Raw genomic sequence first — 124,695 nt, 5'->3', positions numbered from 1 at the left:
TTGTCTTTCATTAGTAAATCAAGAACTTTCACCTTTTCACGTACAGGAATTACTTCACAGCTTCTCTTTAGTATATTCGATTGCCAGTATCACTAGTCTCATGCTTTAGTACCATTATTCAGGAAAATAAAGGAGACTTGAACAAAAGCACTAATATCCTGCGACAGTTGGTCTGATAACCAAGAGCAACTTGGGACTAACAATGAGGGAAGGGGAGCATATACAGCAAGATACGCAGGACAAAGACATGCTTTATATCCTGGTCAGAAGGGAGTGGGACAGGAGGAGTTTCATCATGATACTTAGAACTACACACAACTTCACCTTGAATTTTTAAATTTTGGGGTTTTCCTTTTAATACTTTTGGATACGGGTTGGCTGTGGGTATCTGAAAGAGCAGGTAATGGAAACCACAGATAAGGGGGCACTACTGTATGTAAATCACAGTCTGCACAGTCCACAGCAGTTTGAGTAACATGGAGAAAACTTATCTCCTTTTTGTTCTTTTACTGTGTCCATTTATAATTGTCTTAAATATTTTATCAATATACATATAAAATCACATGGCATGAATGTTATAATTTGCTTCAATTTATAATTTTTCCTCAACTATCAAACAATTTAGAAAACAAAAGAAATGAATAGTATGTATATCCTATAAGATTGTTATACTTTGTTATCTTTTGCTTCCTGATGATCCAAGAGTCCTTCTTTTATTCTTTAATTTCTGCTTAGATAATTCCCTTTAGCGATTCTATTAGAGTGGGCCCCATGGTGAAAAGTTTTCTTAGTTTTTCTTTATCTGAGAATGTCTTGATTTCCCCTTCATTCCTGAGTGGTATTTTCCCTGCAGTTCTCTGTGCTTTTTGGTTGGAATAAGGCAGTTAGCATCTAACGTTTTCTGTCTTTCTAGCCTTGGTCCTTTGACTGGAGAAAACAGCCTTTCATTGGGACTTTTGTCTGCCCTTGGGTGTTTGTGATTTGCTGGCCTCTGCAGCCTCCAGTCCAGGATAAATGAAGTAAAAAGTAATTCCAGGTTGCTTACTGCCATCTCTTTCCTCAGGTCTTGAGTTCCCAGCTCTGTCATCTTTCTCATTACAGTTTTCAATCTTTTAATCTTTTCTTTTTAATGTATAATGTCCATGGGTTTTAGCAATATTTAGTGGGAAAAATAAAGAATATGCACCTTCATCTTAACAGAATAAGAAGTCTGATCTGTAGCAGGTTTAATTTAATTTTCTTAAGACTAATGGTCTTGAGAATCTTTTCATGTATTTATTTGTCAGCCTTGTATCTTTTAAAACATTTTTATTAAATTTATTGGAGTGACATTGGAGCTATTTGTTTCCATTGGTATTTAATGAATTCCTTTTTCAAAATTAAAATTTATTGGGGTGACAATGGTTAGTAAAGTTACATAGGTTTCAGGTGTACAATTCTGTAAATGCATCATCTATATATCACATTGTGTGTTCACCACCCAGACCAGCTCTCCTTCCATCACCACATATTTGACCCCTTTTACCTCTTCTGCCATCCACACTCCCCTTTTACCCTCTGGTAACCACTGAGCTACTGTGTGCGTCTATGAGTTGTTGTTTTTTATTTTTCGTCTTGTTCTGTCGTTCCTTTCAGTTTGATATCCCATATATCAGTGAAGTCATATGGTTCTTGACTTTTTCTGTCCGACTTATTTCGCTCAGCATACTAATCTCAAGTTCCATCCATGTTTTTTGCAAATGGTACTATCTCATCTGTTCTTATGGTAGAATAGTATTCCATTGTGTATATATACAACAACTTCTTTATATAATCATCTATCGAAGGCCACCATAAATAAAGCTGCAATGAACTTCAGAGCACATATGGCTTTATGGATAAATGTTTTTAGGTGTTTTAGGTAGATACCCAGGAGAGGAATTGCTGGGTCATATGGTAATTCTATTCTTAATTTTTTGAGGAAGTTCCACACTATCTCCCATAGCGGCTACACCAATCTGCATTCCCTCCAACAGTATGTGAAGGTTCCTTTTTCTCCAAGCCTCTCCAATACTTGTTGTTGTTAGTCTTGTTGATGATAGCCATTCTAAGTGGTATAAAGTGGTATCTTATTGTGGTTGGAATGCATTGGAGCTTTTAAATGTCCAACTATAATAATTGAAGTGTTTGTATCTCCTTTTAATGTTGTCAGTTTCTACTCATGTGTTTGAGGGTTCTGTTGTTAGGTGGTCACATGTTTACAATTGTTTTATGTACTTCTTGGAATGACATCATTAATATTTTGAATAGTTTCTCTTTATTTCTAATAATATTTCTTGTTTTAACAGTTATTTTGTCTGATAGTAGAATGGACAGTTCAGGCCCCTCTGGTTACAGTTCATAGGGTATATCAGTTTTTCACCCTTTTACTTTGATTTTTGTACCTTCGAATATAAAGTGCATTTATGATAGAAAGCATATAGATGGATCTTACATTTTCCCTCAGTATGACAATTTCTATCTTTTGATTAAAAAATATATTTTATTCACATTTAATATAATTGTTGGTATAGTTGGATTTAGGTCTGCTGTTTTGCTCTTTCTTCTATGTCCATGTCTTTAGGTTTGTCTTCCATAATTCCTGAATCTTTTGTCTTCAACATGTATTGTTATAACGTTCCATTTTAATTTTCTGTTGATGGTTTGGATATATAAATTTTTTATTAGTTGTTGTAGATATGAGACATCCTTAGCTCCTCACTGTCTACCTAAAGTTAATTCTGACTAAATTCCAGTGAAACATAGAAACTTAGCCTCAATATAGCTCCACATCCTCTCTTGTCTGTTGGGGTCTCACTATTCCTTCTAACAATGTTGTACCCAGTCAGCCAGCACTGGTTTGTGAATAAACAGTAATGCACATCCTTTGTGACCTGGCATTCATGATTTACAAAAAGATGACTTGTAATTAATCATTCTAGGGATTTTTGCAAACCAAAAATAAACATATGCTAACCAATGAGGTTTTTTCTTTGATCCCAAACAAGGTTCCCATTTTCCAGCACAGAGTTGCAATCATAGAGACCCAACCATACAGTGTCAGAATTATTGCTTTAAATAATCTCATTTTTAAAAGTAATCACAAGGACAGAAACACAGATGCTTAAGTTTACCCACATATTTTTACCATTTCTACTGCTCTTCCTTCCTGTGGGTCTGAGTTACCGTCCAGTATCATTTACTTTTAGCTTGAAGAACAGTTTTGGAGGGCAGGTCTGCTAATAAGAAATTCTGTTTTGTTTTTGTGTATGTTGTAAGTTCCTTATTGCAACTTCTTTTTTGAAGGATTGTTTTGCTGAATTAAGAATTCTTGTTTGACAGCTTTTGTTGTTTCCCCCCCACCCCCCAGTACTTTCAGCTCTTTGAATATGTCACTCCTGCTTTCTGTTCTGTTTTCTTTCTGATATGAACTCATTATTAATCATGATGTTATTTCCTATATGTAATGGGTAATTTTTCTTTTGCTTATTTCAAGGCTACCTCTTTTTTTAAATTTTTTGTTTTCTATTTTACATTTAAATTGTGGCAAAAAACACTTAGATAAAGTTCATCATTACCAATTGAAAAAAAAAGACACTGACTTGATTTTCTTAGAGAAGTTTAGATTTACAGGAAAATTGAGACAAGACAGAGATTTTCTATAATCCCCTATTAAGTACTCATCTCCCTCATATGGCATAGTGTGCAGGACAAATGTGGATTCTGGCTGCGATAATGTGGTCCATGTGCTGCTGGAGTTGGGAAATATCTCACCCATTCCCTGATTTTCACACTGAGTCAAGGTACATCATGCTCCCAATTTTTCCTTATAATTATTTCTTTGTCTTCAATGTTTTTCAGTCATTTGACTATAATATTTTGAGAATTAGATTTCTTTGTGCTGTTTCTATGTAAAATTTGCTGAATCGGACATGCCTACAATATTATAAATTTAAATTGAAACAGTTGTTTATTCATTATGTCTCCAAGTTGTTTTTCCTTGTGTCTCTCTTCTTGTTCTCAGTGTATATTTACACCTATGTTAGTTTTCTTGATACTGCTTCAAAAGTCTCTGAGTGTGTACTTATTTTTCTCTCTAATTTTTGGGATAAACAAAGTTTTAAACACCATCTTCAATTTTATTAATTCTCTCTCTGTGTCTCAAGTTTTATATAGATTTAGTAAATTTGCATTTCAGGTAATGTTTTTCAATTCTCAATTTCTATTTGATTCACTTATGTAGTTTTTTTCCTCTGTTTGGCACAATTTTATCACTGCCATCATATTCAAATATAAGTATTTGAACATAAATATAAAGTAATTACTTTAAAATATTTTTAATAATAAATCTAACATCTTTTCTCAATAAAACATTATTTTGACTGTATTCTTTGTGTATAGAAATTGTGTTTTGTATGTTTTCTAATAATTTACGCTTATATGTTTTTGATAATATCGTGTAGGAAACTGTAATTCTGTTTCATTTTTCTTGGATTCATTATTTTTTGTGATGTGCAAAACTTTTACTGCAGATCTTCTCTTTAGACAGTGCTTGCTTATATCTCTTCTCAGTTTTTAAAATTCTAACTATTTATTTTTGTTTTTAGTCTGGCTTCCTAGGGATTCCCCTTGCATATTCATAGTTCGGTTGACAACCAATGATTGCACATTTTTAAAGAATCCAAATACCTCCGGTCAATAGGGTTTACACACTCTGTTATTTGTACTTGTGTGTGTATGCGTGTAAGGGGGAGTCCTCACAACTTTACAATTAGTTTTCAAGTCCACTTTGCCTTTTATTTTTACTGGGATCATCTTTATCTCTTCTGCACAAGTGCACCTTTGTTTCATCAGTCATGAACCTGTAGAGAGCTAATGTCTTCTCTTCTTGTGAATTCTCCCTTTTATTTCCTCTCCATTATTATTGTGGCTGGCACTGCTCTGGACACAAAGGAGACCACAAGCTCAGACTAGAAAAAGGGTGGGTTTTGCTCTTTTTAACCTTGTAAATTCAGCACTTTGAATGAAAAAATAGCGGGCAATTTATCACCCCTCCACCACTGCTAATCAAGTGTGCCCCTGTGGCAACAACATCATTGATTTTAGCACCCTTCTCCAAATTGTAAAAACTACAATTCTTCTTACTCACTGAGCTGAGGTGGGGATGGGGGACAATATGGGAACAATTCTAGTCAAGAAGACCACAAATTTGCTCTATTCTTTCTTGAATTTCTAGGATCTTTTCCAATAAGTCACAAGTTATTATTAGTCTTTGGTAAATTGTTGCATCCTTGAAATTATTTGTCAACTGCCCTCTTCACTAATAACACGTTTTCCTAATGTGTTCAAAGTGTAAGTATATAAAGTAAAATGAAAATTAAATTGAATAAAACAGAAAGAATGACGTTTGTGTTCCATTAGAAATCATATTAGTATAAAGAATTTTTTTGTGCTTTCTCATAAAATTTGTTTCTCATAGAATTTTTTGAACACCTTCTGTCCTCATTCATGGATTGACCTCTCCTTAAAAACTAATACAAGTTTGTTGGTGTTGCCAAATGCCTCAGAGCTCTCTTCCAAACTGTAAGTTTCATGAGAACTCTTATATTTTATGCCTTGAGGTAATTAATTATAGAAAGAAGAATAAATATTTGAACAATTATATGAAGACAATTATTTAAGTATTTCCATGCAAAATTATACAAGGACAATTCAGATATAGGTATATAAGTATTAGCCTAAGTAAATTATTTATTCATCATAGTATTAGATCATGTATTACCAGATTAATGATATATCATTCTCTGCATTTCAGGTTCTCAATATCTTCAGAGATTAGTAAGGATTATGCATTTGTGTCGTTTCACTCTCACCAGGTTTTTTATGTACTCTGTTTAGAAAAAAAACTATACGTTTGTAAGCACCAGACACTTCGCCGTATCTGAAGTTGGTATAATGGTAATCTGTAAAGGACATATTTTTGATTTATTTAAACTCATACAATAAATTTTCTTATAATTATTTTTTATAATACAATTTTGAGGACAGTTTTACATTCACAACAAAATTATGATAGTTACTTAGATTTCCCATGTTTCCCCCTTCCCTACACATGCAGAGCTTCCTCCGTGATCAACATCACTCACCAAAATGGTCATTTGCTACTGAAAATGAATCTACATTGATGCATCATATTCACTTAAAATCCATAGTTTATGTGAGGCTTAACCCTTGGTGTAGAATTATTTTTAAACCTATATTTCTAAATTATTTTTTAAAATATATACCCAAGTACATGTTATATGTTTCGTAAGATTTTGTTGTTTGTTAAAATAGATAATGTATTTTAATATCAAGAGGTGTTATTTCTAAGTCCTCAATATGGTGAATAATACCACTTATATATTCAAACTACTTAATTTGTCATAGCGTTCGAACGTTGAAAATGATTATTCAACTGCAAAGGCTGGCATACTGTGTAAGTCATAGTGGAGTCAAAAGGGAGAGGAAATTTGATTTAAAAATTATTAAATTTTGTAGGGGTGATCGCCTACAAACAGGACATGAAAGAAAATCATAAAGTATACCCTAGGGTTAAGGAAGAGTACCCAAAGGTGGAATGAGTTGGAAGCCAGGTCTACTTCCTTAGGATGGGTTTCGGACTTCACTGAACACAGTGTGGCTGCAGACATTCTGACAGTTGACATATTCACTGGGTTGCCCTGGATAGAGCAGTTCCAGAGTCTGCTGGCTGTTATTGGTGAGGACGGATTTCAGGCTGTGATTGGCAAGCAGGAAGACCTCCCTATCATGGTGTCCTCAGGCAGAGGTTGGAAAAGAGGGAACTGTCATTGGGACTGGCCACAAAAACTGCTGGAGAGTGAACACCACAGGACTTCCTGCATGCACGCAACTGGCAACCCCACCATAGAGCCAACGGGGAGAAAGCACCTTGAAACCAGAAACAACTGTCCTTTCTCTGGCAGTGTCTCTCCAGTGCCTTTATCTGGCAAAACAACATCACGTGAGATCACAAGGGAGAAAAAGTTATAGAATCTATCTCCATTATTTCAAAAGGGCCATGAAGGGCAGATTTGGAGTTGAGATTAATAAATTGTTGATCCACCCTTGAGATTACTGTGCAAGAACTTCAAAGTTGGTACATGACATAATTCTTTGTGTAGAAAAGTCTAAAGACGCCACCAAAAACTATTAGAAACAGTAAACAAATACAGTAAAGTTGCAGTATACAAAATCAATGTACAAAAATCCCTGCATTTCTACATACTAACAATGCAATTTCAGAAAAAGAAGTGGAAAAAAATAACATTTCTTTTGCAATTGCAGTAAAGAAGAATGAAATACTTAGGACTAAATTTAACAAAGTATGTGAAGGATCTATACATTGAAAACTATAAGACATTATTAAAAAAATTGAAGACGACACAAAGAAATGGAAAGGTATTTTGAGTTCATGCCTTGGAAGAAACAACAAAGTTGAAATTGCCATATTACCCAAAGCGCTATATAGATTTAATGCAATTCATATCAAAATCTTAACGAAAATTTTTGTTTTTATTATTTTTCTTTTGGATCTTCATTTGTTTTTAAAAAAAATAAATTTATTGAGGTGATAACTGTTAGTAAAATATCATAGTTTTCAACTGTACAACTCTTTTTTTTAACATTTTCTATTATTTTTTCTTTTAGTTTACTGGAGTGACAATGGTTATTAAAGTTACATAGATTTCAAGTGTACAAGTCTGTAATACATCATTTATATATCACATTGTGTGTTCACCGCCCACACTCAGTTGTCCTTCCATCACCACATATTTGATCTCTTTTACCCTCATCTACCACCTCTCTCCCCAGTTACCCTGTGGTAACCACTAAACTATTATCTGTGTCTATGAGTTTTTGTTTCTTCAGTTGTTTGTCTTGTTCCTTTGTTGTCAGTTTTATATACAACATATCAGTGAAATCATTTGGTTCTCGACTTATTCTGTCTGACTTATTTCACTTAGCATAATAATTTCAAGATTCATCTATGTTGTCACAAATGGCAGAATATTGTATTTTCTTATGGCAGAGTAGTAGTATTCCATTGTGTAGATATACCACATCTTCTTTATCCAATCATCTATAGAAGGACACTTTGGTTGTTTCCATGTCTTGGCCACTGTAAATAGAGCTGCAATGGAAATCGGAGTACATGTATCTTTATGGATAAATGTTATCAGATTTTTGTGTATATACACAAGAGAGGGATAATCATCAGATTTGTAGAAATTACAAAAGAGCCTTGTAATGATGAGCAGGGAAAAGACGGAGGAGGGCCACATGCTAGAGTGGGGCTAATGAATTTATTTGTCAATATCTAATCAATTTACTTAGCAGTATGCAATAGTAATAGACAAAGGCAATTAACAGAATGTGCTAATGACAGAAAGTGAAGGTGGTTAAGACTAAACTATATACATTGATACCAATGTCAAGTCAAAGGAGTATACATACATATAAGTTTAAGAGACCCCAACATATGTTTACTATTGATCAAAAATCACTTGGCTTAATACACAAATAATAACATCAGTAAGGATTGTCCAAAAGCAGTAATAAGATCTATAGGATAGTAACTGCTACAGTAGATGTCCAAAGCTCACCAAATTGGGGGAGAACAGCACTGGAAAAGTCATAAATCAAAACTTTGTCTGGTCTGTAGACCTGTAGCTGAGAGAAACTCAGGCGTCTCCCACACTGCTGCTTGTTCGTTCCCAAGAATGGTGCTGCTGTTGTCTTTGTTGTTGTTAGAAGTCAAGGTGTCTTCTGATGTTATAAACTGCAAGCTGCATCTAAGTTTTTAAGGTGTTAACAATCTGAAGAATGTTGCTGTTGTTGTTGTTGTTATTGTTAGAAGTTAGGGAGTCTTCTGATGTTTAAGCTGCATACAAGTTTTCTAGATGCTGACAAGTTCTCAAGAAGGCTAACCATGGGGAACAACACTGGAGAGGCCGGGAACCAGCCAGACCTCACCAGGTTCACAGCTGAAAGTCAGGACATTCCCTGATGTTGTAAGCTGCACGTTGCTAGAAGTCTTCAAAATGTTAGAATGATGAAAAATCACCAATGACAAATGACCAAATGATGAAATAATAATTATTAATTAACACAGCCAACTGTGGTCTGTCTTATATATTTTTTTCAGCTGTAACTTAGAGCCAAGTTTCTTGTTCCTGCCTCCCCCTCCGAGAATGGCCAGTTCTGGGAGGGTCCGGCAGTTACTGATATGAATGTTGACCATCAGGCCAAAGGGCCAATTCATCCAGATAAGCAATATCTACTGTTCTTTCTTGGGACCGTCAGCCCAAGGTCTTCCAAAGCCTGGCAATGTGTCTGTCACATCGTCCTGATACAACTTAGCTACTTCTTCATCTGCTGATGTGGGTGAAACAGACAGAACAAAGAGGGAATTCTTTCAACCCCTGATCAAGAATTTTTTTAACCCTAAGCTAACCATCACCTCACAACACAGACAGAAAAACAAACATCATTTCATATCTTCCCTACTCGACAGAATGAGACTAAACAGAAAACTTCATCTCATGTCTCCCCTGCTCGGGAGATGAGACCAAAGGGGAAAGAAAAGCAGCCTCATCCCATATCTCTCTTGCTCAAGAGAATGAGACCCAGAAAACAACATCATCTCAAATCTCCCCCGCTCAGGAGATGAGACCATAGGAGGAATTTACTCAACTCCTGATCATAGTACAGAAATCACCTCACATACAGGAACAAATAAAAGCTAATGGACAAAAGCTCACATCAACCAATAAAGGCAAATTTTCTTCGTCATCTTCCTTACACGCCTGAGTAGCAGCAGCAATCCTAAAACATGAAGGAGAGTGGAGGTATCAACTCCTTAACTTTATACTAAAAGTGACAACAATCAAAACAGCATGGATTTGGCAGAAAAACAGACACACAGACCAATGCAATAGAATTGAGAACGTAGAAATAAACCCACATATATATGGGCAGTTAATTTTCAACAAAGGAGCCAAAAACATACAATGGAGAAAAAAAGTCTTTTTAATAAATGGAGCTGGGAATTTGGAAAGCCATGTGCAAAAGAAAGAAACTACACTCCACGTGTTACCATATCCCAAATTAACACAAACTGCATCAAAGTCTTAAACATAGGACCTGAAACAATATATTGCAATGAAGAAAGCATAGGTACTAACCTGGTGGACCTTGGGTTCTGAGAGGATTTTATGAATTTGACCTCAAAGTCAAGGAAAGTGAAAGCAAAAATAAGTGATGGTACTATACATCAAACTAAAAAGCTTCTGCACAGCAAAAGAAACCATCAACAAATCAAAGAGGCAATGAACAGAAAGGCATGAGATATTTGCAAACAGAAGCTGTGATTTTGGGCCGGTATCTGAATATGTAAAGAACTAACACAGCTCTTCATCTTTTTAAATCTAGGAGTGGCTCTCCGTGCTTTACAATGAAGCTGGAGCCTCACAAAGTCTGGATGATCTGAGCCCTGTTACCTCTTACATCTTGTTCTCTAATACAATGTTCCTTAACCTTTTTTTTTTTTTTTTCCATTTTCCCCCTCAACTTCAAGCCAGAGAGGAGAGATGTTGAGCTTTCAGAGAGATGTTTTCCCTGTCCATCTCCCTGAAAATTAAAAACCACCAATATATTGCATTTTTTCTTTATGTATTTTATGTATATCTGCACTTTATACATAAAGTGAGATTTTTTTCACTACCCTCAAAAATCCATTTTTGTCCACTTGTCAACACTATCGCCTCTGTTGAGAATGCATGAGCTAACACTGCTCCCTTCACTCACTCTGCTGCAGCTATGTCAGCCTCCTCGCTGATCCTCAAATATTCAGACATGTTTCTTCAATAGGGAATTTCATTAGTTGTTTGCTCAATTTCAAATGGCCTTCTCCATTTGTCTGCTATCCTAGTTTTCTCACCAAATTCATATCTTTCTCCAAATACTACACTTCTAATGAATTACAATGGTATTTCAATTTCCTCAACAATTGGCATTCTCAATTCCACTTACTCTCTTCAAAATGTTTTCATAAAACATTTCATTTTTTTATTATTTTTACCTTCTAACATACTATACATTTCAAACGTATTTTTTCTGGTTTAAACAACAAGTATTCTATCACAATTCTGGAGGCTGGAAGTCTGAAATGAAGGTGCCAACAGAGCTGTCCTCACTTTGAAGACTCTAGGGGAGACTATGTTCCATGCCTTTCTCTGAGCTTTTGGTGTAGTCCCCAGGCCTTGGCTTATAGACACATTACTCCAAGCTCTGACTCTGTCATTGCATTGCTCTCTGTGTGGGTCTGTCTCTACATCTAAATATCCCTCTTATATTATATCAGTTGTACTAATTAAGGGCCTACCCTACATCGGTATGACCACATATTAATTTGATTGCATTTGCAAAGACTCTATTCCCAAATAAGATCACATTCCTAGGCTTGGTTGAATATCTATTTGGGTGAGGACATGGAGTGTGACACTATTCAAGAAAATGGGAAATACAGAAAATGAACAAAAATGGCAGGTCAGTGTTCAACTTTTTATCTGGGTATAATTGTAACTGGAAATTACATTCGTTTTGGTGTTTGTGAAAACTCGATTCCTACCATGTATACATTAAAGGTTGGCAGAGTGATGTGAAGGATCTCAGAAGAGAGGAGAAGAAAATACCCTGGCAATAAATCAAAAGGAACAGTTCACGTAGTATTCATGTTGCCATGACATTTCATACCTTTAAACCAGGCTGGTCCAAACTGCGACCCGCAGGTCAACTGCGGCCCGCAATCCATTGTTAATTGGCCTGCAGCAAATTCCAAAAATGTATTTAGTTTACTTAAATAAACCAGGTGAGGCAATACGTACTTTACCTCGAGTGAGTTGCCCAGCTGTTTGTGTATTCTACCGCATCTAGCCCTTGGTGAAATACATTGAAAAAAGTTTGTACACCCCTGCTTTAAACACTCTTAACACTTTAAACTATCACAATCAAAAAAAAAAAAAAGAAAAAGAAAAGAAAAAAAGAAACCGACAAAAAAAGAAACAGAATAAACTAGTTTTAGTAGAAGTAATCATTATTATTTGGGAATAATTAGCTCATACTCAGGTATACACAGGTCACATTTTGAATGACACTTAAACTTCTTTAGGTTACCAGTGTTGTGTGCTTTCCCTTTCACAAATAAAACTGTTTTATTCTTTTTGGGGTCAATGAGACAGAGTACATAAAATTTAAATGACCGACAAATACAAAAGAGCATTGCAAAAGATGAATGGTAATAGAGCCCGGTTAACTACAATTTCTTCTATGAGAGGGTGGAAAAATCCACAAGATATGGGTTAGATTATGTAAAATCATAGGATCTCATCTGTATAGAGATTTCCAGTTGTTTAATGGTAAATACAAAAGAATGGAAAATGAATTGCCTTAACCAGACTGATTTCCTTAACTTGAATCTTCTCAGGTTAGAAATTGTCAAAATTGTAATTTAATTTAGACACTAATCTTATTTTTAAAATATCTCATTTTTAAAGATATAATCCCACAATTTATATAGTATATAATGTGTTTGTTTTATAACCTGCTTAAGATGTCCTACTAATCTTTTCCTAGTTTCTTCATAACATTCAGCACTTGTCAACCATAAAATCTGTTTAAAATTGGCTTTTGTACTAAGTCCATCAGAAGTGGAGAGACCAGACCAAATGGAAATGCCTATGTAAGTTTCAGAGATTAGAAGGCTGTATTTCCACTATCCAACAATATTTATTGATTCTGATATTTTAGGCCCAGAATGAAAAAGCACAGCAGAGAAAAAATAACTAGAAAAAGAATAGTGAAATAGGTGATCAGTAAACATATCTGACACTAGATAATTTTATTTTTTTAAAGATTTTATTGGGGAAGGGGAACAGGACTTTATTGGGGAACAGTGTGTATTTCCAGGACTTTTTTCCAAGTCAAATTGTTGTCCTTTCAATCTTAGTTGTGGAGGGCGCAGCTCAGCTCTTGGTCCAGTTGCCGTTGCTAGTTGCAGGGGGTGCAGGCAACCTTGTGGTTGAGAGGACCTGCTCCAACCAACTGAGCCATCCGGGAGCTCAGTGGAAGCTCAGCTAAAGGTTCCGTGTTCAATCTTTTAGTTGCAGGGAGCGCTGCTCACTATCCCTTGTGGGACTCAAGGAGTTGAACTGGCAACCTTGTGGTTGAGAGCCCACTGGCCCGTGTGGGAATCGAAGCGGCAGCCTTTGGAGTTAGGAGCATGGAGCTCCAACCGCTGAGCCACCGGGCTGGCCCAATAATTTTCGTTTTAATGAATACATCCCATATTACTCGTTTTAGACTAATTTTCACAGCTAAGCCAATTGGTTAAAGATTAAAACATCAGTCAGACTATTGTTTGTCTCTTCAGTGCTATAATGGAAGTAATCTCCTCCATGCCAAGACCATTTCTGCATTTAATTAGTTAAGAAAATTAAAAACTCATGACATGAAAATCAAGCTTATAACTTGAAGTAATTTAGCCCTTTCCTCTGAAAATAGGAAAACTTTTGCTAACCTTTCTTTCTGATGAACAAGCATAGCATTTTCTTAGGCAAAGTTTTTCTGATGGCTTTTCATTTCTTTGTGTTAATGAAGTTCATGTTTTAAGACCCCATACTTTCATCCCATAATTTTCTGACCGCAATTATACTTCTTAGGATATCAAAGGTACATATAAGTAATTATGCTGTTCACAGGGCTTCATAAAGTTACCCTTAAAGAATGGGATAAAAACATATTATATATTGTTTTGCTATAAATTCTTTTATTCAGGAGGGTGCATATCAATTGGGATATTTTAAATCTGTGTGATTTACTTTTTTTGTGTGTGAAAATATGTAAGTTTTACTCTTAGTAAATTTCAATTATGCAACACAGTGCAATTGACTACAGTCACCATGTAATACATTAGATCCTCAGAACTTACTCATCTTATAAATGAAAGTTCATACCATTTACCAACCTCTCCTTATTTTCCCCTCCCTCATCCCCAGGCGATCACTTTTCTACTCTCTGTTTCTATGAATTTGATTTATTTTTAGTTCCACACATAAATGATACCATGCGATACTATATTTATCTTTCTCTGTGTAGCTTATTTCACTTCGAATAATGCCTTGTGGGATCATTCTTGTGAAAATGGTAAATAATAATCCAAAGAGTGTAGTTTTTTGGTCAAGATGATGAAGTAGCTAAATACTGTGCTTGCATCCTTTCACGACCACATTAAAATTGCAGAACAAACACCATTGAGAATTGCTTGAAGTCCAGCTGAACAGAATTCCTGTAGCTAAAGATATACAGAAAAAGCCATGTAGAAACAATTAGGAGGGGCAGTGTCATGGAACGGTTTATCTCATACACACCTGTGGCAGTTAAAAATTGGGAGGGAAAACTCAACTATGGGTCCCTCCTGAGCAGTGAGGGGACCCAGCCACATCCCAGGCTCCCTAACCCAGGGTTCCAGTGCCAGGACAAAAAGTCCCCACAATGTCAAACCAGTGGAGATTGTGACTGAGAGAGATGTAGAAGTCCCAGACATTTCTCTTAAAAGCCCATGCAACAGACTTACTCACCGATGGACCCCCTCATTTTGAGATCTAGTGCTGGGGCAGCAGCTCAAAAGGCACCAGGGACATATGGCGAGGAACTGAATTGTCTGGCTTCAGGATGAGTATTGGAGGGGATCTTTCTTCCAGACAGAAGTGCTGGCAAGAGCCATTGTTCCTCAGTTTAGGCCTTTCTCCACTAGCGTACAGATGTAGGAAGCCTTCATATCTCACTCGTCATCAACCGGACTAACAAAATTGGCCTGCTCTAATGATTCGCTGAGACACTGCTCCACCGAACGCGTGAGTCCACCCAAGCTGCTTCCAGTGGTTTTTCCATACAATTGACATGTGTTGGCTCATACTTCAGATTTTCCAAAAGTCTCTCAAAGGTTCACAAATGACAAAAAATCAGGGTCTGGCCCTAATGTTCGCCATACCTTTTGCTAAGCATCCCCAAGCTTGGCAGTACTGGAAGCCCATCTTGCTTCACAGCTTAGCCTCTCCCAGGCACCTTCAAGCCCAGCATGGGTGGAAGAGATTGGCAGATTGCTTTGTGGCTCATGCCAGGTGGCTCCGGGAAGGGCACAGCTGGAGATTGAAGTTGGGCTGTGTTGGGGCCCTTCTCAGAAGGCCCAAAAGCTGGCATGACCTGTGGCTGGCTGTGGACAGCCCAAAGCACCACCTGGCCACCTCCACAGATAACACACCTGAAGAGAAGACTGTGCAGGTGCCAGAGCCCTGTTACAATAGCATGAAGAACAAAAACATATTGGAAATAAGTTTAACTAAGGAGTGAAAGGTCTCTACACTGAAAACTGCAAGATATTGATGAAAGAAATTGAAGACAAAAATAAATGGAAAGGTATCCCATGTTCACATACTGGAATAATTAATATTGCTAATTTGTCAACAGTACCAAAAGCCATCTATAGATTCAATGCAATCCTTATCAAGACTACAATGGCATATTTTATGGAAGTAGAAAAAAATGCTCCTAAACTTATATGAAACCACAAAAGACCTTGAATAGCCAAAAAAAAAAAAAAAAAAAAAAATCTGAGGAACAAAGAACAAAGCAGTTGGCATCACACTTTCTGATTTCAAGCTATGCTATAAAGCTATTGTCATCAAATACTGTACGATCTAATATGCAGAATCTAAAAACAACAACAACAAAGAAGAAACTCATAAAAGACTAATCAGACTTGTGGTTACCAAAGGTGGAGGATTGGTGGGAGGATTGGAAAAGGTCATCAAAAGGTACAAAGTCCAGCTACAAAATAAATGAATACTAGAATGTAGTGTACAACATAATGACTGTTGCTGACACTGATGCATTATATGCAGTAGCTCCCTCATTTATGCAGGGGATACTTTACAAGACCTGCAATGGACACCTGATAACATGAATGGTGCCGAACGCTATATATACTGTGTATTATTTTCCTATAATTGCATACCTACGATGAAGTTTAACTTATAAATTAACACAGTAGGAGATTAACAGCAACAACTAATAATAAAATAGATCAATTATAGCAATATAGTGTAATTAAAATTCTGTGAATATGGTCTCTCTCAAAATGTCTTATTGTACAGTACTCACCCTCCTGTTTCTTGTGATGAAGGGAAATAATAAAATGCCTACATGATATGAGGTGAACCATGTTGGTTTTGTGACATAGTAGCAGTAGGCTGCTATTGACCGTCTGTCAATACGTCAGAAAGAGGATCATGTGCTTATTATGATGCTGGATCATCAAGACAAGACAATGTCGCTGGTTGAATAGCAGGAGCAGACAATGGCAATGGTTAGGGATCCTCAATAGTTAAAAGATTTTTTGCCAAATGCTTTTGGAAGAGCATTGTAAGTGGAAGTTTCTTTGTCTTTTAAACTCATCAAAGTATTGTTGCAGTGGTTGTAAACTTTTGGTGTTACATACGTGACTTGAGTGCTGCATTCCGTCTGATGATCATAATTATAATTTTTATAAAATAAGCATTATTGGAACATAAGAACTGTGAACCACAGCAGTCTCTCATGACCAAAATGGCTACTATGTGACAAACACGGTGGGCAGCAGCACAGTGTGGATATTGCTGGAAAAAGGGATGATTGAGTCCTGGGCCCAACTAAGAAGGATGGTGTGAGATTTCATCTTGTAACAAGGAGCACACACAATTTAAAACTAATAAATTAATATGTCTAGCATTTTTCAGTTAATACTTTGGAACTGCGGTTGATCATTTATAACTGAAAGCAAAGCTGAGACAAGGGGAAACTATTGTATATTAAAGTTGTGAAGAGAGTAAATCTTCAGTTCTCATTGTGAGGATAATTTTTGTTTCCCTTTACTCTTTTCATCTGTATTTTCTTTTTAACTTACCTATATGAGAAGGTGGATGTTAACTGAACCTATTGTGGTAATCATTTCAGAATAAATGTGAACCAAACCAATATGCTGTAAAGTTTAGTTTCCTTTATTGCTCATGTGTCATTTAATTGTGTTCTGAAAGTCTACTATATTTTCAGGTAAGTCAGAGAAAGACAAATACCATATGATTTCACTTATATGTGGAATCTAAAAAACAAACAAACAAATGAACAGAAAAAAAAACAGAAAATCTCATTGATACAGGGAATGAACTGATGTTTGCCTGAAGGGAGGTGTTGTGGGTGGGGGTTGGGAAAAAAGATAAAGGGATTAAAAACTACAAATTGGCAGTTACAAACTAGTCACAGGGATGTAGAGTACAGCAAGCAGTACAGTCAATAATATTGTAATAACTATGTATGGTGTCAAGGGTGTACTATTATTGGGGGAGCACTTCATAAGTTACATAAATGTCTAACCACTAAGCTGTACACTTGTAACTAATATAATATTGAATGTCAACTGTAATGGAAAAATAAATAAATAAATATCGACTTTTCCTGCTCTTCCCATTTTTTGGTAAGGGAAAAAAAATTAGTTAATTTGTTTTTCTCCTACACAGCAAAACTTCGACTTTTGTCATTTACAACAAATATTTCTATTAAAAGAAAGACCGTTATGACTGGAAGATGAATCAACAAAAAATATAATTAGTGGTTATATAATACTTCAATATCTGCCATGGTGATGTAGTTCAATATTGTTTCCTGTTTTATCCTTCACAGAGGTATTATTTTTATCAGATGAAATATAAATAACTTATGTAAGAATAATAAAAGGAATGAAGGAATTTTAAGAACTAGGGAGGAGAAATTGTGAAGATAATTATGGGAACTGATGATCATTGTGACAGTCACCATAAGTTGAAAACAGTAATTCTTCAGAATATTAGTGACAAATATCATGAAGTACCTATTGTTGATGGGATTATGATTTCACATTTTTCCCATTATAATAGAAATGACATAATGAGAGTATAAGGAAAAGTATGTAATGCCAGAATTTAGCAACCCTGCCTAAGAGCAGAATTTAAACATCTAAGATACCCTAAATAAGGCCTAAGTTGTTAGTGTTTGTGATTAAGATGGAAGCAAGTTAACTGCACGGGTGGTCAAGACTTTTGTCCCCAGAAATCTTTTAAAATAAGAAAATAATTTCGCAGAGACACTTGTCAATGGGCAAACTAAGTGACACTCTACCAACCCAAAGTATCCTATATTCTGGAGGTGTGTGAAGAGATAACCTGTCTTCATAATACCCCAAGGGTAAGGATTTCACGTTCAAACTTTAAGTGTCACATTAATAAGAAATCTACTTTTTCCACCTTGCTTCACTCTGAGCTTTCCCTAGGCTGCCTGTGAAGACCACAGATATTGTTTGTTTACAAGAGTAACGTGGTCTCCCACGAAAGGATGCTCACCTTTCAGGCCTAAAGAAGGTATGTGTCTCTACTCTCCTGTCTCTCTACTGGCCCATCCTATGTAGTGGGAGATTACAGATTCTAGATGTGATGCAACTAAGGTATTATTAACAAGCTAATAAAAAAGAACATTGGTATCTTTATTTAAGTAATTCAGGGTAAAAATTTTCTTAAACTTCTTGCCTGTGGAAAATTACTCAAGTGTATATACATATGCATATTTGGGCTTGAAAATAAAAACATATAGGGTAAAATCCCAGAGGAATCATGACAAAGAACAGTTATTTTTGGATTTTTGTTAATTAATAAAGACATAATTCTATATTATATTTGATGTTTAAGCCAACCTTAGAATAGATTCTTAAAATGAATTCTTTGAATTGGGAAGGTTAAACATAATTCTTCGTACACTTACTTAGATTAAATAAAAACAGTTGGCTTTTAGTAAAAATTAAGAGGAGGTAGCTCCTGTAAAATGCTCATTTAAGGTTAATTATAAACAATGATACGCTTTTTTGAAAAATTTAACGAAACATTACAAGAAAAGACATCACACTGATAAAGAAATGCTTGTCGAAAGAATTATGTTAGAGTCTAACTGACATAAGTAAGAATTAATGACATGTTAAATATGTTAAAATCATAATTGACATAACTAAAATATTATTGAGAGTTTGTAAAAGCCAGATTGAGTATTAAGTGTTTCACATGCATTATATCTACCTGTTTTTATTCCCACTTTCATTAATAATCTAGGTTGCTAGACGCTAAGTAAGTATTTCAAAGTCAATATATTATAAATTTCAAATCAGCTTTAATTCTAGATCTCACGGATCACAGAGCCCATTGACTGAATTATTAAATTACATGGTTTAATTCATTACTTTGCTTACATAATTAATGCTACCCTCATTGACTTTGAAAGTTATAGGAACTTTTTGGGAGTTTAAAACAACATATAGTTCTTTTATAAATGATTTATGTATGTATTTATCATTATATACTATTATATCTTTACCATTAAATCACTACCTATGTATTCTATTACATAAGTACTTTAAAAATGTTGTTGTCAATAGTTTTTAGGTTTTCAATAAGTTTAGTGTGTCTGTAACATTTTACAACACGTGAAATATTTCTTTAAATTTGTAATAATTTCTCATAACTTCACAATCATTCAAAATAAAAGATCATTTGATAACTCATTCCCTTTACTAAATAAATGTAAGGCACTAAATGAAATTAATTTAGTGCAGGAAATTACTATATGTGTCAACACTAATAATTTGCCATCTTTGAGCACTCAGTCTTTAACCTTATTGAATTTCAAAACTATCATAAATAATTCTGTGAGTCATTTTTAACAGAATTTTAATTTTTATTACAGACCTTCTAATGATGTTAAAAACATTTCTCTGTAATCTGACTTAAATTGAGGCTATTCTTGGTTATGAACTTCTTTATTCCTCACTAACTTATCACTTTTCATTGCTCAGACCAAAAATATATTATCGAATTCAGAATATCTTAAAAATGTATTTAACCATGACACACTTATTTAAAGGTCTAGAACATTTAAAACAAGATCTTTAGATTCTTCTACTGCAAAATGAGCCCAGCTCACCCTCTACCCCACCCACTTTTACATCATTGCATATATAAATACCATTCATTGTTAAGTACCCTTATCTTAGAGCACAGTCTCTGAAACCACTCAGCTGCAGAGATGAATAACCAAAGAGTAACCTATGCAGAACTGAGTTTGACTAAGGACTCAAGGAGAAAGCAAGTAAAACCTAAGAGCACTAAGAGTTCCGTTTCAGTAACTGAGCAGGAAACAACCTATGCAGAATTAAATCTTCAAAATGCTTCTCACAATCTTCAAGAGAATGACAAGAACTACCACTGCAAAGGTAAAATATTTAATAGAATCACAGTATAACTGTTCTAGGATGTGCTGTTGGGGTGCAGAGATGTGTGGAACAGTAGGAAATATGTGGAGAAACACTTTTTATTTGTTGGGATCAGAGCTTGAATTTGGAATACAGCATTCTAATGTGAAATCTGAACTGATTTTACTCAGGCATCGTTGTAATGTGTAGTCTTTGATCAACAACTCATGGAGCATTGTATTTCCTGACAATGCAGTGATATATTCTGAGTGGAAGATTGCAATGGTAGACATGAGTCAGGGGTCCTAGTTTATGTATATGATTTTCTGTTCAGAAAGGTTCCCTTCGTGTAAATTGCCTAAGTGTTTATCTCCATCTCATTCCTCAGTGTTTCCCTTTCTCTCCCTGTAGATTTTTCATCATCTCCAGAGAAGCTCTTTGCAGGGATCCTGGGAGTCATCTGTGTTGTCTTGCTGTCCACTGTGGTAACGATAGCTGTTACTACTTGTAAGTCAAATTTTAAAGATTATAAGGGAACTTTTCAATTCAATGATTCTCAGTGCCTGTAAATATTTCTTAATATTAAGGACTAGGCCTCTAATTTTAACACATGCAGTTAGAGTAAATGTGAAAGGGTGACGAATTTGTCGAAGATAAAATATCAGAATGATTGCAGGCAGCATTTTACAAATATATGTACATATATACATATAAATTCTGATTTCATAACTCAAAGACATGCTTTGGAAGGCTAAAAGACCTTATTTAGAAATACAAACTAATTCTTGAGATTGGTTAAATCAAATACTGTAGTAGAATTTGATCATCTAGGCTTTTGAAATATATTTTCTTAACTGTTCATTAATTCATTAATTTTTCTTGTAAAATCAATTTTATTTCAGATTATTCTAATCCTAAATATTACACCAAATGTCAAAGTAAGAAACCAAAAGTATTATTATTTATGCAGATCAATATTAATTTTTTAATAAGAATTACTCCTTTTTGCTAGCTACTGAAAAACCAGAGCAGAATAATTCCCCCTTGACAACAGGGATCCAGAAAGGTACAGAAGAATTTTCAAATTTCTGATATTTGTACAGTTTGTAACTCAGGATAGGCAAAAATAATATTACGTTTTTTGAATATGTAAATTATGACATTGGGCAATAAATGTTCATAAATAATAATTTTACAAGAATGGTCCTTCGTATGGAACAATATAAAGAAGTATTCATTTTAAATCACCATACCCATTGTTACTGACTGGCTTACATTTTCCCTGCTATGCTCTGAGACAAATAATTTTGGTTTCGAAAAGTGGTTTTATTCATTGACTTTCATTAATGGGTTAGAATAGAAATTTATGTTTGTGTGTTTTCATTGTTTGGGCACCTGTATTAGGGGGAGAGAGGCTGACCCTTCTCAGTGAGTGTTATATTTTATTTACATGTATTAGCCAGTGAGCGTGCATAGAAATGTTATGCACATATATGTATGTAGTTATGCAAATATGTAAATTTGTTTTTATTTTTTTAATTCAAATTGATTTTTCACAATTTCTTCAGCATATCATTGTGGTCGTTGTCCAAAGGAGTGGTTTACATATTCCAACAACTGCTATTACATTACCACTGAAAAACACACATGGACTGAGAGTCAGATGGCCTGTGCTTCTAAGAACTCACACCTGCTTTATATAGATAATAAAGAAGAAGTGGTAAGATTTTAAATGTTTCCAACATTTTGTTAAAAGAGTATTTTGGACTACGGTATGATTGTAGTATTCATTCATATTTTTATATACATTTGTAGTTTGTTTTAAAGTCTATTAATAGTCTATTGTTTAACTCTTTAATCTTTTATTTATGTTTCATGTCATTAATGCACGTTTAATAATTTCCAGTTCTTACTTTCCATAGACAACCATGCTTGTATACATACCTTTTGTCTAAAATGTTTTGTGTTTAATTTTGCTATGAAATTTTAAATTATATCAAGGACACTAAACATCATGGTTGTGCAGATTGTTTACAAATTGGAAGGACCCGTGTAATTACAAATCGGATCATGAAAAGAAAGTTTCCAGTCCACAATAGCTCACTGCTGTGTATTCTCTCAACTTTCCCTCCCCCACTTAACCACTATTCTGATTTTTAATATTCCAAATGATCTTTGCTTAAATTTGAGCTTCATATAATAGGGATCATTCAGTACGCATTTTATGTCTCCTTTCATTCACATATGAGATTTTTGCAGTTCATTCACAGTGTTGCATTTATCTGTAGTTAATTTTTACTGTTGTATTACACGTACATGACATTTTTAATCTTCACCATTCAGAATACACTTGTTTTAATGTGGTTTTATACATAATATTTTATGAAAATCCCTGTGTACATCTTTTTCCCAAATTGTACAATACATTTACAATTAATATATTATGCATACATGTTATGTAGAATATATTGTTTTTATATAATATAGATACAATATAATAGTTTACAGATAAAGTTACATTATTATAGTTGTATATGAGTGTGATTATAATATAACTAGTCTTCTGTGTTTCAGAATAAAATTGCAAGGCCATAAATATATGTGTATGTCAAATTTATTAAACGATTCCATCATTTTTTTTGGTTTATTGAGTAAATACACATTTTTACCAATAGTCCTTTGATTTAAACGTAGTACTATCAGGAATTTAATGTTATAATTTTTTATCTTTATAGAAAAGTTTCATGATGAGACTAATAGGCATTTTCCTGATTACTATTTGGTTGAAAACACCCTTCTGGGCTACTCATCATGACATTCTCTTCGGTGAGAATGAAAAGTACCTGCCATGTGTCTTGCCCATTTCTCCTATATGTTGTCTGTCATTTTACTTCCTCTCAGTACTTGTTATATTTTGGATATAAGCTCATGTTTTAATATGGGAGATACAAGTAGTTTCTTTGACCTTGTGACTTACATTCTTATTCTCATATTGGAGTTTGTTAATGACCAGAATTTATTAATGTTAGCAGAGTCTACTATATCATTTTGGGTGTTACTGATCATTTTGGACCCACTTCTGAAATGTCAAGGTTCATGAAGATAATCCCCTACATTACTCTTTACACTTTATTGTTTTCCTTTATTATCATTATCTATTTGATAGATCGTAATTTATAGCAAAGATTATCTATTCATAAATAACTATATATGAACATATAATTCTATATATATACATATGAGCTAATCTGCTTTATATAGATAGTAGGTATTATATACATATTTATATAGATGATAATATATATAATATTACATGTATATACATAAGCACACACACAGTAGTTCTCCTCTTATCTGTGAGGAGTGTGTTTCAAGAACACAGTGGATGCCTGAAGTCACTGATAGTACTGAACCTTATATGTACAATGGTTTTTCTTGTACATAAGTACATATGATAAAGTTTAATTTATAAATTTTGCAGAGTGAGAGATTAAGAACATTAACCAATAATAAAATTGAACAATGATATAAATAGACTGTAGTAAAAGTTACATAAATGTGGGCTCTCTTATTTCTCTCTTAAAATATCTCATTTTCTTATACACACCCAGTTTGAGGTATGACAGCAAAAGTAGCACAGATTTGTTTTTTCCTCCAAGTTTCACAGATAGAGCATGATTTCTTACTGTAGATTTTAGTGATTTCTGCAGAAGAGTTTTTGTCTTGCTTTAGTAAATCAAGAACTTTCACCTTTTCACGTACAGGAATTACTTTACAGCCTCTCTTTAGTATATTAGATTGCCAGTATCACTAGTCTCATGCTTTAGTACCATTATTAAGGAAAATAAAGCAGACTTGAACACAAGCACTAAGATCCTGCGACAGTTGAACTGATAACCAAGAGCAACTTGTGACTAACAATCAGGGAAGGGGAGCATATACAGCATAGATACGCTGGACAAAGACATGCTTTATATCCTGGTCAGAAGAGAGTGGGGCAGGAGGAGTTTCATCACGATACTTAGACAACTCACAACTTAAACTTGAATTTTTAAATTTTTGAATTTTCCTTGTAATACTTTTGGACACTGGTTGGCGATGGGTATCTGAAACAGCAGGTAACTGAAACCACAGATAAGAGAGCATCTCTGTATATAAATCACAGTCTGCACAGTCTACAGCAGTTTGAGTAACATGGAGAAAACTTATCTCCTTTTTTGTTCTTTTACTGTGTCCATTTATAATATAATTGTCTTAAATATTTTATCAATATACATATAAAATCACATGGCACAATGTTACAATTTGCTTCAATTTATAATTTTTCCTCAACTATCAAACAATTTAAAAAACAAAAGAAATGACTAGTCTATCTATCCAATAAGATTTTTATACTTTATCTTTTCTTTCCTGATGATCCAAGAGTCCCTCTTTTATCATTTAATTTCTGCTTAGATAATTCCCTTTAGCGATTCTATTAGAGTGGACCCCATGGTGAAAAGTTTCCTTAGTTTTTCTTTATCTGAGAATGTCTTGATTTCCCCTTCATTCCTGAGTGGTATTTTCCCTGTAGTTCGCTGTGCTTTTTGGTTGGAATAAGGCAGTTAGTATCTAAAGTTTTCTGTCTTTCTAGCCTGCTGCTTTCCTGGTCCTTTGACTGGAGAAAAAAGCCTGTTCTTGGGACTTTTGTCAAGTCCACTTTGTCTTTTATTTTTATTGGGATCATTTTTATCTCCTCTACACAAGTGCAGCTTTGTTTCATCAGTCAAGAATGCGTAGAGAGCTAATGTCTTCTCTTCTTGTGAATTCTCCCTTTTATTTCCTCTCCATTATTTTTGTGTCTGGCACTGCGCTGGACACAAAACAGACTAAAAGCTCAGAGTAGAAAAAGGGTGAGTTTTGCTCTTTTTAACGTCGTAAATTCCGCACTTTGATCTGAAAAAATAGTGGGCAATTTAGCACCCCTCCCCCACTGCTAATCAAGTGTGCCCCTGTGGCAAGAACACCATTGATTTTTGCAGCCTTCTCCAAATTGTAAAAACTACACTTCTTCATACTCACTGAGCTGAGGTGGGGTGGGGGGGCGACATGGGAGTGGTCCTAGGCAGGAAGACTACAAATTTGCTCCATTCTTACTTGAATTTCTAGGAACTTTTCCAATAATAAGTCACAAGCTATTATTAGTCTTTAGTAAATTGTTGCAGCCTTGAAATTATTTGTGTGAACTGCCCTCTTCAGTAATAACACGTTTTCCAAATGAGTTCACAGTATAGGTATATAATGTAAAATGAAAATTAAATTGAATAAAATAGAAACAATGAACTTTATATTCCATTTGAAATTCATATTGATATAAAGTATTATTTTCTGTCTCATAAAATTTGTTTCTCCTAGAATTTTTTGAAAAGCTTCTGTTCTCATTCATGGATTGACATCTCCTTAAGAACCAATATAAGTTTGTTGGTGGGGCCAAAAGACTCATCTTTCTCTTCCAAACTGTAAGTTTCATGAGAACTCATATTTTATGCCTTGAAGTAATTAACCTTAGAAAGAAAAAACAATATTTGAACAATTATATGAAGACAATTATTTAAGTACTTCCATGCAAAATTATACAAGAACTATTCAGATATAGGTATATAAGTATTAGCCTATGTAAATTGTTTATTCATCAAATTATTAGATCATGTATTACCAGATTAATGATACATTACTCTCTGTATTTCAGGCTGTCAATATATTCAGAGATGAGCAAGATTTGTGCATTTGTGTCGTTTCAGTCACACCGGTTTTCTCAAGATTTCTGTTTAGATAGAAAACAATATGTTTGTAAGCATCAGACACTTTGCCATATCTGAAGTTGGTATAATGCTAATCTGTAAAGGACACATTTTTAATTTATTTAAAACTCATACAATACATTTTCTTATAATTATTTCTTATGATCCAATTTTGAGGACAGTTTAGATCACAACGAAATTATGATAGTTCTGAGATTTCCCATGTTTCTCCCTTCCCTACACATGCAGAGCTTCCTCCATGATCAACATCACTCACCAAAATGGTCATTTGCTACTGAGAATGAATCTACATTGATTCATCATATTCACTTAAAATCCACAGTTTATGTGAGGTTTAACCCTTGGTGTTGTAGAATTATTTTTAAATCTATATTTTTAATTATTTTTTAAAACATATACCCAAGTACATGTTATATGTTTCATAAGATTTTGCTGTTTATTAAAATAGATAATGTATTTTAATATCAAGAGCTGTTATTTCTAAGTCTTCGATATGGTGAATAATTCCATTTATATTTTCAAATTAGTTGATTTCTCCTTGCCTTCAAATGTTGAAAATGAGGATTGAACAACAAAGCCTGGCATAGTGTGTAAGTCATAGTGGAGTCAAAAGTCAACATGGAAAGGAAATTTGATTTAAAAAATTATTGAATTTTGTAGGGGTGATCACCTACAAACAGGAGATAAAAGAAAATTATAAAGTATACCCTAGGGTTAAAGAAGAGTACCCAAAGGTGAAATGACTTGGAAGCCAGGTTTACACACTGACGCTGGGTTGTAGACTTCACTGAATGCAGTGTGGCTGCAGACAAACCTGTCGCTGACACATTCACTGGTTTGCCCTGGATAGAGCAGTTCCACAGTCAGTTGGCTGTTATTGGTGAGGACGGATTTCTGGTTGTGATTGGCAAGAAGGAAGATCTCCCTAACACTGTCTACAGACAGAGGTTGGAAAAGAAGGAACTACAATTAGGATTGGCCACAAAAATTGCTGGAGGGTGAATACCACAGGATTTCCTGCTTGCATGCAATGGCAACCCTACCATAGAGGCCAAAGGAGAGAAAACACCATGAAACCAGGAACAAGAGTCATTTCTGTGGCATTCTCTCCATTGCCTTTTTCAGGCAAAACAAAATCACGGCAGCTGACAAGTTTGAAAAAGTTATAGGATCTAGCTCCATTATCTCAGAGAGGACTATGAATTATAGATTTGGAGCTGAGATTAATAAATTGTGGATCGGCCCCCAGATTACTATGCAAGAACTACAAAGTTAGTATATGACATAATTCTTTATATAGAAAACCCTAAAGACTCCACCAAAATCTATAGGAAACAATAAACAAATACAGTAAAGTTGCAGTATACAAAACCAATGTACAAAAACCCATGTATTCCTACATACTTACACTGAAATTTCAGAAGAAAAATGGAGGGAAAAAAAGCAACAAGAACATTTCTTTTACAATTGCAACAAAAAAAGAATAAAATACCTAGGAATAAGCTTAAGAAAGGATGGAAGAACCTATACACTGAAACAATAAGACATTATTAAAAGATTTGAAGAAGATACAAAGAAATGAAAAGGTATTCTGAGTTCATGGGTTGGAAGAATCAACATAGTTAAAATTGCCATATTACTCAAAGCACGATACTGATTTAATGTAATTCCCATCAAAATCCCAGTGAAAATTTTTATTGTAATTTTGTCTTGTCTTGAACCATCATTTATTTTTCTTTTAAATTACATTTATTGAGAGTGACAATGAATAGTAAAATTACATAGGTTTCACGTGTACATTTCTATAACAAATCATCTATATATCACACGGTGTGCTCACCACCGAGTCAGTTCTTCCATCACCATCTGTTTGACCACCTTTACCCTCTTCTACCATCATCCCCCTTGCCCTCTGGTAATCACTAAACTATTGTCTATGTCTATGAGTTTTTCTTTCTTTGTTTGTCTTGTTCCTTTGTTGCTTTCAGTTTTATATCCCACATATGAGTGAAGACATATGGTTTTCAACTTTCTCTGTTTGTGTTATTTTGTTTAGCTTAATAATCTCAAGATCTGTCCATGTTGTCGCAAATGACAGCATGTCATACTTCCTGATGGCAGAGTAGTAGTGTTCTATTGCATGTATGTACCAAAACATCTTTATCCAATCATCTATAGAAGGACACTTTGTTGTTTCCATGTCTTGGCCACGGTAAACAAAGCTGCAATGAACATGGGAGTACATATATATTTATGGATAAATGTTTTCAGAGTTTTGTGTTTATACCCAGGAGAGGGATAATCATCAGATTTGTGTGGAATTACAAAAGAGCCTGGAGAGCCTAGGCAATCCTGAAAAAGAACAAAGCTGGATGTACCACACTCCTTGACTTCAATTTATACTACAAAGTGGCAATAATCAAAACAGCATGGATTTGGAAGAAAAACAGACATGCACAGCAATGGATTAGAATTGAGAGTCCAAAAAGAAACCCACATACATATGGGCACATAATTTTCAACAAAGGAGCCAAAAACATACAATGGAGGCAAGAAAGCCTTTTCAATAAACGGTGCTGGGAAAATTGGAAAACCACGTGAAAAGAATAAACCTAGACTGCAATCGCTCTCTGTATACCAAAATAACACAGCATGGATCAAAGTCCTAAACATGAGACATAAAACAATAAATTGCAGAAGAAAGCATATGTACTAAACTTATGGACCTTAGGTTCAGAGAGGATTTAATGAATTGACATCAAAGTCAAGGGAAGTAAAATAAAAAATGAATGATGGTACTATATATCAAACGAAAAAGATTCTGCACAGCAAACGAATCCATCAACAAAACAAAGAGGGAACAAACAGAATGACAGGAGATATTTGCTAACAATACATGCCATTGTTTTGGGCCAATATCTAATTTATTAGGTTGGTGCAATAGTGATTGCATTTAAAAGGTTAAAAAAATTGCAAAAATTGCAATATATATATATATATATAAAGATCTCCTACAACTCCTCATCTTTTTAAATCTAGGAGCGTCTCTCCATGCTTCATGATGAAGAAGCTGGAGCCTTACAAAGCCAATTATCTGAGCCCTGTTATCTCTTGCATCTTATCCTGTAAGACAACGTTTCTCAACCTTTTTTTTTCTCCCTCAACCTCAAGCCACCAAGGAGCTTTCACAGAGATGTTTTCTTAGACCTACCCATGAAAATTCAAAACCACAAATGTATTACACTCTTCTTTATGTATTTATGTACTTTCTTGTGTACTTTATGTATATCTGTACTTTGTACATAAAGTGAGATTTTTTTTCACTACTGTCAAAAATCACTTTTTGTCCACTTGAGGATATCACCTCTCTTGAGAATGCATGAGCTAGCACTGTCTATTCACTCACTCTGCTGCAGCTATATCATCCTCCTTGCTAAACCTCAAATATTTAGAAATGCTTCTTCAATAGGAAATTTCATTAGATGTTTTCTCAATTTCAAATGGTCTTTTCCATTTATCTGCTACCCTACTTTTCTCACCAAATTCATACCTTTGTCCAAATACTACCTTCCCAAGGAATCCCAATGGAATTTCAGCTCCATCTCACAAATGGCACTCCCAATTCCGCCTACTCTATTCAAAATGCTTCATACAATATTTTTTTTTACCGTCTAACTTATTATATTATCTATTTCAACTTCTTTTTGGTTTAAACAACCAATTTTCTGGAGGCTAGCCTACGGAAATGAAGGCGTCAACAGGGGTGTCCTTACTTTGAACACTCTAGGGGAGACTATGTTCCATGCCTTTCTCTGAGCTTCTGGTGTAGCCCCCAGTCTTGACATTCCTTGGCTCACTGACATAATACTCCAAACTCTGCTTCTGTCATCTCATTGCTCTCCCTGTGTGTCTCTGTCTTTGTGTCCAAATCTCTCTTCTTTTAGAATATCCGTTGCATTAATTTAGGGCCCACTATGTATCATTATGACCACATATTAACTTGATTACATTTGCATGGACTCTATTCCCAATAAAGGTGACATTTATAGGCTCTGGGTGGATATCAATTTGGGGGAGGGCATGGGAGTGTGACACTATTCGTTAAATGTGAAATACAGAAAATGAGCAAAAATGGCAGGTCAATGTCCAAATTGTGTCATGGGTGTCATTGTAACTGGTTTCACGGTAACTGGGAAAACTATTTGGTTTGGTGTTTATGAAAACTGAATTCCCACCATGTGTCAATGAAAGGTTGGCAGGGTGATGTGAAGGCTCTCAGAAGAGAGGGGAGAAAATATCCTGGCATAAAATCAGAAGTCACAGTTCACTTGCTTTTTGGATCAATAAGAAAGAGCACATAAAATTTAAATGACAGATAAATATAACAGAGTATTGCAAAATATGAATGGTAATAAAGTCCAGTTAACTAGAATGTCTTCTATGAAAAGGTGGCAAATATCAAAAGATTGGGTCTGATGATATAAAATTACAGGATCTCATCCCCAGCCCCTGGCAACCACTTTTCTACTCTATTTCTATGAATTGTGTTTCTCTTTAATTCCACATATAAATGATACCATGCAGTATTTATCTTTCTCTTTCTAGCTTATTTACTTAGCATAATTCCTTCCAGGTTCATCCTTGTCACAAATGAGAGAAATTTATTTTTCTCATAGCTGAAAAATAATTCAATGAACAGTTTTTAGACAAGATGGTGGAGTAGGTACATGCTGTGCTTGCATCCTCTCATAACCACATCAAAATTACAATTAAATTACAGAACAACCATCATTGAGAATCGCCTGAAGTCTGGCTTAATAACAATTGTATAACTGAGAATATACAGGAAAAGCCATGTAGACACTGGTAGGAGGGGCAGTGACATAGAATGGGCTGTCCTATACTACGTGTGGCAGTTAAAAATAAGGAGGGATATCACAGCTATGAAAGTCCCTCCTAAACAGTGAGGGGTCCAAGGCCTACACCAGGCTTCCTAGTCCTAGGTTCCACATCCCAGAAGAGAAGTCCCGACAACTGGCTGTGAAACCTGTGAAGACTGTGGTTGAGTGACATGGAGAGTCCCAGTCATTTCTCTTAAAAGGCGCATGCAACAGAGTTACTCATTGATGGATTCATTCAGAGTTCCAGCACTGGGGCAGCAGCTCTAGGACACCAGGGACATAAGGGGAGGACTGAATTGTCTGACTTTAAGGCAAGTACTGGAGGGGCATATTTCTGCTAGACAGAAGTGCTGGTAGGAGCCATTGTTACTTTGTTGAGCATTCTCCCCATTAGCATGTAGATACACACAGCCTTCATATCTGAGTCTCCACCAACCTGGCTAACACCCTTAGCCTTGCCCTGGTGATTCCCTGAGACCCTGATTCACCCACGCCAGCTGCTTCCAGTGGCTTTTCCATACAATCAGACTGTCTTGGCTCATGCTTCCGATGTTCCTAAATGTCTTAAGGTTCACAAACAGCAAATTAGCAGTGTCTAGTCTCACTGTATCCCATACCTTTTGCTAAGCATCCCCAAGCCCAGCAGGAGTGGCAGCCAGCCTCGCTTCACAGCTTAGCCTCTCCCAGGCATTTTCAATTGCAATGTGGGTTGAAGCATCCACAGATCGCTTTCTGGCTCATACCAGGTGGCTCTGGGCAGAGCACAAGTGGAGGCTGAACTGGCGTACATTGGGGTCTTTCCCAGGAGGCCCCAAGGCGGCACAACCAGTGGCTGGCTTTGAATAGCACCAAAGCACCAACTGTCATCCACCATAGGTAACATATCCTAAGAGAAGACTGGGCAGGCACCAGAGACCCACTAAAATGAATCTTGCTCCACAGGATCACCCCTGCAGAATGCTCCTCCACTATAGTCACAGCCAGTCCACACAATATTGGAGCCTGTGAGTCAATCCCTCCCACTGACATGCAAACAGCATCCAAGGTTCAACTATAACAGGAGGCAAACACAACTCATACACCTGTGGCACCAGGCCCAGGTGACCAGGGAGAATACACCACTGGTCCCACAGGACACCTACAGCATAAGGCCAATCTACCAAGACCAGGAGGCACAGCATGTCTGTCTAATACATAAATACAAATGCAAGTGTGCAGTCAAAATAGGGAGAAAAAGAAACAGGTCCCAAATGAAAGAATAGAACAAACCTCCAAAAAAGAACTAAACAAACTTGAGACAAGCAATCTATCAGAAGGAGAAGATAAGGAGCAAGAAATTGAAAAACTATTTGAAGAAATAATGATGGAATAGTTCCCTAACCTGGTGAAGGAAATAGGCGACAAGGAAGTGCAGGAAGTCCCAAACAAGATGAACCCAAAGAGGCCCACTCCAAAATGCATAATAGTTAAAATACCAAAGATGAGAGACAGAGAGAACCTTAAAAACAAGAGGAGAGCTATCAGTTACCTACAAGGAACTCTCATAAAACTATCAGCTGATTTCTCAACACAAACTTTGCAGGCAAGAAGGGATTGGCACAAAACACTCAGAGTGAAGTAAAGCAATGATGTCCAACCAAGACTATTCAATCCCACAAAGCTATCATTTAGAGTCTAAGGACACCTAAAGACATCCTAGAAGTGAAAAAGCTAAAGGAATTCATCACCACCAAACCAGTATTAAAATAAATGTTAAAGTGACTCCTTCAAGAAGAATCAAAAAATATGAATAATAAAATGGCAATAATTACATCTCCAGCAACAAAACAATTAATTTCAATGTACATAGTTTACATGCTCCATCAGAAGATATAGGGTGGCTGAGTGGAAAAGGAAAACAAAAAAAAAAATCTTACGTATGTTGCCTACAAGAGACTCACACAGACTAAAGTAAAGAGATTGAGAAAGTTATTTTATGTAAATGGAAACAAACAATCAAAAGGCTGGGGTAGCAATACTTATACCAGACAAAATAAACTTTAAGACAAAGTCTATAACAAGAGACAAAAAAGGACTCTGTATCCCCACTTCTGAGTATTCATCCGAAGAAACCCAAACATTGCCTTGAAAAGACATACACATCCATATGTTCATTGCAGCATTATTCACAATAGCCATCATAGGGAGGCTAACTGGGTGTCCATCAATGGATGAGTGAATAAAAAATGAGTAGTACGTATATGGCTAATATCCTCTAATGGAATATTAGCCATAATATAGAATGAAATCTTGCCATCTGTAATAACATGGATGATCCTAGAAGGTACTGTGCTGATGTCATAGGTCAGGCAGAAAAAGACACGTGTCATAATATTTCACATGTGGAATCTAAAGAACAAACTGAATGAACAACCAAAACAAAAGAAAACTCATAGATACAGAGAACTTATTGATGGTTGACAAACGGGAGGGGTGTAGCGGGGATGGGTGAAAAAAGTGAAGGGATTAAGAAGTACAAATTGGTAGTTACAAAATAGTCATGGGGATGTAATTATAGCATAAAGAATATAGTCAATAATATTGTAATAACTATATATGGTGTCAGATGGGTACTAGATTTATTTGAATGATCACTTCATAAATTGTATAAATGTCTAATCACTATGTTTTACAAGTGAAACTAATATGACATTGTATGTCAACTGTAGTTGAATAATAAAAATTATTTTAAAAATAATTATTAAAATTATTATTATAATTATTTAAAATACATATATACAATTACATTTGCGAACTCATCCTAGAAAAAGTGCTATATATCTCATTGCTGAATATCACTATGGTGACCTTCGAAGTACTCCCCTTGGGAAGCTATGCACGTACGATGGTGCCTAGTCCACCCTTCAAAGCAATTTTGGAACTCTTTTTCTGGAATGGCCATCAGAGATGTCCTTGTATTACTCTTGATGTCCTGAATATCATCAAAATGTCTTCCTTTCAGTATTTCCTTTACGTTTGGTTAAAGAAAGAAGTCACTGGGGGCCAGATCGGGTGAGTAGGGGAGGGTGTCCCAACACAGTTATTTTGTTTATTGGCTAAGAACTTTCTCACAGACAGTGTCCTGTGAGCTGGTGCATTGTTGAGAGGCAAGAGCCATAAATTATTGGGAAAATCTCAGGTTGTCTAACTTTTTTCACGGAGTATTTTCAGCTCTTCCAAATAGTAACCTTGGTTAATGTTTGTCCAGTGTTACAAATTCATAATGGATAATATCTCTGATATCAAAAAAGGTTTGCAACATCATCGTGACAAATTTATGAACTTAATTGTCATAACTCCTACACTCATTGGATTTTTATATAAATATTCATTATTGTGTTTATATAATAATCTAATTAAAGTATATATAACGTTTTTATATATTACATCATATATATGCCACACACACACACACACATATATATATGTGAAACATTTTCTTTATTCAGTCATCCATTGGAGACATTAGCCATGGTAAATAATGCTGCAGTGAACATGGGAATGCAGATATTTATTCAAGACAATTCTGTCATTTTCTTTGTATGTATACCCAGAAGTGGGATTGCTGGATCACATGGTATTTCCAATTTTAATTTCCTTAGGAATGATGGATAAACATTGCCCGTTTTCTTGATGCAAGATGGGAAACATGAAAAGAACTCCATCTGATACATAGTAGATCATTTAGATTTAATGTTTTATTTCTTTTGATATTAATTCGTCATTTAATTGAAGTTTTCAAAGTCCACTTTTTCTGTCATCCCCATTTTTGATTAACTGAAATTTTAAAAAATTACCTTATTTCCCCTACATTGTTAGATTTGATTTTTTTTTCATTTACAACAAATATAGAAAACTAATTATAACTGGAGGGTGAATCAATGAGTAATATAATTAGTAGTAATTTAATGTTTCTATCTCTTACATTGTGATATAGATAAACATTCTTTATGTTTTGTCTTTCACAGAGAGAGTAATTTTTATCACGGGAAAACTAGATAACTTATATATAAATAACATAATTAAATGCAGCAATTTTAAGAAATAGGGCAGAGAAATTGAGAAGATAGATTTTGGAATTCATAATTTAACAGTTGAAAATGTAGTAATTCTTCAGAAACAAGAACAAATATTTAATACCTATTAATCAGATTATGATTTTGGTTTTTTTCATTATAATTGAAATGGCATAATAAACATAAAAAGTAGGTAATGCCAGTATTTAGCAACCATCTAAGAGTAGGAATTCAACATCTAAGATCCTCTTAATAAAGCCAAAATTTTCAGTGCTTGTGATTAAGATGGAATCAAGCATGAGTCATCACATCTTTTGTCCCCAGAAATCTTTTAGAATATGCAAACAACTTCTCAGAGGCACTTGCCAATGGACAAATGAAATGACAAACTACAAATTCAGAGTCTCCTATATTGTGAACGTGTGTGATAAGTTACTCTGTCATCAAAATAGCCAAAGTGTAAGAATTTCCTGTTCAAACTTCAAATGACATAGTGATGAAATATCTACTTTGTCCACTTTTGTTTCACTCTGAGTCTTCACATGCAGCCTGTGAAAACCACAGATATGGTTGTTTAAAGGAGCAACCTGTTGTTTCACTAAAGAATGTACGACTTTCTGGCCCAAACAAGGTATGTGTCTCTACTTTCTTGTCTATTAGCGCGTCTCATGTAGTGGAGACTACAAATGCTAGATGTGATGCAGCTTAGGTACAATTAATATGCAATCAAAGAAAGAAAACATTGGTATTCTGATTTGTACAATTTAGGGTAAAAACAAGAATAAAATATGAAATATGTTGGAGGACATCTTCAAATATTCAAGTGTTAGCCTGTGGAAAATGACTAACGAGCATAAACACATGTATAATTGGGTTTTATGAAATCCTTAGCATCTCGAACAGTTAGCATTGGATTTTGTAATGAATAGATATAGTTACGTCTGTATGTTATTTTATATTTACCCAGTCTTTAAAAATATATTCTTAAAATGAATTCATTATATCGAGAAGGTCAAACATAATTCTTCTTAGATATACTTTGATTAAATAAAATCAATTTGACTCATACTAAAAATCAGGATGAGGTATCATCCACAGAACCTTCTTTAAACTTAATTTTAAACAATCAAAAGACCTTTTACAAATTGAACAAAACATTGAAAAACAGATTTCGCAGTGGTAAGAGACTCCTGTCTAATGAATTATATTACAGTATCTAACTGATGTGAATCAGCAATAGTAACGTGGCAAATGTATTAAAGTAATAATTAAAATATGTAACGTGTTACTGAGAGTTTATAAATGGGATTGAGTATTGTGTTTTACATGCATTATATCTTACATACTTCTATTCCCATTTTAGCAGTAAATTAGGTTGCTAGATACTAGGTAACTTTATAAGGTCAGATATTGTAAGTTTCAAAGCCAGAATTTATTCTAGATCTCACTGACAGCAGAGCCCATTGACTGAATGATTATGTTATGCTATCTGCTTTTTTACATTTTCTTACACAGCTAAAGCTACCCTGACTGATTTTGACAGCCATAAGATCTTTTGGGAAGTTTGCACCCCAACTGCTCCTCCATAAATGATCTACACATTTATTTATCATTTTATGATTTTAAATATCATAAATTACAAATTACTTGTTTAAAATAACTATTTTAAAATAACTTTTTATGTTGTATTGTTTTTATTATTTATTTAATTTTGGATAACTTTAATGTCATGTAACATTTTTCAGCACATAAAATATTTCCAGCTCTACTATTTCCCCAACTTTAGAACACTCAATCTTTAACCATTAGTCAGTTTAAAAATTGTCATAAATATTGGTGCATCACTTGCTTTTCTATACAACAATTTAATTTGAACACAGTTCTTATTACGGTGTTAAAATGTTTCAGTGGAATCTGACTTTAGCTTAACAAAGATGTTAGTTTTTCATGAACCTCTTTATTCCTAATCTATTACTTTCCATTGCTTTAACCAATAATATTGTGCCAAACATAGAATATCATTTTATGAACTACTCTTCTGTTGTGAAAAACTTATTTAAAGCTCTAAGTAAATTAGGAAATGACCTCACATTGGTCAACTGTAGAATGAGCACTGTTACTTATCTCACACTCCACCCACTTTGACTATCCTGAGTCTTGTCATTATTCACCTCATTTGTTAACTACTTAAGTAAAGTTATCACAGGCACCATAACTGACATTACTCAGCAGCAGAGATGGATATCCAACTAGAAAAATACTCAGAACGGAATCTGGCTAAGGACTCAAGGAGACAGCAGCCAAAAGGTAAGGGCATGAAAAGCTCCATTTTACTAATTGAACAGCGAACATCCTATGAGGAATCAACCCTTCAAATTCTTGTCAGGATCATCAAGGGAATGACAAGAATGACAACTGCAAAGGTAAAGCATTAAATAGACCCAGAGTGTCACTGTTCTAGGATGTGCAGCTGGGTGTAGAGACGTGGGGAAACAGTAAGGAATAAGCTCACATGTTTTTAATTAGTGAGGATCAGAGGTTGAAATTGGAATACAATATTCTGATATGAAATCTGAGGACTAATGTATGCAGGCGTTGTGTTAGGGTTCAGTCTTTGACCAACAATTCATGGAGCATTATATTTCTTGAAAATGCAATGACATATTCTGAAAGGTTACAATGGTAGATATGGGTATGGAGTTCAATTTTATATAAATTTATATATCAACATATATATAAATATATGATTCCATGCATGTAAACTGTCTGAACAGTTGTCTCCATCTCTCCTTCTCAGTATTTTATTTCTTTCCTGCAGAATCAGAATCACCTCCAGAGAAGCTCATTGCTGGGATCCTGGGAGTCATTTGTCTCATCCTGATGTACACTGTAGTAAGAATGATGCATTTCATTCCCAGTAAGTACTTTTTTGAAAGACTATGAAGGAACTTTCCACTCTAATGATCATCAGTGCCTCTAAACATTTTATGTTTTGAAATAGAACTCTCATTTTAATGTATGCATTTAGAATAAATGTGGAGTGTTTTTGAATTTCAAAAGTATAAATAACAGAATGATTCTATAGAATATTATATGAATTTATTTTCAGATTTCATAATTCAAAGATTTGTATTTTTTATATTTAGTCATGGAACTTTTATTCTGATTTTTCTGAAAATATTGTATCATTTAAATCTCTTAGACCTTGTTGAGAAACACAAATTAATTCTTGAGATTGGTTAAACCAAATACTGTAGTGGAATTTGATATTTAGGCTTTTGAAATCTATTTTTTAAAATCTTCATTAATTAATTAATCTGTCTTGTAAAATCAATTTTATTTCAGATTATTTAATCCTAAACATTACACCAAATGTCAAAGTAAAAAACAAAAAGTATTATGATTTATGCAGATCAAGATTAATTTTTAAATAAGAATTACTCCTTTTTTCTAGCTACTGAAAAACCAGAGCAGAATAATTACCCCTTAACAACAGGGATCCAGAAAGGTACAAATAATTTTCCAAGTTCTGATATTAGTACAGCTTGCAGTTTGTCTGTAACTCAGGATACGCAAAAATAATATTACGGTTTTTTTTTTTAATATATAAATGATAACATTGGGCAATAAATGTCCATAAATACTAATTTTAGGAGAATACGTCTTCTTATGGAAGAATATGAAGTGTTCATTTTATTTTATTTTTTTAATTTATTTTATTTTTTTATTATTAGTTTCAGGTGCACAAGACAAAGCAAAACTTAGACGTTTATCATTTATATCCCTCACACTGTGTGAACCCCCCTCCCGCCATCCACTATCCCTCTGTACGTTCCCCAAATTAATTTTCAAAACCCCGTGGCCATCTTGTGCTTACCGATTATTTTCTAAACTTCTCACCTTCCCCTTATCCCCACCCCCCCGCCCCTCTAGCAACCCTCAGTTTTTCTTCATGTCTCCAAAACTGTCTCTGATTAGTTCATTCACTTATTCTTTTCTTTAGATTCCGCATATAAGTGAGATCATATGGTATTTGTCTTTCTCTGTCTGACTTATTTCACTTAACATAATGTTCTCTAGGTCCATCCATGTTGTTGCAAATGGTAAGATTTCTTTCTTCTTTATGGCTGCGTAATACTCCATTGTATAAATGTACCACAGTTTCTTAATCCAGTCATCTACCGATGGGCATTTCGGTTGTTTCCATGTCTTGGCTATTGTGTATAATCTTTAGAAGTGTTCATTTTAAATCACCATACCCACTGTTGCTGATTGTCCTATGTTTCCTCCGGCTATGCTATGAGAAAAATAATTTTGTTTTCTAAAAAAGTGGTTTTGTTCATTAATTTTCATGATGTGTTAGAATAGATATTTATGTTTGTGTGTTTTCATTGTTTGGGCACATAAATTAGGGGGTGAGAGGCTGACCATTCCCTACAAATGTGTGTGATTATATTTTATTTTACATGTACCAGCCAGTGAAGGTGCATAGAAATGTTATGCACATATATGTTTGTAGTTATGCAAATGTGTAAATTTGTTTTTATTTTTTAATTCAAATTGTTTTTTCATAATTTCTTCAGCATATCATTGTGGTCGTTGTCCAATGGAGTGGTTTACATATTCCAACAACTGCTATTACATCAGCACTGAAAGAAAAACATGGACTGGGAGTCAGAAGGCCTGTGCTTCTAAGAACTCACACCTGCTTTATATAGATAATAAAGAAGAAGTGGTAAGGTTTTAAAACTTTCCAACATTTTGCTAAACGTGTATTTTTGTCTACAGTATGATTGTTGCATTTATCTGTAGTTAATTTTTACCTTGAAATTATTTGTGTCAAATTCCCTCTTCAGTAATAACACGTTTTCCCAATGTGTTCAAAGTGTAAGTACATAAAGTAAAATGAAAATTAAATTGAATAAAACAGAAAGAATGACATTCGTGTTCCATTAGAAAACATATTAGTATAAATAATTTTTTTGTGCTTTCTCATAAAATTTGTTTCTCATAGAATTTTTTGATCACCTTCTGTCCTCATTCATGGATTGACCTCTCCTTAAAAACTAATACAAGTTTGTTGGTGTTGCCAAACGCCTCGGAGCTCTCTTCCAAACTGTAAGTTTCATGAGAACTCATATTTTATGCCTTGAGGTAATTAATTATAGAAAGAAGAATAAATATTTGAACAATTATATGAAGACAATTATTTAAGTATTTCCATGCAAAATTATACAAGGACAATTCAGATATAGGTATATAAGTATTAGCCTAAGTAAATTATTTATTCATCAAAGTATTAGGTCATGTATTACCAGAATAATGATATATCATTCTCTGCATTTCAGGTTCTCAATATCTTCAGAGATTAGCAAGGATTGTGCATTTGTGTCGTTTCACTCTCACCAGGTTTTTTATGTACTCTGTTTAGAAAAAAAACTATACGTTTGTAAGCACCAGACACTTCACCGTATCTGAAGTTGGTATAATGGTAATCTGTAAAGGACATATTTTTGATTTATTTAAACTCATACAATAAATTTTCTTATAATTAATTTTTTATGATACAATTATGAGGACAGTTTTACATTCACAACAAAATTATGATAGTTACTGAGATTTCCCATGTTTCTCCCTCCCCTACACATGCAGAGCTTCCTCCATGATCAACATCACTCACCAAAATGGTCATTTGCTACTGAGAATGAATCTACATTGACGCATCATATTCATTTAAAATCCATAGTTTTTGTGAAGCTTAACCCGTGGTGTAGAATTATTTTTAAACCTATATTTCTAAATTATTTTTTAAAATATATACCCAAGTACATGTTATATGTTTCGTAAGATTTTGCTATTTATTAAAATAGATAATGTATTTTAATATCAAGAGGTGTTATTTCTAAGTCCTCAATATGGTGAATAATTCCATTTATATATTCAAACTAGTTAATTTATCATAGCGTTCAAACGTTGAAAATGAGGATTCAACTGCAAAGGCTGGCATACTGTGTAAGTCATAGTGGAGTCAAAAGGGAGAGGAAATTTGATTAAAAAATATTAAATTTTGTAGGGGTGATCGCCTACAAGCAGGACATGAAAGAAAATGATAAAGTACACCCTAGGGTTAAAGAAGAGTACCCAAAGGTGGAATGACTTGGAAGCCAGGTCTACTTCCTTAGGACGGGTTTCAGACTTCACTGAACACAGTGTGGCTGCAGACATTGTGACAGTTGACATATTCACTGGGTTGCCCTGGATAGAGCAGTTCCAGAGTCTGCTGGCTGTTATTGGTGAGGACGGATATCAGGCTGTGATTGGCAAGCAGGAAGAACTCCCTATCATGTGATCCTCAGGCAGAGGTTGGAAAAGAGGGAACTGTCATTGGGACTGGCCACAAAAACTGCTGGAGGGTGACTACCACAGGACGTCCTGCATGCACGCAACTGGCAACCCCACCATAGAGCCAACGGGGAGAAAGCACCTTGAAACCAGAACAACTGTCCTTTCTCTGGCAGTGTCTCTCCAGTGCCTTTAACTGGCAAGACAACATCACGTGAGATCACAAGGGAGAAAAAGTTATAGAATCTATCTCCATTATTTCAAAAGGGCCATGAAGGGCAGATTTGGAGTTGAGATTAATAAATTGTTGATCCACCCTTGAGATTACTGTGCAAGAACTTCAAAGTTGGTACATGACATAATTCTTTGTGTAGAAAAGCCTAAAGACTCCACCAAAAAACTATTAGAAACAGTAAACAAATACAGTAAAGTTGCAGTATACAAAATCAATGTACAAAAATCCCTGCATTTCTACATACTAACAATGCAATTTCAGAAAAAGAAATGGAAAAACAATAACACTTCTTTGCAATTGCAGTAAAGAAGAATGAAATGCTTCGGACTAAATTTAACAAAGGATGTGAAGGACCTGTACAGTAAAAACTATAAGACATTATATAAAGAAATTGAAGATGACACAAAGAAATGGAAAGGTATTCTGAGTTCATGCCTTGGAAGAAACAACAAAGTTGAAACTGCCATATTACCCAAAGCACTATATATTTAATGCAACTCATATCAAAATCTTAATGAAAATTTTTGTTTTTATTATTTTTCATCTTGGATCTTCATTTTTTAAAAAAGAAATTAAATTTATTGAGGTGATAACTGTTAGTAAAATTTCATAGTTTTCAACTGTGCAACTCTTTTTTTAACATTTTCTATTATTTTTTCTTTTAGTTTATTGGAATGACAATGGTTAGTAAAGTTACATAGATTTCAAGTGTACAAGTCTGTAATACATCATTTATATATCACATTGTGTGTTCACCACCCATACTCAGTTGTCCTTCCATCACCATATATTTGATCATTTTCAGCCTCATCTACCACCTCTCTCCCCAGTTACCCTGTGGTAACCACTAAACTATTATCTGTGTCTATGAGTTTTTGTTTCTTCAGTTGTTTGTCTTGTTCCCCTGTTGTCAGTTTTATATACCACATATCAGTGAAATCATTTGGTTCTCGACTTATTCTGTCTGATTTATTTCACTTAGCACAATAATTTCAAGATCCATCTATGTTGTCACAAATGGCAGAATATTGTATTTTCTTATGGCAGAGTAGTAGTATTCCATTGTGTATATATACCACATCTTCTTTATCCAATCATCTATAGAAGGACACTTTGGTTGTTTCCATGTCTTGGCCACTGTAAATAGAGCTGCAATGGAAATCGGAGTACATATATCTTTATGGATAAATGTTATCAGATTTTTGTGTATATACCCAAGAGAGGGATAATCATCAGATTTGTATGAAATTACAAAAGAGCCTTGTAATGATGAGCAGGGAAAAGACGGAGGAGGGCCACATGCTAGAGTGGGGCTAATGAATTTATTTGTCAATATCTAATCAATTTACTTAGCAGTATGCAATAGTAATAGACAAAGGCAATTAACAGAATGTGCTAATGACAGAAAGTAAAGATGGTTAAGACTAAACTATATACATTGATACTAATGTTACGTCAAAGGAGTATACATACATATAAGTTTAAGAGACCCCGACATATGTTTACTATTGGTCAAAAATCACTTGGCGAAATACACGAACAACATCAGTAAGGAGTTTCCAAAAGCAGTAATAAGATCTATAGGATAGTAACTGCTACAGTAGATGTCCAAAGCTCACCAAATTGGGGGAGAACAGCACTGGAAAAGTCATAAATCAAAAGTTTGTCAGGTCTGCAGACCTGTAGCTGAGAGAAACTCAGGCGTCTCCCACACTGCTGCTTGTTCGTTCCCAAGAATGCTGCTGCTGTTGTCTTTGTCTTTGTTGTTATTAGAAGTCACGGTGTCTTCTGATGTTATAAACTGCAAGCTGCATTTAAGTTTTTAAGGTGTTAACAATCTGAAGAATGTTGCTGTTGTTGTCATTGTTGTTGTTAGAAGTTAGGGCGTCTTCTGATGTTTAAGCTGCATACAAGTTTTCTAGATGCTGACAAGTTCTCAAGAAGGCTAACCATGGGGAACAACACTGGAGATGCCAGGAACCAGGCAGACCTCACCAAGTTCACAGCTCAAAGTCAGGACATTCCGTTACGTTGTAAGCTGCATGTTGCTAGAAGTCTTCAAAATGTTTGAATGATGAAAAATCGCCAATGACAAATGACCAAATGATGAAATAATGATTAATAATTAACACAGCCAACTGAGGTCTGTCTTATATATTTTTTTCAGATGTAACGTAGAGGCAAGTTTCTTGTTCCTGCCTCCCCCTCCGGGAATGGCCAGTTCTGGGAGGGTCCGGCAGTTACTGATACGAATGTTGACCATCTGGCCAAAGGGCCAATTCATCCGCATAAGCAATATCTACTGTTCTTGCTTGGGACCATCAGCCCAATTTTTTCCCAAGCCTGGCAATGTGTCTGTCTGGTATGGTCCTGGTGGAATAGGTAAGGCAGAGAAGAACAAATGCCATATGATTTCACTTACACATGAAATCTAAAGAACAAAATGAATAAACAAACAAAACAGAAGCACACTCATAGATACAGAGAACATTTTGATGGTTGACAAACAGGACAGGTGTAGGAAGAAAGGTGAAAAAACTGAAGCAGTTAAAAAATACAAAGTGGTAGTTACAAAATAATCATGGGGATGTAAAGTGTAGCATAAAAAATATAGTCAATAATATTGTAATAACTATAAATGATGTCATATGTATACTAGATTTACCTGGGTGACAATTGATAAAATATGTAAATGTCTAATCACAATGTTGTTCACGTGAAACAAATATAATAGTGTATGTCAAGTGTAATTGAAAAATAAAAATTATTTTATAATAATTTTTAAAAGTTGGTATTAAAATATTTAAAATATATTCATATATACACTAATTGGATTATTATATGTACACTCATTGAAATATTATATATCTGTATATGTATATAAATGTATGTATAATATATTATATGTATATAGCATTTTTTTATCCAATTCTCCATTGAAGGCACTTAGGTTGCTTCCATACCTTAGTTATTGTAAATGATGCTGCAATAAACATGGGAATACAGATATTTCTTTGAGATATTTGTGTCATTTTCTTTATATATATATGTATATATATATCTCCACAAATTGGATTGCTGGATCACGTTTTACGTCCAGTTTTAATTTATTTAGGAATGATGTACAAACATTGTCCCATTTCTTGATACAAGATGGGAAGAATAAAAGAATTCCATCTGATACGCAGTAGATAATTTAGACTTAATGTTTTATTTCTTTTGATAATACTGCATCCTTTGACTTTAGTTTTCAAAGTCCACTTTTTCTGCCATACTCATTTTTGGTTAAGTGAATTTTTTAAAAATTACCTTTATTTTCCTTCTACATAGTTAGAGTTGAGTTTTTTTTTCATTTACAACAAACACATCTGTTAATATAGTGACAACTAATTATGATTGGAGGATGAGTCAATGAACAATATAATGATTAGTAATTCAGTGTTTCTATCTCTTGCATTGTGGTATAGCTAAATATTCTTTCATGTTTTGTTTTTCAAAGAGACTAATTTTTATCAGGGGGAATCTAAATAACTTACACATAAATAATATAATTAAATACAGCAATTTAAAAAACTATGGCAGAGAAATTGAGAAGACAAGTTTGGTAATTGATAATTGTGACAGTTAAAGTTGAAAATGCAGTAATTGTTCAGAACAACAGGGACAAATATTATTAAATACCTATTTAACGAGGTTATGATTTTAGATTTTTTCATTATAATAGAAATGACATAATAAATATAGATAAAAAAGTAGGTAATGCCAGTTATTTAGCAACCTTATCTAAGAGAACTTAAACATCTAAGATCCTCTCAATAAAGCCAAAGTTTTCAGTCCTTGTGATTAAGATGGAATCAACAGCATGAGTCGTCAATCTGTTGTCCCCAGAAATATTTTAGAATATGCAAATAACTTCTCAGAGGCACTTGTCAATGGACAAACTAAATGACATACAACAAGCACAAAGTCTCCTATATTGTGAAGGTGTGTGATAAGATCAACTGTCTTCAAAATAGCTATAGTTTAAGAATTTCCTGTTCAAACTTTAAGTGTCATAGTGGTAAAATATCTACTTTATCCACTTTTGCTTGACTCTCAGTCTTCACATGCAGCCTGTGAAGACCACAGATATTATTTGTGTACAGGAGTAACCTGTTCTTCCACTAAAGAATTCACAACTTTCTGACCAAACAAGGTATGTGTCTTTACTCTCCTCCCTCTTACCTCATGAAGTGGGAGATTACAAATGCTAGATGTGACGCAACTGAGGTATAATTAATAGGTAATCAAATCAAACATTGGTATCCTGATTTTACAATTCAGGCTAAAAACAAGAATAAAATATATAATATGTTGGGAGATATCTTCAAAAATTCAAGTGTAGGGTTGTACAAAATTACTAATGACCATACACACACATTTATACATCATTTTATGATTTCAAATCTTAGCCATTAAATAAATTACAAATTACTTGTGTAACATCAGTGTTTTTTAACTAATCTTTTTATGTTGCTTTGTTTTCATTATTTATTAAGTTTTAGATAACTTTAATGTCATGTAACATTTTCAACATATAAAATATTTCTTTAACATTTTTATGATGTCTCAGAATTCCAGTTATTCAAAATACAGTATCATTGATTATACCTCATCTGCCCTTTTAATACATAAATATGAGTGACTAAATAAAAGTAATTTAGTGCAGGAAATTACTATACATGCTAGACCTACTATTCCCATCTTGCCATTATTCACCTCATTTATTAACTAACGTAAAGTTATCACAGGCACCATATCTGACATTACTCAGCTGCAGAGATGGATATCCAACTAGAAAACTACTCAGAATGGAATCTGGCTAAGGACTCAAGGAGACAGCAACCAAAAGGTAAGGGCATGAAAAGCTCCATTTTACTAATTGAACAGCAAACATCCTATGAGGAATCGAACCTTCAAAATGCTTGTCAGGATCATCAAGGGGATGACAAGAATGACAACTGCAAAGGTAAAGCATTAAATCGACCCAGAGTGTAACTGTTCTACAGGACGTGCAGCTGGGTGTAGAGATGTGTGGAAACAGTAGGGAATAAGCTCACATATTTTTAATTACTGAGGATCAGAGGTTGAAGTTTGAATACAATATTCTAACACAAAACCTGAGGACTAAGTTATACAGTTATAGTGGGAAGGTGCAGTCTTTGACCAACAATTCCTGGAGCACTATATGTCTTGAAAATGCAATGGCTTACTCTGAAAGATTACAATGGTAAATATGGGTTTGAGGTTCAAGTTTATATATATAGTTTTAGTGATATATATATATATATATATATATATATATATATATATATATATATATATATATCACTAAGTTCTATGTATATAGCCAAAAAATATGTACTTTTTAAGAAAGGAAAAATCTGTATTAAAATTTTAATATTCAATATATACCAATAATAATAATTAACAACTTATGCTTGACTTCTGCAATTACAAGAGGTGCTCCAACTGGTTACCATCAATGTCATTTTAATACAGTTTTTTCCTTTCTTAACAGGTGTATACATTTTTGGGCATCCTCTGTGTATATAATCCATGTGTGTAAAATGTCTGAACTATTGACTCCATCTCTCTTTCTGTAGTTTTTGTTTTTCTTCCTGCAGAATCAAAATTACCTCCAGAGAAGCACATTGCTGGGATTCTGGGAGTCTTTTGTCTTGTCTTGTACAGTATAGTTAGAATGATACAATTGTTTCCTGTAAGTACTTTTTTGAAAGATTATAAGGGAACATTTCACTTTAATTATAATCAGTGCCTCTAAACATTTCATAATATTATGGAACAGAACACTTATTTTAAATTATGCATTTAGACTAAATGTGGAATGTTGTTCTGAATTTGTCAAAAGTATAAAGAACAAAATGATTCTAGAGATATATATTCAGATATCATAACTCAAAGACATTCTTTAAGAGACTAAAAGACCTTGTTGAGAAATACAAACTAATTCTTGAGATCAGTAAAATCAATACTGGAAGAAATGGTGACGTTTGATTCTATAAGCTTTTCAAACATTCTTCTCCCAAATGTTCATTATGTTATTTTCTTGGCAAAATCAGTTTTATTTCAGATTTTTCTAAACTTAAATAATACACTAAACTTCAAACTAACAACCTAAAATTATCATTTATTTAGATAAAATTATTTTTTGTAAGAATTACTTTTTTTTCTAGCTGCTGTCATACCAGAGCAGAGCAGTTCACTCCTAATAACAGGGATTGAGATAGGTTCACTATAATTTTCAAAGTTCTGATATAAGTACAGTTTATATTTTTCCCTATCTCAGAAAATGCAAAAATATAACAGATTTTTGGGGGCAGAACACAATTATAAAATGGGACAATATTTATAAAAAATGATTTTGAGTGTTCCTTCTTACGCAACAATATGAAAAAAATCTTTATTTAAAATCACCATACCTATTGTTGCAAATTAGCTTAAATTTCCTGCTGCTTTAATTAGATGAGACAAATGCCATTGCCATTCTAAAGAAGTGGATTCATTCATTGACTGTCAGGACATTAAAGATGGATGTATTTGCTTATGCGTTGTTCTATATGAGCATGTAAATGAGGGAAGGTGAAGTGACCCTTCTCTGTGAGTGTGTTAGTGTGTTTCGATTTATATGTGCCAGCCTTTGAGGGTGCATGGATACGATATGCAGATTTATATTTATAACTATGCGCATATGTAGATGAATGTTTGCTTTTTAATATTCATTTTCTTATTGGATAATAATTCATAATCTTTTTCAGCCCATCGTTGTGGTCGTTGTCCAAAGGAATGGTTTACATATTCCAACAATTGCTATTACATTAGTAATGAAAGTAAAACATGGACTGAGAGTGTGATCACCTGTGCTTCCAAGAACTCTAATCTGCGTCTTATAGATAATGAAGAAGAGGTAACATTTTAAATGTTTTAAAGAATTCATCAAAAGCTTATTTTAGTTTATATTTTAATAGCAGAGTTCATACATAGTTTTGTACATATTTTTAGTTTTTATTTTAAAGTCTGTTAATAGTTCATTGTTTGACTCTGTAATATTTTATTTATGTTTTATACCACTATGTACATTTGACAATTTCCTGTTCATGCTTATTATAGGAAACCAGGTTTCTATAAATACTTTTTTTCTAAAATAAACTTTGCTATTTAATTTTATCATACATCAAGAACACTAAGCATATCATAACTGTGCAGATTGATTGTCAAGTAAATAGAATCACATAAGTATTAATCGCATTACAGTATAGAAGTTTCCAGCCCTTAGCAGCCCTGCTCCTGTTTATTCTCTCATCACTTCTCTTTTCTTATTTCATCACTGTCCTGACTGTCGCCACGCAGCAGCTTAACCTCCCCACACAACAGCTGAACTGTTTTATTTCCTTCTACCTGCCCCCAAAGAAAGGAGAGTCTGTAAGATGGATCCTTTCAGGGACTTTGCTAAATCTTTGTGTTTGCACCTTATGCCTCCCTGTTTGGTCCCAGAAAGATGACTGGACAGTCAATGACGAGTAAGATTCCTCATGGAAGGAACAACTCAAGCCAGAGGCAGTCGTGTGGGGACCAACAGGAGAACCCACGGGGTTCACGGAGGTGGGCACAGCCCCCCACCTTCCTCAGGCTAAGGAAAGCTTCAGCTTCTGTGGCTACATTCCTTCCCAAAACTGCAAGGGAAGTGATTCAATGAGGTACTCTCCATCTATTCGTATGCATATAGGTTTTGTCCCTTGGAAAGTTGAAACCTAAGGTCCAACTGTCTGTAGGCAAGGGTGATGGACTTAAATCGGTTTCTTATTATAATGTATAAGATTCACAGATCTTGAGATTGACAAGCTTTATCTTCTTTACTTCCCTACAGAATTGATAAAAGCTGATGCTAGGCCCGATGTGGGGCTTCCAGTCTTTGAGACTGGGGTCCCTTGGCCTCCGCACTTAAACTGACTACTATCTTTTCTTAACCCTGTGCCACCCTCCTTGCTCCCCACAACTCTCCTCGTGCGGGACATGACATCTGACTTTTCATATGATGGGATGTCGGTTTGTTTTTGAACTTCATGTACATGGAATCATACACTATGTTCTTTTATCTTCCTGTCTTTTTCATTTCCATGTGATAATTTTGTAATTTATCAGTACTATTGTATTTATCAGCACTTTGTTCATATCTAATGCTGATTATGTAAATGCAACATTTTAAAATCCATTCTCTCTGATGTCTCTGGATGGGGATGTGAGTCTCATGCTCTCAAGGATAAACAGGCTTCCTGAGTCCAGTACTTTAGTCATAGGATCCCCTTTGCTGGTCCCACCTTCAAGCCACCTACCCTGGTGGGGGAAGGAGAAGCATTTCCTCTGGTTGCTTCTCTTAGCATGTGTCCTGATGGATCACCACACAGACCTGCCTGAGGAAGTTGCTGGGCAGGATTCTCTCTCCAAAGCAGAGGAGGAATGCCTTCCTTGAGCCTCCCCTATTGCTAGGTTGGGTGTTGGGCAGCAGCAGGTCTAGGGCACTTTCTTCTGTTGGGTGGGGATATAAGATACTCTGTCACTCTGTTGGTCCCAATCCAGAGGTACTTAAACATTTCCCCTCTCTTCTTCCACCTTTTAGAGTTCTTGCTTGTGTCTTTCATTAGTTCTAGAATTTATAGTAGTTATACTTAGCAGAGAGTGGCAGAGAAATGAGTCTCTGACACCTTGTATGGACCATTGGATTCCACCAACACAGAAATAGATTATAGTGCTTATCTGGTTAAAGAAAGGTGTGGGGCAAAGAAAACCAAACTTTTCCCTTCCATGTCATTTATTTCATTAATTTTAATCCCCTAATTTTTTTTTCTAAAACCTGAACTCTGAGAAACATAGAAAACTACATTGATTTTGTCACAGTATCAAATACATTCATTAAGTATTTGGAAACTTATTGAAAGCCTTGTTATGTTAGTTTTGTCAACGTGGGTAACTTCTAAATTACATAAATCAGAATTTTCCTTATTAACATAACTACTAAGCCTAAATGTTTAAGACTTAATTTTAAATCAATAGTATAAACATTGCTTAAAAGTTTGGCAATATAAAATGTGGTTTTTTTCTTCAACTCATATACTTAGTGTTAGAATAGGATTCAACACTCTTAATTTGTTCTGCAATTAAGGATCTTATGAAAGAATACACTATTTGCATTTTAAAAAATAATACAAACTTTCATAGTGATTATTTAAATAAAATGTCTTTATTTTATGGTAGCAATTTCTGAGTTCCATATCACCTGCATCATGGATTGGAGTCTTTCGTTTCAGCAGTGATCATCAATGGATGTTGATAAATGGTTCAAATGGATGTTGCTAAAGCAAGTTGTTTTTTAAATGCTATATAGAAGAAAAATGTAAAAAAAAAAAAAAAATTCAGAAGAGTAGTTCTAATGCATTTGTTTAAGTAGATTTATAACCTGAAGAATAATGGTCAAACATAATGAAATGTTGATGTACGTATTAAAAAATGACTATCCAGTTTTCCTAATTACCAACTCTTTTTAATATTATATGAAAAATGTCATTATCCATTTTGAAAATATTCTTCTATTACAATTACATGGAAAATGATATTGTTTCATGGATTGTGTCCATATGATAGAACAACATAATATTCATTTGCTCCATTACAGGGTAGCAGAATCACCATTGGCCAATGATGACTGTGCTGTGCTATCCTCATTCGGTTTCCAATCAAGTGTTTGTGGATCCCCAAAAATATATCTTTGCAAGCATAAGCTTTAGAGTTAAAATACTTCAGTTGGGATTCTGTTGGGTAACTTTATTTTTAATGAAATGGAAATAATATTATGATTGCATACACTTTCAATTATATTATTTGTTCTAATAATGAAAAAGGTTTTCATAATAATTGTTGGAAAATATTATATATATCCAAAAGTACAGATATGATTCGTTTTAGTGTACGGCTTTTATTGTTTAACGTTATATTTGTGGCATTCAATTTTTCTAAAAGATCATGTTGTACTAGTCAATTTATAGAAAATACCAAGAACAGGCAAACGCATAGAAGGAGAAAGTGGATTCGTGGTTGCCAAGGGCTGAAGACATTGGTCATGGGAAGTGACTGCTAATTGGTATACTGTTCCGTTTGGGGATGGAAACATTCTCTTTTTTTTAATCTTTAAATTAATTAATTTAAAAATATTTTATTAAATTTATTGGGATAACATTGGTTAGTAAGATTACATAGGTTTCAAGCTTACACTTCTATAATACATCATCTATATATTGCATTGTGTGTTCACCGCCCAGAGTCAGTTCTCCTTCCATCACCATATATTTGCCCTCCTTTACCCTCTTCTACTACCCCCTCACCCCTTACCCTTTGGAAATCTTTTAAATTTTGATAGGGGTGATGGTTGCAAACTCTGTGAGTATACTAAAAATTACTGATTTATACACCGTAAATGAATGTTCTTTTGTCCGTAAATTACACCCCATTAAAACTGTTAAAAAACACTTGGTTGTGTGTTTGTACTGCATTTAAATTTTAAGTTATTTACAAAAATTAATCATTTTACAGTATTAACTCTTTCAATCAATATCATGCTTTACCCTTCTATGTATTAGGTTTTCTTTAATTTCATTATTATGTGTCTTATTTTTGTATATTGAAGTCTTACACAAACATGGGTATTTCACAGTGTCGATTTGGTAAATAGCTTTCTTATTTGTGAATTTTCTTTAGCAACTTTTGCTGCTTTACACAATAATGCAATTGAGGTTTACATGGTGATCTTATGTCCAATGTCTTCGCTGATTATATGTATGAATTCTATCATTTGAAATATATATTCTTCTGAATTTTTAAACAGCTGTTTCATTTGTAAATAATCACACTTTTATTTATTTTTCCCTTGTGCAGTTACTTTTTTCCTTGACTTATTTTCACATGCTAGGGTTTTATTTTCAGTGGTAAATAGAAAGGGCAGTAAAGGTTCTATGTTATCCTTCCCTATTGCAGGAGAAAGTATTTAAATATTTCATCCATATGTATAAGGTTTGTTTTAAAGTTTTTTAATCATAACATTCTCACATAAATGCAATTTCATAATATTGCTATTTGTCTAACAGAGTTTATTATTAATCAGTGTTTCATTTTTATTATTTTTGCATCAATTGGAGTGATAAATGTTTTTGCTGTATAATGTTTATGAAGTAAACTACGTTTATTTCTTTCAAATATTAAACCAATCTTGCATTTCTAAAATAAAATTAAAATGATCCTTCTGTATTGTCCTTCTTTAAAAATCAGTGAATATATTACCCTTAGATTAAGTTGTTTTTCTTCAACTATATTCACAAAGAGATTATATTTCATTTTTCCATATGTTATGTGCTAGACAGGTTTTAATATCAAAGTTATATCGATGCATTCCTCTTTTTCTATTATCTTGAATCCTTTGTATAAGAGAACTGTCATATTTTGAATGTTGTTTTTTACTACTGATCCAATCTGAACTTGAGGAAATTTTGTAGGAAAGTTTATAAAATGAACTCAATTTTTTTGATACATGCAAATTTTACTGAGGTTTCTATTTGTTGTACTGCATTTTCATAATTTTCTATTTCTTACAGATATTAAAATGTATTCATAATGACTTTATTATCTCCACAATATTGTAAAAATGATAATGTTATTCCTGAGTTTATTCTAGGTATCAATAACCTGCATCTTCTCAATTTTTTTTCAACAGCCTTTTATCAATCTTATTCAGTATTTTCAATGAAAATAACTTTGGCCTTGTTGATCCTCTCTACTGGAATTTTTCTCTTTGTCCTAATTTTCTTTCTTTTCTGAATTATTTTCTTCTTCATTGAGATTTAATTTCACATAATTTCATCTTTTCTATTTTTAATTTTTTGAGGTGCATGCTTGTATTTATTTTATCCTTTATTTGTAAGATACAAATTTAAGGCATTTAGTATTTTACAAGACAGAGTTTTGCTGTTATAGTTTCCCTGTAATTCATATAAAAATTGTGATTCTTCATTGTGATCACTTAATTGGCAAACATGTTATTTAGAAATTTATTACTGAATTTAAAATTATATACAGAATTTTTTACTTGAACAACACCACAGTGATTTGTAAACATGTTATATGTGTCAATAATCAAATTGACCACACTTTATACATTTCAGTGTATAATATTAACAACATACCAGAAAATAATCCACTGTACTTAGTTACAGTTTTGGTATTTTAAAATCTTTAAATACAAACTGTATTTGAAACACTGAACATTAAAGAAAAAGAAGAATGGACTGAAAAACAAGATTTTTATATTTTTGATTATTGATTCATATTTTTTGTACAATCTAGTTAGAGAATTTACAGTGAAAAGAGAAATCTGTGGATCTAGTCAAATGTGGCCAGTGTGACTGAGAGACCATCTTAAAATTTTACCTATTTTTAATTAATTAAAATTTAAAATTTAATAATCACATTTCAAGTGTTCACTGGCCAGACTTGGCTAGGGGCTATTGCAGTGACACTGCAGAGCTTATATTTTATATTAGTATTTTTGGAAATATGAAAATACAGTGTATTTTTTAATACTTTCATGTGAACTTGTGTGTGTGTGTGTGTGTGTGTGTGTGTGTGTGTGTGTGTATGTGTGTGTGTGTGTGTACTGGTTAGCTGTCTGGTTTAACACTCTATAGTATTTTTGATATATCTGCTTCTCTGATAATCAGTGAGAGGGAATTGTTTAAAACTTCATTTATAATTATTTACTTCTTCACTTTTTTACATATTGTGAACTTCTATTATTAGGTACATATACATTTTATTAAAGACATTGCTAATTGTTTAGACCAGGGGTGTCCGAACTGTGGCCTGTGGGCCAACTGCGGCCCACGATTCATTGTTAATTGGCCCGCAGCAAATTCCAAAAATATATTTAGTTTACTTAAATAAACCAGGTGAGGCAATATGTACTTCACCCGAGTGAGTGGCCCGGCTATTTGTGTATTTTACCGCATATGGCCCTTGGTGAAAAACGTTGAATAAAGTTTGGACACCCCTGGTTAAGACAGTCTGTTCTTATGAAACATGCTTCCTCATTTCCAACAATGGTTCTTGTCGTATATTGTAACAGTACATTAACTATAAAGATTTTCTATAGTTTGGTGTTGTGTGGTTTATTTTTTCATTTTTTTACTTTCATCTGTCTTTTATGCTTATGTTAAAAAAGTGTCTCATTAAGACAACAAACAGTTATTTTAAATATAAACACACTTAGAACATAAATTGAAAATTATTCTATTTATATTTAATATAACAATTAAACAATTACATAAGTTTTATTTAAATATTCAATTGATATGTGTAAATGTATGATTATAATTAATATTAAGTGTAATAAGTTATCATTTAATTTTGATAAACACTACCATTATTGAACTCCACCTTTTCTTTGTTTTTTTCTTTCACAATATATATTTTTGCTTTCACTTTGCTCTGTAAAAACTTTTTAATTTAATATGCTTGAAATATTCTTTTGTCAGTGGCCTATATTTTGCAGCACACATTTTTTTACTCTTTAAAGTCTAACCAATTAGTACCTCTACAGTCTCATAGCCAGTGACAAAACTACCACCAACTTTTACTTACTGCTTATGCTCCCTTGAATTCTAATACAAATATGGATTTAAAAATCTGAAACTTTATCATGAATGTTTTATCCACTCAATATCCAGATAGATATATCAACATAATTTATTTTCTGCAACACTTTGTTTCTTTCTGTATATTGGAGTAATCATCTTGAATATTGTTTCATCTTTAGAAGACTCTTGCATATTTTCTTTAGTTAGAATCAGTTAAGAATTCTCTCCATTTAAAAAATTCCTTGAGAATGAATGCCTTTTGCCATCATATTAAAAGGACATTTTCACTTCTTATTGAATTCCAATTTTCCTATCTCTCTTAGGTTACTAAGTATTATCATTAATAGAAATAGTGATAATCAAATATATAGAAGGTGCCAAAAAATGTATACACATTTTAAGAAAGGAAAACTATATTAAAATTGTAATAATATATACTGATAAGAAAAGATGAATACAAGTCACGTTTGACTTCTGCAATTACAGAGGTGCTCAGAGTGGTTACGATCAGCGTCCACACACTTCTGATTACGGCGAGCTACTGCTTGAGCAATGCTGACCAAAGTGCCCATTTGTATACAATTTTTTGGCACCCCCAGTATATGTATGTGTCTAGGTGTCTGTGTGTGTGTGTGTGTGTGTATGTGGTGTGTGTGTGTGTGTCTAGAACGTGCATTTTTATGATATATATTTATATCATACACAGTAAATTCTAACAACTCATTATTTTGAGTAATTTTTATTATGATTTATACTGTCTTAGTCTAGATTTCCTTAAAGTTAAATTCCAGAAAAAAACCCACATTTTTACATGTAACTAAGGACATGATATATATATATATATATATATATATATATATATATATATATATATATAACATCATTTAATTGAGAACATAAGAGTTGATGACTATAAGGATGTGTGAGACAATTTTAAAGACAACATTTGGGAACTTTTCATTATTGGGCATCATTAGCAAATGATTTTTTATAATTCTATAATGTGATAATAGAGGAGATAGGATTATTAAATTAGTTTATGAAAATATAATAAGCTTCTTGAGATAAATGAAATTGGAAACACAACGTACCACAATATATGGGATGCAGCAAAATCAGTTCTAAGAGGGGAGTTTATAGCAATAATTACCTACATTAAGAAGAAAGAAAGATCCCAAATAAACAACCTAAGTCTACAGTTTAAGGAACTAGAAAAAGAAGAACAAACTGAGGTCAATCTTAGCAGAAGAAAGGACATAATAAAATGATTAGAGCAGAAATAAATGAAATAGAGTACTGAAAAACAATAGAAAATATTAACTAAAGTAAGAGTTGGTTCTTTGAAAAAACAAACAAAATTGACAAACTGCTAGCTAGACTAACCAAGGGAAAAAAGACATAGGACCCAAATCAACAGAATTATAAATGAAACAGATATATTACAACTGAAACCACAGAAATTTAAAGGATCATTAGAGACTACTATGAACAACTATATTCCAAACAACTTAAAAGAAATGGAAATATTGTAGAAAGAGACTACTTGCTAAGACTTAATCAAGAAGAAATAAAATATCTTAATAGAACAGTTGCTAGTAAGAAGATTGAACTAGAAATTAAAAACTCCCAATGAAGAAAAGCCCAGGACTATACGAACTTCACCTGAAAATTTTACAAAACACTTAAAGAAGAATTAACATCAATCATTCTCAAACTCTTCCAAAAACTTGAAGAGAAGTGAACACTTCCAAACTGATTTTATGTGGACAACATTATCCTGCCACCAAACCAGAAAAGGTCACTACTAGAAAAGAAAACTATAGGCCAACATCCCTGATAAATATAGATGCAAAAATGTCTCAATAAAATACTAGCAAACTCAATTCAGCAGCATATTAAAGGGATCATTTGCCATGATCAAATGGGATTTATCCTTGGGATGCAAGGATGGTTCAACATATGCAAATCAATCAATATGATACGTCACATTAATAAATGAAAGAAAAAATATATGATTACCTCAATGAATGCAAAAAAACATTTGACACAATTGAACATTTGCCATGGTAAAAAACTCAGCAAATTAGGCAGAGAGGATACTGATCTCAACATAATATAGGCAGTATATGACAAGTTCACAACTAACATCAGACTCAGTGGTAAAAGAATGAAAACGCTTTGTCTAAGATCAGGAGCACGACGAGGGTGCCCACTCTCATCATTTCTAATCACGATAGTATTGGATTCTTAGTTAGAACAATCAGGCAAGAAAAAAAAAAAAAGATATCAGAATTGGAAATGAAGAAGTAAAAATGTCTCTGTTTGCAGATAGCATAATTTTGCATGTAGAAAATCTTAAAGACTCCACCAAGAAATGTAGTACCTAATAAATTAATTCAGTATAGCTGCAGGATATAAAATTAACATACAAAAGCCAGCAGCACTTCTATATGCTAACAACAGAACTTCTGGAAAGGAAAAAAAGAAATTGATTCTGTTACAATAGCATGGAGAACAAAAACATATTGGAAATAAGTTTAACTAAGGAGTGAAAGGTCTCTACACTGAAAACTGCAAGACATTGATGAAAGAAATTGAAGACAAAAATAAATGGAAAGGTATCCCATGTTCACATATTGGAAGAATCAATATTGCTAATTTGTCAACACTACCAAAAGCCATCTATAGATTCAATGCAATCCTTATCAAGACTCCAATGGCATATTTTATGGAAGTAGAAAAAAATGCTCCGAAACTTATATAGAACCACAAAAGACCTTGAATAGCCAAAAAAAATCTGAGAAACAAAGAACAAAGCAGTTGGCATCACACTTTCTAATTTCAAGCTATCCTATAAAGCTATTGTCATCAAATACGGTATGATCTAATATGCAGAATCTAAAAACAACAACAACAAAGAAGAAACTCATAAAAGACTAATCAGACTTGTGGTTACCAGCGGTGGAGGATTGGTGGGATGATTGGAAAAGGTCATCAAAAGGTACAAAGTCCGGCTACAAGATAATTGAGTACTAGAATGTAGTGTACAACATAACGGCTATTGCTGACATTGATGCATTATATGCAGTAGCTCCCTCATTTATGCAGGGGATACTTTACAAGACCCGCAATGGACTTCTGATACCATGAATGGTGCCGAACCCTATATATACTGTGTATTATTTTCCTATAATTACATACCTAAGATGAAGTTTAACTTATAAATTAACACAGTAGGAGATTAACAGCAATAACTAATAATAAAATAGAACAATTATAACAATATAGTGTAATTAAAATTCTGAGAATATGGTCTCTCTCAAAATGTCTTATTGTATAGTCCTCACTCTCCTGTTTCTTGTGATGAAGGGAAATAATAAAATGCCTACATGATATGAGGTGAACCATGTTGGTTTTGTGACATAGTAGCAGTAGGCTGCTATTAACCGTCTGTCAATACGTCAGAAAGAGGATCATTTGCTTATTACGATGCTGGAATATCAAGACAAGACAATGTCGCTGGTTGAATAGCAGGAGCAGACAATGGCAATGGTTAGGGATCCTCAATAGTTAAAAGATTTTTTGCCAAATGCTTTTGGAAGAGCATTGTAAGTGGAAGTTTCTTTGTCTTTTAAACTCATCAAAGTATTGTTGCAGTGGTTGTAAACTTTTGGTGTTGCATACGTGACTTGAGTGCTGCATTCAGTCTGATGATCATAATTATAATTTTTATAAAATAAGGGTTATTGGAACATAAGAACTGTGAACCACAGCAGTCTCTCATGACCAAAATGGCTACTATGTGACAAACACGGTGGGCAGCAGCACAGTGTGGATATGCTGGAAAAAGGGATGATCGAGTCCTGGGCCCAACTAAGCAGGATGGTGTGAGATGTCATGTTGTAACAAGGAGCATACACAATTTAAAACTAATAAATTAATATGTCTAGCATTTTTCAGTTAATACTTTGGAACTGCGGTTGATCATTTATAACTGAAAGCAAAGCTGAGATAAGGGGAAACTATTGTATATTAAAGTTGTGAAGAGAGTAAATCTTCAGTTCTCATTGTGAGGATAATTTTTGTTTCCCTTTACTCTTTTCATCTGTATTTTCTTTTTAACTTACCTATATGAGAAGGTGGATGTTAACTGAACCTATTGTGGTAATCATTTCAGAATAAATGTGAACCAAACCAATATGCTGTAAAGTTTAGTTTCCTTTATTGCTCATGTGTCATTTAATTGTGTTCTGAAAGTCTACTATATTTTCAGGTAAGTCAGAGAAAGACAAATACCATATGATTTCACTTATATGTGGAATCTAAAAAACAAACAAACAAATAAACAGAAAAAAAACCCAGAAAATCTCATTGATACAGGGAATGAACTGATGTTTGCCTGAAGGGAAGTGTTGTGGGTGGGGGTTGGGAAAAAAGATAAAGGGATTAAGAACTACAAATTGGCAGTTACAAACTAGTCACAGGGATGCAGAGTACAGCAAGCAGTACAGTCAATAATATTGTAATAACTATGTATGGTGTCAAGGGTGTACTATTATTGGGGGAGCACTTCATAAGTTACATAAATGTCTAACCACTAAGCTGTACACTTGTAACTAATATAATATTGAATGTCAACTGTAATGGAAAAATAAATAAATAAATATCGACTTTTCCTGCTCTTCCCATTTTTTTGGTAAGGGAAAAAAAATTGGTTAATTTGTTTTTCTCCTACATAGCAAGACTTCGACTTTTGTCATTTACAACAAATATTTCTATTAAAAGAAAGACAATTATGACTGGAAGATGAATCAACAAAAAATATAATTAGTAGCTATATAATATTTCAATCTCTGCCATGGTGATGTAGTTCAATATTGTTTCATGTTTTATCCTTCACAGAGATATTATCTTTATCAGAAGAAATATAAATAACTTATATAAGAATAACAAAAGGAACTTGAAGAACTAGGGCAGAGAAATTGAGAAGATAATTTTGGGCACTGATGATCATTGTGACAATCACCATAGGTTGAAAACACAGTAATTCTTCAGAGTATTAGTGACAAATATCATTAAATACCTATTGTTGATGGGATTATGCTTTCACGTTTTTCCCATTATAATAGAAATGACATAATGAGAGTATAAGGAAAAGTATGTAATGCCAGAATTTAGCAACCCTGCGTAAGAGCAGAATTTAAACATCTAAGATACCCTTAATAAGGCCTAAGTTGTTAGTGTTTGTGATTAAAATGGAAGCAAGTTAACTGCATGGGTGGTCAAGACTTTTGTCCCCAGAAATCTTTTAAAATAAGAAAATAATTTTGCAGAGGCACTTGCCAATGGGCAAACTAAATGACACACTACCAACCCAAAGTATCCTATATTCTGGAGGTGTGTGAAGAGATAACCTGTCTTCATAATACCCCAAGGGTAAGGATTTCCTGTTCAAACTTAAAGTGACACATTAATGAGAAATCTGCTTTTTCCACTCTTGCTTCACTCTGAGCTTTCCCTGGGCTGCCTGTGAAGACCACAGATATTGTTTGTTTACAAGAGTAACGTGGTCTCCCACGAAAGGATGGTCACTTTTCAGGCCTAAAGAAGGTATGTGTCTCTACTCTCCTGTCTCTCTACTGGCTCATCCTATGTAATGGGAGATTGCAGATGCTAGATGTGATGCAACTGAGGTATTATTAATAAGCTAATAAAAAAGAACATTGGTATCTTTATGTAAGTAATTCAGGGTAAAAATTTTCTTAAATTTCTTTAGTCCTTGCCTGTGGAAAATTACTCAAGTGTATATTACATATGCATATTTGGGCTTGAAAATAAAAACATATAGGGTAAAATCCCAGAGGAATCATGACAAAGAACAGTTATTTTTGGATTTTTGTTAATTAATAAAGACATAATTCTATATTATATTTGATGTTTAAGCCAGCCTTTAAAAACAGATTCTTAAAATGAATTCTTTGAATTGGGAAGGTTAAACATAATTCTTCATACACTTACTTAGATTAAATAAAAGCAGTTGGCTTTTAGTAAAAATTAAGAGGAGGTAGCTCCTGTAAAATGCTCATTTAAGCTTAACTATAAACAACGGTAAGATTTTTTGAAAAATTTAACGAAATATTACAAGAAAAGACATCACACCGATAAAGAAATGCTTGTCTAATGAATTATGTTAGAGTCTAACTGACATAAGTAAGAAATAATGACATGTTAAATATGTTAAAATCATAGTTAACATAACTAAAATATTACTGAGAGTTTATAAAAGCCAGGTTGAGTATTAAGTGTTTCCCATGCATTATATCTACCTGTTTTTATTCCCACTTTCATTAGTAATCTAGGTTGCTAGATGCTAAGTATTTCAAAGTCATACTATACATTTCAAGTCAGCTTTAATTCTAGAACTCACTGACCACAGAGCCCATTGACTGAATTATTACATTACATGGTTTAATTCATTACTTTGCTTACATAACTAAAGCTACTCTCATTGACTTTGACAGTTATAGGAACTTTTTGGGAGTTTAAAACAACATATAGTTCTTTTTTAAATGATTTATGTATGTATTTATCATTATATACTATTATATCTTTACCATTAAATCAATACCTATGTATTCTATTACATAAGTACTTTAAAAATGTTGTTGTTAATATTTTTTTAGGTTTTCAATAAGTTTAGTGTGTGTGTAACATTTTACAACATGTGAAATATTTCTTTAAATTTGTAATAATTTCTCATAACTTCACAATCATTCAAAATAAAAGATCATTTGATAACACTCATTCCCTTTACTAAACAAATGTAAGGCACTAACTGAAATTAATTTAGTGCAGGGAATTACTATATATGCCAACACTACTAATTTGCCATCTTTGAGCACTCAGTCTTTAACCTTATTGTATTTCAAAATTATCACAAATAATTTTGTGAGTTTTTTAACAGAATTTTAATTTTTAATACAGACCTTCTAATGATGTTAAAAACATTTCTCTGTAATCTGACTTAAATTGAGGCTATTATTGTTTATGAACTTCTTTGTTCCTCACTAATTTATCACTTTTCATTGTTCAGACCAAAAATATATTATCGAATTCAGAATATCTTAAAAATGTATTTATCCATGACACACTTATTTAAAGATTTAGAACATTTCAAACAAGATCTTTAGATTCTTCTACTGCAAAATGAGCCCAGCTCACCCTCTACCCCACCCACTTTTACAGTAAGAGATCTCATCATTGCATATATAAATACCATTCATTGTTAAGTACCCTTACCTTAGAGCACAGTCTCTGACACCACTCAGCTGCAGAGATGAATAACCAAAGAGTAACCTATGCAGAACTGAGTTTGACTAAGGACTCAAGGAGACAGCAAGTAAAACCTAAGAGCACTAAGAGTTCCATTTCAGTAACTGAGCAGGAAACAACCTTTGCAGAATTAAATCTTCAAAATGCTTCTCACTATCTTCAAGAGAATGACAAGAACTACCACTGCAAAGGTAAAATATTTAATAGAATCACAGTATAACTGTTCTAGGATGTGCTGTTGGGGTGCAGAGATGTGGGGAACAGTAGGAAATATGTGGAGAAACACTTTTTATTTGTTGGGATCAGAGCTTGAAGTTGGAATACAGCATTCTAATGTGAAATCTGAGGACTTATTTTAGTCAGGCATCATTGTATTGTGTAGTCTTTGATCAACAACTTATGGAGCATTGTATTTCCTGACAATGCAGTGATATATTCTGAGCGGAAGATTGCAATGGTAGATATGGGTCAGGGGTCCTAATTTATGTATATGATTCCCTGTTCAGGAAGGTTCCCTGCGTGTAAATTGTCTAAGCGTTTATCTGCATCTCATTCCTCAGTGTTTCCCTTTCCCTGTAGATTTTTCATCATCTCCAGAGAAGCTCTTTGCAGGGATCCTGGGAGTCATCTGTGTTGTTTTGCTGTCCACTTTGGTAACGATAGCTGTTACTACTTGTAAGTCAAGTTTTAAAGATTATAAGGGAACTTTTCAGTTCAATGATTGCCAATGCCTGTAAATATTTCTTCATATTATGGACTAGGCCTCTAATTTTAACACATGCAGTTAGAGTAAATGTGAAAGGGTGACGAATTTGTCGAAGATAAAATATCAGAATGATTGCAGGCAGCATTTTACAAATATATGTACATATATACATATAAATTCTGATTTCATAACTCAAAGACATGCTTTGGAAGGCTAAAAGACCTTATTGAAAAATACAAACTAATTCTTGAGATTGGTTAAATCAAATACTGTAGTAGAATTTCATCCTTTAGGCTTTTGAAATATATTTTCTTAAATGTTCATTAATTCATTAATTTTTCTTGTAAAGTCAATTTTATTTCAGATTATTCTAATCCTAAACATTACACCAAATGTCAAAGTAAGAAACCAAAAGTATTATTATTTATGCAGATCAATATTAATTTTTTAATAAGAATTACTCCTTTTTCCTAGCTACTGAAAAACCAGAGAAGAATAATTCCTCCTTGACAACAGGGATCCAGAAAGGTACAGAAGAATTTTCAAATTTCTGATATTTGTATAGTTTATAGTTTGTAACTCAGGATAGGCAAAAATAATATTACAATTTTTTTTAATATGTAAATTATAACATGGGCAATAAATGTTCATAAATAACAATTTTACAACAATTGTCCTTCGTATGGAACAATATGAAGAAGTGTTCATTTTAAATCGCCATACCCATTGTTACTGACTGGCTTACATTTCCCCCTGCTATGCTCTGAGACAAATAATTTTATTTTCTAAAAAAGTGGTTTTATTCATTGACTTTCATTAATGGGTTAGAATAGAAATTTATGTTTGTGTTTTCATTGTTTGGGCACCTAAATTAGAGGGTGAGAAGCTGACCATTCTCAGTGAGTGTTGTAACTGTATTTTATTTTACATGTACCAGCCAGTGAGGGTACATAGAAATGTTATGCACATATATGTTTGTAGTTATGCGAATATGTAAATTTGTTTTTTATTTTTTAATTCAAATTGTTTTTCATAATTTTTTCAGCATATCATTCTGGTCGTTGTCCAAAGGAGTGGTTTACATATTCCAACAACTGCTATTACATTAGCACTGAAAAACACACATGGACTGAGAGTCAGACGGCCTGTGCTTCTAAGAACTCACACCTGCTTTATATAGATAATAAAGAAGAAGTGGTAAGATTTTACATGTTTCCAACGTTTTATTAAAAGAGTATTTTGGTCTACGGTATGATTGTAGTATTCATTCATATTTTTGTATACATTTGTAGTTAGTTTTAAAGTCTATTAATATTCTATTGTTTAACTCTTTAATCTTTTATTTATATTTCATGTCATTAATGTACGTTTAATAATATCCAGTTCTTGCTTTCCATACACAATCATGCTTGTATACATACCTTTTGTCTAAAATAAGTTTTGTGTTTAATTTTGCTATGAAATTTTAAATTATGTCAAGGACACTAAACATCATGGTTGTGCAGATTGTTTATAATTTGGAAGGATGCATGTAATTACAAATCAGATCACGAAAAGGAAGTTTCCAGTCCACAATTGCTCACTCCTGGGTAGTCTCTCAACTTTCCCTCCCCCACTTAACCACTATTCTGATTTTTAATATTCCAAATTATCATTGCTTAAATTTGAGCTTCATATAATAGGGATCATTCAGTACGCATTTTATGTCTCCTTTCACTCACATATGATAGTTTTGCAATTCATCCACACTGTTGCATTTATCTGTAGTTAATTTTTACTGTTGTATTACACGTACATAACATTTTTAACCTACACCATTCAGAATACAGTTGTTTTAATGTGGGTATTATACATAATATTTTATGAAAATCCTTGTGTACATCTTTTTCCCAAATTGTACAATATATTTACAATTAATATATTATGCATACATGTTATGTAGAATATATTGTTATTATATAATATAGATAAAATATTTATAATAGTTTACAGATAAAGTTACATTATTATAGTTGCATATGTGTGTAATTATAATATAACTAGTCTTCTATGTTTCAGAATAAAATTGCAAGGCCATAAATATATGTGTATATCAAATTTATTAAATGATTCCATTCTTTTTTTTGGTTTATTGAGTAAATACACATTTTACCAAAGGTCCTTTGATTTAAACGTAGTACTATCAGGAATTTAACGTTATGATTTTTTATCTTTATAGAAAAGTTTCATGATGAGACTAATAGGCATTTTCCTGATTACTATTTGGTTGAAAACACCCTTCTGGGCTACTAATCATGACATTCTCTTCTGTGAGAATGAAAAATACCTGCCATGTTTCTTGCCCATTTCTCGTATATGTTGCCTGTCATTTTCCTTCCTCTCAGTACTTGTTATATTTTGGATATAAGCTCATTTTTTAATTTGGGAGATACAAGTAGTTTCTTTGACCTTGTGACTTACATTCTTATTCTCATATTGGAGTCTTTTAATGACCAGAATTTATTAATGTTAGCAGAGTATACTATATCATTTTGGGTGTTACTAATGATTTAGGACATACTTGTGAAATCAGTTAAGGTTCATGAAGATAATCCCCTACATTACTCTCTAGGCTTTATTGTTTTCCTTTATTATCATTATCTAATTGATGGATCATAATTTATAGCAAAGATTATCTTTTCATAAATAACTATATATGAACATATAATTCTGTATATATACATATGAGCTAATCTGCTTGATATAGATAGTAGGTATTATATATATTTTTATATAGATGAAAATGTATATAATATTACATGTATATACATAAGCACACACACAGTAGTTCTCCTCTTATCTGTGAGGAGTGTGTTTCAAGAACACAGTGGATGCCTGAAGTCACTGATAGTACTGAACCTTATATATACAATGGTTTTTCTTGTACATAAGTACATATAATAAAGTTTAATTTATAAATTTTGCAGAGTGAGAGATTAAGAACATTAACCAATAATAAAATAGAACAATGATATAAATAGACTGTAGTAAAAGTTATGTAAATGTGGGCTCTCTCTTTTTTCTCTCTTAAAATATCTCATTTTCCTATACCCACCCAGTTTGAGGTATGACAGCAAAAGTAGCACAGATTTGTTTTTCCTCCATAGTTTCACAGATAGAGCATGATTTCTTACTGTAGATTTCAGTGATTTCTGCAGAAGAGTTTTTGTCTTGCTTTAGTAAATCAAGAACTTTCACCTTTTCACGTACAGGAATTACTTTACAGCCTCTCTTTAGTATATTCGATTGCCAGTATCACTAGTCTCATGCTATAGCTCCATTATTAAGGAAAATAAAGGAGACTTGAACACAAGCACTAAGATCCTGCGACAGTTGAACTGATAACCAAGAGCAACTTGTGACTAACAATCAGGGAAGGGGAGCATATGCAGCATAGATACGCTGGACAAAGACATGCTTTATATCCTGATCAGAACGGAGTGGGACAGGAGGAGTTTCATCATGAAACTTAGAAAAACACACAACTTAAACTTGAATTTTTAAATTTTTGAATTTTCCTTTTAATACTTTTGGACACTGCTTGGCCGTGGGTATCTGAAACAGCAGGTAACTGAAACCACAGATAAGAGAGCATCTCTGTATATAAATCACAGTGTGCACAGTCTACAGCAGTTTGAGTAGCATGGAGAAAACCTATCTCCCTTTTTGTTCTTTTACTGTGTCCATTTGTAATACAATTGTCTTAAATATTTTATCAATAGACATATAAAATCACATGGCAGAATGTTATAATTTGCTTCAATTTGTAATTTTGCCTCAACTATCAAATAATTTAGAAAGCAAAAGAAATGAATAGTCTACCTATCCAATAAGATTTTTATACTTTGTTATCTTTTCTTTCCTGATGATCCAAGAGTCCCTCTTTTATCATTTAATTTCTGTTACATAATTCCCTTTAGCGATTCTATTAGAGTGGGCCCCATTGTGAAAAGTTTTCTTAGTTTTTCTTTACCTGAGAATGTCTTGATTTTCCTCTTCATTCCTGAGTGGTATTTTCCCTGCAGTTCTCTGTGCTTTTCGGTTGGAATAAGGCAGTTAGCATCTAAAGTTTTCTGTCTTTCTAGCCTGCTGCTTTCCTGGTCTTTTGACTAGAGAAAAAGCCTCTCCTTGGGACTTTTGTCTGTCCTTGGGTGTTCGTGGTTTTGCTGGCCTCTGCAGCATCCAATCCGGGATAAATGAGGTAAAAAGTACTTGACCTCTTTTACCTCTTCTGCCATCCACACTCCCCTTTACCCTCTGGTAACCACTGAGCTATTGTGTGCGTCTATGAGTTTTTGTTTCTTTATTTGTCTTGTTCTATTGTTCCTTTCAGTTCAATATGCCACATATCTGTGAAGTCATGTGGTTCTCGACTTTTTCTGTCAACATCCATGTTGTTTCAAATGGCACTATTTCATCTTTTCTTATGGCAGAATAGTATTCAATTGTGTATATAAACCACAACTTCTTTGTATAATCGTCTATCGAAGGCCACCACAAATAAAGCTTCAAAGAACTTCAGAGCACATACAGCTTTATGGATAAATGTTTTTTAGCTTTTTTGGGTAGATACCCAGGAGAGGGATTGCTGGGTCATATGGTAATTCTATTATTAATGTTTTAAGGAACCTCCACATTGCCTCCCGTAATGGCTGCACCAATCTGCATTCCCTCCAACAGTATATGAAGGTTCCTTTTTCTTCACAGCCTCTCCAATACTGTTGTTGTTAGTCTTGTTGATGATAGCCATTCTAACTGGTGTAAAGTGGTATCTTATTGTGGTTGGAATGACATTGGAGCTTTTAAATGTCCAACTATAATAATTGAAGTGTTTGTATCTCCTTTTAATGTTGTCAGTTTCTACTCATGTGTTTGAGGGTTCTGTTGTTAACTGGTCACATGTTTACAATTATTTTATGTACTTCTTGGAATGACATCGTTAATATTTTGAATTGTTTCTCTTTATTTCTAATAATATTTCTTGTTTTAACAGTTATTTTGTCTGATAGTAGAATGCACAGTTCAGGCCCCTATGGTTACAGTTCATAGGGTATATCAGTTTTTCACCCTTTTGCTTTCATTTTCGTACCTTTGAATATAAAGTGCATTTATGGTAGACAGTATGTAGATGGATCTTACATTTTCCCTCAGTATGAAAATTTCTATCTTTTGATTAAAACATGTATTTTATTCACATTTAATATAATTATTGGTATAGTTGGATTTAGGTCTGCTGTTTTGCTCTTTCTTCTATGTCCATGTCTTTAGGTTTTTCAACCGATGATTATATATTTTTAAAGAATTCAAATACCTGCAGTCAAAAGGATTTCCATAGTCTGTTATTTGTTCTTGTGAATGTATGCGTGTACGGGGGAGGCCTCATAACTGCAATTCGTTCTCAAGTCCACTTTGCGTTTTATTTTTACTGGGATGATCTTTTTCTCCTCTACACAAGTGCACCTTGGTTTCATCACGCAAAAATGTGTAGATAGCTAATGTCTTCTCTTCTTGTGAATTCTCCCTTTTATTTCCTCTCCATTATTTTTGTGGCTGACACTGCACTGGACACAAAAGAGACTAAAAGCTCAGACTAGAAAAAGGGTGGTTTTTTCTCTTTTTAACCTTGTAAATTCCGCACTTTGAGCTGAAAAAATAGTGGGCAATTTAGCACCCCTTCCCCACTGCTTATCAAGTGTGCCCCTGTGGCAAGAACACCATTGATTTTTGCAGCCTTCTCCAAATTGTAAAAACTACACTTCTTCATACTCACTGAGCTGAGGTGGGGTGGGGGGCGACATGGGGGTGGTCCTAGGCAGGAAGGCTACAAATTTGCTCCATTCTTACTTGAATTTCTATGAACTTTTCCAATAATAAGTCACAGGTTATTATTAGTCTTTGGTAAATTGTTGCAGCCTTGAAATTATTTGTGTCAACTGCCCTCTTTAGTAATAACACGTTTTCCAAATGTGTTCACAGTATAGGTATATAATGTAAACTGAAAATTAAATTGAATAAAATAGAAACAGTGAACTTTATATTCCATTAGAAATTCATATTAGTATAAAGCATTTTTTTCTGTCTCATAAAATTTGTTTCTCCTAGAATTTTTTGAACACTTTGTGTTCTCATTCATGGATTGACATCTCCTTAAGAACCAATATAAGTTTGTTGGTGTGGCCAAAAGGCTCATCTTTCTCTTCCAAACTGTAAGTTTCATGAGAACTCTTATATTTTATGCCTTGAAGTAATCAACCTTAGAAAAAGAAACAATATTTAAACAATTATATGAAGACAATTATTTAAGTATTTCCATACAAATTACACAAGAGCTATTCAGATATATGTATATAAGTGTTAGCCTAAGTAAATTATTCATTGATCAAATTATTAGGTTATTTATTGCCAGATTAATGATATATTATTCTCTGTATTTCAGGTTCCCAATATCTTCAGAGATGAGCAAGAATTGTGCGTTTGTGTCGTTTCACTCACACCGGCTTTTTTATGATTCCTGTTTAGAAAGAAAACAATATGTTTGTAAGCACCAGACACTTTGCCTTACCTGAAGTTGGTATAATGCTAATCTGTAAAGGACACATTTTTAGTTTATTTAAAACTCACACAATAAAAGTTCTTATAATTATTTCTTATGATACAATTTGAGGACAGTTTTACATTCACAACAAAATTATGATAGGTACTGAGATTTCCCATGTTTCTCCCTTCCCTACACATGCAGAGCTTCCTCCATGATCAACATCACTCACCAAAATGGTCATTTGCTACTGAGAATGAATCTACATCGATGCATCATATTCACTTAAAATCCACAGTTTAAGTGAGGCTTAACCCTTGGTGTTGTAGAATTATTTTAAAATCTATATTTTTAATTATTTTTTAAAATATATACCCAAGTGCATGTTATATGTTTCATAAGATTTTGCTGTTTATGAAAATAGATAATGTATTTTAATGTCAAGAGCTGTTATTTCTAAGTCTTCAATATGGTGAATAATTCCATTTATATTTTCAAATTAGTTGATTTCTCCTAGCCTTCAAATGTTGAAAATGAGGATGGAACAACAAAGCCTGGCATAGTGTGTAAGTCATAGTGGATCAAAAGTCAAAATGGAAAGGAAATTTGATTTAAAAAATTATTGAATTTTGTAGGGGTGATCACCTACAAACAGGAGATAAAAGAAAATTATAAAGTAAAACCTAGGGTTAAAGAAGAGTACCCAAAGGTGAAATGAATTGGAAGCCAGGTTTACACCCTGACGCTGGGTGAACACAGTGTGCCTGCAGACAAACCTGTCACTGACACATTCACTGGGTTGCCCTGGATAGAGCAGTTCCACAGTCAACTGGCTAACATTGGTGAGGACTGATTTCTGTTTGTGATTGGCAAGCAGTAAGATCTCCCTAACACTGTCTGCAGACAGAGGTTGGAAAAGAAGGAACTACAATTAGGATTGACCACAAAAATTGCTGGAGGGTGAATACCACAGGATTTCCTGCTTGCATGCAATGGCAACCCCACCATAGAGGCCAAAGCAGAGAAAACACCATGAAGCAAAGAATAAGAGTCATTTCTGTGGCATTCTCTCCATTGCCTTTTTCAGGCAAAGCAAAATCACGCCAGCTGACAAGGTTGAAAAAGTTATAGGATCTAGCTCCATTATCTCAGTTCTTATTACGGTGCTAAAATGTTTCAGTGGAATCTGACTTTAGCTTAACAAAGATATTAGTTTTTCATGAACCTGTCTATTCCTAATCTATTACTTTCCATTGCTTTAACCAATAATATTGTGCCAAACATAGAATATCATTTTATGAACTACTCTTCTGTCGTGAAAAACTTATTTAAATCTCTTAGTAAATTAGAAAACGACCTCCCATTGGTCAACTGTAGAATGAGCACTGTTACTTATCTCACACTCCACCCACTTTGACTATCCTGAGTCTTGCCATTATTCACCCCATTTGTTAACTACTTAAGTAAAGTTATCACAGGCACCAAACCTGACATTACTCAGCTGCAGAGATGGATATCCAACTAGAAAACTACTCAGAACGGAATCTGGCTAAGGACTCAAAGAGACAGCAGCCAAAAGGTAAGGGCATGAAAAGCTCCATTTTACTAATTGAACAGCAAACATCCTATGAGGAATCAGCCCTTCAAATTCTTGTCAGGATGATCAAGGGAATGACAAGAATGACCACTGCAAAGGTAAAGCATTAAATAGACCCAGAGTATAAGTGTTCTAGGATGTGCAGCTCGGTGTTGAGATGTGGGGAAACAGTAGAGAATAAGCTCACACATATTTAATTAGTGAGGATCAGAGGTTGAAGTTGGAATACAATATTCTAATATGAAATCTGAGGACTAATTTATGCAGGCATCGTGGTAGAGTTCAGTCTTTTACCAACAATTCATGGAGCATTACATGTCTTGAAAATGCAAAGGCATTTTCTGAAAGGTTACAATGGTAGATATGGGTTTGGAGTTCAATTTTATATATATTTATATATCTACATATATATAAATTATGATTCCATGCATGTAAACTGTGTGATCAGTTGTCTCCATCTCTCCTTCTCAGTATTTTATTTCTTTCCTGCAGAATCAGAATCACCTCCAGAGAAGCTCATTGCTGGGATCCTGGGAGTCATTTGTCTCATCCTGATGTACACTGTAGTAAGAATGATGCATTTTATTCCCAGTGAGTACTTTTTTGAAAGACTATGAGGGAACTTTCCACTGTAATGTTCATCAGTGCCTCTAAACATTTTATAATATTTTGAAACAGAACACTCATTTTAATGTATGCATTTAGAATAAATGTGGAGTGTTTTTGAATTTCAAAAGTATAAATAACAGAATGATTCTATAGAATATTATATGAATTTATTTTTAGATTTCATAATTCAAAGATTTGTATATTTTATATTTAGTCATGGAACTTTTATTCTGATTTTTCTGCAAATATTGTCTCATTTAAATCTCTTAGACCTTATTGAGAAATACAAATTAATTCTTGAGATTGGTTAAACCAAATACTGTAGTGGAATTTGATCCTTTAGGCTTTTGAAATCTATTTTTAAAATCTTCATTAATTAATTAATCTGTCTTGTAAAATCAATTTTATTTCAGATTATTTAATCCTAAACATTACACCAAATGTCAAAGTAAAAAACAAAAAGTATTATGATTTATGCAGATCAACATTAATTTTTAAATAAGAATTACTCCTTTTTTCCAGCTACTGAAAAACCAGAGCAGAATAATTACCCCTTAACAACAGGGATCCAGAAAGGTACAAATAATTTTCCAAGTTCTGATATTAGTACAGCTTGCAGTTTGTCTGTAACTCAGGATACGCAAATATAATATTACGGGATTTTTTGAAATATATAAATGATAACATTGAGCAATAAAGGTCCATAAATGCTAATTTTAGGAGAATGCATCTTATGGAAGAATATGAAGAAGTGTTCATTTTAAATCACCATACCCGCTGTTGCTGATTGTCTTATGTTTCCTCCGGCTATGCTATGAGAAAAATAATTTTGTTTCTAAAAAAGTGGTTTTGTTCATTGATTTTCATGATGTGTTAGAATGGATATTTATTTTTGTGTGTTTGCATTGTTTGGGCACATAAATTAGGGGGTGAGAGGCTGACCATTCCCTACGAGTGTGTGTGATTATATTTTATTTTACATGTACCAGCCAGTGAGGGTGCATAGAAATGTTATGCACATATATGTTTGTAGTTATGCAAATGTGTAAATTTGTTTTTATTTTTTAATTCAAATTGTTTTTTCATGATTTCTTCAGCATATCATTATGGTTGTTGTCCAAAGGAGTGGTTTACATATTCCAACAACTGTTATTACATTAGCACTGAAAAACACACATGGACTGAGAGTCAGACGGCCTGTGCTTCTAAGAACTCACACCTGCTTTATATAGATAATAAAGAAGAAGTGGTAAGATTTTAAAAGTTTCCAAATTTTTGTTAAAAGTGTATTTTGGTCTACAGTATGATTGTAGTATTCATTCATACTTTTGTATACATTTGTAGTTAGTTATAAAGTCTATTAATATTCTATTGTTTAACTCTTTAATCTTTTATTTATATTTCATGTCATTAATGCACGTTTAAAAATTTCCAGTTCTTACTTTCCATAGACAACCATGCTTGTATACATACCTTTTGTCTAAAATAAGTTTTGTGTTTAATTTTGCTATGAAATTTTAAATTATATCAAGGACACTAAACATCATGGTTGTGCAGATTGTTTATAAATTGGAAGGACGCATGTAATTACAAATCACATCATGAAAAGGAAGTTTCCAGTCCACAATAGCCCACTCCTGTGTATTCTCTCAACTTTCCCTCCCCCACTTAACCACTATTCTGATTTTTAATATTCCAAATGATCTTTGCTTAAATTTGAGCTTCATATAATAGGGATCATTCAGTACGCATTTTATGTCTCCTTTCATTCACATATGAGATTTTTGGAATTCATCCACACTGTTGCATTTATCTGTAGTTAAGTTTTACTGTTGTTGTTTTTTTGTTTGTTGTTTTTTTTTGTATAATGTCCAGGGGTTTTAGCTGATGTTTAGTGGGAGAAATAAAGACTATCCACCTTCATCTTACCAGAATAAGAAGTCTGATATGTAGCAGTTTTAATTTAATTTTCTTAAGACTAATGGTCTTGAGAATCTTTTCATGTACTTGTTTGTCACCCTTATGTCTTTTAAAACATTTTTTTTTAATTTATTGGAGTGACATTGGAGCTATTTTTTTCCATTTGTATTCAACAAATTCCTTTTTCAAAATTAAAATTTATTGTGGTGACAATGGTTAATAAAGTTAAATAAGTTTCAGGTGTACAATTCTGTAAATACATCATCTATATATCACATTGTGTGTTCACCCCCCAGACCAGCTCTCCTGCCATCACCACATATTTGACCCCTTTTACCTCTTCTGCCATCCACACTCCCCTTTACCCTCTGGTAACCACTGAGCTACTGTGTGCGTCTCTGAGTTTTTATTTCTTTGTTTGTCTTGTTCTATTGTTCCTTACAGTTCAATATGCCACATATCTGTGAAGTCATGTGGTTCTCGACTTTTTTTGTCTGACTTATTTCGCTCAGCATAATAATCTCAAGTTCCATCCATGTTGTTTGAAATGGCACTATTTCATTTTTCTTATGGCAGAATAGTATTCCATTGTGTATATAAACCACAACTTCTTTGTATAATCATCTATCGAAGGCCACCATAAATAAAGCTGCAATGAACTTCAGAGCACATATAGCTTTTTGGATAAATGTTTTTAGGTTTTTTGGGTAGATACCCAGGAGAGGGATTGCTGGGTCATATGGTAATTCTATTATTAATGTTTTAAGGAACCTCCACATTGCCTCCCGTAATGGCTGCACCAATCTGCATTCCCTCCAACAGTATGTGAAGGTTCCTTTTCCTGCACAGCCTGTCCAATACTGTTGTTGTTAGTCTTGTTGATGATAGCCATTCTAATTGGTGTCAAGTGGTATCTTATTGTGGTTGGAATGACATTGGAGCTTTTAAATGTCCAACTATAATAATTGAAGTGTTTGTATCTCCTTTAATGTTGTCAGTTTGTACTCATGTGTTTGAGGGTTCTGTTGTTAGGTGGTCACATGTTTATAATTGTTTTATGTACTTTTTGTAATGACATCGTTAATATTTTGAATTGTTTCTTTTTATTTCTAATAATATTTCTTGTTTTAACAGTTATTTTGTCTGATAGTAGAATGCACAGTTCAGGCCCCTATGGTTACAGTTCATAGGGTATATCAGTTTTTCACCCTTTTACTTTCATTTTCGTACCTTTGAATATAAAGTGCATTTATGGTAGACAGTATGTAGATGGATCTTACATTTTCCCTCAGTATGAAAATTTCTATCTTTTGATTAAAACATGTATTTCATTCACATTTAATATAATCATTGGTATAGTAGTATTTAGGTCTGCTGTTTTGCTCTTTCTTCTATGTCCATGTCTTTAGGTTTTTCTTCCATAATTTCTGACATCTTTTGTCTTCAACATGTATTATTATAACGTTCCATTTTAATTCTCTGTTGATGGTTTGGATATATAAATTTTTTATTAGTTGTTGTAGATATGAGACATCCTTAGCTCCTCACTGTCTACCTAAAGTTAATTCTGCCTATATTCCAGTGAAACATAGAAACTTAGCATCAATATAGCTCCATTTCCTCTCTTTTCTGTTGGGGTCTTACTATTCCTTCTAACAATGTTGTACCCAGTCAGTCAGCACTGGTTTGTGAACAAACAATAATGCACATCCTTTGTGACCTGGCATTCTTGATTTATGCAAAGATGACTTGAAATTAATCGTTCTAGGGATTTTTGCAAACCAAAAATAAACATATGCTAACAAATGAGGTTTTCCCCCCCGATCCCGAACAAGGTTCCCATTTTCCAGCACAGAGTTGCAATCATAGAGACCCAACCATACAGTGTCAGAATTATTGCTTTAAATAATCTCATTTTTAAAGTAATCCCAAGAACAGAAACACAGATGCTTAAGTTTACCCACATATTTACCATTTCTACTGCTCTTCCTTCCTGTGGCTCTGAGTTACCGTCCAGTATCATTTACTTTTAGGTTGAAGAACATTTTTGGAGGGCAGGTCTGCTAATAAGAAATTCTCTGTTTTGTTTTTGTGTATGTCATAAGGTCCTTATTGCAACTTCTATTTTGAAGGACTGTTTTGCTGAATTAAGAATTCTTGTTTGACAGGTTTTGTTGTTTTTTTCCTCCCAGTACTTTCAGCTCTTTGAATATGTCACTCCTGCTGTCTATTCTATTTTCTTTCTGATTAGAACTCATCTATTAATAATATTGTCATTTCCTATATGTAATGGGTAAGTTTTCTTTTGCTTATTTCAAGGTTACCTCTTTTTTTGTTTTTTGCTTTCTATTTTACATTTTATATTGTGGCAAAAAACACTTAAGATAAAATTCATCATTACCAATTAAAAAAAAGACACAGACTGATTTTCTTAGAGTAGTTTAGGTTTACAGCAAAATTGAGACAAGACAGAGATTTTCTATATACCCCTATTAAGTACTCATCTCCTTCATCTGCATAGGGTGCAGGACAAGTGTGGATTCTGGGTGCGATAATGTGGTCCATGTGCTGCTGGAGTTGGGAAATATCTCACCCATTCCCTCATTTTCACACTGACTGAAGATACATCATGCTCCCACATTTTTCCTCATAATTATTTCTTTGTCTGTGTCTTCAATGTTTTTCAGTCCTTTGATTATAATATTTTGAGAATTAGATTTCTACATTCTGTTTCTATAGTTTGCTGAATCGCATATGCCTCCAAAATTTTAAAATTAAATTTAAAAAGTTGTTTGTTCATTGTATCTCCAAGTTGTTTTTCTATGTCTGTCTCTATTCTTATTCTCAGTGTATATTTACGCCTATGTTAGTTTTCTTGATACTGCTGCAAATCTGTCTGAGTGTCTACTTATTTTTCTGTTGTTTTTCTCTCTATTTTTTGGGATAAATAATTCTTTAACCACCATCTTCAATTTCAGTAATTCTCTCTCTGTGTCTCAAATTTTATAAAGATTTAGTAAATTTGCATTTCAGGTAACGTTTTTCAATTCACAATTTCTATTTGATTCATTTATGTAGTGTTTTTCCTCTATTTGGTTCAATTTTTTCACTGCCATCATGTACAAATATAATTATTTGAACATATATATATAAAGTAATTACTCTAAAATATTTTTTATAATAAATCTAACATCTTATCTTAAAAGATTATTTTGACTGTATTTCTTGAGTATAGAAAGTGTGTTTTGTATGTTTTTTAATCATTTATAATTACATATTTTTGATAATATTGTGTAATAAGCAGTAATTCTGTTTCTTTTTTCTTGGATTCATTATATTTTGTCATTTGTGAAACTTTTACTGCAGAATCTTCTCTTTAGAGTGTGCTTGCTTATATCTACTCTCAGTTTTTAAAATTTTAATTATTTATTTTTATTTTTAGTCTGCCTTCCTAGGGATTCCCCTTGTGTATTCATGGTTTGGTTGACAACCAATGATTACATATTTTTAAAGAATTCAAATACCTGCAGTCAATAGGATTTCCACACTCTGTTATTTGTACTTGTAAATGTATGCGTGTACGGGGGAGGCCTCATACCTTTGCAATTAGTTTTCAAGTCCACTTTGTCTTTTATTTTCACTGGGATCATCTTTATCTCCTCTACACAAGTGTACCTTTGTTTCATCAGTCAAGAATGCGTAGAGAGCTAATGTCTTCTCTTCTTGTGAATTCTCCCTTTTATTTCCTCTCCATTATTTTTGTGTCTGGCACTGCGCTGGACACAAAACAGACTAAAAGCTCAGACTAGAAAAAGGGTGGGTTTTTCTCTTTTTAACCTTGTAAATTCCACACTTTGAGCTGAAAAAATAGTGGGCAATTTAGCACCCCTTCCCCACTGCTAATCAAGTCTGCCCCTGTGGCAATATCACATTGATTTCGGCAGCCTTCTCCAAATTGTAAAAACTACACTTCTTCATACTCACTGAGCTGAGGTGGGGTGGGGGGCGACGTGGGGGTGGTCCTAGGCAGGAAGGCTACAAATTTGCTCTATTCTTACTTGAATTTCTAGGAACTTTTCCAATAATAAGTCACAAGTTATTATTAGTCTTTGGTAAATTGTTGCAGCCTTGAAATTATTTGTGTCAACTGCCCCCTTCAGTAATAACATGTTTTCCTAATGTGTTCAGAGTATAGGTATATAATGTAAACTGAAAATTAAATTGAATAAAATAGAAAGAATGAACTTTATATTCCATTAGAAATTCATATTAATATAAAGCATTTTTTTCTGTCTCATAAAATTTGTTTTTCCTAGAATTTTTTGAACACCTTCTGTTCTTATTCATGGATTGACATCTCCTTAAGGATCAATATAAGTTTGCTGGTGGGGCCAAAAGTCTCAGCTCTCTCTTCCAAACTGTAAGTTTCATGAGAACTCTTATATTTTATGCCTGGAAGTAATTAACCTTAGAAAGAAAGAAACAATATTTGAACAATTATATGAAGACAATTATTTAAGTACTTCCATACAAAATTATACAAGAACTATTCAGATATAGGTATATAAGTATTAGCCTAAGTAAATTGTTTATTCATCAAATTATTAGATCATGTATTACCAGATTAATGATACATTATTCTCTGTATTTCAGGTTGTCAATATATTCAGAGATGAGCAAGATTTGTGCATTTGTGTCATTTCATTCACACCGGCTTTCTCAAGATGACTGTTTAGAAAGAAAACAATATGTTTGTAAGCACCAGACACTTTGCCATATCTGAAGTTGGTATAACGCTAATCTGTAAAGGACACATTTTTAATTTATTTAAAACTCATACAATACATTTTCTTATAATTATTTCTTATGATCCAATTTTGAGGACAGTTTTAGATCACAACGAAATTATGATAGTTACTGAGATTTCCCATGTTTCTCCCTTCCCTACACATGCAGAGCTTCCTCCATGATCAACATCACTCACCAAATGGTCATTTGCTACTGAGAAGGAATCTACATTGATGCATCATATTCACTTAAAATCCACAGTTTATGTGAGGTTTAACCCTTGGTGTTGTAGAATTATTTTTAAATCTATATTTTTAATTATTTTTTAAAACATATACCCAAGTACATGTTATATGTTTCATAAGATTTTGCTGTTTATTAAAATAGATAATGTAGTTTAATATCAAGAGCTGTTATTTCTAAGTCTTCAATATGGTGAATAATTCCATTTATATTTTCAAATTAGTTGATTTCTCCTAGCCTTCAAATGTTGAAAATGAGGATTGAACAACAAAGGCTGGCATAGTGTGTAAGTCATAGTAGAGTCAAAAGTCAAAATGGAAAGGAAATTTGATTTAAAAAATTATTGAATTTTGTAGGGGTGATCACCTACAAACAGGAGATAAAAGAAAATTATAAAGTATACCCTAGGGTTAAAGAAGAGTACCCAAAGGTGAAATGACTTGGAAGCCAGGTTTACACCCTGATGCTGGGTTGTAGACTTCACTGAACGCAGTGTGGCTGCAGGCAAACCTGTCGCTGACACATTCACTGGGTTGCCCTGGATAGAGCAGTTCCACAGTCAGCTGCCTGTTATTGGTGAGGACGGATTTCTGGTTGTGATTGGCAAGCAGGAAGACCTCCCTAACACTGTCTACAGACAGAGGTTGGAAAAGAAGGAACTACAATTAGGATTGGCCACAAAAATTGCTGGAGGGTGAATACCACAGGATTTCCTGCTTGCATGCAATGGCAACCCTACCATAGAGGCCAAAGGAGAGAAAACACCGTGAAACCAGGAACAAGAGTCATTTCTGTGGCATTCTCTCCATTGCCTTTTTCAGGCAAAACAAAATCACGGCAGCTGACAAGGTTGAAAAAGTTATAGGATCTAGCTCCATTATCTCAGAGAGGACTATGAATTATAGATTTGGAGCTGAGATTAATAAATTGTGGATCAGCCCCAAGATTACTATGCAAGAACTACAAAGTTAGTATATGACATAATTCTTTATATAGAAAACCCTAAAGACTCCACCAAAATCTATTAGAAACAATAAACAAATACAGTAAAGTTGCAGTATACAAAACCAATGTACAAAAATCCATGTATTCCTACATACTTACACTGAAATTTCAGAAGAAAAATGGAGGGAAAAAAAACAACAAGAACATTTCTTTTACAATTGCAACAAAAAAAAGAATAAAATACCTAGGAATAAGCTTAAGAAAGGATGGAAGAACCTATACACTGAAACAATAAGACATTATTAAAAGATTTGAAAAAGATACAAAGAAATGAAAAGGTATTCTGAGTTCATGGATTGGAAGAATCAATATAGTTAAAATTGCCATATTACTCAAAGCATGATACTGATTTAATGTAATTCCCATCAAAATCCCAGTGAAAATTTTTATTGTAATTTTGTCTTGTCTTGAACCATCATTTATTTTTCTTTTAAATTACATTTATTCAGGGTGACAATGTATAGTAAAATTACATAGGTTTCACGTGACATTTCTATAACAAATCATCTATATATCACACGGTATGTTCACCACCCAGAGTCAGAGTTTCCATCTCCATCTGTTTGACCACCTTTACCCTCTTCTACCATCATCCCCCTTGCCCTCTGGTAATCACTAAACTATTTTCTGTATCTATGAGTTTTTCTTTCTTTGTTTGTCTTGTTCCTTTGTTGCTTTCAGTTTTATATCCCACATATGAGTGAAGACATATGGTTTTCAACTTTCTCTGTTTGTGTTATTTTGTTTAGCTTAATAATCTCAAGATCTGTCCATGTTGTCACAAATGACAGCATGTCATACTTCCTGATGGCAGAGTAGTAGTGTTCCATTGCATGTATGTAGCAAACCATCTTTATCTAATCATCTATAGAAGGACACTTTGTTGTTTCCATTTCTTGGCCACTGTAAACAAAGCTGCAGTGAACATGGGAGTACATATATATTTATGGATAAATGTTTTCAGAGTTTTGTGTTTATACCCAGGAGAGGGATAATCATCAGATTTGTGTGGAATTACAAAAGAGCCTGGATAGCCTAGCCAATCCTGAAAAAGAACAAAGCTGGATGTACCACACTCCTTGACTTCAATTTATACTACAAAGTGACAATAATCAAAACAGCACGGATTTGGAAGAAAAACAGAAATGCACAGCAATGGATTAGAATTGAGAATCCAAAAATTAACCCACATACATATGGGCACATAATTTTCAACAAAGGAGCCAAAAATATACAATGGAGGCAAGAAAGCCTTTTCAAAAAACGGCTCTGGGATAATTGGAAAACTGCGTCAAAAGAATGAACCTAGACCACAATTGCTCTCTGTATACCAAAATAACACAGCATGGATCAAAGTCCTAAACATGAGACCTAAAACAATAAATTGCGTAGAAGAAACCATATGTACTAAACTTATGGACCTTAGGTTCAGAGAGGATTTAATGAATTGACATCAAAGTCAAGGGAAGTAAAATAAAAAATAAATGATGGTACTATATATCAAACGGAAAAGATTCTGCACAGCAAACGAATCCATCAACAAAACATAGAGGGAACAAACAGAATGACAGTAGATATTTGCAAACAATACATGCCATTGTTTTGGGCCAATATCTAATTTATTAGGTTGGTGCAATAGTGATTGCATTTAAAAGGTTAAAAATAATTGCAAAAATTGCAATTACTTTTGCACCGACATACATACATACATATATATGTATATATATATATATATATATATATATATATATATATATATATATATATATATATATATATAAAGATCTCATAAAACTCCTAATCTTTTTAAATCTAGGAGCGTTTCTCCATGCTTCATGATGAAGAAGCTGGAGCCTTACAAAGCGAATGATGTGAGCCCTATTATCTCTTGCATCTTATCCTGTAAGACAATGTTTCTCAACCTTTTATTTTTTCTTCCTCAACCTCAAGCCACTAAGGAGCTTTCACAGAGATGTTTTCTTAGACCTACCCATGAAAATTCAAAACCACAAATGTATTACACTCTTCTTTATGTACTTTATGTACTTTCTTTGTGTACTTTATGTATATCTGTACTTTGTACATAAAGTGAGATTTTTTTTCACTACTGTCAAAAATCACTTTTTGTCCACTTGAGGATATCACCGCTCTTGAGAACGCATGAGCTAACGCTGTCTATTCACTCACTCTGCTGCAGCTATATCATCCTCCTTGCTAAACCTCAAATATTTAGAAATGCTTCTTCAGTAGGAAATTTCATGAGATGTTTTCTCAATTTCAAATGGTCTTTTCCATTGATCTGCTACCCTACTTTTCTCACCAAATTCATATCTTTGTCCAAGTACAACCTTCCCAAGGAATCCCAATGGAATTTCAGTTGCGTCTCACAAATGGCACTCCCAATTCCGCCTACTCTATTCAAAATGCTTCATACAACTTTTTTTTTTAACCTTCTAACTTATTATATTGTCTATTTCAACTTCTTTTTGGTTTAAACAACCAATTTTCTGGAGGCTAGACTACGGAAATGAAGGCATCAACAGGGGCGTCCTACTTTGAAGACTCTAGGGGAGACTATGTTCCATGCCTTTCTCTGAGCATCTGGTGTAGTCCCCAGTCTTGACATTCCCTGGCTCGCTGACATAATACTCCAAACTCTGCTTCTGTCATCTCATTGTTCTCCCTGTGTGTCTCTGTCTTTGTGTCCAAATATCTCTTCTTTTAGAATATCAGTGGCATTAATTTAGGGCCCACTATGTATCAGTATGACCACATATTAACTTGAATACATTTGCATGAACTCTATTCCCAATAAAGGTGACATTTATAGTCTCTGGGTGGATATCAATTTGGGGGAGGGCATGGGAGTGTGATACTATTCGTTAAATGTGAAATAAGAAAAAGCAAAAATGGCAGGTCAATGTCCAAATTGTGTCATGGGTGTCATTGTAACTGGTTTCACGGTAACTGGGAACAGTATTTGGTTTGGTGTTTATGAAAACTGAATTCCCACCATGTGTAAATGAAAGGTTGGCAGGGTGATGTGAAGGCTCTCAGAAGAGAGGGGAGAAAATATCCTGGCATAAAATCAGAAGTCACAGTTCACTTGCTTTTCAGATCAATAAGAAAGAGCACATAAAATTTAAATGACAGATAAATATAACAGAGTATTGCAAATATAAAAGGTAATAAAGTCCAGTTAACTAGAATGTCTTCTATGAAAAGGTGGCAAATATCAAAAGATTGGGTCTGATGATATAAAATTACAGGATCTCATCCCCAGCCCCTGGCAACCACTTTTCTACTCTATTTCTATGAATTGTGTTTCTTTTTAATTCCACATATAAATGATACCATGCAGTATTTATCTTTCTCTTTCTAGCTTATTTAATTAGCATAATTCCTTCCAGGTTCATCCTTGTCACAAATGAGAGAAATTTATTTTTCTCGTAGCTGAAAAATAATTCAATGAATATAGTTTTTAGACAAGATGGTGGAGTAGCTACATGCTGTGCTTGCATCCTCTCATAACCACATCAAAATTACAATTAAATTACAGAACAACCATCATTGAGAATCGCCTGAAGTCTGGCTTAATAACAGTTGTATAACTGAGAATATACAGGAAAAGCCATGTAGACACTGGTAGGAGGGGCAGTGACATAGAATGGGCTGTCCTATACTACGTGTGGCAGTTAAAAATAAGGAGGAATATCACAGCTATGAAAGCCCCTCCTGAACAGTGAGGGGACCAAGGCCCACACCAGGCTCCCTAGCCCTAGGTTCCAGTTCCCAGAAGAGAAGGCCCAACAACTGGCTGTGAAACCTGTGAAGAATGGGGTTGAGTGACATGGAGAGTCCCATGCATTTCTTTTAAAATCACATGCAACATACTGACTCATTGATGGATTCATTCATTCTGAGTTCCAGCACTAGGGCAGCAGCTCTAGGACACCAGGGACATAAGGGGAGGACTGAATTGTCTGACTTTAAGGCAAGTACTGGAGGGGCATATTTCTGCTAGACAAGTGCTGGCAGGAACCATTGTTACTTTGTTGAGCATTCTCCCCACTAGCATGTAGATACAGGCAGCCTTCATATCTGAGTCTCCACCAACCTGGCTCACACCCTTAGCCTTGTCCTGGTGATTCCCTGAGACCCTGATTCACCCACCCCAGCTGCTTCCAGTGGCTTTGCCATACAATCAGATTGTCTTGGCTCATGCTTCCGATGTTCCTAAATGTCTTAAGGTTCACAAACAGCAAAAGAGCAGCGTCTAGTCTCACTGTATCCCATACCTTTTGCTAAGCATCCCCAAGCCCAGCAGGAGTGGCAGCCAGCCTCGCTTCACAGCTTAGCCTCTCCCAGGCATTTTCAAGTGCAATGTGGGTTGAAGCATGCACAGATGGCTTTCTGGCTCATACCAGGTGGCTCTGGGCAGAGCACAAGTGGAGGCTGAACTGGCGTACATTGGGGTCTTTCCCAGGAGGCCCCATGGCTGGCACAACCAGTGGCTGGCTTTGAATAGCACCAAAGCACCAATGTCATCCACCATAGGTAACATATCCTAAGAGAAGACTGGGCAGGCACTAGAGACCCACTAAAATGAATCTTGCTCCACAGGGTCACCCCTGCAAAATGCTCCTCCACTATAGTCACAGCCAGTCCACACAATATTGGAGCCTGTGAGTCAATCCCTCCCACTGACATGTAAACAGCATCCAAGGTTCAACTATAACAGGAGGCAAACACAACTCATACACCTGTGGCACCAGGCTCAGGTGACTAGGGGGAATACACCACTGGTCCCACAGGACACCTACAGCATAAGGCCAATCTACCAAGACCAGGAGGCAAAGCAGATCTGTCTAATACATAGATACAAATGCAAGTGTGCAGTCAAAATGGGGAGACAAAGAAACATGTCCCAAATGAAAGAATAGAACAAACATCCAAAAAAGAACTAAACAAACTTGAGACAAGCAATCTATCAGAAGCAGAACTCAAAACACTCATTATAAGGATGTTCAGTGATCTCAGAGAGATTATCAGCAAAGAGATAGGAAACAAAAATATAGTTAGAAAACAAAATAGAAGCAGTCAGAAATGAAAAATACAATACTGAAATAAAGACTACATTAGAGGGAATCAACAGTGGATTAGAAGAAACAGAGAATTGACTCAGCGATTTGGAGATATGATAGAAGAAAATACCAAATAAAAGCAGCAAAAAGAAAAAAAGTATCCAAAAAATAAAGACAATTTAAGGAGCCTCTGAGACAATACCAAGCATACCAACATTCACATTATGGGGTAGCAGAAGGAGAAGAGAAGGAGCAAGAAATTGAAAAACTATTTGAAGAAATAATGATGGAATAGTTCCCTAACCTGGTGAAGGAAATAGGCGTCAAGGAAGTGCAGGGAGTCCCAAACAAGATGAAAGCAAAGAGGCCCACTCCAAAATGCATAATAATTAAAATACCAAAGATGAGAGACAAAGAGAGAACCTTAAAAACAAGAGGAGAGCTATCAGTTACCTACAAGGAACTCTCATAAAATTATCAGCTGATTTCTCAACACAAACTTTGCAGACAAGAAGGGATTGGTACAAAACACTCAAAGTGAAGTAAAGCAAGGATGTCCAACCAAGACTATTCAATCCCACAAAGCTATCATTTAGAGTCTAAGGACACCTAAAGAGCATCCTAGACGTGAAAAAACTAAAGCAATTCATCACCACCAAACCAGTATTAAAAGAAATGTTAAAGTGACTCCTTCAAAAAGAATAAAAAAATAAGATAAAAATATGAATAATACAATGGCAATAATACATCTCCAGCAACAAAACAATTAATTTCAATGTACATAGTTTACATGCTCCATCAGAAGATATAGGGTGGCTGAGCAGAAAAGAAAAAAAAAACACCTTACATATGCTGCCTACAAGAGACTCATACAGAGACTAAAGTAAAGAGATTGAAAAAGTTATTTTATGAAAATGGAAACAAACAATCAAAGGCTGGGGTAGCAATACTTATACCAGACAAAATAAACTTTAAGACAAAGGCTATAACAAGAGACAAAGAAGGACTCTGTATCCCGACTTCTGAGTATTCATCCGAAGAAACCCAAACATTGCCTTGAAAAGACATATATATCCATATGTTCATTGCAGCATTATTCACAATAGCCATCATAGGGAGGCTACCTGGGTGTCCATCAATGGATGAGTGAATAAAAAATGAGTAGTACGTATATGGCTAATATCCTCTAATGGAATATTAGCCATAAAATAGAATGAAATCTTGCCATCTGCAATAACATGGATGATCCTAGAAGGTATTGTGCTGATGCCATAGGTCAGGCAGAGAAAGACAAGTGTCATATGATTTCACTTACATGTGGAATCTAAAGAACAAAATGAATGAACAAACAAAACAAAAGAAAACTCATAGATACAGAGAACATATTGATGGTTGACAAACGAGAGGAGGGTAGTGGGGATGGGTGAAAAAAGTGAAGGGATTAAGAAGTACAAATTGGTAGTTACAAAATAGTCATGGGGATGTAAAGTATAGCATAGGGAATATAGTCAATAATATTGTAATAAATATATACGGTGTCAGATGTGTACTAGATTTATTTGAATGATCACTTCATAAATTGTATAACTCTCTAATCACTATGTTTTACAAGTAAAACTAATATGACATTGTATGTCAACTGTAGTTGAATAATCAAAATTATTTTTAAAATAATTATTAAAATTATTATTATAATTATTTAAAATACATATATACAATTACATTTGCAAACTCATCCTAGAAAAAGTGCTATATATCTCATTGCTGAATATCACTATGGTGATCTTCAAAGTGCTCTCCTTGGGAAGCCTTGCATGTACGATGGTGCCTAGTCCACCCTTCAAAGCAATTTTGGAACTCTTTTTCTGGCATGGCCATCAGAGATGTCCTTGTATTACTCTTGATGTCCTGAATGTCATCAAAATGTCTTCTTTCAGTATTTCCTTTATGTTTGGTTAAAGAAAGAAGTCACTGGGGGCCAGATCAGGTGAGTAGGGAGGGTGTCCCAACACAGTTATTTTGTTTATTGGCTAAGAACTTTCTCACAGACAGTGTCCTGTGAGCTGGTGCATTGTCGAGAGGCAAGAGCCATAAATTATTGGGAAAATCTCAGGTTGTTTAACTTTTTCACGGAGGCTTTTCAGCTCTTCCAAATAGTAATCTTGGTTAATGTTTGTCCAGTGTTACAAATTCATAATGGATAATACCTCTGATATCAAAAAAGGTTTGCAACATCATCGTGACAAATTTACGAACTTAATTGTCATAACTCTTACAGTCATTGGATTTTTATATAAATGTTCATTATTGTGTTTATATAATAATCTAATTAAAGTATATATAACGTTTTTATATATTACATCATATATGCTACACACACACACACACACACACACACACACACACACATATATATGAAACATTTTCTTTATTCAGTCATCCATTGGAGACATTAGCCATGGTAAATAATGCTGCAGTGAACATGGGAATGCAGATATTTATTCAAGACAATTCTGTCATTTTCTTTGTATGTATACCCAGAAGTGGGATTGCTGGATCACATGGTATTTCCAATTTTAATTTCCTTAGGAATGATGGATAAACATTGCCCATTTTCTTGATGCAAGATGGGAAACATGAAAAGAACTCCATCTGATACATAGTAGATCATTTAGATTTAATGTTTTATTTCTTTTGATATTAATTCATCATTTAATTGAAGTTTTCAAAGTCCACTTTTTCTGTCATCCCCATTTTTGATTAACTGAAATTTTAAAAAATTACCTTATTTCCCCTACATTGTTAGATTTGATTTTTTTTTCGTTTACAACAAATATAGAAAACTAATCATAACTGGAGGGTGAATCAATGAGTAATATAATGAGTAGTAATTTAATGTTTCTATCTCTTACATTGCGATGTAGATAAACATTCTTTATGTTTTGTCCTTCACAGAGAGAGTAATTTTTATCAGGGGAAAACTAGATAACTTATATATAAATAACATAATTAAATGCAGCAATTTTAAGAAATAGGGCAGAGAAATTGAGAAGATAGGTTTCGGAATTCATAATTTAACAGTCGAAAATGTAGTAATTCTTCAGAAACAAGAACAAATATTTAATACCTATTTAATCAGATTATGATTTTGGGTTTTTTCATTATAATTGAAATGGCATAATAAACATAAAAAGTAGGTAATGCCAGTATTTAGCAACCGTCTAAGAGTAGGAATTCAACATCTAAGATCCTCTTAATAAAGCCAAAATTTTCAGTGCTTGTGATTAAGATGGAATCAAGCATGAGTCGTCACATCTTTTGTCCCCAGAAATTTTTTAGAATATGCAAACAACTTCTCAGAGGCATTTGCCAATGGACAAATGAAATGACAAGCTACAAATTCAGAGTCTCCTATATTGTGAAGGTGTGTGATAAGTTACTCTGTCTTCAAAATAGCCAAAGTGTAAGAATTTCCTGTTCAAACTTCAAATGACATAGTGATGAAATATCTACTTTGTCCACTTTTGCTTCACTCTGAGTCTTCACATGCAGTCTGTGAAAACCACAGATATGGTTGTTTAAAGGAGCAACCTGTTGTTTCACTAAAGAATGTACGACTTTCTGGCCCAAACAAGGTATGTGTCTCTACTTTCTTGTCTATTAGCGCGTCTCGTGTAGTGGAGACTACAAATGCTAGATGTGATGCAGCTTAGGTACAATCAATATGCAATCAAAGAAAGAAAACATTGGTATTCTGATTTGTACAATTTAGGGTAAAAACAAGAATAAAATATGAAATATGTTGGAGGACATCTTCAAATATTCAAGTGTTAGCCTGTGAAAAATGACTAACGAGCATAAACACATGAGTAATTGGGTTTTATGAAATCCTTAGCATCCAGAACAGTTAGCATTGGATTTTGAAATGAATAGATATAGTTACTTCTGTATGTTATTTTATATTTACCCAGTCTTTAAAAATATATTCTTAAAATGAATTCATCATATTGTGAAGGTCAAACATAATTCTTCCTAGATATACTTTGATTAAATAAAAACAATTTGACTCGTAATAAAAATCAGGATGAGGTATCCTCCACAGAACCTTCTTTAAACTTAATTTTAAACAATCAAAAGACCTTTTACAAATTGAACAAAACATTGAAAAACAGATTTCGCAGTGGTAAGAGACTCCTGTCTAATGAATTATATTACAATATCTAACTGATGTGAATCAGCAATAGTAATATGGCAAATGTATTAAAGTAATAATTAAAATATATAACGTGTTACTGAGAGTTTAAAAATGAGATTGAGTATTGTGTTTTACATGCGTTATATCTTACATACTTTTATTCCCATTTTAACAGTAAATTAGGTTGCTAGATACTAGGTAACTTTATAAGGTCATATATTGTAAGTTTCAAAGCCAGAATTTATTCTAGATCTCACTGACAGCAGAGCCCATTGACTGAATGACTATGTTGTATTATCTGATGTTTTACATTTTCTTACACAGCTAAAGCTACCCTCACTGATTTTGACAGCCATAAGATCTCTCGGGAAGTTTGCACCCCAACTGCTCCTCCATAAATGATCTACACATTTATTTATCATTTTATGATTTTAAATCTCATAAATTACAAATTACTTGTGTAAAATAACTATTTTAAAATAACTTTTTATGTTGTATTGTTTTTATTATTTATTTAATTTTGGATAACTCTAATGTCATGTAACATTTTTCAGCACATAAAATATTTCCAGCACTACTATTTCCCCAACTTTAGAACACTCAATCTTTAACCATTAGTCAGTTTAAAAATTGTCATAAATATTGGTACATCACTTGCTTTTCTATACAACAATTTAATTTGCACACAGTTCTTATTACGGTGTTAAAATGTTTCAGTGGAATCTGACTTTAGCTTAGCAAAGATATTAGTTTTTCATGAACCTCTTTATTCCTAATCTATTACTTTTCATTGCTTTGACCAATAATATTGTGCCAAACATAGAATATCATTTTATGAACTACTCTTCTGTCGTGAAAGACTTATTTAAAACTCTAAGTAAATTAGAAAACGACCTCCCATTGGTCAACTGTAGAATGAGCACTGTTACTTATCTCACACTCCACCCACTTTGACTATCCTGAGTCTTGCCATTATTCACCCCATTTGTTAACTACTTAAGTAAAGTTATCACAGGCACCGTAACTGACATTACTCAGCTGCAGAGATGGATATCCAACTAGAAAACCACTCAGAACGGAATCTGGCTAAGGACTCAAGGAGACAGCAGCCAAAAGGTAAGGGCATGAAAAGCTCCATTTTACTAATTGAACAGCAAACATCCTATGAGGAATCAGCCCTTCAAATTCTTGTCAGGATGATCAAGGGAATGACAAGAATGACCACTGCAAAGGTAAAGCATTAAATAGAGCCAGAGTGTGACTGTTCTAGGATGTGCAACTGGGTGTAGAGACGTGGGGAAACAGTAGGGAATAGCTCACATTTTTAATTAGTGAGGATCAGAGGTTGAAATTGGAATACAATATTCTGATATGAAATCTGAGGACTAATGTATGCAGGCGTTGTGTTAGGGTTCAGTCTTTGACCAACAATTCATGGAGCATTATATTTCTTGAAAATGCAATGACATATTCTGAAAGGTTACAATGGTAGATATGGGTTTGGAGTTCAATTTTATATATATTTATATATCAACATATATATAAATATATGATTCCATGCATGTAAACTGTCTGAACAGTTCTCTCCATCTCTCCTTCTCAGTATTTTATTTCTTTCCTGCAGAATCAGAATCACCTCCAGAGAAGCTCATTGCTGGGATCCTGGGAGTCATTTGTCTCATCCTGATGTACACTGTAGTAAGAATGATGCATTTCATTCCCAGTAAGTACTTTTTTGAAAGACAATGAGGGGACTTTCCACTCTAATGTTCATCAGTGCCTCTAAACATTTTATAATATTTTGAAACAGAACTCTCATTTTAATGTATGCATTTAGAATAAATGTGGAGTGTTTTTGAATTTCAAAAGTATAAATAACAGAATGATTCTATAGAATGTTATATGAATTTATTTTCAGATTTTATAATTCAAAGATTTGTATTTTTTATATTTAGTCATGGAACTTTTATTCTGATTTTTCTGCAAATATTGTCTCATTTAAATCTCTTAGACTTTATTGAGAAATACAAATTAACTCTTGAGATTGGTGAAACCAAATACTGTTGTGGAATTTGATCCTTTTAGGCTTTTGAAATCTATTTTTTAAAATCTTCATTAATTAATTAATGTGTTTTGTAAAATCAATTTTATTTCAGATTATTTAATCCTAAACATTACACCAAATGTCAAAGTGAAAAACAAAAAGTATTATGATTTATGCAGATCAACATTAATTTTTAAATAAGAATTACTCCTTTTTTCCAGCTACTGATAAACCAGAGCAGAATAATTACCCCTTAACAACAGGGATCCAGAAAGGTACAAATAATTTTCCAAGTTCTGATATTAGTACAGCTTACAGTTTGTCTGTAACTCAGGATACGCAAATATAATATTACGGTTTTTTTTGGAATATATAAATGATAACATTGGGCAATAAATGTCCATAAATGCTAATTTTTGGAGAATGCGTCTTCTTATGGAAGAATATGAAGAAGTATTCATTTTAAATCACCATACCCACTGTTGCTGATTATCTTATGTTTCCTCTGGCTATGCTATGAGACAAATAATTTTGTTTCTCAAAAAGTGGTTTTGTTCATTGATTTTCATGATGTGTTAGAATGGATATTTATGTTTGTGTGTTTTCATTGTTTGGGCACATAAATTAGGGGGTGAGAGGCTGACCCTTCCCTATGAGTGTGTGTGATTATATTTTATTTTACATGTACCAGCCAGTGAAGGTGCATAGAAATGTTATGCACATATATGTTTGTAGTTATGCAAATGTGTAAATTTGTTTTTATTTTTTAATTCAAATTGTTTTTTCATAATAATTTCTTCAGCATATCATTGTGGTTGTTGTCCAAAGGAGTGGTTTACATATTCCAACAACTGCTATTACATTAGCACTGAAATTAAAAACAGGACTGAGAGTCAGATGGCCTGTGCTTCCAAGAAATCTAACCTGTTTTATATAGATAATGAAGATGAAATGGTAAGATTTTAAATGTTTCCAGCATTTTATTAAAATATTACTTTGTTCTACAGTATGATTGTAGTATTCATTCATATTTTTGTATATAGTCATAGTTTGTTTTAAAGTCTATTAATATTCTATTGTTTAATTCTTTAATCTTTTGTTTATATTTCATGCCATTAATGCACATTTAATAATTTCCAGTTCTTACTTTCCATAGACAACCACGCTTGTATACATACCTTTTGTCTAAAATAAGTTTTGTGTTTAATTTTGCTATGAAATTTTAAATTATATCAAGGACACTAAACATCATGATTGTGCAGATTGTTTATAAATTGGAAGGACGCATGTAATTACAAATCAGATCACGAAAAGGAAGTTTCCAGTCCACAATAGCTCATTCCTGTGTATTCTCTCAACTTTCCCTCCCCCACTTAACCACTATTCTGATTTTTAATATTCCAAATGATCTTTGCTTAAATTTGAGCTTCATATAATAGGGAGCATTCGGTACGCATTATGTCTCTTTTCATTCACATATGAGATTTTTGGAATTCATCCACACTATTGTATTTATCTGTAGTTAATTTTTGCTGCTGTATTCCATGTACATGAAATTTTTTATCTACACCATTCAGAATACAGTTGTTTTAATGTGGATATTATAAATATTTGATGAAAATCCTTGTGTACATTGTACATCTTTTTTCCAAATATTCCAATATGTTTAAAATTTATGTATTATACATACATGTTATTTAGAATATATTGTATTTATATAATATTTATAATAGTTTATAGATAAAAGTATATTATAAGTGTATATGGGTATGATTTAATATAATATTTTCTATGTCTCAGAATAAAATTGTAGGGCCATAAATATATGTGTATGTCACATTTATTAAATGATTCCATCTTTTTTTTGGTTTATTGAGTAAATACACATTTTACCAAATAGTCCTTTGATTTAAACGTAGTACTATCAGGAATTTAATGCTATAATTTTTTATCATTATAGAAAAGTATCATGATGACACTAATAGGTATTTTCCTGATTACTATTTGGTTGAACACATCCTTCTGGACTACTAATCATGACACACTTTTCTGTGAGACTGACAGGTACCTGCAATGTTTCTTGCCCATTTCTCCTATACGTTGTCTATCATTTTCCTTTCTCGCAGTTCTTGTTATGTTTTGGATGTGAGTTCTTTTTTGAATTTATGTGATGCAAGTAGGTTTCTTGTCCCTGCGACTTACATTTTATTCTCATATTGAAGACTTTTAATGACCAGAATTTATTAATGTTAGCAGAGTCGACTATATCATTTTGGGTGTTAGTGGTCATTTTGGACTACTTCTGAAATCAGTCAAGGTTCATGAAGATAAATTCCTGCATTACTCTCTAGGTTTTATTGTTTTCCTTTGTTATCATTATCTAATTGACAGATCATAATTTATAGCAAGGATTATCTTTTCATAAATAATTGTATATGCAAATATAATTCTATATATACACATATGAGCTAATCTGCTTTATATAGATAGTAGGTATTATATATGTCTCTATGTAGATGATAATGTATATAATATTATATGTATATACATAAGCATACACACAGTAGTTCTCTTATTTGTGGGGAGTATGTTTCAACACCCCAGTGGATGCCTGAAATCACTGATAGTACTGAACCTTATATATACAATAGTTTTTCTTGTACATAAGTACATATGGTAAAGTTTAATTTATAAATTATGCAGAGTGAGAGATTAAGAACAGTAACTAATAATAAAATAGAATAATATAAAATATACTGTAATAAAAGTTATGTAAATGTGGGTTCTCTCATTTCTCTCTTAAAATATCTCGTTTTATTATACCCAGCCAGTTTGAGGTATGACAGCAAAACTAGCACAGATTTCTTTTTCCTCCGTAATTTCATTGGATTGTGATTTCTTACTATAGATTTTAGCGATTTCTGCAGAAGCTTTTTGGCTTTCCTTATTCAATCAAGAACTTTCACCTTTTCACTTACAGGAATTTACAGCCTCTCTTTGGCATATTCGATTGCCAGTATCACTAGTCTCATGCTTTAGCACCATTACTAAGTAAAATAAAGGTGACTTGAACACAAGCACTGAGATGCAGTGACAGTTGATCTGATAACTAAGAGCTACATGCGACTAACATTAAGGATAGTGTAGCGACTAACATTTAGCATATACAGTGTAGATATGCTGGTAAAGACAGGCTTTATATCCTGGGCGGAAGGGAGTGGGACAGGAGGAGTTTCATCATGGTACTTAGAACTACAGAAAACTTAAACTTGAATTTTTTAATTTTGGAATTTTCCTTTTAATACATTTGGACCCTGGTTTACCATGGGTATTTGAAACAGCAGGTAACTGAAACCACAGATAAGAGGGCACTACTGTATATAAATCGCGGTCTGCACAGTCTACAGCAGTTTGAGTAACGTGGAGAAGTCTTATCTCCTTTTTGTCACTTTACTGTGTCCATTTATAATATAATTGTTTTAAATATTTTATCAATCTACATATAAAATCACATGGCAGAATATTATAATTTGCTTCAGTTTATAATTTTGCCTCAACTATCAAACAATTTAGAAAGCAGAAGAGGGGATGGATAGTCATATATCTAATAAGATTTTTATTCTTTGTTATCTTTTCCTTCCTGATGATCCATGAGTCCCTCTTTTATCATTTAATTTCTGCTTAGCTAATTCCCTTTAGTTATTCTATTAGAGTGGACCCCATGGTGAAATGTTTTCTTAGTTTTTCTTTATCTGAGAATGTCTTGATTTCCTCTTCATTCCTCAGTGGTATTTTTGCTGTTTCTATGGTTTTTGGTTGAAATGAGGCAGTTAGCATCTAAAAGTTCTCTGTCTTTCTGGCCTGCTGCTTTCATGGTCCTTTGACTAGAGAGAAAAGGCTTTTCTTGGTACTTTTGTCTGCCCTTGGGTGTTTGTGGTTTGCTGGCCTGTCCAGCATCCAGTCCAGATAAATGAAGTAAAAAGTAATTCCAGGGAGCTTACTGCCAACTCTTTAATCAGGTCCTGAGTTCCCAGCTCTGTCATCGTTATCATCACAGTTTTGTATCTTTTAATCTTTGTCTTTTTTATGTGTAGTGTTCAGGAGTTTTAGCTGTATTTAGTGGGAGAAATAAAGAATATCCATGTCTTGGTCACCGTAAACAAAGCTGCAATGAACATTGGAGCACACGTGTCTTTATGTATAAATGTTTTCAGGTTTTTTGGGTAGATATCCAGGAGAGGGATTGCTGGGTCACATGGTAATTCTATTCATAATTTTTTTGAGGAACCTCCACACTGCCTTCCATATCCTTCGATAAATGAATAGATAAAGAAGTTGTGGTATATATACACAATGGAATACTATTCGGCGGTAAAAAAAGATGATATAGGACCATTTGTGACAACATGGATGGATCTTTAGAGTGTAATGCTGAGAGAAATAAGTCAGACAGAAAAAGCAGAGAACCATGTGATTTCACTGATATGTGGTATATAAACCAAAAACAACAAAAGAACAAGACAAACAAATGAGAAACAGAAACTCATAGACACAGACAATAGTTTAGTGGTTACCAGAGGGTAAGGGGGATGGGGGGTGGGAGATGAGGGTAAGGGGATCAAATATATGGTGATGGAAGGAGAACTGACTCTGGGTGGTGAACACACAATGGGATTTATAGATGATGTAATACAGAATTGTACACCTGAAATCTATGTAATTTTACTAACAATTGTCACCCCAATAAATTTAAAAAATAAATTAAAAAATAAAATTTGTAACTGTGTATGGTGACAGACGTTAATTAGATTTATTGTGGTGATCATTCTGCAATATATACAAATATTGAATCATTATGCTGTATACCTGAAACTAATATATTGCTATATGTCAATTATACTTCAATAAAAGAAACTTTATTTATCTTTTTTAAATGTTTATAAATATATCTATGTATAAGTACAAATTTATATAAACACATTAATAGATGATAGTATAAAAAAAAGAATATCTACCTTCATCTTATCAAACCAAGAAGTCTGATCTGTAGCAGTTTTAATTTAATTTTCTTAAGACTAATGGTCTTGAGAATCTTTTCATGTACTTATTTGTCACCCTTATATCTTTTCTAAAAATGTTGTTAAGTTTATTAGAGTGACATTGGAGTTTTATTTTTTTCCATTGGTACACAATGAATTCCCTTTTTCAAAAATTAAAATTTATTGGGGTGGCAATGGTTAGTAAAGTTACCTAGGTTTCAGGTGTATACAGTTCTGTAAATATATCATCTATATATCATAATGTGTGTTCACCACCCAGATCAGCTCTCCTTCCATCACCATATATTTGACCCCTTTTATCTCTTCTACCATCCGCACTCTCCTTTTACCTTCTGGTAACCACTGAGCTATTGTGTGCGTCTATGAGTGTTTTTTTCGTTTTTTTTTTTTCGTCTTGTTCTGTCATTCCTTTCAGTTTTATATTCCATATATCAGTGAAGTCATATGGTTCTTGACTTTTTCTGTCCGACTTATTTTGCTCAGCACAATAATCTCAAGTTTCGTCCATGTTGTTGCAAATGGTACTGTTTCATCTTTTCTTATGGCAGAATAGTATTCCGTTGTGTATATATATCAGAACTTCTTTATCCCATCATCTATCGAAGGAAACTGGTTGTTTCCATGTCTTGGCCACCGTAAATTAAGCTGCAATGAACTTCAGAGCACGTATATCTTTACGGATAAATGTTTTCAAGTTTTTGGGGTATATACCCACAAGAGGGATTGTTGGGTCATGTGGTAATTCTATTATTAATGTTTTAAGGAACCTCCACATTGCCTCCCATAGGGACTGCACCAATCTGCATTCCCAGCAAGAGTATATGAAGGCTCCTTTTTCTCCACAGCCTCTCCAACGCTTGTTATTATTAGTCTTGTTGATGATAACCATTCTAACAAATGTAAAGTGATATCTTATTGTGGTTGGAATGACATTGGAGCTTTTAAATGTCCAACTATAATCATTGAACTGTTTATATCTCCTTTTAATGTTGTCAGTTTCTACTCGTGTGTTTGAGAGTTCTGTTGTTAGGTGGTCACGTTTGTAATTGTTTTTTGTTCTTCTTATAATGACATCGTTAACATTTTGAATTGTTTCTTTTTATTTCTAATAATATCTATTGTTTTAACAGTGATTTTGTCTGATATTAGAATGGACAGTTCAGCTCCCTTATGGTTACAGTTTATAGGTATATCATTTTTCACCCTTTTACTTTCTTTTTTTGTACCTTTGAATATAAAGTGAATTTATAATAGACAGCATATAGATGGATCTTACATTTTCCCTCAGTATGACAAAGATACACACATGGGTGGGGGGGAGATGCCAAAAAATGTATGCAAGTGGATACTGTGGACGGCATCACTCAAGCAGTAGTTAGTCATAATCAGAAGTGTCTGGATGTTGATGGTAACCACTTTGAGCACTTCTTGTAATTGCAGAAGTCAAATGTGACTTGTATTTATCTTTTGTGTTTGGTATATATTGAGTATTACAATTCTAATCGTTTTTTCTTTTCTTAAAATGTGTACACATTTTTTGGCATCCTTTGTATATATATTTTTTCTATGCTAATATGTAAGTTAAATTTCATTTTTTTAAATTCAAATTGTTTTGGGATAATAATTTCTTCAGCATATCATCGTGTTTGTTGTCGAAAGGAGTGGTTTACATATTACAACAATTGCTATTACATTAGCACTGAAAGAAAAACATGGACTGAGAGTTTGAGGGCCTGTGCTTCCAAGAACTCTAACATAGTTTATATAGATAATGAAGAAGAAATGGTAAGATTTTTAACAAACACTTTATTAAGAACTTATTTCAGTCATTCTTTTTGTAGAATTCAGCAATATTTTTTGTACGTATTTTTAGTTTATTTAAGTCTGCATAGTATTCTATTGTTTGACTTCTATATTTTATACCACTAATGCACATTTGATAATTTTAAGATCCTGCTTTTCAAAGAAAACCATGCTTCTCTAAGTGCTTTTTTACTAAAACTAACTTTGCTATTTAATTTTACCATATTTCAAGGAAATTAAACACATCATGTTGTGCATATTGTTCACAAACTGAAAAGGTTCATGTAATTACAAATCAGATCACGAAACAGAATTTTCCATCCCCGGTAGTCCTGCTCCTCTATGCTCTTATCAATTTTCCTTCCTCCTCAATTAATTAATATTCATATTTTTAATATTATAAATTATATTTCCTTATTTTTGAACTTTTTATCAATTGAATTATTCAGTATGCATTTTTATGTGTGTCTCCTTTCACTCCCCTATACTATTTTCCATGCATCCGTATTATTGCAATTATCTGTAGTTTAATTTCAACACAGAAATATATGAATGTGATGTATTTTAATCTATTATGCTCAGAACTTTGGTTGCCTTTTAATATGTAGGTAGTATGAATATTTTTTATGAAAATTTTTGTGTATGTCTTTTTTGCACATATTATGTTGCATTTATAATTTATATGTTATATTACATATATGTACCATTTTATATTTATATAGTAAAATATCATATTTATAATAATATAAGTTATAAATGTAATTATATTGTCATAATTGTACTTATGTATAATAAGAATACATTGTCCTTTAAGTATTAGAATGAAATGCAGGGTCATAAATGTATGTTTATGTCAAGATTGTTAAGTTATTCCAATGTTCTTCTAGCTTATTGCATAAATAGTTTCTTGATCTGAAACTTAGTAGAATCAGTAATTTTAATATTGTAAGTTCTGATCATTATTTAACAGTATCATTATGACATTAATGACATTTTCCTGCTTCCTATTAGACTGAACACGTTTACCTGAGCTATTTTAATCATTAAGATATTCTCTCATAAAAATGAGAAGTGGCTGTTCATATCTCTTGCCCTATTCTCCCATATGTGGGTTTTTTTTTCTTTCTAGAAGTTTTTCCAATATTTTGGATATGAGCTCTTTTTTAACTTAAGAGATTCAAATAGTTTTTTAACTTTGTGACTACATTTTTATTTTCACATTGTAGTTTTTTAATGACCAGAATTGATTAATTTGTTTGTTTGTTTGTTTGTGTTGTTTGTTTGTTGCTTTCAGCTTTTTTTATAGTTCCATGTGTACAAAACAATGTAATAGTTAGACATTTACACCCCTTACGCAGTGATAATCCTCTCCCAGTCTACTACCCCTCTGACATCATATATTGCTGCTACAATTCCACTGACTCTATTCTCTCTGCTGTACTCCACATTATGTCCCACATTTGAGTGAAGTCATATGATTCTTGACTTTTTCTGATTTATTTCGCTTAACATGACAATCTCAAGATCCATCCATGTTGTCACAAAAGGCAGTACTTCATCTTTTCTTATTTCTATATTCCATTATATGTACGTACTACCTCTTCTTTAGACATGTCCAATCTAGTCCCATTCCCTCATTTTCACCCTGACTCAAGCCTCCTGATAATCCTGCCTTTTCCCTCAAGATTATTTCTTTATGTCTTCAATGTTCTTCATCATTTGATTATAATGTTTGAGATGTGGAAATCTATGTGCTGACTCTATTAGTACTTTGCTGAGACTCATATGTCTATATTTTTTAAATTTAATTTAAGAAGTTGTTTATTTATTGTGTCTCAAATTGTTTTTCTGTCTCTGTTTCTCATCTTATTCTCTGACTACATTTATACCTATGTTAGGGATCCTGATTCTTTTTCAAAGATAGCTGAGGCTCTGCTTATTTTTTTCTTTTTCTCTTTTTTTCCTCTATCTTCCAGGATAAATAATTTTTAAGCTTAATTTCATCAATTCTCCCTCTATCTCAAATTTTATGTAAATTTAGTAAATTTTGCATTTCAGCAATATTTGTCAGCTTAGAATTTCTTTTCTTTTCTTTTCTTTTTAAAAAAATAAATAACAGAAATTTATTTTCTCACAGTTCTAGAGGCAGGAAGCCCAAGATCAAAGTGTTGATAGGTTTGATTTCTCCTGAGGCCTCTCTCCTTGGCTTGCGGACAGCTGTGGTCTCAGTATGTGCTCACATGGTCATCTCTCTGTGCATGCACATGTGTGATGTCTCTCTGTGTACCCTAATCTCCTCTTCTTATAAGGACACCAAGCATATTGGATTAGGACCCACCCTAACAGCCTCCCTTTAAATTAATTACCTCTTTAAGGCCTTATATCCAAACTTCAGTCACATTCTGAGGTACTGGGGCTTAGTGCTTCAATAAATAAATTTAGGGGAGACACAATTCAGCCCACTACAGCTGGTCATCATAGAATGCTAAAATTAAACAGGGAAGAAATTCATTTCAATTTCTGATAGCTTTTGATTACTAAATCCTAAAAGTAACTATGTGACATGGCATTTCATACTTCACTTTTAGATTCCAAATTGTTTTCTACACAAGAAAATTTGCAGGAACAGAAAAAAACAAATCCATTAGTTAATTACTTTGACTTGCTAAGCAGGGTCACTGTCTTAAGATGGAAAGAAAGTAAAATAGTCTGTGCTTTTATTAAGTGCTTGTTCTACCTCTTTTAAATTAAATTTATGGGGGTGACATTCATTAGTAAAATTATATAAGTTTCAAATGTAAAATTCAATTTGATTCATTCATTTATATAGTTTTTCTTTCTTAATTTGTTTCCTACATGTTTTGTCACTGTCATCATATTCAAATATAGGTACTTGAACATAGTTTTCTTTATAATTTGTATATATATTTATAATAATTGCTTTAAAATATTTTTACTATTAAATCTAAAATATCATCCCAGTAAAAGTTAGATTCTATTGACTGATTGTTTTCTCTAAGTATGGAAGACATTTTTCAATTTTCTTTCTATTTTTTCATACTTTTATAATAGACATTGTTTATATATCATGTAACAAAATGGATTCTGTTTCGTTTCTCTTAGATGTATTACATTTTTGTAACTTGCATAAATTTGTACTGCAGAAACTTATACATTGTGCTTGCTTATATCTCTTCTCAGTTTTTAAAATTCTTGTTGTTTATTTTCAGCCTGGCTTCCTAGGGATTCCCCTTGTGTATGTATAAGTTGGTTGACAACCAATAATTATATATTTTTAATATATTTAAATACCTCCAGTCAATGGGGCTCCCACTCTCTGTTATTTGATGTACTGTGTGTGTATGTGTGTACTGGGGAGTGTTCATAACTTTGCAATTAGTTTTCAAGTCCCCTTTGGCTTTTAATTTTTACTGGGTTCATCTTTATTTGCTCTACACAGTGCATAATTGTTTCACCAGCCAAGAATGTGTAGAGACTAATGTCTTCTCTTCTTGTGCACTCTCCCTTTTGTTTCTTCTCCACTATTTTTGTGGCTGGCACTGCGCTGGACACAAAGGAGACTAAAAGCTCGGACTAGAAAAAGGGTTGGTTTTCCTCGTTTTAACCTTGAAAATTGAGTACTTCAGAGCTGAAAAAGTAGTGGGTAATTTAGTACCACCTTTCCCACTGTTAATCAAGTGTCCCCATGTGGCAACAACACCAGTGATTTGTGCAGCCTTCTCCAAATTGTAAAAACTACAGTTCTTCTTACTCACTGAGCTGAGGTGGGGATGAGGGGTGACACGGGAGCGGTCCTAGGCAAGAAGACTACAAATTTGCTCCATTCTTACTTGAATTTCTAGGAGTTTTTCCAATAATACGTCACAAGTTATTATTAGTCTTTAGTCAATTGTCACACCCTTGAAATTATTTGTGTCAATTTTCCTCTTCATACAGTCATACTAATACATTTTCCTAATGTGTCCAGTTTATAAATATATAATGTAAATTGAAAGACTGTATAAAATAGAAAGAATTAACTTTATATTCCATTAAAAATTCATATTACTATAAAAGCTTTTATCTGACTTCTCATAAAATTTGTTTTCTACTAGAATTTTTTGAGCCACTTTTGCTCTCTTTCATGGATTGGACTCTCGAACAGTACCGATAATAGTTTGTGGGTGTGGCAAAATGGCTCAACTTTCTCTTCCAAACTGTAAGTTTCATGAGAACGCTTATATTTTATGCCTTGAAGTAATTAATCTTAGAAAGAAAAAGCAATATGTGAACAATTATATGAAGACAATTATTTAAGTATTTCCATACAAAATTATACAAGGAATATTCAGATTAGTATTAGTCTAAGTAAATTATTTATTCATTAAAGTATTAGGTCATGTATTACCAGATTAACGATATATTATTCTCTGTATTTCAGGTTCTCAATATCCTCAGAGATGAGCAAGAATTGTGCATTTGTGTTGTTTAAGTCACATCAGCTTTATTCTGAATCTTGTCTAGAAAAAAAACCATATGTTTGTAAGCACCAGGCACTTTGCCTTATCTAAAGTTGGTATAATGTTAATCTGCAGAGAACATATTTTTAATTTACTTAAAACCCATAAAATAATTTTCTTATAATTATCTCTTATGATACAATTTTGAATGCAGTTTTACATTCACAACAAAATTAAGACAGATACTGAGATTTCCCATATTCCCCCCATCCCTACACATGCAGAGCTTTCCCCATGGTCAACATCACTCACCAAAATGATACATTTGCTACTGAGAATGATTCTACATCGATGCATCATAATCACTTAACATCCATAGTTTATGTGAGGCTTCACCTTGGTCTTGTAGAATTATTTTTAAATCTGTATTTTTATTAATTTTTAAAATATATATCCAAGTGCATGTCATATGTTTCTTAAGCTTTTGGTACTTATTAAAATAAATGAAGTATAAATTGCAAATTTTCATATCAAGAGCTATTATTTCTAAGTCCTCAATATGGTGAATAATTCCATTTATATTTTCAAATTAGTTGATTTGCCCTAGCCCTCAATGTTGAAAATGAGGATTCAACAATACAGGCTAGCATAGTGTGTAATAGTGGGGTTAAAAGATTAAAAAGAGAGCAAATTTGGTTTAACAAATTACTAAGTTTTTGTAGTAGAGATAATCTACAGGATAAAAAAAAAAAAGGAAAGAATACCCTAGGGTTAAAGAAGAGTACCCAAAGGGGGAATGCCTTGGAAGACAGCTTTACTCCCTCAGGCTGGGTTTAGACTTCACTGAACACAGTGTGGCTGACAAAAGATATGTTTGCTGAGTTGCCCTGGATAGAGCAGTTCCACAGTCCGCTGGCTGTTATTGGTGAGGATGGATCTCAGGCTGTGACTGGCAAGCAGGAAGACCTCCCTACCATGGTGTCCTCATGCAGAGGTTGGATAAGAGGGAACTATGACTGGGACTGGCCACAAAAACTGCTGGAGAGTGAACACCACAGGACGTCCTGCATACATGCAACTGGCAACCTCACCCCGGAGCCAATGGGGAGAAAGCACCATGAAATCAGGAACAAGAGTCCTTTCTCTGGCAGTGTCTCTCCGGTGCCTTTTTCAGGCAAAACAAAATCATGCCAGCTGACAAGGTTGAAAAAGTTATAGGATCTATCTCTATTATCTCAGAGAGGGCCATGAAGGACAGATTTGGAGCTGAGATTAATAAATTGTTGATTGACCCTCGAGATTACTGTGCCAGAAGCACAAGCTGTATAAAAGCCACTTGGATCTGTCCCACTTGCTCAGAGAATGGAATCAACATGCACCTTTTAAATAGATTTTGGTGCAGCATTATCAATGATTTGATTCCCTTTTTGGTAGAGACTGGGTCTTTTCATTGAGTATAATCAGTACTCATTGATATTTTTTACATGTCTGTTTTGTCCTGTACCAGCTCTCAGATATTCTGGAAGATATCCTGTTTTATTAAATTTGCTGTCTCTGTCATTCGACCCACCTCATTACTATGCTTAGAAAAATGCTTTGAGGGGAAAAATAGAGTGTTAAACAATGAAGAAAACAAAAATTAAATGGTAAAAAATATTTATGTAATTCTAACAGCTCGTTATTGACAGAATTTGGGATAAACTTTCATAACTTGACGATGTTTCAGAGATAGTTGTACTATAATTCAATTACAAGAGAGAGAGATCCTATCCTTGATTTTATTTGCAAAATAAATTATTATTTTTTATACATGTCTCTGAGTATTGAAATAGTTTTTATATTCTCTATATTCCTTATATCATAGAGAAAACATATGACTATTCAAAGTCAATTTCATATAATATGTAAATGGTAGCTGTGTCTACTTGCTCAAGTTATGTTACAAAGAGCCCATTGTGGAACTGATGTTTAAAAATAAGAATTCATTCTCATTCACACATTTGTGGTTTGGCTGGACTTCAGTTGATATAGGTTAGACATGTATGCCCGTGGCTCCAGACAACATGTCCAGATAAGATTTCTTTTACATATTTTATTTTCTGAACAGTGAGCTACATGGTACACTTGTCCTTCATATAACAGAGATTAACAGCTCTCAGAGTGGCAAGCAAACCTGTGTTTCTTAATGCCTGGGCTCATACCTCATAAATTGTCACTTTCTCAATCCCATAATAGTCTCAAAACAGGTCACATGGCCAAACCTATCATTAATTGCAAAGTATGCTCTTTTCTTAGTTGTCAGAAGGGATGAAATGTAGATTCACTGAATAATAATCTACCTTAATTGCCATAGGAATATTTTTATTGTTATATTTCATGAGATACATTTGTTTGTAAAAGGGAAATATTGGGAACAAAAAATTTTACACGTGACAACATGGATGGATCTTGAGATTATAATGCTAAGCTAATGAAATAAGTAAGACAGAAAAAGTCGAGAACCATATGATTTCACTGATATGTGGGTATAAAACTGAAAACAACAAAGGAACAAGACAAACAAATGAAGAAACAAAAACTCATAGACACAGACAATAGTTTAGTGGTTACCAGAGGGTAAGTGGGTAGAGAGATAGTAGATGAGGATAAAAGGGATCAAATATATGGTGATGGAAGGAAAACTGACTCTGGGTAGTGAACACGTAATGTGATGTATGGATGATGTATTACAGAATTGTACACCTGAAATTGTACACCTGCATAACTTTACTAAAAGTTGTTATCCCTTTTTTTTAATAAAGTGTAATAAAAAAAAGAAAATTAAACACTGATGGCATGAAAATCAAGTTTATAACTTTAAATAATTCAGCCTTTTTTCTCTTAAAACAGGAAAACTTCTGCCAACATTTTTTTTTTTTTTCCAAATGAACAAGCATATTATCAGCTGGGGGAAATTGTGTTGGATTTTCTCTTCTTTTGCATTATTGAATTGCAGGTTATAAAGATTCCATTTTTTTTTCCACATAACTTTCTGACTTCAATTACACTTCTCAGAATACAACAGGTGATGAATAAAGCAATTGTTCATAGGGCTTTTAAGAGTTGCACTTAAATAATGTGATAAAAATACAAATGACAGCATTTCTTTTTCTCATGGCTGAAAAATAATCTATTGTATCTATTTATATATGCCACATTTTAAAAAACATTTTTTTATTAGTTTCAGGTGTACAAAACAATGGAATAGTTAGACAGGTATTCCCCTCACAAAGTGATAATACCTCCCCCAATCTCTACTAGGCCTCTGACATCGTATATTGCTGTTACAATTCCACTGACTCTATTCCTTATGCTGTATTCCACATCCTGTGACCATATATATATATATATATATATATATATATAATTATAGTTGACATTTATTATTATTCAGCTTCAGGTGTACACTGCAGTGGTCAGGCACTTGCACTGTTCATGAAGTGGTCTCCCTAATAAAACAAGTGTCCATCGAATACCCTGCAAAATCTTTACAAGATTATTGATATATTCCGCAAACTGTCTTTTGTATTCCCATGGCAATCTTGTGGTCAGAATGGCTATCATCAATAAATCAACTATAAATCAACAAACAAGAGCTGGTGAAGATGTGGAGAAAAGGGATCCCTCATGAATTGTTGGTGGGATTGCAGATTGGTGCAGCCACTATGGAAATCAGTATGGAGGCATCTCAAAAAACTGGAAATGGCCCAGCAATTTCACTCTTAGGTATCTATTCAGGGAATGCTAATTCGAAACAATTTATGCACCCTTATGTTTATCGCAGCACTATTCACAATAATCAAGATATGGAAACAACCAAAATGTCCACCGGTAAATGACTGGATTAAGAAACTGTGGTACATTTATACAATGGAGTATTAGCCATAAAGAAGAATGAAATCTTACCATTTGCAATGATAAGGATGGACCTAGAGAACGTTATGCTAAGTGAAATAAGTCAGACAGAAAGACAAATACCATATTATCTCACTTATATGTGAAATCTAAAGAATAGAATAAGTATGCCACATTTTCTTTCTGTATTCATTTGTTGATAGACACATATTGTTTTCTTATCTTGGCTGTCATGAATAATGTTGCAATGAACATGGGAGTATAGATATGTCTTTGAGATCCTATTTCATTTAATTTGCATATATATCCAGAGGTGGGAATGCTGAATCATATGGTTCTTCTATTTTTAATTTCTTCAGGAACCTCCATATTGTTTTTCACAGTAACTGCACCAGTTTACATTCCCACCAACAGTGCACAAGGTTCTGTTGGGTTTTTTTTCCCACATCCTCACAAACATTTATCTCTTGTTTTTTTGACAATAGACATTCTGACAGGTGTGAGGTGATACCTTATTGTATAGGTTTTGATTTGTATTTTCCTGATTATTAGTAATGTTGAGCACCTTTTCATGTACCTCTTATCCATTTGTAATATGTCTATTTGAGTCTTTTCCCCATTTTTAATAAGGTTATTTACTTTTATGCTATTGAGTTGTATGAGGTCCTTGTATATTTTGGATATTAACCCTTTATTAGATACGTGATTTGCAAATATTTTCTCCCATTCACTAGGTTGCCTTTTCATTTTGTTGATGGTTACCTTGCTAAGCAGAAGTTTTTTTCATTTGATGTAGTTCCACATGTTTATTTTTTATTTGGTTGCCTTTGCTTTTGGTGTGAAATCCAAAAAATCATTGCCAAGACCCATGTCATGGGGCTTATGTTTACTTTCAGGAGTTTTATGCTTTCATTTGTTGTATTCAAGTTTTTAATCCATTTTGAGTTGATTTTTATGTATGCTGTAGATAGGGATTCATTTTATTCTTCTGTATGTGACTATTCAGTTTTCCCAGCACTTAAAGAGGAAGCTATCTTTTCTCCGTTGTATATTATTGGATTCTTTGTTGAAAATTGCTTGATCATATATGCATGGGTTTATGTTTTGGCTCTCTTCTCTGTTCCATTAATCTATGTTTTTGTTATTATGGCAGTACTGAAATGTTTTAATTACTATATCTTTCTAATATAGTTTGAAATCAGAAAGAGTGGTACCTCCAGCTTTGTTTTTCTTTCTCAAGATTGCTTTGGTTATTCAAGTCTTTGGTGGTTCCATACAAATTTTAGGATTGTTTGCTCTATATGAAAAATGCTATTAGAACTTTAATAGGGATTGCATTGAATCTGTAGATTGCTGTAGGTAGTATGGACATTTTAACAATAGTAATTCTTCCAATTCATGAGCACAGAACACTTTTTCATTTATTTGTGTCCACTTCAATTTCTTTCATTAATGTCTTGTACTTTTCAACATATAGATCTTTCACCTTCTTAGTTAAATTTTTCCTAGGAATTTTATTCTTTTCATTGTAAATGGGATTATTTTATTTATTTCCCTTTCTGACAGTTCATTGTTAGTGTACAGAAATGTTGATTTTTATGTATTGATTTTGTATCCTGCAAATTTATTTATTTATTTATTTATTTATTTATTTATTTGCCGTTTTCTTTTTTTAAATTTATTGGGGTGACAATTGTTAGTAAAATTACATAGATTTCAGGTGTACAATTCTGTATTACATCATCTATAAATCCCATTGTGTGTTTATCACCCAGAGTCAGTTCTCCTTCCATCACCATATAGTTGATCCCCCTTATTTAATCATTCATTAGAACTAATATTTGTTTTGTGGAAGTTTGAGGGATTTCTATCCATTATATCATGTCATCTGCAAATAAAAACTATTTCACTTCTTCCTTTCCAAGTTGGCTGCATATTTTTTTTCTTGCCCAATTGCCCTGTGGCAGACTTTCAATACTATGTTAAATATTAAATAAAAGTGGTGAAAGTGGGAATTTTTGTCTTATTTCTATTCTTAGAGAAAAAACTTTCAACCTTACACAACTGAGTATGATGTTAGTTTGTCATATATATGGTCTTAATTATTTTGAGGGATATTTCCTCATTACCCAGTTTGATGAGAGTTTTTATCATCATGGTGGTGAATTTTGTCAAATGCTTTTAGTATGCCTATTGAGATGTTCATAAAATGTTTATCCTTTATTTTGTTAATATGGTATATCACATTGATTGATTTTTGGATGTTGAGCTATCCTTGCATATCAGAGATAAATTCCAATTGATTACGGCATCTATTTCTTTTAAAGTACTGTTGAATTTTGTTAATATTTTGTTGAGGACTTTGCATTTATTTTTATTAGGGATATTGTCCTGTAATTTTATTTACTTGTAATGTTTTTCTGGCTTTGAGTTGGGAAGTGTTTCCTCTTCTTCAATATTTTTGGGAGAGTTTGAGAAGGATTGGTATTGATTCGTCTTTAAATGTGTGGTAGATTTTGCCAGTGAAGCCAATGGTATTGGAGTTTTCTTTGTTGGGATGTTATTAATTACTGATTCACTACCTTTACTAGTAATAAGTGTGTACATATTCTGTATATATTCCTAATACCATCTTGGTTAGTTGTATGTTTCTAGGAATTTGTCTGTTTCTTCTAGGTTTTTCCATTGGTGTCATAATTGGTACATTGAGTCTATTATGGTCCTTTATACTTGTGTGGTATCAGTTGAATGTCTCCTTTTTCATTTGTAATTGTATTTATTTGGGTTCTTTTTCTATCTTTCTTGGTTAGTCTAGTGAATATATTTTCTGTTTTTTTTTTTAATCTTTCAAAAAACCACCTGTTAGTTTTACTGATTTTTCTATTGTTTTCTATTGTTTATTTCATTTATTTTCCCTCTGATTTTTGTTCCTTTCTTCTATTAACTTTGGGCTTAATTTTTTCTTCTTTTTCTAGTTCTGTATAGCATAAAGTTAGATTATCTATTTGAGCTCCTTTTTTTTAATGTTGGTGTTTATTGCTAACTTCCCTCTTAAAACTCTTTTTGCCGCATTCCATAAGTTCTGATATGTTGTGTTTCTATTTTATTTTATCTCAGGGTATTTTTTAAATTTCTTTTTTGATTCCTTCTTTTACTCACTGATTGTTCAGAAGCATGTTTAATTTCCTTATTATTGTGAATTTCCTGTTTTCTTGTAATTGATTTCTAGTGTCATACTATTAAGGTCAGAAAAGATACTTGGTATGATTTCAATCTTCTTAAATTTGCTAAGACTTATTTTGTGATCAGTAGATGATGCAATGTAGAGAATGGTCTATATGTATTTGAGAAGAATATGTATTCTGCCTCTGTTGGCTGGAATGTTTTGTATAGGTAGGTAGGTAGATAGATAGATAGATAGATAGATAGATAGATAGATAGATAGATAGATAGATAATGTTAGATTTGTTTGGCCTGATCTATAGGTCAAGTCTATTGTTTTCCTTATTTCATTGAATTATCTATCTTTTCTTCTTATAGCTGATTGAGCTTCCTTAAAACCGTCATTTTGAATTCTTTATTGGTTAAAATGCAGATCTCCATGTTTTTGGCGTTGGTTACTGGAAGATTACTGTGATATTTATTGGTGTCATTTTTCATGCTCCTTGAAGTTTTGTGTTGCCGTCTTTGTATTTGAAGTATCAGTCACCTCTACCAGTCGTTATTAACTGCCTTTGGGAGAGTATCCTCTTCCATCTCTTCTGTTAGTGTTTCTGAGGCTTTCTAGAACCTTCTACGAGTGCATCTGCTCCACAGTTCTTGCTCCCTCTTGTGGCAGAATTGTGAAGCTCGGTGCTGAAAGCATTCCTTTTGTTTTCCCAAAAGTTGTGCTAAAGCTCAAGTTTGTGGTTTCTCCTTGGCTTGCAAATTCAGACTGGATTTCTGCATGTGCTCACTGTCCATCTGCCAAAGCTTGCTCTCTTTACTGCAGTTGGAAGTGCCCATAGGGAGTTGGCTATAGGGTTTGGGTGTGCTGGAGTAAGGTGCACTGAGTACTGGGGGGTACCCATGGGTTATTTGGGGGGATCCACAGCTGAGACACTCCAGTAGCTCACGAGCAGCATTTTTGATGGAGTCTATGACACAGTTAGTAAGATCTGCAGCCCTTTAATGCCCTTTGAGAGTCCTATCTGCTGCACTCTCTGCCTCCACCTGTCCCACATTTATACGTCTAACGATTTAGTACTCTGGGTGGGGTGAGAGAGAAATGAGCCTTTTTTGGCAACATCTTATGCAGCTATGGTAGCTTGGTGCTCACTCACACTCTAACTTTTCCCAGTGAGGGAAATCATGGACTGTGAAGATCTTGGCCCTAAGTGGTGTTATTTTTAGGAAGGGTAATGTGGGTAAAGTCAAGCTGCTCCTTTTACCTTTTCCAATGCATCCAAACTCATATACATATGTTGTTGTTTTTTTTGCTCCAGTGGTGTGCTGGAACTTCTCTAGAAACATTGACTTCCACATGTGCTCTCTTGTCAACAGATGATTGTCTAAGATGATGTTTTCAAAGACTCCCCATCCCAGTGGAGAGGGGCTGGAGCTTGTTCACAAGCAACTTTGGGGTCCACAGCCAGGATTCAGTTTTCAATGTTAAATTATATAATGTGACAAACACCAAGAGTAGTTAAGACAATGTTGATGAAGACCATCATAATATATTTTTATATTAGTGCAAGGAACTGAGTTATATTCACAGAATAGATTATATTTGATGCCAAATAAATAATGGAAAAGTACATAAAACTCATACTAATGTTTGCTAAGCACTTAGTATGTGCCGTAGATTATTCTATATGCAAAAGGTACATTAATAAAAAGACAAACACCCTTTCCTTTCAGAATTTATAGTCTGGTGAGAAAGAAATATTAAAAGCAAAATAAACATGGTAGAATAAATGATACAAGTAAAAACAAACTAAAGTAAGAAATATAACATATTAATAAAACATATTAAGTTGTGTTCAGGAATACAACTTTAGAAGATAATATTTAAACAGAATGTGAAGAAAATAATGAATCTATTGGGAAAATGAAAACAATATCTGCAGAAGTAGAAAATAAAATGTCTTGAATTAGAAATATTGTGTTCCTGGGGAACAAAACAAAAATGAAGCTAGAAAGCTAGAAAGGAGATGAAGAATAGGTCAAGAAGGGCAAGAAACATTGCTATTGACTATTTGACTACTACAGAGTACTGAAAACAAAAACAAAACAGAAATGATGCACATACTTTGAAAGTTTTTTTTAGATGGTTTGCATTCTCTTGACTTCATTACTTCCCTCAGACTAAAAATGTGAATTACTGACTCTGTGTGGTAAACACACAATATGATATATAGATGATATATTACAGAATTGTACACCTGAAATCTACATAACTTTACTAACAATTGTGACCCTAATATACTTTAATTTAAAAATACATATAAATGGCCAAATTTAAAAAAAAAATGTGAATTACTACTATAAAAGATACAAACATATATCTTTAATAATCTAAAAATACATTTGATTACAAAGAAATATTTTGCTTTCTGCTTTTTAAATCACATTTAGGAGCTACACTTGAACAATATTTTAGTGTAACAATGATTATTCACGTTAACTTTGAGAACTTGTCACTTTTTAAATTTCATATAATTCATCTCCTGGACATTACTTACTAAGAGAAAATTCTACAAACCGTAGAGTATTGTTTAATAATCTGTCTAAAATTAAAGATATTTAGAAAGTGAACTTTTGTGTTTTGAATCATAAAACTAAATCCCATGAGGTACATTTGTATTTTTTTAAAAAATTGATTAAAAATACCCGCTGGACCTTATTATGTGCACATAATAGGTCATCATATACTACATGTCAGTAAAACCATATGGTTCTCTACTTTTTCTGCCTGACTTATTTCACTTAGCACGATAATCTCAAGATCCATCATGTTCTTTGCAATAACATGGCTGAGTAATATTCCAATATGTATATGCACATCACATCTTCTTTATCCAATCAACTATCGAAGAATACTTCAGTTATTTCCATGTCTTGGACACCATGAATAATGCTGCAATGAACATAGGAATACATATAATTTGCAAATAAATGTTTTCAGTATTTTTTTGGTACATATCCAGAAGCATAATTGCTGGGTCAAATGGTAATTCTATTCCTAATTTTTTGAAGAACTCCTTACATTTTCAATAGTGGCTGCACCAATTTACATTACCACTGGCAGTGTATGAGGGTTCATTTTTCTCCAGACTCTCCAACACTTATTATGACTTGTCTTGTTGATAATGTGATAATAGGTGTGAGGTGGTATCTCATTGTAGTTTTGATTTGCATTTCTCTAATAACTAGTGAAGTTGAGCACTTTTTCATATCTCTTTTGGCCTTTTGTTTGTGTTCTTGGGAGAAGCATCTGTTCAGATCCTCTGGCCATTTTTAATTGAATTTGTTTGTTGTTGAAGTGTATGAGTTCTTTATATATTTTGGATATTAGCCTCTTATTGGAGGTGTTGTTTGCAAATATCTTTCCCATTCAGTTGGTTGCTTCTTTGTTTTATTGATAACTTTTTTTTTTTTTTTTTTTTTTTTGCTGTGCAGAATCTTTTCAATTTGATATAGTCCCATTCATTTATTTTTGCTTTTACTTCCCTTGTCTTTGAGGTCAAATTCATAAAATTCTCTCTAAACCCAATATCCATAAATTTAATGGATTTCTTCTATGAAATTAATTTTTTCAGGTCATAATTAGGTCTTTGATCCATTTTGAGTTAATTTGGGAACATGGTGAGAGATAGCAGTCTAGTTTTATTCATGGTTTAACATATGCAAATCAATCAATGTTGTACACCACATAAACAAAATAAAGGATAAAAACCTTTTTATCATATCAACATATGTAGAACAATCATTTGACAGGATACAATATCCATTTATAATTAAAACACTTCATAAAATGGGTATAGAAGGAAAGTACCTTAATATATTAAAGGCTATATACGACAATCTCTCAGCTGATATTAATATCCTTCTTCATGGTGAAAAACTGAAAGCATTTTCTCTACAATCGGGAACTAGACAGGGATAATCCCTCTCACCTCTGTTAGTGAACATAGTTTGGAAGTCCTAGCCAGGGCAATTAGGTTAGAGAAAGAAATGAAAGGCATTCAAATTGGGAATGAAGAAGTTAAATTGTGACTTTTTGCAGATGACATGATTCTTTATATAGAAAACTCTAAATACCCCACTAAAAAACTATTAGAAACAATAAACAAAAACAGTAAAACTGCAGGATACAAAATCAATGCACAAAAATCCATTGCATTCCTATATACTAAGAATAAAATTTCAGAAAAAGAAATTTTAATAAAATTTCAGAAAAAGAAATTAAAAAAAAATTTCTTTTGCAATTGCAACAAAAAGAATAAAATACGTAGGAATAAACTTAACAAAGGCTGTGAAAAAATGCTATTTACTCTATTGCCCATAAATATTGTTCAGTTCTTGGTGTGTTTTAACCTCATTCCCCTTGATATCTAACCATTTTTTAAAACACTCTTCCCAAATCACCTAATCCAGGACACCTTTCATAACACCATTTTCTTATAGTTGATATTGGCAATGCATTATGAAATTGTCATCTATGATCTTCAGTTCTATGATACCCAGTAATTTTGTCTACCACTCTAAATTGCATATTGATTTAAAATCAAATGCATATGTCTATACCTTAAATAGAATGTGAACAACTAGATGACAGGAACTGCGCTTTTACTTTATTCAACTATGTATATCCGTTGCCAAACGATGTGCTTGCCACAGAAGTTCTCAATAAATACAAGCTCAAAAACCAAATAGGAAACAGTCTTCATGACAATATCAATAATTTTGTTTGTTTGTTTGTTTGTTTGTTTACATATTTTGTTATGCTCTGGTGTTGTTAATTCTGTGTAAAATAGTAGAGAACAAAAATTAATGCAGTACAGAAAGGCTCTAGGAGATTGGCTAAAACTACAGAAGGGACATTATAAACTTTCCGTGGTTATTTTCGTATGCTCCAAGCGGGTAAGGTAGGAATTGTAGAGTTTAAAACCACATGCATTTTTATTCTTGCATACACAAATGAATCTATAGGCAATAAAGAAAGAAATAATAAGTCAATTAGAATTTGACCAACTGCTGTTAGGTGAATTAAAAAAAAACTAAAATTGTAACTTAGGAGACCTTGATTCTATCCAGATTTGCAACAAATGAGACTTTTTCCTTTGGAAAAGTGCTGTCTGAGCCCTAGGTTTATTTCCCCAGGCACTTTAGAAAAGTAATTTACATATTTTATGACATTTACAAAATTCTTTAATTCTTTGATATTAAAACACTGAAGTAACACAAAATCCATTTTTGCAATATGCAGAAATTGTTAATGGCATTTTTTTATGCATGTGTAGATTACCATGGTGGTAGGAAATGTAAGGTTCAGTGGAAAGCAAATAAGCATCAAAGAAAAACAACCATCATGCTAATAGAAATTTGAAGTTATCTGATTTGTAAGTCATGCATTTGATCTACATGAGAGTAATTTTGAAAAGATTTGCTGTATATTTGACCATTTATTTACAAATTCTAAGACAATACCATAAGGGAAAAACATTTTTCTATTGTATTATATAGATAGATATTAAACAAACAAAATAATGAAGTCCTTTAGCATGGGCTAAGTTAATATAATGAAAATATTTCTTTGTGAAAGAAATGACATATCAGTAGAATTGCTTATTTTTAGAATTACAGAAAGTTTCAACTGAGATGGGGCCAAGAAATTATTTTTCCATTACTAGCTCAGGAACCTGTACCAAGCAATATTAATTAGTTACCAGGATGGTGACCTACTCTCCCTCCCTTCCCACTGAAGTACATATTCAATAGTTGTGGGATCTCTGCCTTCTGTACTCACTGACATTATATTTGCCTAGCTGAGTACATAATACCTAACTGAATGTTCTGAATAAATATTTTAGGTTCTAAATTAATAGGTTCTGAATAAATATTTCTTCAGGTATGTTTGTAGATTTTTTACTGCTGTATTTCTCAGAATGTCACTTCTGCTTCAGTATACTCACGCATATCCAGATTCAGCCATATTTCTTCCAGTCCCCCTTTTAAAATTTAATTGCTCATGTGAATTTTAGAATTTGTCTTTTTTATATGTCTCTTATCAATTCAAGCACATCTACAGAAAAATCAAGAGAACTGACTCTGGGTGGTGAACACAAAATGTGATATTTAGATGATGTATTACAGAATTGTATACCTGAAACCTATGTAAATTTACTAACAATTGTCACTTCAATAAATTTTAATAAAAAAAAATCAAGACTGCCCAAGTTTCATTTGGTCATAACCACACATGTTATGCTTCCATTTCTGGACGACCATCCAGTAAACACCTCTGACCACATGCAGCTATGGTGTCAGTTTGAAGTGAGCATCCTGTCAAGAAGACTGTTTCTCACCACAAAGTTGCATTGTGGTCTCATCGCCTCCTCCCTTATGGTACACAGGAAGTGCTGAACACATGGTCAGCCCTGTAGGTCAGCCTGTAGCTTACTTGCCAAGATGACCTGTTCGTTAGGCCTTAGTAGTTATTCTCACTTAAGAAAAGTAATTTCTAAATGGTTCATAGAATTAGTGGTCGTTGTTCTCAAATGACTTGACCCTTGCAAAGCACTGTAACTTTTTCCAATAGTTTTAAGAAGTGAGGTAAATATGTATATATGAAGCTCATACATGTATTTTTGTAGTCAAATTATTGCTTATGCATTAATTCATTTTTGTTGTTTTAATTTTATTTATTAGGAAGTATGTTTTCTGATAGCTACATCATGTCCTTTTTTAATTTCACACATCACCGAAGTATCACTGATGTTTAGGAAATTCTCAACAGATGTTTCATCATGACACATGCAGAGTGAATACATGCTGGACACTGAGAATAAAATTAGAATTTCTTTTTACTTAACATCTCCTTATACAAGTACATTTTTTGTTTTTTTTCCTCCCCTTCTTTTCAATTTTTTTAACTCAACATCCTGGACTCCTCTTAGAATATGCCTCTTTCAGAATTCTTAAAGATAGACGTTAATTAGACTTACTGTGGTGATCATTTCTCAATATATACAAATATAGAATCATTAGGTTTTATACTTGAAACTAATAAATGTTATATGCCAATCATCCCTCAATAAAAAATAAAAAGTAAATAAAATAAAATACACCTCTCAAAAAGAATCCTTTCCTCACTCTATTTGTTTAGGGGCTATTACATATGACACCGTAACTGCCATGCTTAGCTTTATCATGGTATTTATTTCAAGAAATTTACTTGCAGATAATGTTTTTGTGACTTCCCCACAGGTCTGTAAGTTTCTATTAGAACTATTAATAAATAAAATTAGTAGACTATTCAGATGCTCTATATCTACCCTACTCCTATCTTTTTTCCTCGGTATTCTATTTAAGAAAGACATAATCTCATTCAGATTTAAAGCACTAACATAAAAATAACTCTTCAGACAAGTGTGATTTAGATTTCCACATAGAAGCCCACATTTAAATATCCATTATTTTTCTTATGAACTAAATATTTGTAAAAATGTGGTTGTAAGAAAATATCTGCTTACATTTTCTATACATATATCTTATTTTACTATGTATAAAATTTAATGACCAATGTTGATTAGCTGAAGAGGACATTGGTATAAGAATGTCAGAAGAGAACATTTTTTAACTTGCTTTATATTCACTTATCTTGTTTATTCTTGAACTTATTTATACTTCCTTGTCCATTTTATGTCATATACACAAAAATGTAAACCTCATGAAGGCAAGAAATTTTGTCTGAGTTGTTTACTTTGATATTCTCAAGGCCTAGAATAGCACCTAGAAAGTGGTAGTCACTTAAAAAAAAAATGTGTTGAATAAACATGTTTATTCAAATATCACCACACAAAATTTGTTTTCCTTCCATTTTAAATTTATCTTTAAGAATTTTGATTACTTTTCCTTAAAATTTTGTAATAATTTATCACCTTATCTTACTTTATATTTTGTCTCTTTATTTTTAATAAATGAATATAAATAAAATATCTATTAAACCAGTCTTCTTAATTGATATCAACTCTCATCTATTTATTTTTCTCATGCTGAACAGGGATGTGTATACAAGTTCCTAATACTTCTGCGTATGATGTCTAAATGGTAGAGGTCCAATTTTATGTTTTTATTTGTATAAAAAATTTCCCAGCACTAATTATTTATTTCATTTCTTACTTTATCTGCAATGGTACCTCATATATTTTTTTCATATATGCATGTGGCTTTTTCATGTCTGTATATTTTCTCTTTTTCAGTTTGTCTGATCTATGTTGTCATATCACTTTGTCTTAACAAAGCTTTAGCAAAGATCTTAATATCTAGCAGGACAAGGCCTCTACCTTTTCTTCATCTTCAATAGTTAGTAACAGGCTACTCTTGGCTTTTGCAGTCTAATGAATATTTAGGATTCTGCTTTGTAAGTTTCACAACAAAACCTTGGATATTAACTGGAATTGAATTGAATCTCTAAAATATTTTAGGATCATTGACACCTTTATTTTAGATCCAGTAGTCCTATCAAATTATCATGCTAAGGGAATTAAGTCAGACAGAAAAAGCCAAAAACTATGTGATTTCACACATCTGTGGAATATAACACTGAAAACAACAAATGAGCAAGACAACAAATATAAAAAAAATGTACACTTGAAATATATATTAGGTTGGTGCAAAAGTAATTGCGGTTTTTGCAATTATATTTAACCTTTTAAACTGCAATTACTTTTGCACCCACCTAATTTTATTAACCAATGTTATCCTAATGAATTTAATTTAAAAATGTTTATTTTTGAACAAATTTCTATAAAATTATATAATATGTTCCATATAGCTCTTATTTACTTCTGTTAGATTTGCTCATAACTACTTTATAGTGCTTCCTGTTGTTGTTAATTTATTAATATATTAAAAACTTATTGTTTTTGTTTATTATTGACCTTTAATATAACAGCTTTTGCAAATTAATGCTACATTTAGTTATACTAATGTTATTTCTATTCACTGACCATTAAATTACTTTTTATTTTCTATATAGATTAACATATCATCATCAAAAATATTTAAGTTTTTGTATCTTTAATGCCTTTAATTTCTTGTGGTGGTCTTAAATGTGCTAAGGAATCTCCACGATAACTTGGAAAAGAAATGGTATTAGATATCATTTTCCCTTCAGAATTTTCTGAAATACCGCTAATATCTTGAAGTTAAGAATGTTGTTTAGGCTTATTTCCCCAAACATGCATTTTACGGATGTCATTGAAATTGCAGCATGAGGTGAGCCTCTTGAAATCTCCCCTAGAATTTACAAAAAATTGAACAACTATAATGCCACAAAGGACTCCCTGCACAGCAGCCAGGAAAGACTAAGAGACACACAACTGAAATGATCTAAAGGTGGGCAAATTGGGTGAGCTGGGGAGGAGGGAAGCAGGAAGTGAGTCCCATGTGTGCAGGACACAGACATAGCTCAGAGCTCTGAGCTCACTGCATTCCAGAGCTACTGCAGCTGTGGGAGAGGGAAGAATTCAGACTGCTAGTGCTCCCCTTATAGCCAACAGTACCGCCTGAAGGATCAGCATATAATATGGCTGAACCCAATGCTCAAAGCAGAGACCTCAGATAAAAGAATGAGGAAAGAAGGGTAAAAACGGAGGTTTAAGCCTTCACTGCCAAGCAGTGGATGGAAGGCTTAGGCGTGGAGCCTAGCCACCCCCTCCCACCCTCCCAGAGCTAGAAGATGAATGGTAGCAGTGTCAGATCGAAAGAACAGAATATTTTCAGTTCTGAGAACTGCAGCCCACAGCCACGGACTCACAACCCAGCTAGTTCCAGCAAAGGGCAGGGAGCCCTGGATGCAGGATGCGCTGTGATGGTGGTCACCGCCATTGCTCACAACCACATCTCACAACCAACCCTGCCCCCTGCTGCCATCTATCTGGGCAGATCCCTGCAGGAGCAAACAGAGTCTCTGAAACACACAGGCCCTGAATATGGTGTAGGAAGAGCTTCAGAACTTCAGAAGCTTTCCACATTTCCCAGTGGAAGCGGTGCCCTGAGACCAAGGCAACCTGCTCACAGAGGAGAAACCCACCTTCCAGGGAATTCTCCCCATTGTGTGAGAGGCCAGAACAGTACAGAGAAAATATAACACTACAGGATGACAGAGTATTAAAGGCTGCAGTTGGACAGAAAATAAAGCATTCTACCAACACCTACTGGAAAGTAAAGGAAAGACCTCTTCCTACCAACCTGCTGCAGAACCCTCTCCTAGGTGCTGCAGATGCCTAGGAAGAGAAATAATAATTTGTTAATTACCATGAACAACTATGGTAAAAAGGCAGCTCAGAAAAAAAAAAAAAAAGAAATTCTCCAGAAAATAAACTTACAGACATGGAAATATGTGACTTAAATGACAGAGAATTCAAGATTGCAGTTTTGAAAAAACTCAATGAGACACAAGAAAACACAGACAGGCAGTTTAATGAACTTAGAAACACAATCAAAGAACAACATGAACATTTTACCAAAGAGATTGAAATTTTAAAAAAGAACCAAATAGAATTTCTGGAGATTAAGAACTCAATAAAAGAAATGAAGAATGAAATAGCCAGCTTAGGTAATAGAGCTGAGCAGATGGAGGAAAGAATTAGTGACATCGAAGATAGAAATCTGGAAATGACACAGATAAGGAAGAAGACAGAGACCTGAGAGTTAAAAGAAATAAAAGAACTCTACAAGAACTTTCTGACTCCATCAGAAAGAGCAATATTAAAATAATGGTATACCAGAAGGAGGAGAAAGGAAGAAGGGAACAGAGAGTATATTCAAACAAATAGTCGATGAGAACTTCCCAAACTTGTGGAAAGAACTGGATCCTCGAATCCAAGAAGCAAATAGAATACATAATTACCTCAACCCCAACAGGCCTTCTCCAAGGCACATTGTATTGAAGCTGTCTAAAATCAATGACAAAGAAAGAATCCTCAAGGCAGCCAGGGAAAAGAAGACGGTAACCCACAAAGGAAAGCCAATTAGAATATCAGCAGATTTTTCAGCAGAAACTCTACAAGCCAGGAGGGAGCGGACTCCTGGAGTCCGAAGTATACAAATCAACTACTAACAGAACTAACGGGAGAAATTGACCAAAACACAATTATAGTAGAGGACCTACATACATCATTGCCAGCTATGGATAGATAGCTGGCAATCTAAACAGAAAGAAAGAAATATCAGCCCTAAATCACACATTAGATGAAATGGACATAATTGACATTTATAGAGCACTTCTTCCTAGAACATCAGACTATGCATTCTATACTAGTGTACATGGAGCATCCTCAATGATAAACCATATATTGGGACATAAAACTAGCCTCAGAAAATTTAAGAAGCTTGAAATAATATCAAGCATATACTCTGATCACAAGTCTTTGAAATTGGATTTAACTGCAAAAAGAAAGCAGGAAAACCCACAAATATGTGCAGATTAAACAACACGCTTTTAGAGAATGACTGGGTCAAAGAAGAAAAAAGGGAAGAGATCAAAAATAGAAATAAATCAGAATGAATATATCCTACCAAATTTTGGGGATGGAGGAAAAGCACTTTTAAGAGGCAAATTTATATCATTACAGGTCTATATCAAGAAACAAGAAAAATCCCAGACATAACCTCACGTTACACCTTAGAGACCTAGAAAAAGAAGACAAATGAAACCCAAAGTCAGCAGAAGGAAGGAAATAATAAAAATCAGAGCAGAACTAAATGAAATAGAGAACAAAAAGACAATAGACAAAAATAATGTGACAAAGATCTGGTTCTTTGAAAAGATTAACAAAATTGACAAACCCTTGCCTAGACTCACTAAGAGGAGAAAAGACACAAATAAACAAAATCAGAAACGAAAAAGGGGAGGTTATCACGGACACCACAGAAATACAAAGGATCATCCAAGAATACTTTGAAGGACTATATGCCACCAAATTCAATAACCTAGAAGAAATGGACAAGTTCTTAGAAACATATAGCCTTCCAAGGCTGAACCTTGAAGAACTGGAAAATCTAAACAGACCGATCACCAGTAACAAAATTGAATCAGTCATCCAAAAACCTCCCAAAAGCAAAAGTCCGGGATCAGATGCCTTCACTAGTGAATTCTACCAAACCTTCAAGGAGGATCTAATACCAATCCTGCTCAAACTCTTCCAAAAAATTGAAGAAGAGACAATAATCCCTAACTCATTTTATGAGGCCAACATTACCCTGATACCAAAACCTGGTAAGGACAACACAAAAAAAAGAAAACTACAGACCAATATCTCTGATGAATACAGATGCAAAAATCCTAAACAAAATTCTAGCAAATCAAATGCAACAACGCATTAAAAAGATTATACATTACGACCAAGTGGGGTTCATCCCCGGGGCACAAGGATGGTTCAACATCCGCAAATCCATCAATGTGATACATCACATAAACAATACAAGGAACAAAATCATATGATTATATCAATAGATGCACAAAAAGAATTTCACAATATACAACATCCATTTATGATTAAAACACTTAATAAAATAGATACAGAAGGAAAATACCTTAACGTGATAAAGGCCATATATGACAGACCTTCAGCTAATATCATAATTAATGGTGAAAAACTGAAGCCCTTTGCTCTACATTCAGGAATACAAAGGGCTGTCCCCTATAACCTCTGCTTTTTAACGTGGTATTGGAAGTCCTAGCCAGAGCAATCAGACAAGAAAAAGAAATAAAAGGCATCCAAATTGGGAATGAAGAAGTTAAATTGTCACTTTTTGCAGATGACATGATTCTATCTATAGAAAACCCGAATGACTCCACCAAAAATCTGTTAGAAACAGTAAACGAATACAGTAAAGTTGTCAGCTACCAAATCAATGTAGAAAATCCATTGCATTCCTATATACTAACAATGAAATCTCAGAAAAAGAAAATAAAATTCCTTTTACAATTGCAACAAAAAGAATAAAATATCTGGGAATAAACTTAACCAAGTATGTGAAAGACCTATATACTGAAAACTGTAAGACGTATTTAAGAGAAATTGAAGAAGACACAAAGAAATGGAGAGACATTCCGTGTTCATGGATTGGAAGAATCAACATAGTTAAAATAACCATATTCCCCAAAGCAATATACAGATTTAAATGCAATCACCATCAAAATCCCAATTGCATGTTTTAAAGAAATACAACAAAAAATCATCAGATTTGTACAAAAGCACAAAAGACCACGAATAGCCAAAGCAATCCTAAGAAAAAAGAACAATGCTGGAGGTCTCACACTCCCTGACTTCAGCTTGTACTACACGGCAGCAATAATCAAAACAGTATGGTATTGGCAGAAAAACAGACACACAGACCAATGGACTAGAATTGAGAACCCAGAAATAAACCCACATAAATATGGACAGATAATTTTTGACAAAGAGGCAAAAGACATGCAATGGAGAAAATATGGCCTCTTCAATAAATGGTAGTGGGAGAATTGGAAGGCCACATGCAAAAGAATGAAACTAGACTGCTATCTGTCACCATGTACCAAAATTAACTCAAAATGAATCAAAGACCTAAACATAAGACCTGAAACAATAAACTGCATAGAAGAAAACATAGGTACTAAACTTATGGACCTTGGGTTCAAAGAGCATTTTATGAATTTGACTTCAAAGGCAAGGGAAGTAAAAGCTGAAATAAATGAGTGGGACAATATCAAACTCAAAAGCTTCTGCACAGCAAAAGAAACCATTGACAAAACACAGAGGCAACCAACCAAATGGGAGAAGATTTTTGCAAACAACGTCTCTGATAAGGGGCTAATATCCAAAATATATAAGGAACTCATACAACTCAACAACAAAAAACAAAAAATCTAATTAAAAAATGGGCAAAGCACCTGAAGAGACATTTCTCCAAAGAGAACATACAAATGACAAATAGACATATGAAAAAATGTTCAACATCACTAATCATCAGATAAATGAAATAAAAACCACAATAAGATATCACCTCACACCAATTAGAATGGTTATCATCAACAAGACAAATAGTAACAAGTGTTGGAGAGGCTGTTGAGAAAAAGGAACCCTCATACACTGTTGGTGGGAATACAGATTGGTGCAGCCTCTATGGAACGCAGTGTGGAGGTTCCTCAAAAAAATTAAGAATAGAATTACCATATTATTCTCTTGGTATCTATCCACAAACATCTGGAAACACTTATCCATAAAGATATATGTGCTCCGATGTTCATTTCAGCTTTATTTATAGTGGCTAAGACATGGAAACAACAAAAGTGTCCTTCGATAGACAATGGGATAAAGAAGTTATGATATACATACACAATGGAATACTATTCAGCCATTAAAAACGATGAAATAGTACCATTCGCACAAAACATGGATGGACCTCGAGATTATTATGCTAAGTGAAATAAGTCAGACAGAAAAAGTCGAGAACCATATGATTTAATTGATATGTGGTATATAAAACTGAAAACAACAAAAGAACAAGACAAACAAATGAAGAAACAAAAGCTCTTAGACATAGACAATAGTTTAATGGTTACCAGAGAGTAGGGGGGAATGGAGGTGGTAGATGAGGTTAAAGGGCATCAAATATATG

At 33.5% G+C, this 124,695-nt stretch overlaps 3 protein-coding genes and 1 pseudogene across 3 annotated transcripts; all 4 read left to right on the top strand.

Moving 5' to 3' along the window:
- Window positions 1–20,274: 20,274 nt before the first annotated feature.
- LOC109454228 (NKG2-A/NKG2-B type II integral membrane protein-like) lies at window positions 20,275–51,616 on the top strand (annotated as a pseudogene).
- LOC148759031 (NKG2-A/NKG2-B type II integral membrane protein-like) lies at window positions 37,217–39,944 on the top strand. The gene is made up of 4 exons (XM_088797955.1): window positions 37,217–37,504; window positions 38,016–38,114; window positions 38,652–38,705; window positions 39,781–39,944. Exons 1-4 carry the CDS (start codon window positions 37,435–37,437, stop codon window positions 39,942–39,944), a joined length of 387 nt encoding a protein of 128 aa, XP_088654081.1. The 5' UTR covers window positions 37,217–37,434.
- Window positions 46,596–48,753, top strand: LOC148759030 (NKG2-A/NKG2-B type II integral membrane protein-like). Its single transcript, XM_088797959.1, has 4 exons — window positions 46,596–46,665; window positions 47,441–47,539; window positions 48,011–48,064; window positions 48,593–48,753. Exons 1-4 carry the CDS (start codon window positions 46,596–46,598, stop codon window positions 48,751–48,753), a joined length of 384 nt encoding a protein of 127 aa, XP_088654085.1.
- An 11,191-nt stretch (window positions 51,617–62,807) lies between the features above and the next one.
- On the top strand, window positions 62,808–98,933 carry LOC109454307 (uncharacterized). Its single transcript, XM_088789885.1, has 11 exons — window positions 62,808–63,033; window positions 63,422–63,517; window positions 64,023–64,076; window positions 64,594–64,745; window positions 69,690–69,793; window positions 70,024–70,142; window positions 71,624–71,701; window positions 72,212–72,310; window positions 72,851–72,904; window positions 73,426–73,577; window positions 98,207–98,933. Exons 1-11 carry the CDS (start codon window positions 62,847–62,849, stop codon window positions 98,594–98,596), a joined length of 1,485 nt encoding a protein of 494 aa, XP_088646011.1. The 5' UTR covers window positions 62,808–62,846; the 3' UTR covers window positions 98,597–98,933.
- The last annotated feature ends 25,762 nt before the right edge of the window (window positions 98,934–124,695 follow it).

The sequence above is a fragment of the Rhinolophus sinicus genome, chromosome 1, assembly GCF_057876585.1.
Source record: "Rhinolophus sinicus isolate RSI-liver-muscle chromosome 1, RSI-T2T, whole genome shotgun sequence".
NCBI classification, from domain to species: domain Eukaryota; kingdom Metazoa; phylum Chordata; class Mammalia; order Chiroptera; family Rhinolophidae; genus Rhinolophus; species Rhinolophus sinicus.
Note: the sequence above shows the minus strand (reverse complement) of the source record. Positions and strands in the feature narration are given on the sequence as shown.

Excerpts from the sequence above, each read along its gene's own strand:
- LOC148759030 (XM_088797959.1), top strand. The coding sequence starts at position 46,596 with ATGGATATCCAACTAGAAAACTACTCAGAATGGAATCTGGCTAAGGAC. Across the intron at positions 47,540-48,010 it reads GATACAATTGTTTCCTGTAA|CTGCTGTCATACCAGAGCAG; the intron begins GTACTTTTTTGA and ends TTTTTTTTCTAG. Across the intron at positions 48,065-48,592 it reads AATAACAGGGATTGAGATAG|CCCATCGTTGTGGTCGTTGT; the intron begins GTTCACTATAAT and ends AATCTTTTTCAG.
- LOC148759031 (XM_088797955.1), top strand. The coding sequence starts at position 37,435 with ATGGATATCCAACTAGAAAAATACTCAGAACGGAATCTGGCTAAGGAC. Across the intron at positions 37,505-38,015 it reads AAGGAGACAGCAGCCAAAAG|AATCAGAATCACCTCCAGAG; the intron begins GTAAGGGCATGA and ends TCTTTCCTGCAG. Across the intron at positions 38,706-39,780 it reads AACAACAGGGATCCAGAAAG|CATATCATTGTGGTCGTTGT; the intron begins GTACAAATAATT and ends TAATTTCTTCAG.
- LOC109454307 (XM_088789885.1), top strand. The coding sequence starts at position 62,847 with ATGAATAACCAAAGAGTAACCTATGCAGAACTGAGTTTGACTAAGGAC. Across the intron at positions 64,746-69,689 it reads TAGATAATAAAGAAGAAGTG|AATTTTTTGAACACTTTGTG; the intron begins GTAAGATTTTAC and ends TGTTTCTCCTAG. Across the intron at positions 71,702-72,211 it reads AAAGAGACAGCAGCCAAAAG|AATCAGAATCACCTCCAGAG; the intron begins GTAAGGGCATGA and ends TCTTTCCTGCAG.